Source organism: Gopherus evgoodei, chromosome 22 (genome assembly GCF_007399415.2).
Source record: "Gopherus evgoodei ecotype Sinaloan lineage chromosome 22, rGopEvg1_v1.p, whole genome shotgun sequence".
NCBI lineage: Eukaryota > Metazoa > Chordata > Testudines > Testudinidae > Gopherus > Gopherus evgoodei.
In genome coordinates this window covers 4,850,137-4,977,835 of record NC_044343.1, presented here as the reverse complement: position 1 = coordinate 4,977,835, position 127,699 = coordinate 4,850,137, and the positions used below count along the sequence as shown (strand labels likewise).

Sequence of the window (127,699 nt, the reverse complement as noted above, 5' to 3'; positions counted from 1 at the left end):
GAACTGGATCTGCAGTGTACAGAATTCTTACCCTTCCACTGCTGCAGAAGCCTGTCTCTAAAGGGTTAAGTGTAAAGTAGCCAGAGGGTGGGGCTCTCCCTACAAGAGACAAAGGTGATGAACAAGGCAACTGTGCTTAAAGAAACCTCCCCAACCTGCCTATCTTAATTAGGCAGCCAAGCCAGCTGCAGCCACTTTGCTGTAGTAGTGAGGCAGCCCCTGCCCCATGGACGGATGGGCAGGAGGGAGAGGTTGAAGGCTCCTACCTACACTCCTTTCCCTGGTGAAACACAAACCAGGGGGGACTGAAGAACCCATGGTCTCTGACCACTTCCCTAGCCTGCACCCTCAGCTGTAGGGAGTTTGCCATGAGCCACGGTGTGGCAGTTAGTGGGATGGCCCTGCTGCACTCACAGCCCTAATAAACTAGCATGATGCACACACAGCCTCACAAACCACCCCACCTGGGTGAGTCCTGAACTGGCCTCAAGTTGTATTGTAAAATGGCTTCAGGGGGGTTTTATGGATTCTGAGGCTAGAGGGGACCATTGTGATCAGATCTCATGTGTAACAGAAGCCAGAGAACTTCCCTGAGTAATTCTTGGAGCAAATCTTGTAGAGAAACATCCAGTTTTCATTTAAAAATTGTGTGATGGAGAATCCATGACTTTTGTTAAGCATTTCAGTGGTTAATTACTCCCTGTTAAATTACCAATCTGAACTTGTCTAGCATCAGCTAACTGCCAGCCCATGGATGGTATTATACCTTTCTCTGTTAAACTGAAGAGCCCTTGGTTACCTACCTGTTCCCCCTGTAGGTACTTTTAGACAATCAAGTCAACCCTGAACCATCTCTTCATTAAACTAAATAGAGGGCACATCTTCCATCTGTGTCTGCAGTCAGGCTTCTAATCTTTTAATTATGTGCATGTCTCTTTGATCAATCTCCAATTATCCACCTCCCTGAATTGCAGACACCAGAATTGTACGCAGCAGTCACACCAGTGCTGAATACAGAGGTACAATAACCTCTCTCCTCCTACCTGAGATTCCCCCCGTTATGCAGCCTGGGATGGCATTAGCTCTTTTGGCCACAGGGAGCTCACATTCACCATGACTTCTCAAGGGGCAGGAGGGGTGCAGGCCCCTGGCTAAGGAAGTGGGGTGTGTTGGGCTGTTCTATAAACTTCTTTCCCTTTTGGTAAGAGTAGCTAAGTATCTGTGAGGACAGGGAGCAGGAGAGCACGGAAGGTAACTCGTAAAGAGAAGATGAAAAGGCCCTGAATACCCAACAGCACGCGTTAAAGGCAGAAGCAATTAACTAACAAGGAAAAATGTATGAGAATAAGCTGCTTTATAGGTGCAATTAAATACATCTGCAGCACCAGAGGAGGAGTCCTGGCTAGCCAGGAGGATAGGTGCATAGAAAAATTTAAAGCAGTTAACTAGCTGGAGGACTTGTCTGCAATGGCCCATTGCAAACCAACTGGGCCTTACAGTGCTTCCCCTTCCTCCAGCTCAGTAGCTTAGAAAGGGGAGGGAGGCAGGTAATCTCATTTCCTACCTAGAGAAGCCAAAGCGCACCGCTGAGAAGCACCAGTACGTGGCAGCAGCATCTTTGTGCTCTCAAATGAGCTGTTTGCAAACTAAAAGGGGAGAGAATTTAATGGCACCAGGGATCAGCAAGGCTGGGCAGGTCAAGTCTGGGTCTTCACTTCAAACTGCCCACTATTGTCTTGCTTTGCGACAGGACTACTGTATAAAACGTAGTGAAAAGCATCCACCTCTCCCCCACAAGTTACTGCTGGTAGAGGAGACTTGGAGCAGCACTACCAGGCAAGGAGGGCCCATCTTCACCTAGGGACTTGCTAAGGCCAAGACAGCCAGAAGCCAGCTCTGACTCAGACCCTACTGGCATAGTGGTCAGGAATCCTTCCCCCACCCCTGCAGGTCTGGGTTCTGGGAGGAGTTCCTTACCTGAACTGTGTGTGTCTGTCTGACTGCTGGGATGAGGATGAGCCCAGACTGAACCCACAACAATCAACACAAGTGGAGTGGGCAGACGCAGCAGAGAAATCAATGGCTGAATAGGGGATGGCTACAAAGCCTGCTGCCGGCTGTACTCCAATAGGCCCCTCTCAGGCCCAAGAGAGGCAGGGCCATTTGTGCTGCCAACGTAGGCCCTGTTCTACAGGGCAAAAGCTCCCGGGCTGAGAGACCAGCACTCGAGTCCCAAACATTTATTCAGTTAGGGTGAGAAAGGAAGCACGTTTCAGCATCAAGCCTTTGCCAGGCCGGTTCCCCGCTGAGCTTGGACAGCAGAGATTAAGCAGGACTGATACACTGAATAAGAGGATCACTGATGCCACCAATTAGGGATTAGTTGTGACCTTGCTGGAGTCCAGGTGCTGTGACAGCCCTATGCTCTGCCCAGGGAAGGGAATCCATTGTACAGGGCCTGGCTGAGCTCTGGAGGGGTTAGTCGCAGATGTGCATCCCAAGGGAACTTTCCTACCTTGTATACAAGAGCTACATCCCCCTTAATGGGAGGTGCTAAATCTGCAGCGTCCTGTGATGGTAACAGTCACAAGGACCCATCAAATACCACCCAGCAGAGCCAGGGCAAACAGCCTGGAGCCTCCTGGCAGGGGAGACAGCAGGAGAAGCATTCAGAGCACGTGGGAGGGGAGCTAAACCCAGCCGGCCCTCCAAAGCAGGGTGTTCTCGGGGTGCTTTTGGAAGCCACACAGACAGCCACCGTGTACCAAACATGGTGGCTGCCAGCATGATTTCCCCAGCCCAGGGTGGAGTCTCTTATTCAGAGGATTGTGCTATCAATTCCTTCCAGAGGTGCTGCATATAAACATGCCATGACAGATAACGGTGATTTCCTAAAACATCTCTGCGAGATTGGATTGAATTAAGGTTAAATAGCTGTGGAGTCCATGGTACACCTCTACCCCGATCTAACGCGGTGAAGCAGCGCTCCGGGGGGGCAGAGCTGTGCACTCCGGCGCATCAAAGCAAGTTCGATCTAACGCAGTTTCACCTATAACGCAGTAAGATGTTTTGGCTCCTGAGGACAGCGTTACATCGGGGTAAAGGTGTATTATGAAAGCAAAATGTATGTCTGGCAGTGGGACTGTGTGTAAATTCTCTAAGGGGGAGCCATGGCCGGCGTAAGCACTGAGATGAGGTATGAACTTCGAAACAATGTGCCAGACCAGCAAGACCTTGCAGGACCAGCAAAGGAAATAGCTGGCAGAAGGGGAATACAAACTCTCACTTCCAGACTCCATCTTTTGAAGCTATGCCCTGGGGAGAGAACGCCTGGCTGGCTGATTATCTATGCCTGGTCTCTCCAAAGCAGGCCCAGACTGGATAAAGGAGGGAGACTCAAATTCATGGGGGTTCTTGTTCTGAGCTAAAGGTGTTTTGAACATGTAACCACAGAAAACCCCAGGTGGGGTTTGAAGGACTGACTCCTGCCAGAGCCCTGGGTGGAGTTGGGGTGATCTCCGGTGAGCGTGTTAGTAGGCCATTAGGTTCTTTATTGTGTTAATGTGTTTTCTCTCATGTTTTCACCTTGTGAATAAATGTGCTTGGAAGAGGTGGATGGTATGGACTAACTGTGGGAAATTAGGCTGTTTATAGTTGTGTGGAGAAGGCAAAGCAGAGACGTTGGCCTTTTAGGCAGTTGGACTTGCTGGGGAATTCATAGTGTAGGCAGCAAACTGTACAGCCTGGAAAATCCCGGTCAGATGGGAGAGAGACATGGGTCTCTGCCCAAGAGGTGACAGCTGAGGAGCCAAGGGTGGGTGCCCTTGGTGGAATGTGAGGAAAATGCAGGAGCCCTCAACACAGACACATGGGGGGTTGGGGGGGGCGGGAGAGTCACTAATGATCAGAGAACTTCTGCAGACACCGGGGTGTGTGTGTGTGTGCGCACGTGCAGGAACTGTTTCCACGAGCGTGGACAGGCTGGGAGCAGGTGCCGGGAATTTTTGCAGAGTAGAATCCCACCCCCGCTCCCAACACAGTCAACCCACTTCCGCTCCCACTGCTGATTCAGGCTAATGCAGCTCTCATTGGCCACTGAGCGACACTAGAGCCTCCTGCCGCTAAGGCTTCGTTTGGTTGTAAGACGTCTCCACACTAGGCGATCGCAGCTCTAGGAGCCCAAGAGGATGTAGGTTACCATCGCCTCTGGCATTTTAAGCCCCATGCCATTTAGACAACTGACTGCACTAGGGCTCTCCCCCTTGCTATCAGTGGTGGAGATAAATAGCATAGCCCCAGTGTAGACGAGGTCTTAGATCCTGGAGCTCTGGGGCTGGCTACCGGCAAGAGAGTCAGCTGGAGTCAGTAACCCATGCATCAACCTGGGGAGGGCTTTTCAAAATCACATCCACCACCAAGTCCCACCCTGAGGTTTTTATACATTTGCCCATCACTACAGTCTCCAGTTGCCTAACCTAGCTCCCAAAAAGGTGAGCCTTGGGCAAGTAGAAATCTAGACACACCCACCCACCCACTCCTGGGACTTACACAGATCTCATACGTGGCTTCCTTTCCATCTTTACTGAGCAGAATGCAAACATTACCCTTCTGATGCAAGTAGAAAATTTAGGAATTAGTCAAAGGCACATATTCTAAAAAAAAAAAAAAAAAAAAAATATCTTTACATATATACATCTCAATTCATTATAAATACATACAGAAAAACAAAGGCAAACAAACAAGCAGATTAAAAAGTGCTAACAAAAAGGTGTAAGGAAGGAGAAAATTCATTTAAAAATACATACAATCAGTAGGACAACTGCATAATAATTTAGTTAAAAGATACTGTTACATATTATTAACCCTGACAAAAACACAGGATCGGGCGGGGGAAGTATTTTCTTGAAGGTGCCCTGTCTTTTCCAGAGATTGGGAGAGAAGAATTGCATATATCTTAGAATTAAAACAGCAACAAAACTACCACATAAAACTCCCGGTCATATTTTTGGGGGGACCCACTGGCGTGGGCAGATAGAAAGAGAGCACCTGAGGAGGATTATTCCTGAGTTTACGCCTGTTTGAAATTGGTTTTCTTGGTGTGTTTTAAACTTTTGCTGAGAGTTTGACAGGTGCCCAAATGAATGACAAAGAAATTAAATAAGGGCTCAGGGGTTCCAAGGGTTTTCAAAGATTCTCTCTGAGTGTCATGAATCCAGGGAGATTATAAATAGAGTGGGGGAGTGTATTCGATAGAACCAGGGAGGGGCCTGCCTTTATCTAGGCCTGGAAAAGGGATGTTCTCTGATCACAAGAAAAGGGGCATCTTTGCTGTCTGCCTAGAAGAGGCCAGCAGGGCGGAATCGCCCCTTCCCTGGCAATTTGGGTGAATGCACGTGTGGAACAAGATGGGACAGGACTCTTGTGCACACACAGCGCAGTGCAGGGCTCTCCAGCAGCTCAGCGCAGAGGTGGGTTAGTGCAATTAGGTGATAAATTAGGAAGAAAACTAAAGAGATTCCAAGGGGTCGGAAATGCACCACCAAGAATAGGAGCATCCCTGCCAACAGGGGCGGCTCTAGACATTTCACCGCCCCAAGCACGGCGGCATGCCAGTCGCCCGTCCTGCAGCTCTGGTGGACCTCCTGCAGGCATGCCTGCGGGAGGTCCACTGGAGCTGCGGGACCAGCGGACCCTCGGCAGGCATGCGGCCGAAGGCAGCCGGCCTGCCTGCTGCCCTCCCGGTGACCAGCAGAGCGCCCCCAGTGGCTTGCCGCCCCAAGCACGCGCTTGGCGTGCTGGGGCCTGGAGCCACCTCTGCCTGCCAAACAGTGGATCATGTCATCTGGACTTCACAGTTTGGGCTTCCAGTTTTGGGGGATTTTTTCTGATCTTTGGTGTTTAGTCGGAGGCTAGGGGGCATAGAGATCTATGCCCCTGCAAAGCCCCCCATCTCCAGGGAAGTGGGGGAATGGCAGGGCCTGCTCAGCACATTATGGGCACTGTTGAAATCTAAATAATAAACCACCTCCTCCTCCCTGGTCAGGGAGAGGCAAAGGATGTAAAAAGACACAGGACCCCAGAAGAAAGGGCAGGAGACCACACCTGGACTGGCTTAGAGAGCAGGACCTACCTACCGTGTGCAGGGGAGGGGAAGGAAGTGAAGTGGGAAAAGGAGACCATGGTTCACTGGCTTGGGAGACTAGGTGCTTCCCTGTCCCCCAGGCAGTACGTGCTATCAATACTTTGCACTGGGTTACAGAGGTCACAGCACTTTAGAAAGGTAGGGGAATATCACATCCCTGTGTTACAGATGGGGAAACTGAGTCACACAGGGACAGCAGCTGGTTGCTAAACTCACAGAACAGGTGACAATCACTTAAAGCTCCACATGTGGGTGGGGATCTCTCTGCAGGGGGCAAGAACACCCCACTCCACCATTAACTCCTCTTAGAGCTTTGGGCAGATCCCACTGACGGCCTTGCTCCAGCACAGATCTCCCCACTCCACACCCCGCAAGGACTTGCTGTGTCTGGTAAGAATTAGCCAAGGACGGGCGTATGATGCGCAATGGGAGCGCTGCATGCTAAAGAGGCAGGACCAGTCACTGAGGTCACACTTCCTTCCCTCTAGAACGCTGGGCATGCTCCCGGAAATGCCAGGATGACTCGACTCAGAAGAAGGAGGAACACGGGAATGGCTGAGGCAGTGAGAAGAGGGTTACAGCACAGCCAGGTGAACCCTGCCAGCAGGGAGGGGCCGGCAGAGACTCCCTGCCCCGGGGCTGACAGGGATGCACTGCCAACGAAACAAAAACCATTGTCTGAGTAAATAAAAAAGCAGGTTTACTACAGAACTGTCCAAGTCAGAGGCGGCTGCAATGTCAGAATTCGCTTGAAGCAGGTGCCTGACCCTAGGAGCAGTGTCGCTGTCGAGGTGCTGTGTGGCTCTCCATTTGGATTGCATATGTTCTGTGTAAAGCTAGCAGCCCTCTGCAGCATGGAGCCTAGCAAGCTACTGGTCCACCAGGCCGCAGTGCTTCTGCTCAGGGCTACTGCTGGTGGGAAGAGAAGGGTGTGGAGTGCCCTGGAGAGACTGCGGGGGGCTCTGCTCAGGTTGGCTAAGCAGGAGTTTGCTCTTTGGTATTCAAAGTGGAGCCGGCTGTAACAGCCATTGAAATCAACTGTGGCCTGTGCTGGAGCTTTAAGATCCAGACATGGGGCCCCTCCTGTTTTCCCGGACTCAGGCCTGGCCCTGCCGCCCAGCTGCGAACAAGCCCATTGGAATAGTACTAGCCAGTTGGCTCCAGGAGAGAATGCGACAGAGAGCAAGACTCGGAAAGTGCGGCCACATGGGAGCTGCTGCCACCACAAGGAGCCCTGGGGCTGGGCGTGCAGGCTGGCCAGCAGCCATCAGACAGAAGAGGATGCTGGGAAGGCTGGCCAGGGTTAAGGAGTTCCTTGCTGAATACTGATCAGGTGGGCACGTTATTGCAGAAGAGCTGTTCCCCATCCCATTGGGGAAGTCAGGGCAGCCCAAAGCATGTCAGTTTCCCCTCCCAAGAGAAAGGGGTGGCCTGGACTGACTGGAGAGCAGAGCGTGAGCGCGTGACCTATAGTGAGATGACTCTCTCTCCAGCTGGCCCCACCCAATCCTACACAGATGGATCCTTTAGCTCAGTGGTTCCCAGCCTGCACTGGGACTTCTGTTACTTCCCCCACAGTCCCCACCTCTGAATTAGGCCCAAGTGCCTGCCCCCCATTCCCTCAAGACTTTGGTGTTTCGAGCGGCACCAAGCTCCAGGGCTGTGATGGACGAGCCCAAGTAGGAGCCTGGCTCCAGCTGACCCAGCCAAGCTGCTCACAACAGCTGGGAACCACGGCTTTGGCCATCACTGACACACTGGTAACAGGATCGCTTTGGGGGTCAGAACGTTTCCGTCTGCGGACATTGCAGTTAGCAGCTTCTGCACATGCTCCCGGGGGGAGAGGGGTGAATCCTGGCCTTTCAACTCTGTAGTCGGTGTGGAGAGGGGCTGGAGCCGTCAGTGGCTCTCCTCTCTGTCCTACCTGGGTGCAGTTCTTTGAGCAGGTCCATCTCGCAGCAGAGGACATGGGACCCGATCAGCTGAGCTCTGTGATAAAAGCACTTTGCCACCCCTACTCCCCCTTTATACACATTATATGTACAACTCTATACATGTGTGGCTGTATATTATATATAAATAAACTTTGCTGTAAGGAATACGCGATGCCCCTGCCCCGAACTGAGACACGTGGGTCATTGCAAAGCAATACAAGAGGCAGGGCTCCCTCCGCACCAGCACTCCTGCCAAAGGCAGGCAGGCGGGAGGCTAGGGAGGGGCACGGCGCCTGTGGCTGAGCCCCATCCTGGCCCTCAGCTGGCCCCTCAGAAGTGTTCAAAGGGCCTGCTGAACTGGATGACGCTCTGGCGTTCCTGGGAGAGCGCGCTGTCCTGAGGGGCCACATACAGCGTCCTCAGCATGTCTTCCAGCACCTCCTTGAAATTGATGTTCTGCTGCTGGGCTAAGTCTTCCGGTGGCAGCTGCTGCTGTGGCAGTGTCTGCAGGTGGTCAGGATGGGGGAGAGACACGTGATCGTGTGGGGGCAGGTTGAGGGGCATGCTCCCCGCCAGAGCTGGGGCCGGGCTCTCAAAGACAGGAGGGAGACTGAAATGCAAGGGCATCCGGTGCTGCTGGTGTGGCTGGAGAACAGGCTCCGGTTGGAAGTGTAAAGTGCCCAGGGGGTTGGGCTTCAAGGCCAGGTTGGAGAGGCTGTCGCTGGGAGGGCTGTAGGTCAAGTCCAGGATCCCGTCCTGGTGCAGGGAGTGTCTGGGCAGGGGGAGCCCAGCCACAGGCTGGCAGAGGTCATGGGGCTGCTGCAGGACATGCTGTGGCATGGAGTACGGCAGGCTCCGGTCCTGGGCCAGAAGGGCCTGGTGGTTATGCTTCTGCTTCACATTCTCGTCCATCTGCTTCAGCTCCTCTCGCACCCTATGGACGCAGCTCTCGGGGATCTTTATCCCTGGGAGATGGAACATGCCGTGTCAGCCCACAAGGCACCTGAGCTCGTGGGAGGAGACAGATGAGGGGCCCTGGGAGTGGGACCCAGCGTCTGGGCTAATCGCATCCCTCAGCCCCTCCCCGCAAGGCTGCCAGCTTCACTGCTTACATGGCAAGCTGCATCCCCGTGGCTCTGTAGCCCTGTCCTAGGAGCTGGGTGCACCTGGGCTTGGCAGCGGCGGAGACAGCAGGAGGTCCACAGCCAGGTTCCTAGACTGCACTGGTGTGATGGCATCTGCAGTCCCTGCAGTGAAGGGTGCCGGGGGCAGGAGTGTAGTGGGCAGCAACAGCCCTGCCTTCACACCCAGCCCGGGCAGCTCAGACCTGAGCAGAGGGTGCACCATGCCTAGGTCACACCCAAATGCTGGGCTAATTCTCCTTCTCCGCTCCACCCAAGGGATAAAGAGCCCCAGCTCCATGCCAAGGCCTGGCCTGGAGCATGCAAAGTGAATGGGCCGGGAGTTACACGCTTCTCCTGCTCTCATCCCACAGGATCTCCTTAATCACAGAGCTGCCCGGTCAGGATCGGGGAGAGGAGAGACACATGCAGGGATCTGCCTGGAAAAGGAACGGAATCCAGGAACCCCACCACATCCCTCTGAAACACAGCATGCAGCTCCCTTCCCCTTCCCTGCCACCACAGCGCTGCCCAGCACGCTGGGCTCATGGCACGCTGACCCCTGCACTCACCAACTTGCTTTTTCTTCTCCTTGGTCTTGAGGCGGACGATCTGCAGGTAGCTGGTGTTGGTGATGTCCGACATGATGCTGGCGATCTTGCTCCAGACCCGCAGCAGCGCGCCGCACAGCATGTAGTAACGGCGCAGGCGCATGCCCTGGAAACACTCCTTTCCCTCTTGGATTAGTTTGCAGGTTCTGTTCCTTCAGGTTTGCAGAGAGGAAGAGAACAAGAGTTACCAGCAGCCCCTGCCCTGGGAGCAGCCCCTCCTTTCCCCTGGCTTGTTAGGGGTGGGGAGTGAGTAGAAGGAGGATGAAGCAGGGGTCCACCTCTTGCAGTATTATCGGGGACCCCTGGGACAGGCCAGGCAAAGCAGCTCACAGAAGAAGCAGGGTCATGCAGAGCGGTGAAGACCCTTTAATGCAGAGCCAGAGACAGCAGCAGCTACCCTCGTTTGGACAGGGCTCCGAGCTTCCTCAGCAGGGCGCCCAGAGTAGGCCAGGCCCTCTGGCACTGGGCGTCACTTACCAGACGGCGTGGTTACACTTCGTGAAGGAGAAGAGGTAGCTGCTCTCCCAGTGTTCCTTGGCTTCCTCAGGCGGCACCTGCAAGGGACACCGCCAGAGGCAAACTTAGACTTTTCCACTCTCCTCAGGGTGGTGGAGGGCTAAGGCCCAGCACTGGGAATCAGGACACCTGGGTTCTATCCCCAGCTCCGCCAGATGTGAGGGGACTTTGGGAAAGTCACAGCACCCATGTGCCTCAGTCTCCCCAGCTGTAAACTGGGAACACTGAGTCCTACCAGGGGCGTCGAGAGGCTCAATTGGTCAGCGTACATGGCAGCCAGACAAGGGCAAGCGTGGAAGGTATGGTTGATTTTCCCTTTTCCCCTGTGCTGATGGCAGTGTTGGCATTTGAACACAAGGGAGCAAACAATCCCCAGACACGCTCTGCCAGGCAGGGAGCAGAGCGCTGATCTGTCGAGTCCAAAACTCTGCATCCAGCAGAGGGCAAAGGGCAGCCAACCCCCCTCATGCCAGTGCTCCACTCCCAGTGCCCACCGTACCCCTCCGGAGCATCAGCGTCGGGTCTGAAGAACAATGACGTGCTGAGAATTCAGATGGACGTGTCACAGCTCAGCCCCACGCTGGTGCCGGGGGGAGATGTGCTGAGCGTGCCTCTGGGAGGGCAGAGCCCATCCCTACATTTATGCCTACAGAACCATGCACCTGCAGAGCTTCGCTCCCAGGGGAGCATTCAGCCCCAAGGACTTGTCCTGTGCCCCGACTGTGGTTGGGTCACAGTCTCCCTGATCAGCTACAATTCCCATGTGCAGAGGGAAGCCGGGGCACAGGCAGCGTCCCTCCTGCTCAGCCTTGCAGGGGATGGAGGGGAAGGGCAGCAGCTGCCTCCTGTGGCTCCCACCAACCTGGCGGTACTTCTTAAAGAGGCTTTCGAGGCTTTCGGGCTGGCTCTGCTTGCCGATGTTGGGCTTGTAGAGGATGAAGTTCTTCCCGCGGCCCTGCTCTGCCAGCAGGCAGGTGTATTTACAGCCTCGCGTCTGTGGGCACAAGTTGCACAGTTACACTCACATGGGCCATGGGCACGCTTCCAACGTATGTCTGCACCCCTGCTTCTGAGAGCGGGGCGGCCGATGGAGATGCTGGCTCTGCAGTGGCCGTACACTGGGGGCAGAAGAATTCCAGCCAGCACCCTCCCCCGTTCACTCCTCTACTGTGAGCTGGGCTCACTCCATGGCGGGGAATGAGTGTTCCTGGAGCCATCTCAGCTCAGACAAGGATCTTTTTGTTACTCTCATTACAATCCCCCTCCTCCCTCACCCTCGGCCTTATGAAGTCAACCCCCCTCCTGCAATGGGCGAAATGAAACGGCAGCTCCTCAGAGGCTTTTCTGGGACCCGGGTGACTGGTCAGCGAGGCATCGATCATTGCGACTGGCCTCTTGCTGGCTGCCAACAACCAGACGCCCCCGCTGGAGCCCATCTCAGATGTGTGGGGCAGAAGCTCTGGTGGCGCTGGGGAGTTCACCTTGTGGGAGAGATAGAAGCCGTCGTAGGTGCCTGTCAGTTTGAGCGATTTCTCGTAGGCCTCCTCCCACTTCAGGCCTCTGTCGACGCTGATCTAACAGGATAAATGAGAGCCCCGTGTTTTATGGATGGCAGGTGTCGGAGTGTCCCCCTCTCCCTCTCCCTCTCATACACACACACACCCCCTACCTCCTTGGCCTAAAGATGAGCAGCATCGGCTTCCAAGGGGCCCAAGCCACAGGGTGCCTGGGCCATGTGAGCCTGTGGCTCCTGCCAGAGCAGCTGTGCTCTGTGCCGCGTGTGCCTAGTTCTAGATGCTACACTGCAGCCAGTGCTTCCCCCGGGTGACTCTACCATGGAAGCAACTGCTATTGTTGCCATGTGAATGATGTGAGACGGGAAGCAGGGCAAATGCAGGGTCTGTGTAAAGGGGAGTGGGTGGGCAGAGCGCTACCAGGATCACTGCCAAAACACGCCCCATGGGCTGGGAGCGTCCGGGAAGTGCCACGCTGGAGACCCAGCAATGCCTGCCAGCTCGCTCAGCTCAGGGAACTGGGGCTGTGCAAGGTGTCTCCCCCGTGCCCAGACAGGGACGAGGACACTTTGGCGGCTGAAGCACCCACGTGCTATGATGGGGATGGGCTGACTGGCAGGGACTCTCCTTGGCTCCTGTGTACAGCACCTAGCACAAGAGTCCTTGATCCCTGATCAGAGCCCCCTGGCACCACTTCAATACCAGCATGTGGGACAGAGTCTCCGTCCTGCGGCTGCACAGCCTACACCTGGACAAGGGCCACCAAGATCCAGGCCAGGAACAACAGCTGGAGCAAGGGATGCCCAATAGCGGCTATATGCTCTGGGTACCCATAGACAGGGCTGCCCTGGCAAAGACCTTACCTAGCCCCTTACCTCATAGAACACCACCTGCCCGTCCTGGGGGTGCCCCGGGGTCAGGAAAACCTCCTTGCTCTCCTCGTAAATCTCATCCACGCCGGGGGCTAAGTCTGTGGAGGCAGCAGAAAGAAACAGCCCTTAGACCTCTGGTGAGTGGCAGAGCTCCACGTTGCAGCCTGGCCACATCCCCAGGCCACCTCCATTTACCGCTGAGGTTCCCAGCCCCGCCCCCTGGGAGCCCTGCACTGGTTCAGCCAGCCCTTGTGGTGCAACAACCTCCTGTTCATTGCAGGGCAGGGGATCAGGCCGGGGCCCTGCAGCTGGGGGGTTATTAGGGGAAGCTGAGAATCCCTAATCCCACAGGCCCCTCAGCTGCCCTGCAGCCTGCTCTTCTCTTGGGGTTTCTCCTGCTGTAGAAGACCCAACAAGGTCTGGGCTCCAGAGTGTCCTGGGCCTTCAACCTGGGGACGTCGTTCCCCCCAAGCCCGTCCCAAGCATCCTTCCTGTGAGAAAGCACAGCGCAGGCTTCTCACCAGCCAGGGCCCCCAACCTTCCCCTTCACCATCCAGCCTCTCCAGCTTAGGGCAGGCGCAGAGCCTTTCAGAGCGCTGCTCCCTTCCCCTGGATTAGCCAACGGAGTCATGGCACTAACATCTCCCAGCAACCCACCCCGTAAGCTGAGGCACAGGGGCAAGCTCCTAGCACTTGAAAGCCTAGGCAGGGCTAGAGAGGCTAGGGTTCGAATCCCGCTCTCCCGATGGGTGCTGACCTAGCATGGAAATCTCTCTACGTCTGAACGTAGGGGCGGGGTCACCAGAGTGTGAAGCCCAGACCAGGTCAAGAGCTAAGGGGAGCAAGGAGCGTAGGATGCATGGAGTGTAGGCAACCCAGTCACAGCCAGCACCTGGCACAGAAAGCCACTGGCCATTGAAGGGTGCAGCAGCGGGGACATGACACCAGTGAGCTCCCAGCAGGGAGGAGTTTTCCCCCCTCTCCCTTCTCCTACCTAAGATGCCCATGTCGTATTTGCCCTCCTTCTTGTCCTTCTCAATCAGGTGGTCGAAGGTATCAGTGAAGTACTGGAACAGCATGTTCTGCTTGTGCACCTCCAGGCCCAGGATGCGGTTCAGGAATTTGGTTATGGAGCAGTCTGCAATGGAGAGTGCAGCTCAGGGTAGGGAATCTGAGCAGCTCAGTGACAACTCCCCCTCCTCCCACCATCCCAGAGAGTTGGGGAGCACCTCTGCTTTCTCCAGGAGCCGGCAGGGCAACCCATTGGAAGCCAACACTGCCAGGGACCCCAGAGCTTGGCTGCTAGTCAGGCTGGGCCCTGCAGACGAAAGAGTAGCAAAGATGCTCTGCTTCTGCTGGCCAAGCACCTGCAGAGCTTCCCTCCGGCTTCCCAAGTGCTGCATCTCGTGTCAGCTACAGGACAAGTCTGACGTGGGCCAGGAGGATGGCAGCAAACATGCGGTACGGTAACTGCGTCCCTTAGCCTGTCCCTCCATGGGGAGGAGAGGAAAGATTCCAGGCTTACCCTTCTCCACTGATACGTAGCCGTATTTCATCTCCTTGCAGCAGATCCCGACCGAAATGAGACCTTGTTTCATTTCTAGAATGACAGAAGGGGAAGCACGTGCCTTGAAGGTTGGGAGCTGTCATGTGGCCTCCACCTCAATGCCACGAAGCCCCTTATCTCAGCAGTCCTGCTGCAGGGCTGCTGCCCTGGCTTGCTGAGATGGCCACTCCCCCGATGACAGAGAGGGCAATCTCCTGGCAAAGCCCTATTGCATTAAGGTGAAGTAGCTTTGGAGTCCCTTGTATTAAAAATGTGACGTATTACGGAGGGATGGTGTGTAACTTCTCTGGGGGGAGCCGTGACCAAGGTAAACCCTGGGAAGCGTCAGGAGCATCAAGGGACTATTGGAAACAAATGTGCTAGACAAGAATGAACTGTGGGGACAAACAAGTAAAGTGGGTTTCCCACCCCCTGCCCTTCTGGTGCTACCCCCCGAAGAGACAGCCATTGTCTACAGATCACCTGTTACATGAGGACAAAATCAAAGGCCTAAGCCGCATAAAGGAGCAGGCTGATCTGCGCAGTCTGCGTGCTTGTTCTGAGCTAACTTGAAAATCCCCTGTGTGGGGCTGGAAGGACCGACTCCTACCAGTGGGAGTCGGGGTGATCTCTGGTAAACCTATTAGCAGGCGTGCAAGTTCTTTTGCCACGTTAAATGATCTTCTCTGTTGTGCTTTCACCTTGAGGATAAATGTGCTTGCTCAGAAAGGGTGAGATGGTATTTGCTAACCAGGAGCCATTATGCTGTTTATAGCCTCTCGGGGAAGACAAAGCAGGCCTGCCTAGGCAGTCCAGCTTGCTGGGAAATTCACAGCCTAGGCAGGAAACTATGCAGCTTGGATATACCCCAGTCAGGAGGGAGAGAGGCACAAGTCTCCACCCAAGAGAGGTAGCAGCAAGGAGCCTAAAGCGGGTGCCTTTACTGGCTCACGAGGGGGAAATACAGGTGCAGTTGCCCTGAACTGTGACACCTCAGTAAGAAAAGATCCCACCTCTGCATTCTCCCACGCCTGGTTCACCCCACTGCCTCACTTACTATGGAGTGCTGCCCCTCTCCCTGCTTCTGTCTCTAGCTGTCCATGTCAGCCTGTTGTTGGCCCCTTTGTTGTCTTCTCCCCCCAGGAGGTGGGCAGTGAATGGCTCTGCATGCCTGCTCCAGCGTTCCTGGCAGTGATCTATCCCTACCACAAACTAACTGAGCCAGCAAGAAGCACTTTCAAGTAGAAACCCCAGTTAATGTTCTCACCTTGAAAAAATTCAGCCTCTCGTTCCTGGTAATACTTGGGCAGAGGCACTTTGCTCTTAGTCTGGTTGAGGATGGTGGTGAGGACCCTGTCTAGCGCTCTGGTCCCGTACTGTGGAAAGGAGAGAACAGTCACATGGGGGTGGGGAGCAGCTCTGTCCTCTGATCTCCACCCCTGAAGTGTGTAGTGAGAAGGGATCTGAGATGCTGCTTTCCCCAGCAATGGGTGGGAAGCACGTAGACATCCTGGCAGATGCTGAAGTAAATGCAGCCATGAATGACATGTCCATCAAGAACCTGATGGATAACTGACGTGTTCGGGTACAGACCCAAGTCAGGTAGCTGGTCTCACCCATGAGTCTTCTTCTAGCCCTATGAGAGGCAAGGCCTAAGCACAGGAGGGAGAGGCAGTGTGCCCTAGTGGATGGGATACGAACTGGGACTCAGGTGACCTGGGTTCTCTTCCTAGATCTACTACTGGTTTGCTGGGTGAACCTGGGCAAGTCACCCCAGTAAGTGCCTCAGTTTCCCCACCTGTAAAATGGGAATAATACTGACCTCCCTTGGAAAATGCTTTGAGATCTGCTGATTAAAAGCATTACATAAGAGCTGGGTATTACTATTATTGGGAACTTATGAGGTCCTGGCCCTAACCTAAATTCCTTTCTGCATGTAGGCAAGTCATGCAGCATCTCTGCCTCAGTTTCCCTGTACATAAGACCAGAATACACCTCTCCCCTTCCTGCAGGGTGTTATGAGGATTGAGTTCTCTAAAGCTCTCTTTTATGCTCTCTGTATGTTTGTATTTTGTGCCAAAACCAAGAGCTTTGTTCCCAGAGCTCTCAAGACCAGATGCCTAACCTTCATGACCTGTGAACCCCAGCACTGGCTCTGGCCATGCTCAGTGTCCTACCAAAGGAGTGTGCTGGTTATTTTAAGCTTGCTAAACGACTATGCAGAATCGCTAACGGTCACCTTATTCTCAAAGTTGTACTTGCTGAGGTCTCTGGATTCAGTGGCTCTTCTATCTCCGTGAGTTAAGGCACCCTGGAAGAAGAGACAAAGCACACAGCTGTTCAGAAAGGCTGGGGAAGAGACTCACTGGGAAAAGCAACTGCATCCATAACGAAGCTCAGTGAACCCCTGGTTAAAGCCTGATGCCTAAGGCGACCTCATGTTAGAGGGCTGTATCTGATCAGCCTCAACAGCAAGCACCAGGATTGGAGATTATCACAAGCCAGCTCTGGTGTCTGGAAAATGCCACTTTTCTTCCAGATATTGGAGCCATCATGTGCCACATGGCTGCCGTGTGAGATACGATGTTCAACCTAAACACAGTGATTAGATTACACGCCACCTATATTTTCATATGTAGGTTTTTCCCTCAATTTGAGCAAATAATCAGAGAGGGATGGTTTAAAAGCAGAGCAAGTTTCACCAGAAGTCGGTACATAGAAATACTACGGGAAGACAGCGAGGTGCTAGTATATTAACACTCAGAGATACTCATGGATTCATTAGAAATGATGAAACACTGAACTGAGACAATGATAGTGTGTGGTCATTAAAGAGTCTATTTCCTTCCTGGAAAAGAATGGGTGTTAACTCCTGCCTGTTAGGAAATTCCATCATCCCGATTCACATTCTACCTCCCCGAAATTCCCCTGCCATCCCAATTACGTAGAGTATTCTTCACTTCCTCTTCTGTAGGCTGTTAAACAGCTTCCTTGTTTCACAGCAAAGGTGGCTGCACGTCAGCCCAGGGTGACACAATCCCTCATCTGAGTTCTATTCGGGACCAGAGGTGACCCAGAAGCAGAGTCACTCAGAAATGTTCAGAGCCAGCCTGGGTTTTATTTCCATCCATCCTCCGGGGCACTTACAAGGCTCTCCAAGCGTTTCGCGACGATGGACGCGAACCTCCTCTCCCCAGCCAGCTCAGAGATAAGGAAGACGTACTCCGGAGCAGAGACCTGGTTCGATCGGTGTGTTCGACCTGGAGAGAGATGGGGGGAGAATAACATGGAAGTTGACACGATCATGGGAACAGCTGCTGAGAAGGAAGTGGGGAACACAGACAAACAAGGCAGCTTCCCTTAGAATACCTATCGGCTTTGAAACCAAACCCAACACTTCTCTTCTGGGGAAGGGAGACATAGTTTCTCGCATCGGCTTTGTGCTGCCAGACCTTCCCACCTGGCAGAGCTGCTGCCCTGACCTCTCCAGGATCACAACAGGGTGGCCAGTCACAAAAATCACTCAAGTTTTAAAGTGGAGCTGTACATTTATATCCTCTACTGCTCTTGTGATGAGACGCTGCTTCACCCCAGGCACAGAGCATGGTCCGGTGCCATGCTAGCTTCACACACACAGAGCTCTGCCGATGCATCCCAATCCTGGATGCACCATGAGCTGACACTCCAGTCCAGCCCTTCACTTCCCCCTACATATGAGCAGCACCCCTAGTGATTCCAGTCTGGAGCCTTTCAAAGGTTCTTTGGCATTGACAAGTGTCCCCTAGGCACCAAGATGAGACCCAGAACAGGATCTGGAGGGAGCAGCCAGTGCACCAGCCCAGTGCTCTGTCCCACAGATAAGCTACCCCTCCCCCTTTATCAACTACACCCCACGCCCACCCCAAGGCAGCTCTGCACCTTTCCCTGAAGGAAAGTTGATCACAGCTGCCTCATGCCTGGCCTGGTCCTGGCAAGCTGCATGAGCCCCATGTTTCTGGGGCCAGCCTTTTGTGCCACTGAATACAACTGGGCTCCCTGTGGCTCCAGAACAAGGCCAGGAGGGTGTTTCGTTTGCAGGGCTGAACTACACCCTGTAGCCAATGAGCAGAGGGAGAAAGTGACTTGAGAATGTTTGGCGCTCACCAAACTGCTGTATGGCTCGGTCTGCACTCCAGGGCAGTTCCAGTGTCATGTGGACCCGGCGCTTTTGGTTCCTCACCCGCCTGTCTGCTTGGAGAGAGATCCCTGAGCTGGAGGCCTCGGAGATTATTGCTACGAGCTGAGAGAGACAGCAGGAGTGAGGAGATGCAATGGTATTCCCAGAGATCTGGGAGAACGGCTACATGGAAAGCGTTCAGGGGCACACCCAGAGAAATCCCAGGACACAGTCCGTCCTGATCCACAGAAGGCCCCCTGCCTCCGTGTCACTTCCCAGCAGGTCAAGCTGGCACAATTCATATTTGTTTTATGGGCCTGAGGGGTTGGCACAGCTGTCTAGTGCTCTGCCCTATTCATGAGAGATCCCTATCCTTGGCCTCCATCCTAGGTGTTCAGCAGGGTGTTCAGAGCCTGGGGCAGGCAATCCCACACGACAGTCTGCAGTGCCCCCTCTGGCTACTGCAAGAGCAGCATTTCTAGGTTCTACAGTCACACCCAGCTCTTCTCTGGAAAGCGAATGGTCAAGTGCCAGGCTTCCAGGGTGAAGCGCAAAGGGACTGACGGAGAGAGGCACACACATCTGGGGCAGGGCAGTGACTGCAAGGTCCCATCATATGTCTGGGGCAGCCGCCCATAGGGACCCATGGGGAAAAACTGGTGGGTGCTCTGCACCCACCGGCAGCTCCCCGCCCTGCCCCAGCTCACCTCCGCCTCCTCTCCTGAGCACGCTGCAGCTCCACTTCTCTCCCCTCCCTCCCAGTGCTTCCCACCACAAAACAGCTGATTCACGGCGGCAAGCGCTGAGAGGGAGAAGGGAGGAGAGGGAATGCAGTGCACTGGGGGAAGAGGCAAGGCCGGGGCGCGGATTTGGGGAAGGAGTCCAATAGAAGCAGGGAGGGGGTGGAGTTGGGGTGGGGACTTTGAGGAAGGGGTTGGGATGGGGCGGGGCAGGGGCAGGAGGGGTGGAGGCGGGGCAGGAGGGTGCAAGCACCCACCAGCGCCTGGGAAAGTTGGCACCTATGCAGCCATCCACAAGCGCACTATGCCAATCCATAGCTTCTCCAGTGTGCAGCTGAAGGGGCCTCTGGTTCAGAGCCTCACTCACCTTTTCCCCACTCATAAAACGTTCCTTCTCCTTCAGGTTAACGTGGTCTATGGAGAGGCCCTGCTCAGCCCGGGACTCATACATGATGGAGCCGTCAGGTCTGCGCACCACCCGGCCTTTCCGGCCAGTCATCTTCATGGCCCACCAGGGAAGAAAGAGGTCATTAATGAGAGACAGACCGACAGAGTGGGGGTGCAAGGGTGAAATGGAGCATTTGGGAAGTAAATGTTACAGCACACACATGAGCAGGGGTCTATACTGGCCAGACCTGGAGCAATAAACTGCTTCCGAAGGGAATTTTTGCCCTGGAGACTATTTTTTACAATCAGGGAAACTGTGGCAGTGAAGTAACTAGTCCAGGAGCACAGTAAATAAGTAGTAGGGAGTCCCAGCCAGTCCTGGTTGGAAAGAAGGGGGTTACACCCCAGGGCCTCAAGGTGAGGAAAATATTGCAAAAAGCGTAACAGGGTGAGGATCCCTCAGAGAGCTGCTCCTACCCCACCATCACACACTGGCCAGGCACTGTCGGGAACTGGGGCCATGTCTACATGTCCCAATGCAGCTGCGTTGCTGTAAGATCTCCCGCGGAGCCGCCCTGTGCTGACAGGGGAGAGCTCTCCTTTTGACATCATTTAACCACGAGCGGAGTAGCTGTCGGTAGGAGAGCTGTGGACACCAGTGCTTCTGTCAGCGAAACTGATGTCACTCAAGGGGGTGGTTTTTTCACACCCGAGCGACATAAGTGTTGACGATGTAAGTAGTAGCGTAGTCATGGACTTAGTCCGCAGGAGCTACAATGTTAGCCAGCGGCTGCCCGCTCAGCTGTGAACCACAGAGCCCAGATGTGCCCGTGGGGCTGGGAGCACAACTCAACCTCTCCAAGGGCTGGCTTTATGGCACCCTCTAGTGGTTACAGCCATGAAGAGCGGTTGAGCTACTGAGTGACCATAATATGACATACCTCTGCCACGTACTCCGGGCCCCCAAAGTGATCAATCAGCTCATCCAAGGTATTGAGAGGTAGCTCTTTTCCCAGTGCTTTTACTTTTGATAGGAGGTCCTGTTTCATTTTCTCCACGTGTTCTAGCACTCCTGGGCCATGCACATTGTTCTGGGACCCGGGCAAGTGCAAAATGCCTGCAATGTTGAAAGGCAGGTGCTTAGAATCTGGCCAGGGAATGGCATGGACACAGCAGCCACAGAGCTTGGGACCAGTGTGAAGAACCAGCATAGAGCGACCCAGATTGAGGCTCAAGAGAGGAGGGGTCTGATTGAAAGAGTTAGGACTGCTGCTGGGCGTGTGCTGATGAGTGCGCAGCAGGACAGATCTCTCATGCAGGCTGGTATTCCACACTCCACTCCAACCCTCAACTCTGACCACAACTAGGTATAAATCAGCTACGAGCCAATCGTTCTATTATAGAAATGTCAGTTTGCTTTTACCATGGGAGTGGGGGCAACGCCACTTGGGCACTGCAGGATAGCCAAGCAAGTCTGCGTTAGCCTGGAACAACATGGAGTGGAGGAAGTCTGCAGGTACCATTTCCTCAACCTCCCTAAAGAGACACAAGGAATGGCTCAGAGCTAGTGGGTGCGACACCCGGCCAATCCCTGCCAAGGAAGCATGGCCACTCCCACACATAACAGGACCCTCACTGTCCCTGGGGAGACACCATGAGAGGTGCCTGTATCAGATTTCCAGCGCCGCTGTCCCATGTGGGATGCTAAGCAAAGCCAGGGTCACATCCATTTGGAATGTTATTCCGCACATGTACAAGACCAAGATAAGCCCGGACCCTTGTCCCCTGATCTCCCCCAGATGCCTGGCTTGTCCCTGGCCTGGGAAGGGATTAAGCCCAGCTCACCAGCCTGGCTCACCTCTGTCTTCGGATGCAAAGCCATTGTAGGTGTGTTCAACAAAGATGACGTCGTCGTTGTCGAACAGGGACTCTGGGGAGGAGTTGAAGTCGCTGTCCAGCCCCACCTCCGAATCAGTGCTGCTGTCGTCGCTGATCTTGATCACGCCCGCCATGTCGTACATGCCTTTCAGGGCCTTCACACAGCGGCCTTTCTGCTTCCCTGTGAGGGAGAGCGAGCCACATCAATGGGGGGGAAGGGGGCCCACAGAGCAGCAAGCACTGGCTCAGAGAAGGGAGGAGAGGTCACAGGGGAGCTAAGGTTGTCCCAAGCGAAAGGCAGATCAGAGAGAGGGGCAGAGGTTTGGGCATGGGGGAAAAAGAGAGAGAGGAAGAAGGAGCCAGTCTTTTACCAAGGCTGAAGACGGCCACATGGCAATGTGCAAACTGCACCTTGCTCTCACCTGGTCATGTGTTAACAAAGCAGAATTGCAGCTACTATCCTCTTCTCCCTTTGTGGGAAAAGAACCCACAGGCTTAGCTATCCCTAAAGGAAAATCTTTAGGCAAAGAGAGGGGCTGGTGCATTGGTGTTTCAGGAAGGAAAACCAGTCGCATCAGGACTGAATTCCCAGCACAGTGAGAAATGCCCCAGCCATGCAAGACGTTACCGATCCGTTGGTCTCAGCGGGGAGGGAACCCCAGCAGTTGGTGCCCACGCAGCAGTTTGCCTAGGCAATCTCTGTAAATCAGCCTTTACCACTCTCTCCTCTTCCCTCTTTTGCCATATCCCACTTCCCACATGTCACCATGGGCATGAGAGCTAGGGTCCAACCTGCTTGAAAAGGAACCCAGCACAGAGGGCACACAGGTGGTACAGGAGACAGTTCTTACCTGCAGCCGCAGCTAGGAACAGGGTAGATAACTGAGTATTTTCCAGGGCACCTACCACCCTATATGTAAGGGGCAGAGAAGAAAAACCCCTTGCTGCAAGAGGGCCTCAGACGTGCAGCTGGGAGTCTAGCAAAATCTGCCTGTCAGTCTAGCAGTCTGCATTGCAGGGGGAAAGGGCATGGCTACTGGGCAATCCCAGGGGCGAGGAAGTGATTTGGTGGAAGGGAGGTGAGTTGCGGGGGGGAAAGATGACATGGAGAGCTGTAACTAGCGACATGCCTAGGGTGAGAGACTGTAGCAAGGGATCTAAGGGAGGGCAAACCCAAACCAAGGCAAAGCATGAAGTGGGGAAGGGAAAAGGAGACGAAAAGGCTGAGTAGCTGGGGCGAGGCGGAAAGGCAGGAGGTCAGACGTTGGGCGGTGGAAGGCGGTCTTACGTTTTCTTTTAATGCCAGTTCCTTTTTCTCTCTTTCTTTTGGTTGAAGGAAAGTGCTTCTGAATTAGTGATAGAAAGACGCCTCTGAAAGTAAGATGCAAAATTTATTCTAGCTACCAGGAGTAGGAACATCTACTGGTTATAATGTATCAATGGGTATTTAAGAGATCGACATATTTAATGGGAAAATGGGCTAAACCAAGCATTCTCTGTTAGTGAGTCTGAACAATTATCAATTAGTACAGCTTGGATCTAAGGAATCATGGCAACTTGAATGGAGAGGAGGAGGCTGCATTTCACCAGAGGGTTCTGATGGCAAACTGCGTGAGTGAAACAAGAGAGCTTGGCTCGCTCCAGCAGGACCTCAGCCTTACAGTATGGACACGGAGTGAATGCTGTGGTGAGAAATGCTCTCTGCTTTAGACTGCCTGTTACTCCTGCTGAACGGAGCTGTTGCAATATAAACATAAAATGCCACGGGCATCGCGCTGCCATGGGACAGGCCAAAATAGCACAAACATCAGAGTAACTAAGAGCAAGGTTTAAGTGTGACGCTCTCTATGTTTGGAAGTTGTTACTGCAAAATCCAGTATGTTCCAACATCCAACATCTTCTCTGGGTGTTATGTGGGCTAGCGGTTCCAACCCTGTGCCGTGTAACTGACCTGCCTGAAATGGTGGAGACTCTGGGTCACGGCTGTCTAACGAATGTGCTTTGATTAACCTAAAGCTGAACTACTTGCCCGCAAGGTAAAGGCCAGTGACAAAACATGAACACCCTCTGGGTCTAGGTGCATGGAAAACTCAGAAGAGGTGGAAATCAAATGGATGCTTTTGCGGGCTGTACTGAAGACAAAAGAGTAAATGCTTCAATGCTGGCTGGACTGGGAGGGACTGGGCCCATGTGCAATGAGGAGGCAGCGCTGAATGAGCTTGGGCTGAAACAAATGTTGAAAGCAACAGCTGAGAGGTATGGTCATGATTCCCACCTGCTCTGAGACGGGGTATTTGGGGAATAGAGGAGGGGCTCTCAGACCAGAGTGGGAGTTAAACAATAGCTATTATGCGGTACTGGAAAGGCCCTTTGCCCTCAGTGCTGGACTGGCTCTGGGTACAAAGCTGAGACGCAGAGAAGGCTGAGAGTCACTTTGCTTCCTTCAAGCCAGGATTCAGGTTCTGAGTCTCCTTGCCATGAAATCCAGCTTGCCATTCTTCTGACCATCTGTGTTTTCTCCTTCTCCTCCACTGGGATCCCCATTAACAAAGATTTATAGACTCCCTTGCACAAACAGCAAGCAGTCCTTCCCTCCTTGTTTTGTCAGAAACGGCTCCATTGCAAACACACTCCCCTAAGAACACCCCCGCCCCCATTGCTGAAAGGCTTCAGAACCAGGAAGTTGCCATAGGACACTGCGAAGCAGGCACATTAGGAGATGGCACTGCCCCGCAAGTAAACACCTGCCCCGCAGGAGGGGATAGAGCTGGCCAGCACAAGTGGTCACTAACAGCACTGCCTTTGAACAAGGAGTCAGAAGGGACCACTCTGATCCTCTACTACAGCGGTTCTCAAACATTTGTACTGGTGACCCCTTTCACATAGCAAGTCTCTGAGTGCGACCCTCCTTATAAATTAAGAACACTTTTTTATATATTTAACACCATTATAAATCCTGGAGGCAAAGCGGGGTTTGGAGTGGAGGCTGACAGCTCGCGATCCCCCATGTAATAACCTCACGACCCCCTGAGGTGTCCCAACTCCCAGCTCTACTACGACCTCTTCTGGCCTGTGTTAGGCAGATGTCCAACTCAAGTCAGAAATCAATTTAGCTGTTGGAGCCTGACTTGCTTCAATTCTACAGCAGTTAACAAGCGAGTATTTGCTCTGGGGGAGTGGGATCGTATCTAGACCGGTGCTCCTGGCGTGGCATCGGCCTAAACTGAGATACCCTGGAAGAGCAGGGATGCTTGGCACTTCGATAGCTCACACCAAGTCTAGCTTGCTCCAGTTGTTTTCATCAGCAATAAAAACTGATGCAAACAAAAACAATCTAACAGCAGCCCTGCTGATTGCACAGGCCCTAAAGAAACGTAACTCACCTGGGTCTTATCCCAGCCAGGCAGCTTGGCTTCCTGCCACCTGATGTGCAGAGGCAGCTGGGTTCATGGAATAGGGGATCATCTTCAAAAACACCTAAGTGAGTTAGGTGCCTAAGTCTCATTGAAAGCCAAGGATTAGGCTTCTGCAGTGCCCAGGATACTTTGGAAAATGGGACTCGGTGCTTTTTAAGATGTTCCTCATCGTCCATCGCTGACTGTGCACTGGGTACAGTCAGCTCTCAGATTAACTGATGCAGAAATACATAAATCAAACCACCACAAACTAGTGCATTACTGGGATAAGGCAATCTAATGCTATGTTCTGCTCTGGACGGATGCTGAAAGACAACATTCTTGAAACCAGGATTTTTGGTGGGACAAAAAGAGAGAGTCCAAAATCCAGGGGTGCCATCTCACCTTACAGCACGTTTATACGATCTCAAGATCTGTCTCTGAATCAGATTATCTTGCTCACTTATTTTTAATCCTGTACCTTTAAAAATATTTTTCCTCTTTTCACAGTTTTGAGGGTTGCATTTTTCAGAGTGGGTGAGATGGAAGTTCCCATAGAAGTGCATGTGCGCCTGTTGTGACCACGCAAACCTGCATGTGGGTGCACAACTCAGGCTATTGCACATCTGGCTGTCCTCGTGTGCACGCAATTACTAAAGCTGTGTGTGGAAGAGCAGGAAAGGCCATTGCACTCAGATTTCAAGGTTCTTAGCATACAAAGTCACTTTTGGACACACAGTGTCTTAAAACAGTATCCTCTGTATGTGAAGCTTATTTAGGATTTGAGGAATTGCATTCACAGGACCACAAACTGCAAACAGCCCTGGTACAGAGCCCACTTCAGTGTGCCTTTGAGCTACCCAGGATTCCTGCCCTTCAAAGCACAAGGGGGTTAAACTCACTCTGCAGCGGAGACAAAACAGTTTAGGTGCCCGTCATTCTCGTCCAAGACCTCCCTGGTGCGAGCTTCGCCAGTGGATTGCAGCCCGATGACAATACACTGGGGAGAAATCAGAAGGGCAGCATGGCCATGTGTTAGCAAGATGAGGTCATGCTACATTTTGCTGGGCAGCAACGCTCTCAGCAAACCATTATCAGCTCCAGAAGAGATTACGTTTCATGGCTTGCCAGCACCTTCCACATCCAACCCAACTCCTCCCAGATACACAAAGTAATATCTTGGCCCTAAAACTGGACTCCTGCTGAAGACTCTGTCTCTCAGTGCCTGAGGTTACACATGCAACCACGATGTTAAGAAACATTGTTAGGATGCTTTATTATTACAACTAACTGATTTCCCCAGCCTCTCTCTCTGCCCAGTCAAATGAATGCAATGCCAAGTGTATTTAACCATGCAGAGCTAGAGAATCCAGGACATCTTTCAACTCTAACTCGACTCAGAATGTTGTTTCACGTACGTTTGCTCATGTTTACCATAAAACAGTGCCAAGCAACATCAACATTCATTCTGAATTATGGGAAATTAAACACTTGTAATCCTGGTTTCACCTACGGAGACTAGGCGCCTTTAGGTCAAGGATATAAGAAGATATATGCTGCCTTTTCACTGCACACAATCACAGACTAGTGTCCAAGTGCATGAAAATACCCTCATTCCAGACTTTTACCCTACCCTCCTCAGTTTGTACAGAGGTTGTGTTCTATACAACGCATGTCTGGGCCTCAACATTCAAAGTGGTTTTATTCTGCAGAATGACAACAGGTGTCAAAAGATGACGATCACCGGCGATGATTCACCTGAATGCCCACGTGAGATCTTGAGGGATGCATAACAGATGTCGTTGGACTAACGCTTACTGACCCTTTGCACCTGGTTTCTAATACCATACCTTGTCCTTCGCCAGCTCCTCCTTGGCAAGCTCAACGAGGCGTCGGACTTTAGCAGCAATGCAGAGATATTTGAAGAAGCGCTGATGAGCTGACCAGAACTGACCCCACAAGGACTTTCGAGACTCCAAGCCAATATAATCTGCCGCTTGCTGGAACACCACCATCGCCTCTGCCCACTGAAAGCACACACAAGAGGGCCAGGTTCATACTCTAGTCCCTAACTCATGTCACTGTAACACATAAGGTTATGAAAACGATCAGGGCTTTGAATATCAAATTTATTTTCCCTATTTATGCTCTTTCTTTATTTGTGCTTCCTTTAGCTAGGACAATGGAGAGATCGGTCAATTTCCACCTTCTGCCTCAGCCCAACTCTGCAATGTCTGGGTTGCAAACACTGCAAGGGAATTGTTAAATCCAAGCAAAGGCCGTTTACGATGATGTGAAAAAAGCAGCAGCAGCCACTGAAATATTTCTTTAAATTTTATAAGCTAACACCACCCATTCTTTTTAAAGAAATCAAACCTAACTTTTGGGTTGCAGCTATTCTGATGTTCCCCTTATAGCCTCCCATATGCTGATTAAGGAGTATGATTAAACTCTGTTCTGCATTTCTACAGCGCCTAGCACAAACTGATCCTGGCCCATGACTTCAGCTCTTAGGTGTTACCACAATACAAACGATAATTAATACTAATGAGACTCTACCAGTATTCAGCACTTAACGTTTGAAACACACTAGAAAGTTGTTCAAAAATCATGAGTAAAAAATAAAGAGTCATCTGTTCTCACTCATCTGAAGACCTGGTTGTGTAAGTGTACACGTGTACACACACACACACACCCCATATAGACAGACAACAGCAAAAGCAGATGCCCCTTCCCCAACCCCATCCTGAACTTGCATACAACCCCACCAGAAAATCAATCCACCCGAACGAGTCCTCTGTCACAATGTCAACTGAGCTGATCAAATGACTGAATGAGCCCCATGCTCTTGTTAATGAAGCAGGAGGCAGTAGTTAAATGGATTTGAGTAAAATATTCCTCTTTACAACCCCCCGCCCTCCCTCCAAAAAGCCCAAAACCAAACCACAGGATGAGACAGTAGCTCTCTGGGGAGGAATGTGGGATGCTGGGGATTTACAGAGAAACACTAACTCACCAGCTGCGCTGCTTTGTTGTAGACAAGCTCGTACTGCCGATGCAGTGGGATTTCCTCGATCTTGAAAGTGACTCCAGAGAAACTGAGCTGCCTGGCAATGTACATTCCGCTCACTTTCATGTCCATAGCCACGATTTCCATTGCACCAACACCCCTACGCAGAAAAGGAGGAAGGGGGAGGAAAGAGACAGCCAGTTACGAAATCCCTTTCTCCTGCATAGTTGCAGCGTGGAGTAGGCTTCTCTTGGACCTCTTGGAGATTTTGCTTTGGCATCTTGCTTAAGTTGTCTTCAAAACATAATAGAATGGACCACACAATCCTAGCATTTACATAGCAGGCCTTATCCCCATTTCACAGGTGGGTGAGTCACTTCACCTTTCTGTTTTCCTACACCCTACTGAGTCTGACAGAACTAGAAACAGTGTTCAGTGACCTGACTGTAAATCCCGTCTGCTAACCATTACACTGCACTGCTTTCCTCACTGCCTGACCTAATAAAAAATCATTTTTCCTTTTATTCTGCAGAGATATTGGCAGTTACTGTGGCATTTAACACCCGTCACGAAATAGGGACAAAGCATTCGCTGTAAGATTTGTGGGATGGCTTGGAATGCATTAGCCAGATACATTGCATATCACAAGGGAGCTGAAACGACACAGCCAGTAAGCTACTGGTTCAAAGCCAGTGGTTTTTCCCCAAATGAAGGCTGTTGCCAAATACAGGATTAGTGGAAGGGGAAACTAGAAAGGTCTCCCATGACCTACCTCTTTTCAATTGCATGGAGGAATTCATCAAATGCTCTGAAGGGGGTTCCCTCCCCCCAGATCCCTAGCCGGCTCATGTAGATCATGTTTTTTGGCTCAGAGGCACCTGTATGAATAGAATGTGCTGTTAGCAAAGACACACCTATAAATAGTTTTGCCTCAGGCAACCTCCTGAAGTGATGGGCAGCAGGTCTCAGGTGAACCCTCACTCTGGAGAGCTTAGAAACATATGTAAGCATTTTTAAAAGAAGAGTTATTCCTCACACTTCCACAGTGCCTTTCAGCAGAGGCTTCAGGGAGCTTTACAAACGCTAATCCTCACAATACACCCATTAGGTCAGCGTTACTATACAGATGAATAAACAGGCAGAGGGAAGTTAAAGTGACCTGCCCAAAGATCACACAGCAGATTAGTGGCAGAGCTGGGAACAGAATCTAGCGGTAACATCCTTTGCATTAAGATGAAACACGGGATTAGACCATCTGATGCTTCATCACTCCCTCTAGGAGCGTCCATTCTGCTGTTTAAATTGAATTTTACAACATGTGTTTTTTGATCAGCCCCAAAGCAGTTACACTGAGCTATGGACATCTTCCCCCCGGAGAGGACTGGAGCACTGGGCTGCTTCTGCAGGTTTACACCTGGGGTCTTGGGAATCACATGGTACAGACTCTCACCTGTGGCACTGGCATAGACAACCCTAGCTCGAGGCAGTTTGTTCTGAAGGTCCAACACTGCTTTGCCCATTTTAGTGGAGCTGGCATTTTTGGCTTTGTGGCATTCATCAAACACAATCTGCAAGGGAATGTCAGTCAAGGAGAAAGGATGTGCAGTCTGCTATGGGAATACAAATAAATACTAATGCTGATAATGGTCGGGTGAAGAGAGAAAAATACGATCCGTGTCCTCCAGCGGAACTGAACCACCATCAAACATTCAGCATGTGAACCAGCTCCATAGCTGCATGAAGCCTTGTACTCCACTCTCCCTGGGCCCCGGCTTTCCAAAGTCTGTGGTAAATCTCCACCCTGTTATTTCCTATTGAATGATGCCCCACTACCCGAACACATGCCAAGGGGGATGAAAGCTGAAAATGCTTGTTACTCCCAAATATACCCTGACTGTCCCCGTGCTCACCCGCTGGCCCTCTCACCGGTGGGATTTTCAAATGGGCCTCAGTAACACAAATTCTAGTGACTTTTAATGGGAACTGGACTCCTAAATCACTTAGATTTTTCTGAAATGCCCACCCATTCCACAGCTACACTGTTTTCTGGAGAACTGAGGGCTTTTTTTTATGTTTTTCCCCCCTCCTTACACCACTGGAACATCCACCACAAGCCCCAAGCTGATATCAGTGCTCTTTGTTCATTTTGGAAGTACAATTACAAGCATGTTGCTATTTCTCTAGGATACAACTCCGTCGAAGTTCTCCCTGCACCAGTCCAAAATCTGCTTTAATCGTGTCCTGTGCTGTCCGCCTGCCTGGCTTTCACCAATCAGAGCAGAATAAGTGGCAAATAGGACTCCTTCTGAGGTAGCTGTGTCACCATATTTAATCTACAGGGGTAAGGAAAAAGAAAGGGGACACTTACAATGCTATTTATAGCTCATTTTATTCCATCCCCTGTCCAAACCCAAAACTGGTGAAGGCAGATGACTTTTTAATGTGATGATACAGGGCGTACACATCTGCTTTACATAAGCAATTGCCACATCACAGAGCCCATATGGGAAGAGAGTGGGGAAGAAAGCCTGCTAATAACTGACTTCTTTAATGGTAGTATTTGGCACAGAGACGTTATGATGTTGGGGACTTTAAATTCCTAGATATATCCTTCCAATCGTCAGCATGTGCGCATATCTGCATGCATTTTAACGAAGAATGGAAACTTTACTTGGACTTCAATTTCTTGGCTGACCGAAGTCACCTAATTCTTTTTAATCAATGGCGTAGAATGCTTAACATGTTTTTATTTTAAATATCCTCTCCTCTGGTTTGTTTCCTTCTTTAGAGATGGCTTCCTATTTGACTTAAGGGAAGAATATTGTTTAGCTTCCAGGATCATTAGACTTCATCCGTAACTAAGTTAATTATAGGAAGGAAAAAGATACCCCTCAATTTGAAGAAAGTGCTATTCAGAGCCCTTAAGATTTTGAGGACACAGTGGGCACAATGGACTAATGGCCTGATTTAAGAGGTTCTGACCACACGCACGTCCCATTGATTTCAATGGGACTTGTGGGTGCTCGACACCTCTGAAAATCAGGCCACAAGCGTTCTGAGAAACTAGCAGGCAGCTTGGGAGGTTCAAGCTGGCTGTGAATGATCTGGAGACTAGAAGAGGGGTATGGAAGATCTTACTGAACAATTACTACTTAGCACCAGCAGTTTCCTTTAAGCAGTAATTTAATTTTCATGCCTGCTTGACACTGACTCTTAAAAGGAGACGGTTAAGAGATGCACTAACTCAGCTGGACTGAAATTAGATGCATGTTTAGAAAGTCCACAGCACTGCATGCTTGGTAACCCCTACAGGGAGAAAGCTTGGATTTGTATGTCCCTCTTTCCCAACAAGATCAGAAAATGGCAGGCCTGCCAACAGGGGTCTGGGGCCTGGGCAATTTAAAAGGGCCCAGGGGACCCTGGCCACTGCAGCGGCAGCTGGGAGCCCCAAGCCCTTTTAAATTGCCTGGGTGGGCAGCAGGACAGGCTCCTAGGTGCGTGTGGGGTGGCACTGGTGGTGGCGAAGGCAGCTGGGCAAGCATGTGGAAGCCCTGGCCATGCTGGAAGAGAACACTCAGCAGCGCAGCTGGCAGCTCGCTAGGCACCAGCCAGCGCAGGCAGCAGCAGTTCGTTGGGCACCAGCCATGCAGACCACGTCTGCGCAGGTTGGGGGCCCATTGACTGTACTGCCATGGGGCCTGGAATTGCTGAATAAAAAGATCTTAACAACACAGCTGTACCAGGTTCAACATTCGCCATCACGAAACCACTCCAGGAACAATGAACATGATGCACATGCCATGTGGCCCTGCCACTAGAGGCTGCACTCGCATTGAGCCACTGCTAAGTATTGCTGCAGAAATCAAAGTTCCCAAAGCTGCTACATCCTTGTGATGCAACACAGGAACATCAGAAGTATGTAACTATGGCAGGAGAGTCTACAGTGGAAGCAGTACAGGGCAAGGACGGTAACAATAACCAGGCCATTGATTGCTATTGTCTGTAGCATGAACACCACACAAAGGCAAGGACAGACGAGTCCCAAGCTTAGGACCATTTCACCTACCAGCTGCCAGTAGTAGGCTTCCCCTCTCCCCCACCAAAAAAGGTCTTGAATTCTCCTCCATACCTTGTTTAAAGCATGCACAGGAATGTTGGGGGCATCAATGTCCTTCAGGTCTCTTTCAGCATCATACTTGAGATCATTGGAGACGCTGAACCTAAAAGAAAGCAGAGGAGCTGGTTGTGTTGAGGAGGAGCTAGCCTGTGCAGAGTTTAGTGCACATGCAAATATGAGACCAACAGTTCTGACTACAGACACTTGAGGTGAAGAAAAGCTTCCCATGATGGTTCCATGAACACAAGATACTACAGCAGCATCAAATCCTGAACAGAAACTGCCATTTGTGACAAGATGTGCAGGGATCCTGCAGTACAAACCCATCTGTTAGGGGCTTGATTCTGTAGCACGCACGGCCAAGGATATCTCCCCTCCACTTCAAAGGCAGCGGTGTCCTCTCCACTTGATACATGATTTGCCTTTCCAAAGTATTGTACTAACAATGATTAATCCTCACATCTCCCCTGCAGCGTAAATATTTTCGGCAGACAGGCACAGAGAGGTGGAAATGACTTGCCCAAGGCCACAGAGTGAGTCAGCTACAAAGCTGGCACTCAGGAATTCCTGCTGCCTGGCCTTAAGTTAACTCTCCAAGCTCTTACAGTAAAGAAGGGAAACTTACCACAGAGATTTCTTCCTCCCCTTCAGATAATTTTCAAAGATGATCCCGGCAACTGTCCTGCCCTTTCCAACCCCAGCACCATCCCCAATGAGGAACCCAGCTCGCTGCCCGTTGGGTAGTAAAACTTCATGTTGCTGCAAATTCAAAACCAGAATGAGGTATTAACTCTGATTCGCCCTTTGCTAGCGCCTGTCATCTGAGGGGCTCAGAGCACCTCACCATTTAACTCTCACAGCTCCCACAGAGGCAGGTCTTGCACACATCTCAAAGTAAACTGAAGCCTGGAGAGTTAAGTGACAACAAAGTGGCAGAGCAGGGAATAGGTCCCCAAGGCCTGATAGTCAGAAGTTCTGAGCACCCACAATTCCAACTGAAGTCAATAGGAGCTGAGGGCACTTGGCACCTTTGAAAATCAGGTCCCATGAGTCTTCATTCCCAGTCCCCTTGCTTTAGACAACAGGTCCTTATACAAGGCATTTAAAATCTGTGTCCAAATCCAGTGCTTCCAAGTTCTATTTCCTATGCAAGGGTCTATTTGCACACTCAGCTGAACAAGTTATTTAAGAATGGCACAGTGTATTTTTATTACTATCTATCCATGAAAGAGAGCAGAGCAAGCTGGATATGGTGTACCTGGCAGGCATAAACAATGGCCTCCAGCTGTAGTGCAGAGAGTAACCCATCGTCAGCAATTGAGCTCGGAAGGGACAGGGTATAGGTAATGTCAGGCGGGGGAACGCTGGAGAGAGTGCTTGTTTCAACCACGCGATCCGGGTGCTGCTTCCCAATCTTAGCTGGAAGGGAGACACAGGAAACAGTCAAATAACTGATATTTTGCAAGCCTATGGAACATTTCACCCAAGGACCTCAAAGCACTTCACAGACTTCCCAACACCTGAGTGATAAGTGTTATCCCCATCTTCCAGATGGGGAAGTGAGGCAAAGACGTTAAGTGACTTCCCCAAGGCTGATCAGCCAGGAGCTGAGTTGGGAATAGAACAAAGAGGTTCTGATTATATGTTTCTTCTAAACACTGCACTTTGCTCCCTTTGGCAAAAGGATTCCTGGGAATCCCCAGTATCACCAGCCCCTTTTATCAGGGGCAAATGGAGATTGCTGAAAATCTGCTCAGCCCCACCCTCAACAAAAAGCAACAGCCAGGTGTGCTATTAAACCCAGGAGATCACAGAGAGTGGAACAGCATACGGGCTCAGGTAAGCCGGCCTGCAACGCTTAGCTACAAAAATGTGCATGTAGGGGGCTGCAATGCAAATCCACTGTCCTCCACTGCGGAAAACGGAATATTAGGCAGAGCAGCAAGGCTCCACAATCAGCTTCCCACATCTGACAGCAAGGCAAAATGAAAAGGCTGCCACGCAACTCACACTTTGAAGGTACATAATCTGCGTAGGTCTCCGTGTGCCCCAACTCCTCCGTTTCTTCCTCATCACCTTCGTCATCCTCCTCCACTGGAGTCTGTGACTGAAATTACACAGGATGTTGATTGAATATTAATATCCCACAGAGCTTTGGACATGCGGTATTAGGTACATGCCAAGTACCATCATTCAAACCCTCCCATCCCAAGCCCACAAACTTGCCCCTCAACTTCAACTCGTCTCATCGATACAACACAGCAGCACACGGCAAACTGACTGAGGGGGCCTCTCCCATGTGGTCCAGTAAGTGTATTGCAAGTCCCTTTAGAGCCCAGTCCATACTGTACTAGGGAGCGGGGATAAGAGCAGTTTCTAAGACAGTTTGGTTGGCCGGTGTGAGCAGGACCCAGCTGTGCTCTAACTTGAGCTACGCAAGGGATCGAAACCAGTTTAGAACACAGCCTGGTCCCACCTACCGTGGGTGCCAAACCACATCATTTAAAACCAGAATAGCCTTTAAACACTGTTAGCTAATGTGGTTTAGAGCTCAGTTGTAGAGGAAGCAGATATCACTCCCTCAAATCAGTGAAGTTCCAATGAGGGAAATGTAAGACTCTGTGGGTGAAGGACGGTGGCTAGAGAAACATCTGACTGATTCTTAAATCATGGCTTTTCCAGGGGAGACCTTTAGCCAGATTCTTTTTTTTCATATCTGGGTAAGTGCCTCGTGCCTGTTCCCGCAGAGTCAGATGCTCTTCCTCACCTGATAGCTTATGAGGAGTGGGGTGTTTGGGGGATGGTCTTCCAAACTTTCTAAGCCTGTGAACGGTCTGCTGGGAGAGAACAGCTGGAATAGAAAACACACATCTGAGAAAGCAGCTTTAATACTCATCCATCCAAACCAACAGTGACAGGTCATGAAAGGAAAGCACGAAAACAATCCACTTTGTCCTGTGCCCAGGACTGAGGTACTTATGTATTACAGTGGCTTGATTTGCTCTGCATGCCTCTTCCAAGTTGTGTGTCACACACACGCTGGAGAACTAGCCAAGATGGATATTTCCCCATGAAGAGTGACAATGTTTTGTGTGTGCAGGCAGACCTGGTGAGATGTGTGCTTCCTTCCATGATGTGAATGTGCCTGCAAGATGGCCATCTCTCCTACAACATCGTAACAGCAGCATGTGTGTTAAAACGGGTCATCTTGAAATGTTACATTTGCCCTCAAACACTGAACTCCTCAGGGCACAGTCTTGTCTTCGTTTATTCACTCGCCTTCCACTAGTTAATGAATTACATGTACAAATCCTGCCACTTTCAGAGGATTTATAAGTCAAGTATCCCTTTCAACATCTGAATGGTGTTCTCAAGGGCACAAGAGTTCTCTCTGCAGTGGGAATGATTCAGATTGATCTGCATTCATGAACAGAAGGCTGTTTTCCTATCTGTCTTGGAAACAGCTCTGTAGAAACCTGCTGCACCACTCCTGAAACATTGTGGTTTAAGACTCTGAAGTGGCACTGCAGGTTTTTTCAGTGCTTCCTGCTCATTGGCATCCGTGGCTTCATTCTGCACTGGGGAACTCAACCAGGAACGCTGGGAGTCATCAATCAATGGGATCATACTGCCGTACGGGATAGCTGGAGATCTCTGGATGAAAAGTGCTATGTCAGAGCTCATTATTGTCATAACATCTGCAGGCACCAGACCACAACTAATAAAGAGGGCTCCCAAGACACCTCCAGCTGGGAATACACAATTGATGAGAACCTTTTTCTGGCTCTACACTACCAAAATCATACTGGAATTTCCTGAAAGGAAGAACAAAGTCAAGCCAGCAAATCAGGGAGTCTAAAAGTAATCAACTGCTCCATAAGCAACATTGCTTCCAATTACAGCCAGAGACGGGTGCCAAGCCTATACAGACAGACACCTTCCAAAGGCAGAAGTGAGCCATTGGAAGGCCATAAGCAAACACTCTGTAATTGTTTACTAAGAAAGCAAGCAAGCAAGCAAGAAAGAAATTGTCCTTCATTACTGGAAGTCTGAGTCAGATAAACCAGAAAGAAGCTGGCAGAGATGTTTCCAATGCCAACAAAGCTGGAGAGCAGGTACAAAAGTTTCTACTCAGATGCTAGAAAAGACTCAGATCTCATTTCATTGGAATGGAAGGGCAGAGTAGCCTCAGCTCTGACAAGGAAAGATGATTTTTTTATTGCAAAGATAACCCAGATCTCTCCTTGACTCATGGCATCTTCAACGTATAAGCTCAGATACAACAATATGGCTGCTGTGCACAGCTCTTACTGGTGCCCCTAGATCTTCATCTCTGGTGGCACAGTGTCCTAAAGAAAGTGGTAGACGTCCCACTGCTTGGGCATTTAATAATAACTGGTAGAGACATTAGAAAATGTACGGCAGGGAACAATCCTGCAGCGATAAGGAGTTGGACTGGATGATCTAATAGGCCAGTTCCAACTCTAATTTCTACAATTCCTCCCCTTCTCTCTTCCAATTCACCCACTAGTTTACTCCTTGCTGTAACATACATTCCATGTAGGAGAACACTGTGTAAAAGATGTACACTCCACATATAAGAACAGAGGGAAGAATGCAGCAGAGATGCTCACTTTATAAAGCAGCTGACAATTGCATAATTGAATCTTTATTTTATTCAATTTTTTCCCTCCTTATCTTATTTTATTTCCCTTTTGTGCCTGTCTCACTAATACTACAATAGAAAATGAAATTGTCAGTTGACTCCTCTCTGTATAAATATTACTCCTCTGGATCTGGCTGGGAGGAAGGTTCTCAGTTTTTAAAAAGTGCCTTGAATGATCAACATTATTAGCATTGACAGGTCAAGAAAACTCCAGCCGCAGGCTTCAAAGGCTTTACTGATTCGAAGAACTTAAGGGGTTCTTTTGAAATGCTTGTGAGAAATCATATTAGATTGCAGTGAGTATTTTAAAATGAGTATTTAAGACATTTCACAATCCCCGTACAAATTATGCAACTACGTTTTGTCTGCAGAATGCCTAAGATATTTTGCGGGGTGGTTTTCCTTCCCACTGTCCCTCTTCCTGAAATGATAAAACAGAACTAATGTGTCATTATAAACACCTCTTCCCCCTATTAGTTGTAACATCTCATCCGGGATGGGCAAATAAGACCTGTCATGGAGTCCATCTATTCCCTTCTCAGGGGTGTAGTCAACCACATTCTGAATGGAGGCTGAATATACAGCATATGGGATCAGAGTTCATCAGTGAGGCTTAGAAATGAAGAGTCTAATTGTGAAGTGTTTCTCAAATTCTCTTCCTTTGACATTGAATAGGCACCCTCCCCCACTAAAAGGCAATAGATGTAAAACTGAAAAAAGGAAATGCTCTTTACTTAACCTATCATTCGCTTGTGGAACTCACTGCCACATGACATTATTGACGCAGAGAGCTTAGTAAGATTTTAAAGAGGATTAAATAAAATGAGAGATTCTACTGCTATGTCAATATGATAAAAAATAAAAGGTCAAACCCTCAAGTTTCAGGGCATAAACTAACTACTAACTGATAGGGGTTAGAAAGGTGGTTACCCTATAGGGGGCTTATTCCAGAACTGTCTACCAGACATCATCTTGCACCTTTCTCTGAAGCATCTGGTCCTAGTCACTGTCAGAGATAGGACCCTGGACTAGCAGGACCAGCAATGCAATTCCCATAAGCAGAGTGCATGCAGGAGCCTGGGACGTGTCAAAGGAGGATGCTGGCTGGTACTGCCTCACTATCCTTCACTTGCAAAAACTTCCAAAGTTAACACAACAGACTTTACCAGCTTTGAATTTAGACAATGACATTTACAAATGTCCTAACAATGTTTCATGGCTCTATCTTATTTCTACGGAAACGGATATTTGATCAATCAAAATGGAGTAAAATCACCATATCAGAACTGATTAGGATCATGTCAGGCTGAATCATTCCTAACATCACACAACTGATAGCTCATTTTTATACTGCAGCTCTGTAAAAGCAGTATATGGCTATGCAAAAGCAAAAACATCTGCAATCTTATGGAATATGAATATTATTGTGGTATGAATGAATACACAGGGGGAGATTATTCACATGACGTTTATCTTGCAACAATCATACAAGCAGTGAAATAATCTCATATTATTATGTGCTGAATGTTAAAATTAAATCTTTTGCCTCGTGATCTTGCAATACATCACTCGCTTGTCTTCTTTAATATAATGAAAATTGTGTACTGAAAATTCAGATAAAAAACCTCTACCACTTAGTGCTCTCTATCAGCTGATCTATTTTGCCAGTATACCGTGAATTATAGCCACCTATGCAAAAATGAAACTGAAATCCTGGTGCCACATGTACTAAATTAACTCATTCCGTGAGGAAATGCTGGGAACACTTGATAAAAAAAACCTCAGAATGCAGAGAGTAAAGATAAAACAATGTTCAAAACAACTAGTTATTTTTTCCACAAGGAAGTCACCAATAAATGGAACTCCCCTGAGCTAACTGTCCTGTTACGAACCCAATCAGTGTGAAGGAAGGTGATGGCTCTGGGTGGTAATTTTAATTGGCAGACAGGAAGATATAAATGGCAACATCCAACAGTAACAGTGGCTACTGTTCTGACAAAGTGAGTTAGTTTTACACACTCACAAAACATTAGCCATTTCTCTTGCTTTCTTTGTGCTGCTCAGCATATTATTATTGTATACCTTGTACAAATACAATTGAAGACTTTTTGCATGTCAAATCCTGAACTCAGTTTGTATGTTTAGAAAACACACACTCGAATAAGCTACATTCTTAATAGTGTTTTAAGCTTCCACGTTCAAAACATAAATGAAAAAATGGCATAAGCATCAAATACATCCAAGTGTGGTCCCTTCAGACATTTCTTTGATTAAAATGGTTCAGCTCTTCCTGTCCCCTCAAGCTTCTTGTGTTCTAGGTTTAAACTTGTCTAGTTACCGGCCTATCTATCTTCAGCTATGTCTACACAACAAGCTAGGGCTGTGAGTCTCCTGCCCACGTATGCAGACTTGAGCTAGCGTAGGTACAAATAGCAGCGTAGATGTGGTAGAAGTGAGTACAAACTCACCTGAAACCGGTGGGTATGCTCGAAGAGAGCATGTCAGAATTACCGTTTAAGGCCAGAAGAGACAACCAGATAATCTAGTCTGAACTCCTGTATATCACAGGCCACCAACATCATCCATCACCTAAACTCAAGACTGAGCACGGGAATCACACCCCCAGCTCGTACTGCAGACATAGCTTGGATCAGCAGTTCTCAAATTGTGCACTGGTACCCCCAAGTGCGTTGCGACCCTGTTTGAGACTTGTTTTCCCCAGGGATCTGTATGACAGCAAACAAAGGACACTGGTGTACCAGGAAAAAAACGTGCCTGGTAGTGAGCATTCACTACAAAATCAAAATGAGGGATTCGTCACATTTCTATGCTACCAGTTCATCTAACTATCCAAACTCCTCCCCAATACCAGTGGCTGATACCAGGTTGTACAATAATAAAGGAGCAGTACTAATTAACTGGATGGAAAGGAGGCAGTGGGATGTTGTTTAATGGGCATCCACACTAAAAACTAGAGTGTTTTGGGGCTACTCTCAAATCAATATAGGGTTTGAATTTTACTGCTGTCACAAAAGAAGAAATATTTGCCATAGAAAAGGAATGTATGATAGACATAGGTACTGGGACAGCTCACTGTAGCATAACGGTCTAGCCAAAAAATATTTCTAATGGCCCCAACACAACAATACACTGTAGCTACCCTTCATATGGGCAGCTTGGTGGCTGAATGTTCCAAGGACACACTTTCACTGGGATGCTGAACATATCTACCTGACCACGCTGTAGGGAGGCTAAGCTAATGTTTGTACAGTGTTTTGAAAGAGTGCGAAGTATTATTTACAGGTGTGTCCTAACATTCCACTGATTTCAATGGACTACGCATGTGTAACAAGTGCAATGGAGGATCCAGAATGAAGAGGTTCAAAATCAGGGACTGAACCTATTTTAAGCTGGAGCCCTTTGAAATGTCATTAGAATCGGGTGTCCAGAGCCCTCCCTGAGACATTCAATCAGCCTCACCGGCAGCAGCACTTTATCTGGGTCTGAAGGGAGGGTTGCTTCAGCCCTAATGGATTTCCTAATTCCTGGGGCAGATGTTAGGTAAGAGAACCGCAAGATGAAGCCGTGAGGCTTGAATTTCTGAGTGGGGAGGAAAGGAGAGGGACTTTCACTGACCTCTATTTGGTTCTGTTGCGATGGGTTTATATCCCATAATGTTGGCACATGGTTCAGGCTGTCGGCGGGCAGGAAGTCCTGAGCATCAGCAATGTCGGAGAGGGAGTCCGCGGGGGATGAGAAGAGGGAATTGTTGGAGAGCTCATCGAGGTATGAAGAATCCTGAAAGGGAAAGAAAAGCCCTTGGTTTCAGGAGATGGTAAGAAGGTGCCTCAAAGATTCTGTCTTGCACTCACATGCACAGGCTGAGTTTCATTTCATAATATTAAATGGACAGCTTTGTTACATCCATGCTCCACGGTGCAGAGAAATGAACTGGTAAACAAAACAGCTATTCAGAGCAATGGGGTTTAAATCTATAATCTTGACACAGTAGGAAAAACTGCCGGTGCAATGTACAGGAACCCAAGTTAGACTCTTTGGAAACACTTTTAGATGGTGACTCTCCCAAGTGCAGATCAGCATGAGAGAGGATCAAAGGACAGGACAGCACCAGTCACTCTGATCTTCATATTTAATTAAAAAAGACTGAGCACTAGTGAAAGGTGCCAAATCTAAAGTCCTCTATGTATCCACAAAACAGGATCAGCATACACAGCAACAGCACTAACTGTTCTCCCATCCCAACATGACACCACCTATCAATTATTATTATTTGTATTACAATAACACCTAGAGGCCCCAGCCAAGATCAGAACCCCCACCGTACCATGTGCTGCTCCAAAATTTAGCAAGAGCCAGTCCTGCCACAAAATGCTTACAGTCTAAGCAGACAAATCGGTAAAAGGGAGGATTCTCATCCCCATTTTACAGCTGGCGAACAGAAGCCCAGAATGATGAAGTGACTTGCCAAAGGTCACGCAGGGAGTCTGTGGCAGAACTGAGACTAGAACTCAGGTCTCCTAAATCCCAGTCCAGGGCCTTGACCACAAGGCCACCCCTGCCTCAAGCTAGACAAGAAGGGAACACCTTTCAGTGGAAGGGTCACTCTCCATCCTTACTCGTTCCGTGGTGTGTCTGCTGAGAGTGTCCATGGGAGCTCTACTAAGAACTGGAACGAGCCCCATCACATGCCATTTGCAATACCCTCCACTTCTCCAGCCAGTTCCTAATCGGGTTGTATGATCTCCAAATAGACATAAGAACCAAAAGCCAAGAATGCAGGTCTAAACAGAGAGTCTATTGGGAAACTTGCGCAGAACTCTACCCCCCTAGACAATGCCTGACGCTACCCGCTGACTTCACTCACTCACTCTCGCCATTAAATCTCTCTGTAAAACATGGAGGCAAAGGTCAGCCTTCTGTTCACCTTGCAGCACTTTACCTTAAAGTGCTGTGCTACGCCGTCAGGTTCTCAGGTGGAGAAGTGTCAGTGTTCCGCAGGGACTGCGGTCCTTCTGACTCTACCTTGAGGAGTCTGCCAAGACGAAGAGCTTGCTATTTCTTGTGAGAGGAGTTACATTTGTAGACATGACGACGATTTAGGCCCTTCGCTGCTGCTAGGACAGATAACCAAATGTTTGTGGTGGCACCCAGTATGGCTGCCAACGGGTCTCTGATATGAGGAGTCATTGCATTTCATTTCCAGTTAAAGGCCTGTTTTCTACTGATCTAGCTGCGGAATAGGAAGGCAGCCGAAGGATTTTAAAGTCCTAGACCTGACTAAGAAACATGACCAGCTGAATTCCCTTGGGTTATTCCTGAGGGTTTCTGGCCAAGCGCTAGGAAAGACTCCCTCCTGACTGCTATTTTGCAGTATTTAAAACCAGCAGGACTTTTTCCTTTTATTCCCTCCCCAGCTAACTTCTGATTTGACTCCCTGTAGCAACACTGGAGCTGTAGGTGTGGTAGCCAGCAGCTGACATGCTGATCCCAGTACACAAAGTAAGAGAGGCTGTGGGAATGGTGAGTAAACTGTGGATTACTGAAGCATTGACGGGGGTACAGGCTGACTAACAGACATGGGAGTAGCGATTACACTCCACTTTTAGACAGGTACTCCCAGTCTGACTAACCTCCTTCCCGTTCGGGGTCAATTCATGGGTTAATGCGTAGCTCTAGCTCTTACCAGCCTTCCTCCCCAGTGAGAGACGCTGAGGCGTCCATTTAGGGTTCTAGCTCTTAACAGTCCTATGGCTGTGTTCTGGATCACCCAGCACCAGGCGTTTTCAAAAACTGAATTCAACATTTGGGTTTGTCACACACACTGGAATTAAACAGTCTCCAGAAACAAGAGTCACACTCCAGGGTAACAACAAGGAAATATCTGGGTAAGTAAGTACCACTATTGATATCCTCCTCCTAGACCAGACGCAGGGTCACCGCGTCCCTTCAGAGAACTCCATACCACAGGAATTGGCCTCCAGCTGTGCACTGACGTACAGAAGTGTTCTGGGCCTGGCAGCTCTGCTCCTAACAGAATGAGAGCTAACTGAGCAATATGAGGCGCTGTCACCCCAGTCCAACCACACAAAGCTAAAGGAACATGAGGCCAGGTTTAAGAACTACTCCAGTCTCTCCCACAACAGCAAAAAGCCCTTCCTGTAATACAGTATGGGGCTTAACTAAAGAATTGCAGGACAGTTGATGCTGTATTGAAGCTAGAGCTATTCATACAATTAAGATATTTTTAAATTAACCTCCCATGTCTCAAGATCTGTGTCACCTTCAAATATCCTCCCTAATTCCAATCCCCCGCAATGACAGCTGCTGAGCACCTCAACCTTCCATGCTGAAATGTGTCAAGTCACCTCCCTGCTTTCCTCTTTCCCAACTCTCACTTCCAAGAACAAATCCCACTGGAGTGTAATGGTCCATGCTGCTTGGGACCACCATCAAAATCTAGCCGCCGAGATCTGCAACCCTGGAAAGAGCAAAGATATTGGCCATGTAGCATTTAATTTATGGAAGTGAAACCCCCCCAGTACAACAATTGTTCTGTCCATTCAGAGACACAAAAACAAGTGTGTGAGAATTCTTCTCTATATAATCAGTTCCAGCAGTTCCAAGTATTTAACTCATCGGGGCCTATACAATGTATGAATGAAGTGAGGGTTGGATAGAACCTCCAAGAAGTAGCTCTCTCAGTCCCAGGAGTGCACATGATACTGCCCAAAAAGGAAACCTGCACCAATTTCTGGTGGCTCGATGATTTTGCAGAACTTACTCTCAGAACACCAGCTAAATGGGCAGCAGCTGTGCTTCCCTATATGTCTACACAGCACTTAGCACATACAAGTAAGTGAGGAGAGAGATTTTTCTCCTAGAACTTCCCAGTCCAGAAATCCATAGCTATAGCGGTGGGGTCTGCCTTTGTTCTGTCCACGTGGAGTAGAACAGCCATGGCTAAAAAGGCCAGTCCTGAGACACGGCTGTGCTATCTTCAGTCATTCTTTAAAAGATCCTGAATGCGAACACAGAAGAGCCCAATCCAGGACTGGTCATTTCAGGTGAATCACTTGGTATTTGTCTGTAAGGGAGAAAAGCAGACACCTGCTCTGGGTAATCTTTTATAGCACAGGGGCCGTTTGCAAGTTACTGAGTGACACGCCATGGTGTGAATCTGTAGCACAGCAGTTTGCCTCGCAGTAACATCCTGCGTGGATACTACTATAGCTCAGTGAAAATCCCAGAGTGCTGCTTAGCATATTGCTTCAAAGTGCAGTTTGCTAAGCTGCACTCCAGGATTTTCACTGAAGTTTAGCAGTGTCCACATGGGACATTACTGCACAGCAAGCTGGTGTGCTGCAGATTCATACCCTGGCTTGCCTCGCTGAATTTGTTGGGTAGATGAGCCCTCAGGTGAGGCAAGGGGGTGCTACAAAGAGTTCATGTTCACATTACACAATGTGAGAAAAAAAGCAACATTGCAGCCCTGGTTTGGAATCTGGGAGATGGACAGGGACTTGCTGAAAGCTGCAGAGCTAAATGATAAGCATCTGTGTGTGTGTTCTCAGAAGGAGAGTTGGCATGGGGCTGACCTCACCTCAGACGAGAAAGGGCAAAAAGGAGCTGTTGGGCACTGGATGTAAGAACTATTTTATTTACACAGGGGTTCTCCAATATTTTTACTCTGGAGACTCCTTCATTGCCCTTCTCACAGATGGATCCACCTCAGTGTTTAATTCAACACTTATCAATCCGAGGACCAGTCTCGATTCCCAACCTACAGCGTGGGAACAACTGCAGCAGGGTCTCAAGGCATGAGCACGGGGCTAGAGGTCAGCAGGTCTTGGCTGTGCCGCTTACTTATTGTTCAGCCTTGGACAAGTCACTTCAACTTGGACAAGTCACTTCAACTTTGTCTCCACTTCCTCATCTGTAAAACATGGATCCTGCTACTTATCTCCCATAGGTGGTGTGAGAATTAGTTAATATCCATGCAGTGCTTTGACCATAAATATTAGGTTAACACAGGTAACAAAAACATCAGTGTAATTTACAGATCTTGTGCAGCATCCCACGCGCTGCATCAACACCCCTGTGCCAGCTCCCACGCCACTACTGCCTGCATTCCAGGGCCCCAGGAAAACTCACTTCTTCCACAATGCCCCAAGAGCTGAGCTAAACGATAACAAAACTCCTCTTCTTCCAGGTTTCCCAGCACCATCCCTCTTCCCTGATTCTCTCACACTGTAGCTCTTGGGGGCAGGGAGTATTTTTATTTTTGTCTGAGACAGTGCTGAACACAGAGTAAACACTGCAGAGGTGCACTCAGTTCCTTTGGATCAGGCCCATACTAAACAGGAACACAGCACTTCTTGTTTCTTGCTCAGACTCTGAAGTGCGGCTCTTGCTCTGGAGCAACCTACCTGACCAAGAAAAACTTATCAGAGAAGTTGGCAATGGAGACAGAGTCTGGCCCCATCCTTTGTTCCACCCAGTACAGGACTGTTTGCTGTCCCTACAGAACACTCTCCAAGGGCTAGTCTAACAGTCTAGTTTTAAATGCCACATGATGAGGCTTAGTATATGGGATGATCAAAATGAATCATAGAATATCAGGGATGGAGGGGACCTCAGGAGGTCAGCTAGTCCAACACCCTGCTCAAAGCAGGACCAATCCCCAAATAAATCAGCCCAGCCAGGGCTTTGTCAAGCCTGACCTTAAAAACCTCTAAGGAAGGAGATTCCACCACCTGCCTAGGTAACCCATTCCAGCGCTTCACCACCCTCCTAGTGAAAAAGTTTTTCCTAATATCCAACCTAAACCTCCCCCACTGCAATTTGAGACTATTGCTCCTTGACAGTATTGTGGGAAGCAGCACTCTGGGATTTTTCCAATTTTTCCACATCATTCTTGTAGTGTGGGGCCCAAAACTGGACACAGAACTCCAGATGAGGCCTCACCAATGTCGAATAGAGGGGAACAATCACTTCCCTCGATCTGCCCCTACTTATACAACCCAAAATGCCATTAGCCTTCTCGGCAACAAGGACACACTGTTGACTCATATCCAGTTTCTCATCCACTGTAATCCCCAGGTCCTTTTCTGCAGAACTGCTGCCTAGCCATTCGGTTCCTAGTCTGTAACAGTGCATGGGATTCTTCGGTCCCAAGTGCAGGACTCTGCACTTGTCCTTGTTGAACCTCATCAGGTTTCTTTTGGCCCAATCCTCTAATTTGTCTAGTTCCCTCTGTATCCTATCCCTGCCCTCCAGCATATCTACCACTCCTCCCAGTTTCACAAGAAGAAAAGGAATACACAGTAAACTACAATTTACAAGAGTAAAAGTGTCCTTTGGGGCCAGCCCTTATTGGCTAGTGAATAACCATCCTGAATACGACTGTCCTAGTCACTTAGCGAGGGGATAAGTGAGCAGTGATAGCAGAGAACTTTATTTTATATAAAGAAAAAACTGACATGCCAAGGAACTCTAGGACATGTCCTCAATCTTCAAAGCAAAAGCCCTACTCATAGTAATCACACCAGGAACTTGCCTGAGCAAGCAGGACATGACACCAAATGCCAGCCAGGAACAAGAAGCCATCCCAGCTGAGTTTTATTAGAATCATAGAATGTCAGGATTGGAAGGGACCTCAGGAGGTATCTAGTCCAACCCCCTGCTCAAACAGGGCCAATCCCCAGATGGATTTTTGCCCCAGATCCCTAAATGGCCCCCTCAAGGATTGAACTCACAACCCTGGGTTTAGCAGACCAATGCTCAAACCACTGAGCTATTCCTCCCCTGTTAATTTGTTTTTCCTCTGGAAGGGGATCAGCTCAGGAGCAAACGTTCGCAAACACGTGTGGCAGAAGTGGAGCAGAAACAAAACAGAGAAGGAAGGGACAGCAAGGGCACAGGAGAGCTGCAGCTATGAAGAGAGATAGAGTAGCCATTGCTCATTAGCCCTGAGGGAGCAGAGTGGCAGGTGGGTGCTCACCATGCGATCTGCTGAACTCTTAGTGAGCTCATTAGGTCAGTGGCTCTCAAACCTTTTTTTACTAGTGACCCCTTTCACATAGCAAGCCTCTGAGTGAGACCCCCCCCTTAAATATATAAAAAAAGTGTTTTTAATTTATAACACCATTATCAATGTTGGAGGCAAAGCGGGGTTTGGGGTGGAGGTTGACAGCTCGCGACTCCCCCATGTAATAACCTCGTGATCCCCTGAGAAGTTCCAACCTCCAGTTTGAGAACCCCAGCATTAGGTCTTCCTGACACGAACCCCTTTTGCGCAGCCTCTGGTGATTAACCTATCCAACTCTTTGCTTGTTACTTTAGGCTGAGATGGGGAATAGGAAACTAACTCCAATGTCAGAAGCACAGAAAGTCCTGTGGCACATTTAAGACTAAAGGTGCCACAGGACTCTCTGTTGCTTTTTACAGATCCAGACTAACATGGCTACCCCTCTGATACTTGACTCCAGTGTCAGAAAGATTAGTGTTGAAAATGACCTCTTGGCTCATGCTAGATTTCTGCCCCCTGGGGCTCACAATGTAATTCAGGCAGATGGAATACGCCAGTTTGTTCAAATGCAGAACGGACCCACACACTGGCTTTGTGCACCTTCAGCATCAGCAATTCCTCAACCTGCCTTGGCAGGTTATTCCATTGTCACATACGGAGCTCCAGGAACTATTTCAGTTTCCAGGGACAGAACGCAAAGGAAAGGACACTAGTTAATTAAGGCTATGTCTACCCAGGGCACCATACAATGGCACGGCTGTGCAGCTGCAGCTGCACCGTTGTGTTGTAAGGTGCACTGTGTGGCCGCTCTTTATCGCCAGGAGAGAGCTCTCCCGGTGACAAAATAAAACCGCCTCCAACAAGAGGTGGCAGTTTCATTCCCAGGAGCGCTGCTCTTGTCGATGAAGCGCTGTCCACAGCTGGTGCTTTTCGTCGTTAAAACTTTTGTGGTTCTGGGGTGTGTGTTTTTTCACACCTCTGAACTATACAAATGTTAACGATGGAAGTGTCCGTGTAGACTTGCCCTCAGCCAACAGCCCGTGAAAAGCAGATGAGGGTCAGAGTTTAGACGCTGTGAAGCGTCCTTTTCTGCAATGTGACTGTTCTAACTGGGATACATCTAGCACCCCCCATAAAAGGGCGTTATCACCTGGTAATGAGAGGGAGTTTAAGCTATGCTGGCTACAGGGAGAGCTTTAGTAGAAAGGTGTCAAATCCTGGATAAACAGCTGGGAAAAACTGGAAACAAGACTGGGCGGTGGGGTGGGAGGGGACCAGGACACAGATGGTTAAGTTAACAGTGGAGGGTAGGGAAGTCAGAGCAACAGAGGTGCAGCAAGGACTGAAAAGAAGAGTAGGTTCCAAGCTTCTGTGACACAAGATCCCTGATTTGGAAAGAGTGTTGTGTGCTGTGCTGTCCTTTGCCCCTCTGGACATGGGTAGCGGCTGAGAACTTAAGTCTTTTTGTTGGTGAAATGGCCTAACACCCTACAGTGACCACCTGGACAAGGTGTTCCGGAGAGATCAACCCACTTAATCCTCCAGGACTTGAAAGGGTGCTTATTTTGTTCTGCTCCAGGCTGACTAGTATTAGTTAGCACAGAGGTGGGCAAACTACAGCCTGCGGGTCACAGCCAGCCCACGGGACCGTCCTGCCCGGCCCCTGAGCTCCCAGTTGGGGAGGCTAGCCTCCGGCCCCTCTCCTGCTCTCCTCCTCAGAGCCACGCAGGCAGTGCTCTGGGTGGCGGAGCTGCGCACTCTTGCCAAGCAGAGCGGCAGCATGTCTGGCTCCGGCCGGCGTGGCAGCCAGACATGCTGCTCTAAATGCTTTGCTCGGCATGGTAAGTGGTAAGTGGGCCGGGGGGGGGTTATAAGGGCCGGGGGGGGGCCCAGGGGGAAGTCAGGGGACAGCTAAATGGGGCGGAGGTTCTGGGGGGGGGCATCAGGGGATGGGGAATGGCGGCGGGGGGTGGATAGGTGTGGAGTCCCAGGGGGCCTTGTCAGGGGGTGGGGGGGTGGATGGGGTCAGGGCAGTCAGGGGACTGGGAGCAGGGAGGTTGGACAGGGGGTGAGGTTTCAGGGGGCGGTTGGGGCGGGGGGTGCCAAGCGGGGGCAGTTAGGGGACAAGGAGCAGTTGGATGGGTCAGGGATTCCGAGGGGAGAAGTCGGGGGGTGGGAAGTGGGAGGGGGTGGATAGGGGCAGAGGCGGCTCCAGGCACCAGCACGCCAAGCGCGTGCCTGGGGCGGCAAGCTACAGGGGGCGCTCTGCCGGTCGCCACGAGGGCGGCAGGCAGGTTGCCTTCGGCGGCATGCCTGTGGAGGGTCTGCTGCTCCCGCGGCTTCGGTGGACCTCCCGCAGGCATGCCACCAAATCCGCAGGACTGGGGACCTCCTGCAGGCAAGCCGCTGAAGGCAGCCTGCCTGCTGTGCTTGGGGCGGCAAAATACCTAGAGCCGTCCCTGGATACGAGGTGGGGGCCAGGCTGTTTGGGGAGGCATAGCCTTCCCCACCCGGCCCTCTATCCAGTTTTGCAACCCCAATGTGGCCCTTGGGCCAAAAGTTTGCCCTCCCGAGTTTGCACCTCCCATCGGAGTAGATAGAACCTTTTTACAGAGATAGTTACAGAAAGGGAAACTGAAGCAGATGGAATTCTTAGGATTTATCTAATGCAGGCAAATTGTGCTGGAATAAGAGTTGCTGTGAATTTAAAAGCACTACAGCTATTCCAGAATAACTCCCCAGGTGGACAGTTTTATTCTGGAATAAGAGTGTCCTTTTCTGGATTAGTTTAATCCACTTCCACAGTCTGCACTGCAAATTCTGGATGAGCCAGTTATGAGTGGGCCTTTTGGCAGGAGGTTATGAGGGAGAAAGGAAGGACTGCATGTCCCCGATCTTTACATTGTGGCATTACAAGCTGGTCAGCTCATTCCGGCAAGCGCAGAGAATGTCTATTTCAGAATTTAATTTCTGAATCCACTGCCTCCTGGCACAGATTTTTCCCAGTTTTTTCTAGAGCAACGGTAGGACAACAGACATGGGAAAAAAAGCATTTAAATCTTTTCTGGTGAAAATGAATTTCAGAACTAACAGTTCTGCAAGTTACACAAGAAGTGGGAGTTTATAGGAGTGCATTATAAAATGGCCAAAGGGCAACCCCTTTGTAGCAGGTTAACCCTTTAACAGAGATGAACAGTAAGTCAATGGAGAAATACAGCTTTGCAGATGCTGGCCATACAACCCCTCCAACATGTTCTATATTTACAACAAAGCTGAAATAGGTACAATTCACTGTTTTATTAATGTTCACAAAGTGCTTTGAGCACCTCAGTCCAAAAGAGCTATAAAAGGATGAGTTAGCAACAGGCTAGTTACCTGACTGCCTTCTGATTATTTCAGATTCCCAGTTCGGCTGTGGAAGATATTAATGATGTACCACATTCTGGCTAGTTTCTGACACTTTCCCAAAATGGATAAGTTATCAAAAGCAAGAATTGATTCACTTTTGAGAAAGTGATCAAAGGGAACGAGTGTAAAAGAAATGTAGTTACACCTCTTTCTCCTCGCCACTAGAGCTCCAGTTTCTATTTCGGTCAAAGCAAATGTTTATTAAAATAAATGAAAGAACAGGTGAAATCTAACTATAGAAAGTGTGTTCACCTAAAAATATTTTATGACCACAAACCCATTGGTATGAATGGTTTATTTACTGGCAATCCCTCCCCATAACAGAGGACACATACTTCTTTTGCACAGCAGCAGTCAGTTCCTCTATACTAAGAGAGCACAATACCTGTTCCATTTGGCCTTTTAAAATAATAATAATAATAATAATAATAAAAAAACCCAGCACAACACAAAAGCTAAAAAGCCAGTCAACTAGAATTCTGTTTCTAAAGAACAAAGTAAGCACACTGGGTTTCAGATTACTTTTTAATTTCTCCTTCTAATTTACTGAGCTGCAACTGGCCTGTGCAGTTAAGAGGAAGTTTTCTAGCCATGAAAATCAAAGTCATTCCAACCATAATGCTATAAACTCGCAGTCCTGGTTTGATTGGCAAGTGCTTCTCTGCCCTTCTGTATAAATGTTCTGAATTTGGAATAAAACTCTTGAAAGCCTTTAGGGTTAAAAAAACATAGATTAATCTTCCATGCTGCTTCTCTTCCTCAAAGTTTCTCAGTTAATTCCAGAATTCTGACTGGCTAGGAGTGATTCGTGTGTTTTGAATATTTTAGCATAAACAGAGTGCAGCTTAAAAATAGTAATCCTTTTCTTAATCTCCTTATATCAAGAATTGTGGCTTTGAAATTCTACTATTTATTTATAAACAGGCACACGTCCACTACAGCAGCTAAAAGATGCCTATCCCGCAAACAGAATGCAAACTATCAAGTGAAAAGAGGTAAATGTTACCTTGTAGAGAGAGGAGAACTTTAGCCAAAATTGCATTTGGGACATTTTAAAACAGCATTCAACTCGTTGCCAGACGAGAACTTGGGCAAAACAATGAGCCGTGCTTTTTCAGTACATAACGGAGAAAGATCCTCATTCATGACAGCAACAGCGGCAGCAGCCAGAGAAAGATCTCATGAAGGTTTAAAGAAACGTTACACGCCAAAGGAAGGAGTGAAAATGGTGGAAAAAAAAGCCAGTCCATACAGTGCGGCTGTTCTAAGGCTGTAGAAATTTGCATACAGTGTTTAGTCATGAAGCAGAGTGCTCTTACTTCCTCTAAGTATGGGAGCTGACTTTCAGGAAATGATGCCTGCTTGGTAAGTCAGTGAAATTACTGGCAGTGCGATGAGAATTACTGTATGTGGTGTAATTCAACCACAGAGACACTGTAAACAAAGCTGAGCTCCTCCATAGGCTCAGTTTGACTTGGGACAGAAGCGAAGTCTATGTCAAGCACTTATCTGTTCAATAAGCCAGCGCATAGCTCATTTCCCTCCCTTCAACCCTAGTCTGAGGAAAAAATGCTACCTTGGACAAAAAAAATATCTGCCATCTTTGTATTTGTTTTCCCTTTTCTCAGAGATGTAGGGGTTCAGATGAACCTGCCAGCTCAATCCCCACCTTCCTTACTCGCCTTCCTGTCCCTCAACAAATATAAAGGAGGGATGCCTTAGTTAATGGGGTGCTCTGAATGGTTATGGTTTTACACACACACTCTCCCTTCCCTTTTCAAATACTTCATTTTGATCTTTCTGCATCTTTGCTGGTTAAGTAAAGATATCACTACTAGGCATGACCTGTTTCTGCTGCAGGGTGGAGGAAGTAGAGAAGGAAAGGGGACTAGAAGGAAGCATCTAAACAGGATTTCACTACAACAAACTTTAACAAGAGACTGCCCTGAAGAAAAGGTAGATGCCAAAAGGAGAAGTAAAATGTTACTTGCAAAGTTTTGTGGTACGAGGAACCTGTCATTTGAACGTATCTGTTCGGTTTTGGGGAACAAAACGGGATGCATCTGTGTGCTTCTCCCCACAGAGAATAACAACAGCACTCCGACAGATCAAATTCTGGAGCAAGGGACAGTATTACAGCTCCTTCTAGTGCCTTGCAAAGTGGCAGTGAACCACTTCATTTCCTCCAAATTGAGAGTCACACCTGATTAACTTCACCTTGCCCATATCCGCTTTATTGTTCTGGCTCACTGTGTGGGAACTGAATTCCATTTGGGTCAAAAGCCAGAGGCACAGATCCAGCAGCAATAGTGCGTTCACTAGATATGCAGCTCTCTACTAAATACTCTTAACCCGCTGTGCCGGTAAGGGAGTTTTAGTTACCTGGCTGAACAAGCTGTTATACAGCATGTCTCTCAGGCTGATGAGCACTAAAACCAATGATTGGTATTCTGGATGGAAATCCCCTCATCCTTCCCCTCACCAGCCTTTCTACCCAAGCAGGACACTTTTCAAAACCACATCAGACTGAAATCACACTTACGGTTTTCCTGCGCTGGATTTGGAGGTTCGGAGACTGTTTGGCAAAAGTGGAAGAGAAACACCTGACAAAAGTTTCCTGGCTCAGCGGGAAACATCAGGAGCAAATGGGCTTTTAGCCACATGCAAGAAACTTCTGGAAAAGCCCAACTTATTGAAATGACACTTCTCACGAAAGCAAACAGCCAAAGAGTGAGCGTCTGTGTTTGGAATGAGGGGATCCAGGGTCAAGAAGAGGCAAACCATCTAGGAGACCCATGGAAGAGGGGAAGCGTGTCTGAGACCTGAGATGCATACAATAGACTGGTCTCCTCTATCCCCTAATGATTTTGAGAATCAGGAGGACACATGCTATATGGAACAGATTCTTTTCTGTGGAGGATCCTCTGCTACAAAACATCCTGCCACTGGAGATCCCAATGAGCCACAATGTTGTGAAACCTATTTCAGGTCAAGATACATTTCTTCAGGAGTATGCTCAGTAACAGAGATGTGCAATATTCCAAACCTGGAAAATCACTTATAGGACCTCCACTTGAGAAGGCAACTTAAAATAGGAAAGAGCTAGGTCTGTTGTTCGGATATATAATTGTGACACTTATATGGTGCTTAAGTGTCATGGTGGCAGGTGTATTAGAATTGCATCTAGAATAGAGATTCGAGCCCTATCATGCAAAATGCCTGTCCTGGAATACTCTTCCCCATTAACTAAGTAGGAAAGGAAAATGTCTTTCTTTTGGTGCTGTAGCAGGGTAGTCCCCCGCTCCTGCCTGGGAGGGCTGCAGTGGTAAAAGCAGCCCTGGAGAGGGCTGCAGCTCTAAAAGCTGGGCTGACTGGGGAAGCGGCCACAGCTGGGCCACACCCCAATCAGGCCACAGTTGGCCTGTATAAAAAGGCTGGGAGGAAGGCGCTCAGCAGTCTCCCTCTGCCTCTACAGGGAGAAGGGCCTGGCTGCAAGGTGTTAAGTAAGGAACTTAGATTGGGGAAGGGCCAGAGGAGCTGGGAGCTCTGGCCTAGGAAAGCCTCAGGCTGCAGGCCTGGTAAGGCCTATGAGGTACTGGGGGTTGCAGGGAGCAGCCCACGGGTAGCCAGAGGCAGCAGGTCCAAACCCCTTTGCCTGTGATGAGTGGCTCATACTGCAAGCTGCCCTAGTGAATGGGGGCTAGATGGAGACTGGGCAGTAGCCAAGACTGAGGCGAAGTGGGGATAGTGGGTGGGGGTTCTCCTAGGAGGAGGAGACCCAGAACTGTGGGGATACTGCCAAAGGGCAGCACCCAGTTAAAGGGGCACCAGGATCCTGGAAGGGATATAGGGGCCAGTGCTCCTGGGTCGAAGAGCTAATTCCTGGAGATGACCAGCAGGAGGTGCCGCAGGTGTGAGTCCTGCATGTTTACAGGTGCTCTGTGGCACCAGATCTCTGGCTGCAGTCTCAGCCAGAAGAGCAGGTGACAAGGAAAAGAAGAGGAGGCGTTGCTTAAGCAGCAGCCACTCTTGTGATGAGGAAGAAAGATGCCATCTCAAGTACTTTCTAAGGTTTCTCAGCGTAAAGGAGGATGAATTTGCATGGATTTCACTCTTCCACAAACAAAAAGAGAGGGATCTGGACAGGAACAGAGTGGGTTGAGGGGGAGACAGGTTCTGTGCGTTGAGGGGAAGCTGAAGAATTTGGTTTTTGTACACAGCTGGTTTTGGGTAGAGCAAGGCAGTTAGTATGCCACTGCTGCTTGTCTCATTCAACTGTATTTTTAATCACCTAGTAGAGGCCCCAGAGCTTGGAAAAGGTGCTTTAGTGACTATATGCTGGAATAGAGAGAGAGCAAATACATTTAAAAGAAAGTCCTAATCACTGAAAGACTTGCTGCCGGTAACTGAATTGCTATGTGCACTAAATTAAACCACTACCTCCTGTCTAATAAGTGAAACTACAGACCACCAAGATCTTGCTACTTACACAACTCTTGAAAATCAGGTGGGCTATTTCCTGTTTTTTCCTCTCAGTGGACAAACGAGGCAAAATGAAAGCCACAAGAGTTTAGCATCAAGATGAAGTGAGACTTGTGAAAAATATTTTTAAATAGTTATCAGGATTGCTAATTTGATTGAATAATAATTCAATAATATAATCCCTCAGGGATAACATAACCCATTGGGGAATAACAACTGTGCCTTTTACCTATCCTAAAGATATGCAACAACTCATTCACTTGCACATCAGAGTCATGAAGACACATGCTGATGAACTGTTCTGAGGAAATGTGGTATCCTAGTGTTGCTACCAATATTCACTTCACTCTCTTACTTCCAATGAAAAACAGAATGTAAAACCATGATAACTGCACACACTTTCAGCTCAATGAAATATTGTTCCTCCATCATTAAAACACTTTCCTTTATTTGATCTATTTCCATTCCAACATCAACATTACCCTCACCAGTCTGTTGACCAATGGGCTACAGTCCAGAACACTAGTGGGATGTACAGAATTTGCTGCAATCCGCCGGATTTTTCGTAAATCAGTTTAATGACAAAAATCAAACAACAGCTGAGAAACTGTAGATGGGAAGACGAGGTAGCTAGTCTGTCTCCTGCACAGATAAGAGAGAGGGCCAGATTTTTTCAAGTATTTAGGTGCCTAAAGATGCAGATAAGCACCTAACTGGATTGTCAAAATTGCCTAAACAAGTTAGGTGCCTTAACTGCCATTAGGTGCCTAACTGCATCCTTAGATGCCTAAATACCTTTGCAAATCTGGCCCATAATCCCAAGAACAGAGGCAGCAGCATATATTAAGTGACCAATGAATGGAAGAAAGCAGGTCCTTATTTGCCTTCAAAAACGGTCAAATACTAGTTAAGGAGGGAAAGATGGCTGAAAGTTCAAGCAGCTCTGTTTTTCTTCACAATGTTGTCTTTTTTCCAGTGGTCTGAATGATGGGATAGCGTGTATTGTATACACCAGCCCTAACGTTTCCTGTTTCACTAACATCACTGACTTTACCCAAGATTGGTGCGAGGAATTGCTTTAATTTTTGGCAGTCTTGAATGTCAAAAAGTCACTGCTGCCTTGAATAGTAAAAATGCATGCACAATCCCCTGGTCTAATTCGGAAAGCTAAAGTAGGGCAGGGGAAGAGAGATGAAGAGAGGCGTGTGACAGATATGGCCATTTCCTGCATATCCTTGGGAGACCTTACAGAATTAAATTTAAGTATCTTTGAGGTCCACTGTTTCAAATGAATGGTTTATGTATGACTGTGTTCTACTCCAGGGGGGAGGGCCACCAGTGTTCCTTCAGGAACTAAAAACAGTGGGTGGCAATTAAGGCAAATCAAGCCAGCTTGTAACCCACACAGAGAGGTACCACCTCCAGGGGAGGCTTGCATATACTAGTTCAAACTCTATTCTCCAGAGACCAACAGGCAAAGAAAGGACTTCTGGATAAATAGCCCGATTTTAAAATGACTCAGGGCCTTTTTTCTGATTCAGCAAATGGACAGGACTTTCTGTCTCAGGGTGAGTCCCCAACCTTTGTGGAAGGATTGGGAGGACTAGGCCATAAGACTGATGGATGACCTCTGGTAAGCTTTTAGCATGCGTGTAGGAACTTTTATTGTGTCTATACATTCCTCTGTCATGCTTTTACCTTAAGAATGAATGTGCTTGCTCTGAAAGAGCCATAAGGTAACTTACAATTGTGGGCAATACCCTGGCCATAGCCTTCAGAGGGAAAGCAAAGTGCAGGCACTGGCCTTGCTGGGGATATCGCACTAATCCAGGGAGCTGTACAGCAGGAGGGAGTAAGACACAGGTATTTGCCTGAGAGAGGTGGGAGCCGGGAACCTTTAAATGGGTGCCCTTGAGGGGCCATGGAGGAGAAACACATTTGGAGTTACCCCAAAACTGTGACAAGGAGTTGGGCAAAGGTTTCTGCAAGACCCAACCACATGTCTTACTTTTAAAATATATATATTAAAAACAACAACAGAGAATTTGGGAAGCAATTTACAACGAAAGCAAAAACATCCTGTTCTAAGGCATGGCTTCTTTTGATCTGGGGAACAGTTAACCCAGCCTCAAGAAAAGGGATTGAAATGCTGCTGCTTGTGAGCGTTTTATTGATGTGACGGCTGTGAGTGGGGACTACCAGTGTACATGTGGTTTGGGTTCAATGTGGAGAATTTAAGGCCATCTGAGAGACTTCTCCCCTGGATAGGCTCCTACAACTCAGAATACCCCATCCAGCCCAATGGCACAGGAAAGAAGTTTGTTTGGCATGCTACAAGTTTGTAGCTGTGGTCAACAAAGCATAACTGGAGGCAGGGAGACTTAGATGAACAGACTGACTCAGGCCAATTCTGCTTCGAATTAAAGCAGCTATTTAAAAATATTTCCCAATCAAATTATATTACTGGCATCTTAAGAGCACTAACTGTTTCACACTAGGTTTTCTCGATTTTGTGAGCTGTATCAAAGGGTGAGGGACGGAGGGGAACTTAAAAAATGAGTTTATTGAGAATTTCTGTGAGGGCTCTGTGAAAGGATTTTACAGGAAAACTTCCTGATTTTCTATTCCCTTCTATTTGTGGAGTCTCTGCCTCGCCTTCAGTGGGATGCTATGCTTAAACCACAGTTTAACTAAACAGATTTCAAAACCCCAAAACAATAGTAAAAGTTTGGAATGAAGGAGGTTCAGCCATGAGCAACCACACAATGAGCTGAAGTCTGATCCAATATTCTTTTCCTTTGAGTACCGGTAGCTCCTTTCTGGGCACGTGCCCAGCTGCACCTGGCTGAAGGAGGACAATCTGGTGCATTAGTTACTTTTTAGGTAAAAACACATCTCCAAAACTCTTACTGGGCCTGATCCACTGCCACTGAAGTCAAAGGCAAATTTTGATTTCAACAGATGCAGGATTAGACCCTGAATGTCCTGAACTTCTTTCACTGAGTTAAGCAAAGCATTGAACAAGGATGGATTTAAACACCTGCTTACATGCTTAGCTGAACTGAGCCTGTGACAAATAGGGACATTTCCTGCAATATCCTAGAAATACCTTATTGAATTAAGTTAATATATTATCATGGGCTGGGATTGTATGTCACCTTTCTTGTGGAGGAGAGGTGACAGCTATAAGATCTGGGAGTTCAAAAGACTATATTAAAAATGGGCCAGACAAATATATCCCCAAAGTCCAATAAGTGTTAAGTGGATTTCCTGAGGAAATCCCTAGGGAGAGGTAAATGCAAATTACCCAAACCCAGTTATGCAAAATCACAGCCCTTTGAAGCTAAGCCCTGAGGTCTTTGTTTGCTGATTACCTGTTACAGAAGGCCAAAATCAAAGGCCCAAGCTATATGAACAAATGTCTGATTTGCCCAGCCTTTGGATTCTGGTGCTGGATCTAAGGCAAATGAATTTCTAACCATGGGGAAAACACAATTATAGGTTTTGAAGGACTAAAACCTACCAAGCCCTAGACTGGAGTTGAAGGTGACCTCTGGTAAACTTTTCAGTGTGCATTGTAGGTTCTTTCATGAATTTAATGTCTTCTCTCTAATGCTTCCCTTGAGAATGGATGTGCTTGCTTAGAAGGTCCATGTGGTAACTTATACACTGGTCATAGTCCTCAGAGAGAAAGCCAGGCTCAGGTGCTGGCCTGTTGGGCAGTCTGGCTTCCTGGGGATATCACAATGAATGGCAGGGAGCTGTGCAACCTTAAAATCCCACATTTCAATCCCTTCTAACCAGGGTCTCCAGCCAAGAGATATGAAAGCTGGAAGCCGAACATGGGTCCCCTTAGTAGACCACAGAGGGGGAATACAGGTGCAGTTTGCCCTGAAACTCTGAAAGGGCACTTAGTGTCTATCCTGTAGTGTTTATTCAAGCTCGTAACCAAATACTGACATGGCTGGCTCCAAATATGGCTCATCACATACTACATAATTAGTAGTCATGGCAGCCAAACCTTGTGTTACCCTTTCTAGCAGCCTAAACTGGCATATAATTGTCTTCTTGTTTCCAGGGTGCCAGGTTTATTTAGCTCAGAGATTGAGACCCCTTAACAATGCCTAGGTAACTTAGATGATCTTGCTTTGTTACAACCTTCTGTCTGGTAGAGCATCCCAGAGTCTATCGTCCCAGGTATCTTCTGGGCACTCTACGACTATGCTGAGGCATCAAGGGATAGTTGCCCATATTTTCCCAGAATGCACTGATAGAAACAAGATTAGACAGCATGACAGGTATGGATGCACAAGCAGGAGACCTGGCTGTTCTGTGAAAACGGGGACACAATTCCCTCCTGTTCACTGTGACCAGGTAACATGAGGTGTTACAACAACTGAAATTGTTCTTATCACCAAACCAGGGTCTAAATAAACTTGAGCTATCTGCAGTGAAAGTGTTTTCTAACTGTGATTAAACCATGCAAAAACCAGTCTAAACGGAACAGTACAGCCACTGGCAGGTAAAGCAACATGTTAGTGATGTACTTTATAGGCAGCAGACCCAGTTAAGTGTCTTCAAATTGATTTTAATGTCTGTATCCCCTGTGGACCTATATAACTCCAGGACAGCAATAGGAAATTCCAGGTGGTTTCTTATTCCAGGAAGCTCTTTATTTCATCCAGAGGCAAGTCTTCCATGTAATTTAATAACTCTTAAATTGATTTCTTTGAAATCGCCCCAGCCCTGGCACACGTAAAGATGCACTTTAATTAATATTTTGGAGATAGTGGTTAACCTTTTTCTTTTGTACCAAAATGGAGATTTCAACAGGAAACTGCAAGAGGTGGAAAGAGAAAGGGCTTGTTTATGATTAACATGTGGTCAAGCGTCCCACACACACCACAAACTGCACAAAAATCAGATCAGGCAAAGGCTGTAATTGCATCTTTACAACGTTATTATAAATTACTCTTCATAAAACACTAGCTCATTCTTTCCCCAACTCCTTCTTCCATAACCCAGCCAACCAACTGCCGATTGTCCTCTTTTCTCCAACAGCAGCACAATTCAGTTATGTAGCATTTCATGCTTGACACATAGCAAATATGAATATGCACCATCTATCAATACACAAATATGATCATGGATTTATGCTGTCCTTCACAAAGAATACTGACATCCACCCTGCAGTACAGTTTCACACTAGCTAACATTTTGATATCTCCCTAATGATATTTAGATTCTCTGAATCAACTTGCGGTGAACAAAGCAGCAGCATTGCTATGAATTAACAGCCAGTTCTCAGTATCCAGCATTAATCCCACCTCCTGCAGAAAGAGCTTTTCATAGACTTTTGTCAGTGAACTTTCTTGCTCAGCTATGCAGCTTTATAAACCACTGAAGACCTAACTTCAAACACTTTGTGATATTAGAAATCAGGAACTTTTCAGCATCTTGAAATTAAATTGAACACATGGGTGCACAGTTTATAGTCCATATCGACTGTTGCCTTCCCCAAACCCAGGGGAAGAAAACAGGACAAGGGGGGAAAGAGAGGAGACGTGAGAGACTTGTCACTGTCTTAAGACAGCATTTTCAGCAGGAGGCCAGAAGGGGAAATGACTCATTTGTTTGGTTTAGGCTGATCTTACAGGTTAAGTACAGGTTAAGAATATGGCTCTGTACTTTTATTTTTTGGGTTTATTCTTCTCCCCTACCCGCCCACAAATTAATTGCAGCTGTTGGATTTCCCAGGCAGTCCATCCCTAGATCAAGCAAACTCATCCACAATTTCTTGGGGAGGAGGGGGGTTGATCACATAATTCACTGTTTTGGGGAGATCTTTACTTTCTCTTTCAGCATTTACAAGCTTCCTGTGAATATGTTCGAGGACCGTGGTCAGCCCTTCTCCAGCCTCTGCTGATCAGTGGAATTTAAGGATATGTGGTCTCTAATTCTGGTGTCTCGGGTCCAATCTCCCATCCAAGCAGCTGTCCTGTTCCTTCCATTGCAGGCTTCACTAGGGAGCAAGGGGTGGGAGGCATTGGTCTTCTTCAAAATTAACATTAATGAGGAACTGCTCTGGGATGAGCTGTATGTTGTAACAGAGGCTGTTGTGAACATCACAGTGAGAAGCATGAAGAGCAGGCAAAATAGCACAGAATCGGCCTGTTCTTGTTTATTGTAGTGATAACAGGACAAACTGCATTTTGGTCCCAGCAGCAACTGTCACACCCTCCAGTCAGCAGGACTGCACATTGTACAGACAGATGTCTTGTGGAAACAACTTTCCAAAGAGCTGCTGAGTCCATGTCTCGCTTGGTAATTCCAGTTAAATCATTTACTCCTGGGAGAATTCTGCGCCACTGCGTATGTGCAGAATATACGTCCCCCACAGATTTATTTGCTTCCCTGCAGAAAAATGACTTTCTGATGGGGAAGCAAAGGGAAACCACAAAAGCGATCATGCCATCCTTCCCAGCAGTATGTTTCGGGGGGTCAGGGCAGCCAGCAGACAGAGAAATCACTGTGGCAGGAGGCGGGACTGGGGAAGACCCAGCTGCTGGCTCCTACCCTGTGCCAGGATCAGCTGCTAGTCCTGGTTGGGCTGAAGTGGATGGGACTTCCTCTTCCCCTGCATGGCATCCAGGGCTGAGTCAGACCCACCCCCAGATTTCTTCCCCAGCTGCAGAAATCTCTGCAAAGTCATCCGTGCCCCTTCCCCCCAACACACTTCCTACATCCATCACTCTTCAGCTGCAGGGATCACTGTGTGCAGGGAGCTGCTTCCCCATCCCCCCAACCACCATCCCTCCAGATCCCCTTATATCCAGACCCTCCTGCCAAGACTCAGACCCTTCCCAGCCAAGTCTCACTCCCCTGCACCTGGATCCCCACCCTACTGAGCCCCAAGTGGCTGCATCTGGATCCCCACCCCACCAGCATGTGGACTCCCCATTGAGCATCCTACACTCAGACCCCCCCTGCCAAACTCTATCCCCCACACACCCAGATCCCCTACCCCCCGATGAGCCACCCACATCCAGAGTGCCCTCACACAGAACCCTCTCAACCCACACCTGGATCCCCCACACTAAGCCCCTCCACACTTAGATCTTCTGCAGGGGAGCTGCCCCGTGATCTCCCATCTCTGTGCAGCCAGTGGCCTGTGCTCCCCAATGCCATGCTGGAGCCTCCACATTTATCTGACAAATAAAATTTGCAGAATTTTAAGATATTGTGAGCATAATTTTTTTTTGGCACAGAATTTTTAATTTTTTTGGTACCGAATGCCCTCAGGTTTCAAATTCTAGGGCAGAAGCACTTATCTCTTGAAGCAGGTGTGCATTGTGAGGGCTCTCATCTCCAAGAGAACCTGCAAACCTTCCATGTGCCATCTCCACCATGTGCAATTCATAACTGTACGATTTATCTATAGCTTTGCCTAACCTTAGAGTTCTGTGCTCTGGGAACCCTAATCTTGAATGGACTGACTAACCTAATTGCCTTCTATGAGGAGATAACTGGGTCTGTGGATGAGGAGAAAGCAGTGGATGTGTTATTCCTTGACTTTAGCAAAGCTTTTGATACGGTCTCCCACAGTATTCTTGCCAGCAAGTTAAAGAAGTATGGGCTGGATGATTGGATTATAAAGGTGGATAGAAAGCTGGCTAGATCGTCGGGCTCAACGGGCAGTGATTAACGGCTCCATGTCTAGTTGGCAGCCGGTTTCAAGCGGAATGCCCCAAGGGTCGGTCCTGGGGTCTGTTTCGTTCAATAGCTTCATTAATGATCTGGAGGATGGTGTGGACTGCACTCTCAGCAAGTTTGCAGATGACACTAAGCTTGGAGGAGTGGTAGATACGTTGGAGGGTAGGGATAGGATACAGAGGGAACTAGACAAATTAGAGGACTGGGCCAAAAGAAACCTGATGAAGTTCAACAAGGACAAGTGCAGAGTTCTGCACTTAGGACAGAAGAATCCCATTCACTGTTACAGACTAGGGACTGAATGGCTAGGAAACAGTTCTGCAGAAAAGGACCTGGGGTTACAGTGGATGAGAAGCTGGATAGGAGTCAACAGTGTGCTTCTGTTGCCAAGAAAGCTAACTGAATTTTGGACTGTATAAGTAGGGGCATTGCCAGCAGATCGGAGGGATGCGATCATTCCCCTCTATTCGACATTCGTGAGGCATCATCTGGAGTACTGTGTCCAGTTTGGGGCCCCACACTACAAGAAGGATGTGGAAAAATTGGAAATAGTCCAGTGGAGGGCAACAAATATGATTTAGGGGGCTGGAGCACATGATTTATGAGGAGAGGCTGAGGGAACTGGGATTGTTTAGTCTGCAGAAGAGAAGAATGAGGGGGGATTTCATAGCTGCTTTCAATTATCTGAAAGGGGGTTCCAAAGAGGATGGATCTAGACTGTTCTCAGTGGTACCTGATGACAGAACAAGGAGCAATGGTCTCAAGTTGCAGTGGGGGAAGTTTAGGTTGGATATTAGGAAAAACTTTTTCACTCAGAGATATGACTGGAATGGGTTACCTAGGGAGGTGGTGGAATCTTCTTCCTTAGAGGTTTTTTAGGTCAGGCTTGACAAAGCCCTGGCTGGGATGATTTAGTTGGGGATTGGTTCTGCTTTCAGCAAGGAGTTGGACTAGATACCTCCTGAGGTCCCTTCCAACTCTGATATACTATGATTCTATGACTTGTCTGGATGGTGCCTTGTTTCAGTGGCTTTATGGCTGTTGTCTTCCAAAAAGATTGATGATAGCATTAAACACAGGGATTCCAAACCTTTGATTTTTGTGAAAAAGTTGCATGAGATCAATGAACGGGGGAATACAGCTGTGTGTGTTTAAATCCACATTCAGCATTGTGCTTTAAACCAGTGACTCTCCAAGGTCTTTTTCGCCTGGATGCCATTTTGCCCAAGAAAGTCTCTCTCTCTTATTTATCTCAGGAATTTAAATCAATTGAAATGTCTCTTACACACACCCAGAAGCTATCAAAGATTAACCACTTATAAGTATCTTGGTTTGCTTTCACTTTGACTCAAGTTCTTCAGAGACCATATCCCGACATTACAGATACGGGCTACAGTTGAATTGCATTATTGTTTAACAATTATTTTCCTGACATGATAGGGAGTTTTTCTCTCTCCTGAGTGGGGGGCGGGAGAGGTAAAATCCTAAAGAACCAATCTTATCACAAGCTACAGCCAACACATTTTCAGCTACTCCACCGTGGGCTGCATTTCCCCAATCTACCTTCAACCCCCTTCTCATTTCCTAGGCCATGAAGGGGTGTCTGTGCATATACTGTAGACAAAGGAACCCAAATCCAAAGTTTAGCTCAATGAAAATCTGCTTCACATAGGATGCTGTGTATGCCAACTTTTAGCCTAAACATTTTTTGGTTTGTTTTTTAAAAAAAGCTAAGTATAAGCCAAGGAGAAGAGCAGACCAATTTTGGGCACACATGTAGTGCTGTATAATATATTTTTATTCTGAATTAAATGTTTTGATACAAGTGTTATAAATCCATGCACAAGTTACAGCCTCCCAAAATAAGCAGTTTATAATGGGAAATGAGATGCCATTACAACAGATACACAGGACAGTACTATTCTAATAAATATGACTCTGCAGTAAAACTACGAATGGAAGCACAATATTTCAGTACAGTAGAACCTCAGAATTACAAACACCAGAGTTATGAACTGACCGGTCAACCACACACCTCATTTGGAATTGGAAGTAAGCCATCAGGCAGAAACGGAGACGGGGAGGGGGAGGGCATGGGGAAGGGCAAATACAGTACAGTACTGTGTTAAATGTAAACGATAAAAAATAAAGGGAAATTTTTAAAACAAGATTTGACAAGGTAAGGAACTTGTTTCTGTGCTTGTTTCATTTCAATTAAGATGGTTAAAAGCCACACTCTTCTTCTGCACAGTAAAGTTTTAAAGCTGTATCAATGTTCAGTTGTAAACTTTTGAAAGAACTACCATAATATTTTGTTCAGAGTTACAAACGTTTCAGAGTTACAACCTCCATTCCTGAGGTGTTTATAACTGTGAGGTTCTACTGTACAATGCACACCAATGCATCCTTACAAGTCCTGCCATCTTACCTAGGATCGGTTCTAAGGGGGTTCTGCGCAGAAAAGGAACTTTTTCTGCTTTAAATGGCAAGTGTAGACATGCCCTAAGTTTCCTTCAAGGGGCAAGGAAAGGAGGTAAACTGAAAAGAGGAGGAAATGCTGGACAAACCAAAGCCTTGATTCTTGTACCAAGCTCCGTGCAGGTGGAACCCAGAGCCCCAGTGATTTCAAAAGAGTTCTGCATCATCACAAGGGTCTGCCCCAGGCAGCTCAGGACTTGATCAGGGTGCAGTTTTCAGGGCAATGGTTCTTGAGCTATAGTCCACCTAACCTTCTTGATGGTCCATGGAATGACACTTTGAAGAGTCAGCAAAAGACATAGAAGGTGGTGAGAGGCATCTTTTCACGGGCACAGTGGAATGAAGGATAAAGACCTCAGTGAAATCACTAAGTCACACAAGCCATAACAATCAGCAGCATGGGGAAGAAATCCTAGTCTGGGCGTCCATCTGAGCACACACAGGGACAAGTATAACATGGCTGCTCTTCTGCATGAACTAGGCCATTTACAGTTTGTTTCGTCTAGCTGGCTCAACAACTTGTTTTCATGTCAGGGCACATTTAAACAAGTCTAAGTTCTGCAAATTCTGACCTCGATGCAAACACAGATAATTATAACCCCGCCACCCCCCACACACCTGACTATATCAAGTTCAGCTTTTCTAACCAACATAATTCAAACCAAAAGCAGCCTTCTCCCCACGTTGGACGTTACTGCGTGGTGGAATGTGTTCCAGCAGTGAGGCTCTGTCAACTGACAGTCAAAGCCTTCCAAACCTCACATGAACTTGTTTCTTACTAATGAAGTTTCCACCACATGCAAGATTCAAGATGTAAATTATTCCACCACAGTAAAAGTGAAAATATTGGCAAACAGAGTCAGCGAGAAGCTGGCCAATTGCCCTGATATGCACAAGATGACCCGGGTTCAGCAACCACTAATCTCAATGGTAAACACAAGTTCATGGCATTTGAGAAATGAGGCAGCAGCATGGGCGGCAACATTCAGTGTTCACCTTTGACTGGAGGGGTGAGCGATGAAACTAGAGGGGCTGAGAGAGTGTTTTGAGGTGAAAAAGCCAGTCCTTGTGTCCACTTCTGCTGAAATGGAGGTGGCTTTAATGAGGACAGAAGAGGTTGCATACTGGAAAGCAGATCCCCAGGCAGCAAGGAAATATGGCCTTGTGATTCAGAGATTTTCAGGTAAAAAGGGACCATTGTGGTCATCTGACCTCCTGCAGAAGACAGGCCACAGAACTTCCCTGAATTAATTTCTGTTTGAACCAGATCAGATCTTTTAGAAAAACATCCAATCATGATTTAAATATTTCCAGTAATGGAGAATTCATCACAGCCTTTGGTAAGTTGTTCCAATGGTTAACTATCCTCATGGTTAAAAGTTTGCACCTTATTTCCAGTCTGAATGTGTCTAGCTTCAGCTTCCAGCCATTGGATCATGTTCAACCTTTGCCTAGAGACTGAAGAGCCCTCTTATGAAACTTCTGCTCCCCATATAGGTATTTATAGACTGTGCTCAAGTCACCCCTTAACCATCTCTTTGTTAAGCTAAATAGACAGAGTGCCGAGTCTTTCACAATAAAGGCCTGTTCTCCAATCCTTTCATCATTCCTCGGGCTCTCTTCTGAACACACTCCAATTTTTCCAACATTCTTCCTCAGTTATTATCAACACCAGACCTGGACACGGTACTGCAGTAGTGGTCACACCAGTGCGCAATACAAAGATAGTGACCTCCCTACTGCTACTTTATATTGTCGTGATTACCGATCCAAGGATCATATTAGACTTTTTAGCCACAGTGTCATACTGGGAGCTCATGGTCAGCTCATTATCCACCACAGCCCCCAAATCTCTTTCGGAGTTGCTGCTTCCCAGAATAGAATCCCCCACCCTGTATGTATGCCCCACATTCTTTGTTCCAAGATGGATAGCTTCATAGGTGCCGACTCCATGGATGCTTCAGCCCTGGAGCACCATGGGAAAAATATTAGTGGGTGCTTGGCACCTACTGGCAGCCAGCTCCCTCCCTCCCACCAAGCTGCCCCCACCAATCAGCTCTCCCCCATCCCTCCCAGCACCTACTGCCCACCGCAATCAGCTGTTTCACGGCATGCAGGAGGCTCTGGGAGAGAGAGGGAGGAGTAGGGATGAGGCAAGGCAGGACAGGGGTGGGAGTTTGGGGGAAGGGGGAGGGTGGGGATGGAGCACTGATGGATAGCTTTACATTTGGCCGAATTGAAAAGCATATTGTCTGCTTGTGCTCAGCTTACCAAAAGTGATCTGGATCGTCCTGTATCCGTGATCAGTCATTATTCACCACTCTCCCAATCCGTGCGTCATCTGCAAACTTTTTCAGTGATTATTTTTATGTTCTTGTCCAGGTCACTGATAAAAATGTTACATAGCACAGGGCCATGAACTGATCCCTGAGGGACCCCACTAGGAACGCTGCTGCTCTATGATGATTCCCATTTACAATTACATTTTGAGACTTATCAGTTAGGCTAAGGCACAGGGGCTGGGCATCAGGAACACCTGAGCTCTATTCCCATCATTGCCACTGACTCAGTGTGATCTTGGATTAGTCTCTTCCCTTCTGCGGGGGGTGTGTTTCCCAATCTGTACCATGCGGACAAAAAAACTCCCCTTGGCCAAATTCATTGTAGAGCCCTTTGAGGTCCTCAGAGAAAATGCACCAAAGAATGGCAACCTGTTACTATGTTCACTCCCTTGTAATCAAACATGAAGTTCTAAGACTGGCACATAAATTGCCCAATCCCCAGGGAAACTTGCAAGCCTCAAGGATCCAATCTCCTTTTTAGCTTTTATTCTCTCCCCAACCCACAATGGAAACCTTGCCTCACAGCATAATTCCCCAGAGGAAGAGGAATGGTCAGCTCTCTCTCTCTGGAACCCAGCACCACCCTCCCATCACTAGATAAAGATATAACTACCCCCTATTTTACCCCATCCACCCTGGCCTCCTGGGGCTGAATAGCCACAAACTCTGATATGCCCCTCAGTGCCAGCTTTCCCAAGCCCCAGAGATGTTATCAGACCCCTAAAATGGCCTCATGTAACTATTTTCTTAACCTTATTTAAGCCCATTTGTTTGCGTAAAGAATGTCAGTCGAGCAGCAAGGATGAGTCACCCTGCAGCCGGTCAAAGGATCACAACATTTTGGTGAGGAAATGGATTTAAGTTTCAAGTTCACACAGGATTATTCCGAGCATGCAAGTGAAATGATCTTTCTCAGTGCACAGAAGGCAGCCATAAAGATTGCTGGGACATGATTGAAAATCATTATTAGCCAACAACATCCATGATGTAATTAAAAAAATCCCAGAAGAAAAAAAAAAGTGGCCATCCCCACTCCTTCGGGCAAAACAGATTCTGCAACCTGCCCTAACGGTCAGACTTGGGACCTACCAGAACAAGGGTAGAGGCAAGTGCCAAGGTTGAAAGAACAACCTTCCTCCCCCAAATCCAAGATGGACAAATCTGCGGGCTGCAAACTTGAGCATCTCAGCTGATCTCCTAGAGCAGCAGGGAGAGAGCATTTACTGCATGAATACCTCAACAGTGTCATTAGTCGTCTACTCTTTAAACCTTGCCAATCCATTTTTGACAACATGTGCATTCCTGGGAAACCCTTTAGAGAGACAAACCACCTGGAGGTTTAACACAGCCCGAGGCCAGAATCCTGTATCTACCCAGAATGGCTCTCATTACATTCCCGAGGGCGCAGCTCACCAACTTCCTATCAAACTGGATCGAGGCAGTGTATGCGCAAGGCCCATGGAGCTTCACTTCAAATGAGCCAAATCAGAATTTAGGTCTCTTTTTGCCACGTCCCCTGTGGATTTTATGCAGCAAAGTCGTATTTGGGAACGTACTGAGGAGTCAAGTTTTCTAGGATCAGAGACATACTTGGGTCTCCTGTCTAGATGTATGAAGAGAACATAATTTCTCTCACATACCCACACTGTCCATCTTGCCCCCCCAGACAAACCAATGTATATTTTAAAACAAAAGACTCACTTACAGAAGCCTGCAATGAGCTCCTCATGTTCTCCCTTCAGTGTCGCTAATCTGCTGGCATGGTTATTACAGGGAAAGGTCTAACAAGATTTTAACACCACGCCCATCACCATGGTATCTGAATGTGATAAAGCCAGGTACTTTCCTATGTAGTCACCTGGAAAGATGTATCAGTCACAGGTAGAATATTCTTCCCCTCCTCCCTTCTGAAGTGCAAGTTTCATGTTTTCAGGCAGAGAGAACAAACTACTAATATTTAACTGTTTGGCATTCAGGACAGCGTGAAATCAGCAACGTGGGAAAAAATGACTATAGTAATGTGTGGAAGAGATATGACCTACCAGCGCTAATCCCAACGCCTGCAGGCAACCAGTGGACTACTGCTCACAGAGACCCACACTGTTCCCATGGAACAATCCCCTGACAGCAGTTTCTCTTTGGAAGAGGTTGCGACTAATAACTGAGAAAAACCCCGAGGTGTTACTGTTTTCCATGTTAGCGCTCAAGTGGAAGATTCCGCAAGAGGTGAACTGTCCCCAGTCCCAAGTCCCAAGAAAGTCAGCCTGTTTCACGGCTGCCCAGGAAGAGGTAGGAATACAGTGCAAGGTTAAATGGCGTTAATATTATGCAAACCCCTCCTTTAATATGTTTGCAAAGGGAGAAGTTTGCAAAGCTCTTCCAGGTCCTGCTCTGAATAATCCTGGGATGGTTAAAGCAAGGGTTGAATCAAACCCATTGGCTCTTTGGGGGCAGACGGGATCTGTCTACAAAAGTTTATGGAGACAAACTCAGATTACTATTGGGAATATCTTATACAGTAATACAGCCCAGAGTCAGGGCCTCCCAGAGGATTCAGGGGGTCTGGGGCCCCCGCTGTCAAAGACCCAGCACTTTGGCAACGGGTCCCGGGGCGGAAGGACCCCCTGCCGCGGGTCTTTGGGGCACTATGGAGGCTTTCTTAGGCACTCAATTTGTCAAAGAGTTTTTACACAAAAAAGCCAAGCCCTGGAACAAAAGGCCTTGTTCAACGTTACTCTCAATACAACCTTTTACTATATAAAGGGTGACATCACTGACTTATGCCATCTATTGGAGTCTTCAGAAAGTCCCATGCAGTAATGCTTGCATACAGAGTTACACAGCAGCAAGTGAGAGCCATCGGAGAGAAGAGAAAGGAGGACTGATAAATAGGCTCATTTATTAACAAGTTGGTCATCTTATGCATGAGTACCCCTTGACTTCCTGCTCTTATGCAGTGCATTACTTGAGTAAGAGGATTGGCTGGCTGTAAATGTTAGAGTTAAAGGAAGGACAGGTATGTGTGTTCAGGGACAGATGATAAATAGCTTATAAAAATTCAAAAATTGGTATCAACCCTATAACAGCCTCGAGACAAATATCTCTGAGCATTGACAAGCACGCAGCAATCTGAGGTTTTAAAAACACCATCACAAAACCTAGAATGAAAGGGAATGAATTACAAAGACAACTCCAAGAGGGGACTTCGCTCTTCAAAAAGTCAAGATCAATTAGAGAAGTAAATAAAAAATAAGAGTTCTGAGAGGCAGAGCACAGAATACGATGTAGGTAAATGTAAGCTAATATAAAAAGCACCCACCAAAATATGCTGGGTTTTTTGATAATAATTAAAATGCATAATATCACAAAATCGACTGCAAGAAAAATCACAGACTGCCCCCATCAACCATCACCATACACCCCCATCTTACCTGAAAATCCCACATTTGAACCCTAATCCCAGAACAAGGCATCACCTAACCACGCCTCAAATGACCAAGAAAAAAGTTTAGCTTTACAACATGTCTTGAACAGCAGCAAATCTGGGGCATTAGAGATCAAAGAAACTGGCAAATTTCAAAGCCATGGGGCCTTCATGCAACATGTCCAACCACCAGCTCCCTTGTTTTTATACTGTGGATATTCCAGCTTGTGCACCTCTGATGATCGTAAGCACTGCAGCAAAGCAGAGAGAGGTAGTCGCCCAGAGAGTAAAGATATAAACTAGGTAGAGCTTTTTAGGTCAATGCCAACAACCTGAACTTCTCCGGGTAACCTGTGCTATTCACAGAGCACTGGTGTTATGTGTTCTCAGCACTCTATACCAGTGTAAATTTACAGATTTTGAGATGGAGCCCCATGGCAAATGTTACAGTAGTTTAATCTATCAATGGCAAATGCAGGGAGGACTGCACCTAACAGAGAGACTGTCACAGCCACCTTGACCCATGCAGCTGGAGAAATTAAGGTTGTTACACTTGCTGTCTTTGCATCCAGGTTGCAGCTGAGGAGCAAGACCCCTGGATTGTGAAGCAGTGTCACGAATGGAAGTCACACTCCCTCAAACAAGGCATAATTCCTGCCAATTCTGTCAGATACTTTTACCGGCCTATGAATATTACTGACATCTCATCTGGCCTGAGCCACAGCCAAGCTAGTACAGATGTAAACCTCAAGATGCTGGGTTATACACTCCACAGCAGCAACAGGATGGGCTGGAAGGAAAACTAAGCTGGGTGTCATCAGCATGATGGCATGGCATCAGCAGAGCCCATGCTCACTAATTAGCCTGCCGAGCAGCCTCACTTACACACACTGAGTAAGAGGGAGAACAAGATAGAACCTTGTTGTATTCTACCTGCAAGGGTCGAAACAAAAGCAAACCAAATCAGTCCCCCTCTGATCTTCCATCTAAAAATGAGCAAATCCATTCAAGGGCTAATCCATCCACTCCTGCCAGGGATGGTGCATCAATATTCCTCATGATCAACAGCACAAAAGGCTGCTGGTAGATTTAACAAATCAGTTTAGAATAAACCTTTAATACCCAAATCGGCCAAACCTATACCAAAGCAGGACTAGTGTAACATGATCAAAACACCAAAAAAATGGTACCTATACAACAGCTTTAAGATAGGATCACCCAGTGTATTGTCTCTGTGCACTGTATTAGCAGTTTAAGTAGATCGTAAGGTCTCGGGGACAGGCCCCATGAACTTCATCACAAGTATTAAATGATGTTTAAGAAAAACAGATCTCTGTATTTCCCAGTGAAAGACAAGAAGGGGGTTCAAGTAAAGTTTATAGAATGAAGGGCTGGAGACACCAATCCAAACTGCTCATTTCCATTTAAGAAATAATGGGATAAAGGAACATGACATGAAATAAAACAAACAAGCATCAGGAAACACTTGTCACAGGCAGAGACTAAGCTGAATGGAACAATCTGCCAAGCAGTGTCCCAGAGTCACAGAAATCCATTTCTCAACAGCTGCAAGAGAGGCATGAGTCTCCAGCACTAAAGCATTTTCTCATGGGCCAAAATGTCCAAGCATCCCTAGGACAAAAAAAAAAAAAAAAAAAAAAAAAAAAAGGAAGATTGTTCCCTTTATCTAGTAGGCCAGCATCTATGGAGTTGGGAAAATGGAAATAAGGGAGCAAACAAACAATAGGCAGGAGGAGAGATGCAAAAGGATCTGCCACTGTTTTCCATCCTCCTACAGATTGTCGTCTTAGGGCGTCTGCACTGCAGGTGTGACTGCCACTTGGGTAGACATCCCCACACTAGCTATATCTGTGCTAGCATGGCTAAAAATAGCAATGTAGATGTGGTGATGAGGATTTCTTCAACGTGAGTAGGTCTGCAGGTCCCTGGCATGCTCATACGGCCTGCACTGCTGCATCTACAATGCTATTTTTAGCCATGCTGGTGTGGATCTCTCTACCCAAGTTGCAGTCACAAGGCCAACGGCAGCACAGACATACCCTAAGATCGGGGTGACCAACCTGCGGCTCCGGAGCCACAGGCGGCTCTTCAGAAGTTTATACGCGGCTCCTTGTACAGGCACCGACTCCGGGGCTGGAGCTACAGGCACCAACTTTCCAGTGTGCCAGGGGGTGTTCATTGCTCAGCCCCTGCTTCTGCCACAGGTCCTGCCCCCACTCCATCGCTTCCCGCCCCCTCCCCTGAGCCTGCAGTGCCTTCACTCCCGCCCAGAGCCTCCTGCACGCCACAAAACAGCTGACTGGGAGATGCAGGGAGGGGGCAAGAAGCGCTGATTGGTGGGGCTGTCAGTGGGTGGAAGGCGCTGGGAGCGGAGTGGGGGAACTGATGGGGGGCTGCTGAAATATTACTGTGGCTCTTTGGCAATGTACATTGGTAAATTTTGGCTCCTTCTCGGGCTCAGGTTGGCCACCCCTGCCCTAGATTATGAGCTCAGTGGGGCAGAGACTATATCTTCATTGGTGCATGTACAGGCCCTAGTAAAACAGGGCCCAGATCCTGCCTGGGACCTCTGGGTACTACCATCTTGTACATTTTAAAAGTTACGATACCACTAAGAACGCATTAGTTATCACACACAATAGATGGAATGTGTCGATGTCTTTATCCATTCTACCCATTTCCTGTACTTTCTGCCCAATTTCTCAATGTGAGCCAGCTTCTCTGGCTAAGGATACTGCATGCACTTGTGCCCCTTTTAGATAGGAGATTCTGGCAGCAGTATTTCCCCGACTCCTTTACATAGAGATTCTTCTCATTCTTGTTCCTCCACATGATGGTTCCCCAAGCCGGCACTCAGAGATGCAGAATCATGACCCCTTCCTTTAATCTTCCTCGTTACTATCACTCTCTACCTATCAGGAGAGCAAGGGAGAGACTCTGCGTTCACTGCTTCTGCACAAAATGGTTCTTGTCAGATCTTCACATAGACACTTCCTTCCTCCCTATCCTGCCAGAGTTTGAGCACTTCACTTTTGTGGTTCTCCTTGAGCTCCATTGGCTCAAGCAGTGGAGAGCGAAGGTCGTTCCCTAGCCCAAGGCTCCGGTGCTGCAGCCACAGGCCTGGCACAAAGCACACTTTGTACTGCTGGTAGAACTCTGAAAGCCATGACGTTTCCACAAGAATCATTTCTTGTTTTGGGCAAAAAGTCGGGCACCATGGAAAGGCCACTCACAACAGGATGAGTCACACTTTTGTCTGCAGTTCAGATGGGTTGGGTTTTTTTTGTTTTTTTGGGTTTTTTTTAACTGAAAGGCTCTTTTTTTCCTTTCCATGCTCATCCCTCTAATCTAAACACTCCAACGTTTATGGAAGCATATTCCTTTAATAGAGATTCTCCAAAGATTGTTCTTGCCAAGCTAGCTGCACTCAATTTCCATGATGTAGCAGAGGAAGTAAACTGATCAACCTGACTGGTCCAGGCCAGGAGACAACCCTACGCCCAGGGGTGATGATCCTGAGAGGAGGGGTGTGTAGCGGGGTGGTCACCTGCTCCTGCCCTAAGGGGTTAAAAGCTAGCACTGGGAGAGGGCTGGGGTGGGAGCCTCAGGCTGGGCTGATTGGGAGGCAACCTCAGCTGTGGCCATGCCCCAAACAGACTCACCAGGCCCTATAAAGGCAGGGAAGCCAGGGGCAGACACACAGTCTCCCTCTGCCTGTAGAGGGAGAAGGGCCTGGCTGCAAGGTGCTAAGTAAGGAACCTAGACTGGAGCAGGGCTTGGGAAGGGCCAGAGGAGCTGAGAGCTCCGGCCTAGGAAAGCTCCAGGCTGCAGGCCTGGTAAGGCCCATTAGATACTGGTTGCACGGGACAGCCCATGGGTAGGCAGAGGCAGCAGGTCCAAAACCCCCTTGGCCTATGATGAGTGGCGAACTCTGCAGTCCACCACACTGAGCGGGGGCTAGATGGGTACTGGCAGGAGCCTAAGACTGAGGTGAAGTGGGGGGGGGTCCACACACCCTTATAGACCCCCCCCTTTATAAATTAAAAACTCTTTTTATATTTAACACTATTAAAAATGCTGGAGGTGAAGTGGGGTTTAGGCTGGAGGCTGACTGCTGGCAACCCCCAAGTAATAAACTTGTGACCCTCTGAGGGGTCACAACCCCCAGTATGAAAACCCCTGCCTTAGACTCTACAAAATAAATAACGTTAATAATTAAGCCCACATCCCACCAAACCCAGCAGCAAATCCACACCAGCCATTCCCTATGCCAAGTCCTACTGATTGGATCTCTAACACTGCAGCCTGTTAAATGAATTCTACAGGCTGATGAGAAATATTGAATGTCAGCCAACCGAGTGATGCAGTTGTGAGAATGGCTAATATAATTCTGCAGTCTATTAACAGGAGTGTCATATGTGACACATGGGAGGTAATGCCCTGCTCTGCTCAGCACTGGTGAGGCTTTAGCTCAGTGGGTCCCAAACTTTAACAACCTGTGAACCCTTTTCACTAAAATGTCAGGTCTTGCAAATCCCCTCAAAAAAAGGAATATTTCCAGGGATTTTCTCCTTTACCGGAGTATAAATTATAACAGCAGTGATCTTGGAAATAGAAAATTTGTTTTTATAACATGTTTATTACACACTATTTTTTATTATTTATCATTACAGTATTTTTATTACATTACGAAAATGGCACCACTCTTCCAAGATCTCACTTTTGTAGCTTGTATCACTTTCAATAAGCCTGTTATAAGGCAAGGCTCCTATCCTTGTTGTCAAGAGGGCTAACGGCATTTTGGGTTGTATAAGTTGGGGCACTGCCAGCAGATCGAGGGAAGTGATTGTTCCCCTCTATTCGGCACTGGTGAGGCATCATCTGGAGTACCTTGTCCAGTTTTGGGCCCCACACTACAAGGATGTGGAAAAATTGGAAAAAGTCCAGCGGAGGGCAACAAAAATGATTAGGGGGCTGGAGCACATGATTTATGAGTAGAGGCTGAGGGAACTGGGATTGTTTAGTCTGCAGAAGAGAAGAATGAGGGGGGATTTGATAACTGCTTTCAACTACCTGAAAGGGGGTTCCAGAGAGGATGGATCTAGACTGTTCTCAGTGGTAGCAGATGACAGAACAAGGAGCAATGATCTCAAGTTGCAGTGGGGGAGATTTAGGTTGAATATTTGGAAAAACTTTTTCACTAGGAGGGTGGTGAAGCACTGGAATGGGTTACCTAGGGAGGTGGTGGAATCTCCTTCCTTAGGGGTTTTTAAGACCTGGCTTGACAAAGCCCTGGCTGGGATGATTAGGTTGGGGATTGGTCCTGCTTTGAGTAGCCGGTTGGACTAGATACCTCCTGAGGTCCCTTCCAACCCTGATATTCTATGATTCTAAGTCACATTTCTGTCTTATTCCTCCGACAATGAATTCTGCTGCAGGCAATTCTATTGCTATTATGATTCATTTACTTATCTGGTTTTATCCAGCAGAGGGAGCCCTTGTCTACACCAGGGTTTGGCCCCATTAACAGTCATTGGTGACCAGCTACCAGAGCACAAACAGGCAAATCCTCTGTAACAGTGCTTCTCAAAGCCGCTCCGCCGCTTGTTCAGGGAAAGCCCCTGGCGGTCCGGGCCGGTTTGTTTACCTGCTGCGTCCGCAGGTTCGGCCGATCGCAGCTCCTACTGGCCGTGATTCGCTGCTCCAGGCCAATGGGATATGCTGGCCATCACTTCCAAGAGTCCCCTCAGCCCGTGATGCTTCCCACAGCCCCTATTGGCCTGGAGCAGCGAACCGCAGCCAGTGGGAGCCACAATCAGCCGAACCTGTGGATGCAGCAGGTAAACAAACCGGCCCGGTCCACCAGGGGCTTTCCCTGAACAAACAGCTGCCCGACTTTGAGAAGCACTGCTCTATAAAATGTGATTTTCCCTGGTGCCGTTGAACCTTTATTTGAAGCAGCAGTAAACTGCACTGATGCAAAGTGAGTCTTACAGCAGCCTTGCTTGCAGGACGGGGTATCTGGTGTTGTACCAGGTCTCCTCCAATGGCTCAAAACACTAATGTAGACAAGGCCCAAGGCTGCAAAAACCGGAGTCCAAAGGAGGTTCATAGTACATCTTTAAAGACACACTAAGAAAATAAAATACAGCTCAACACATTTGTATCAGTGTTTGGAGAATATGGAGATTCTGCAACATAGGAGAAATTTGTCAGTTTTGCTCTTTATTACTGTGATGTGCTTTTTTGACATACTCCTTTGTGAAGGAGATGGTCTCTCCTTTATAATCAACCAACTCTTCCTACTATATTTGTTCACTGTCACGCTCCAGTGTTCGTGGCACTGCAGGTCACTACAAAGCACACAGCTGAAACATTCCTCAATGAATCACGCAGGAAGAAGAGGCTGATTATAAAGGAACAAGCTTCTGTTTATACATGTATCTTGAGGCATTCAAATGCTACGGGCGGGAAAAAAGACATTTAGAAGTAGTACATGGCAGCATGATGGGGTTCTGCTAAAACATTATTTTTCAGTTTGTCAAAGCATGACTGGCATAAAATACACAGATGTGGACAGATCTTGTCCTTACTTGATTTTGCCAGTAAATTGGTTTCTTTATGACCAGACACACGGCTCAAAATGGTTTTCAATTTAACTTAGTCCCACATGTTCAGAAGTGACCAGTAATTTTAGGTGTTTCAGCTGAGGGACCTTGAAGGGACCTGATTTTCAGAAACTTCTCAGCATCTGCCCTCCGATAACGAGGCCTCAAGTCAGCCACCCAAAATCACTTGTCACTTTTGAAAATATAGGTCTTAATGTCTTAAAGAGGGTGGCTTTCTAAGAACATAGCTTTTCCATATTGGGTCAGACCAGTTGCTCATCTAGCCCACTATCCTCTCTTTAGATAACATTATGGGCAGTTTTATGTCCAATCAAATATGCGCCGCTATATGTGCTGGGAAAATTCCTGATCCAGAAGTGATCAGTTTACACTCAAGCAGTGGGTTAGGTTACCTTTACCTCATCCTGCACAGCTACAAGAGTTATTAATGATTAAAATTATTCAGGGTAGGTTTTTAAATCCACTCACAGTATTTCGATTGCTCTCCTGCAGCAGCAGCTGCTGAACCCTGATTTGTCTTTCTCTCAGATTGGAAATCCCAGCATTTGAGCACGCTGCTGCTCAGTTTCCTTTCCTACTGGCTTCATAGCCAAGGCATTTGCCACTTCCTCTAATGCTGCTGGAATTCTGCTACTACACATGGGCCACAAGACTGTTTAAAAAGGGAGAGTCAGGCTCCAGGATGGGTTGGGGATGCAAGCCATGTTTTGCACTAGGTTCAGTCTTCATTGTTTTCCTCTGGCTGCACTTCCTACAATATTTCATTTTAGTGCTGAAGGGGCCAGTGCCATCTCTGTTCTAGTGAGAAAACTGCATGGTGTTAGGTAGAACCCAGCAAATCTGTGGATATCCACGGACTGTTTTTTCAGATAGTGGATCGGCTGCAGATACAACCACGCAGGACTCTACTCACCGGCGGCGCCGGATCTGTGGCCTCCGTCTTGGGCAGCGCGGGGGGCGCAGTATGCTCAGGGCTGGCAGCCAGCAGCCAGAGGCTGGGGCTGGGTGGCAGGCTGGAGTTGGGGCTGTCCAGCATGTGCTTACTGCGCCGCTTCCTGTCCAGCAGCTCGGCCCCTCAGGGAGCACCAGTATCCCCATCATGGCCTGGCCGCACTCCCAGTCCTGGGCCTGACCTGCCAGCTCCTGGGCAGCAGGGCCAGCCCCCAGGCACAGGGATTGGAGTGGACAGGGCCCCAGCACCCAACCCCTCTGCCCCGCTATGATGCAACACGCACTGCTGCTGCCATGCGCTGTCGCTCGTGAGCTCCCAGGAGCAGCACACAATGCGATGACCCTTACGCCCAGTCCCTCCCTCTGTACGACCCCTTCTTGAGACCCTGTCCCTGCGCTGCCCCTTACTCCCAGCTCCCTCATGATGCCTCTTCCCTGCAAGATCCCGCCTCTCCCCATGAGCCCTTGAGAGACGGCCTGCAGCTGCGGATACAGGTAAAAGACTACCAGCTAGGCTAGCGGATCACGGGTTGTTTCTGGCAGATGCAGATCAGATGTGAAGCTACATTTTCGTATCCACACAGGGCTCTAGCTTTAGGTATAGTACAAACTGCCAAGAGGATGATTGATAGCATAACTCATTCTGAAGTGCGAGTGTTGGAGATGGGACCAGACTCTGGAACTAACTTCAATTGGGCCTTTACCCTGGTAAGCCAGCAGGGCAGCTCTATCTGGTTTTGCTCACTGGGTCCACTCAATGTCTTCGGAGAAGCTAATGCAAAGAACTTGTGCAAGCCAGACAGCACATACTCCTCTGAACTCCTGGGAAGAATTTAACCATTTTTTCATTTTTCAAAAGTCAACTCTTTCCCATGCTAAGTTGTTTCCCAGTCCTGACTGACCAACCTTTCCATGACACGGCCAGAGGCAAGTCTAACATGATGAGCTCATTTCATACCAATAAAATCCCTGGAGGATGAGCAAATCTGTTCCTCCATAGAGGTACCAACCCAACCAGGATGACTGGTGCTTTTCAGATCCAGTTCACATACTCCTACATGTCAGAGGAGAGCATATTCCAGGGAGGAAGGAGGGGCCTAAATTATAAGTTCTCTGCTAGGTGCAGCTCTCAGAATCTATATCCCTATAAAACGTCACTATTCATGAATTTAACTTACTAAGTAGTGAGATAATAGCCCGTCCAACACACGAGGTGAAAACCCTAAAAGCCTAGTTCAGAGAAGATTAAGTGATGGTCTAACTCAGGGGTCAGCAACCTTTCAGAAGTGGTGTGCCAAGTCTTCATTTATTCACTCTAATTTAAGGTTTTGTGTGCCAATAATACATTTTAACGTCTTTAGACGGTCTCTTTCTATAAGTCTATAATATATAACTAAACTACTGTTGTATGTAAAGTAAATAAGGTTTTTAAAAGGTTTAAGAAGCTTCATTTAAAATTAAACTAAAATGCAGAGCCCCCCAGACCGGTCGCCAGGACCCCAGCACTGTGAGTGCCACTGAAAATCAGCTCGCGTGCCATCTTCAGCACCTGTGCCATAGATTGCCTACTCCTGGTCTAACTAGTGGGAGCCTTCTTTAACTTACATCATTCCCTGCATTCCCTTTGGTATGTATGTCACATTAATCTATCAACTTGTAACTTGCATCGCCTATGAATTTAACACCACTGCGCAGCCACCAAGCCAATGAAATGCATCTGTGGCATCAGAGTATTCAAAACACACACATACCACTCTGGCTATTTGAAAACATACAATGCATTGCCCTCAGTCTTTCTCCCCCAAAAATGTAAAATATCCATTTCACCCAAAGACAGACAGTCATAACAAACTAGGCACCTACCTGAGGAAAATCACCATTTTTTGGTAAGAAGTCAGCAAAGCCCACAGATGCATAGTTCGTCTCTGTGAAAGGTGGTCTGCTGATGGAATTCATGTAAAAATCGGAAGTGGTATTAAAATATTGCCTGTAAAGAGACAAGGAGAGCAGTGACTTTCTCTCATTCCTAGCAAGGAGCATTTCTCAGAGTTGTCTCAGATTCCACCTTCATGGTGTGAACTGGTTCTTAAAGTCAACTCATGCAAGAGATTGATTTTAGCAGGTGATTTTGTGCAGGACAGATGTCTACAGGGCAAAATATAATAAACCTACTAAGGATATTTTCTAGGGCTCATATGTTAGTATACTGCTCTACTGAGCTGTAGCATAACCAAGAGCCCAAGGATTCAACCCTCAGTAGCTCATATAACCTGGGTGGATTTGACAGAGATTGGGTTTTGAGGAATCCCAGTTCAATCCTAACAATGGAGTGCAAATAAAACTGCTGTAAGGGCACCAGAGAAATTAGCATTCAGAAGGCACAACAGGACCCTACGATCAAATATGCTATACATGGGGAAATATTAATTCTTACAAAGCAGAATCATAGTTCACCCCATAAGAACTAACAGACCCTGGGAAAACTCAACCATTAATGATCTTCCAAAGCGAGGGGAAGGCCACAACCCTCCTCCTATTTGGGACTAAGGCAAGGGCGGGATGCAGTTATACCCATAGCTACACCAATCATGGACATTCTGTGCTGCAAGCTGGAGCACTAGAACTTGAAAGGAGGGGCAGGGACATGCATACTAACCCAGGAAGGGTTTTATGGGGATGAACGGCTCTGAGCTGACACATCTAGGGAGATCTCAGAGTGGCACCTGTTAGTGAACAAAGCAAGGTCTCCTGATTATGCTCTCTTGAGTGGACACTCCCAGTTTGTATCCCGTAACAATTAGGCAGTTAAGGGTTGTGAACTGCTAGGAGTCTTTCCATTCTACCAGTCAGCAGCCTTTGGCCTACATTGCATGAGCTGCTTTTGGTTTTCCTATTACATGCTGCATGCACACGTTAACTCCCTTCTGCAGAGGGGGGAATGTGCTCAGTAATCCTTCTGGTAATCGGACTGTTGTAACGGATGTTCATTCAAACAGTTTCGCCAATCCTCACCCAGTACATTTTCATGCTAAAAACCGAACGCTTCACACGATCCGGCTGAATTGCCCTTGTGGAAAGTCAGAAATTCCATGTGAAGTCAAGGCCACAGAACCCACAGGCAGTGAACTTCCAAGCTACACGAAAAATCAACTGCGGAGAGGAGACTGAAATCATTGGGCAGCCTAAGAACTATCCAGCAATGAAAATGTCTTGCATAGCTAGTTGTTCATTAACACAACATGCCTATAGCTAATACACGTGCAGGATGGTAAATACATTGGATGGGCTGCATTTACATGCAAATAGGCACATAGTTCTCTCCCACTTATGACTAAATGTACCCCTCTTTTGCCACATCATTGAAGGTAAAATCCTAGCAAAGGGCAGCACAGAAATCACTTTTCACAACAGCCTATGAACTGCTACCATTGAATTTCTTCTCTATCCTTACCGATGTTGCAACTGGTTTACCTACTGCTAAGAAGCCCTAAAGCAGGTCCCTATCCATGTGCTCTTACAGAGAGAGAATCAAAAAAATTCAGTCCAGTCAAGTTCTAATCACTCTCAGTTCTGAGTGACGAGACACCTTGCCCAGCTCTTGCACATCACTGGGACAAATCAGTTCCCAGTGTTTGTCCACCAGCTTAAATGGAGCTACCAGGGATGAATTTGGCTCCTCATCTGGTCTTCTGACAAATCACTTCACCTCTCTAGACTCCATTTTTTCCATCTGTAAAATGGGGATGCCATCTCTTCACAGGCAATGTTGTAAAAACTTGGTAAAGATCTTCACAGGAAAGCCACTATAGAATTGCTAATATGATAGGCCAACCTTTTTCAGGGCCTTCCATATTATTGTTTTGTTTTTTATTTAGCAAGGACATTCATTTGCTTTGCTGTGAAAGGCAGCCACCCCCTGTTACCTTTTGTTATACCACCAAACCAATGAAATTAGAAAGGGCTCCAAAGCTTGTGAACCTCCCAGCTCTGCCAAAAGGAAGGGAGAAGAGATCCTGCCTGATGGCAGCAGTTGACTATGACAAAAGAAAAAACTTCCCAATGCATGCCACTCTGACATCGCTTTCATGCTACTGAGACGAGGAATAGGGAGGATTTCTGTAAATCAAAGCCAGATTTCAATTTCCTTTCTAACAGAAACTCACTAAAGCAAAGCACACTATGGGCAGGTGCCAGGCAAGGTTTCCCAGACGCGACTGTCGATGCATCTCAACTCCAATGTGCACCCCTACCTGCTGCTCATCCTCACCCTAGCACATACTATATACATAGAAAATTGATGTCTGCATCATAACTGCTATGAGCTAGGCTGACGGGCACTTTACTTGTGGCTTGATCTTGACCCAAGGTTCAACGGATCAAACACAACTTCAAATCACTGCAGTGAAGTGGGGTTGAGGGGAAGGGTGGTCTTGTGCTAAGGCACTAAGTTGTGATTCAGGATTACAGGTGCACCTGGAGGTCCCAACCAAGATCAAGGCTCCATTGTGTTCGGTGCTATACACACAGAGAGAGCCAATCCCTGCCCCCAAAGAGCTCACAGTATAAGTAGACAAGACAGTCAAAGGATGAGAGGGGAAATAGACACAGAGAGGCTAAGTGACTTGCATATGGGCACACAGTTGGTCAGTGGCAGACCAGGGATTAGAATTCAGGTCCTAATCCAGTCCCCTATCCACTATATCACATTGCTTCCTGAGCTCTGGGTTCAGTTCCTGGTTCTACCACACGTGTGTGACTTGGAGAGTCCCTTAAGCTCTCTCTAAGGGGAACAGGGCAGAGGGGAGAGAATCATGGGGCATATACTATTGCCTCTTTCCCCCTTGCTTCCCACAGAAACCACCTTGCCCAGCAGGAGTCAGTCAGACTAACCTGATCTGTTCCACCTGAGCAAGACTCCCTGCGATGAAACACAGAAGCCAGCACACAGCCATGGAACCTCTAGGGCCAATGACAGTTGGGGCCAATCTAGTGACAGTTGGGTTCAAGTCATCTATCAGTGAGACCCTGACACTCCACTGACTCATTTCAAGCAATGCAATTGCACCATGCACATTAGCTTCAGTGCTTGCATTTAAAATGACATGAGCTACTGGTCTGGCCCCAATTTGTATAATCATAATTAGATACAACTGTTTATAAGTTAACTTAAAACCTAATTTAATCAAATGTGGCTCCCACTGAGATTTCAGTGCATTTGAACTATATGGAAAGTTTGAAGAGTGACCTCCTGAGGTCCCTTCTAACCCTGATATTCTATGATTCTATGCCTGATTCCATTATAATTTCTTTGGGCTGAAGAAAATGAGAGCCAGGCGTTGAACTTTAAGATTAGTGACAACAGGACCTTTAAACTCAAACTACTAACCCATTTACTTAAAAATTCTCAGAAAGTTCTTTCTGAACTCAGAGTACATATGCTGTAAGATTGAAGAATACAGCGTATCTTCTCCATATAAAACAAAGGTTCCATCCCTGCCTTCGGTACAGAACTGCACTCCTCTTGAACTTTGGAGTTGCAACCAACACCAGCGTAATTGCTATACTCCATCTCCCAAACACATAACAGATCAAGCCAGAAGCTATCATACTTACTGGCTGATTACAATAGGTATAGCCACCTTCCAAGCAAGTTACTATTTTGGGGACAGCTAATCAACTCCACTGAAACTGGACAGACAGAAGAGAAGGAAGGTTAGCGTCTCATGCCTTTGAAACAAACAGCTTAAGCCAAACAAGCAGGGAAAGAGAGACACACACACACTGACCCGTGGGTTCTCCTTTCAAATGGGTACAAGTTATGGAAATAAGATTCTACTCCTCCCCTTACACAGAGCTATTCAGACAATGCCCAAAGATTTGGCTACAAGAAATTCATCTTATGAATCTAAGCTGTATTAAAAAAGTGGAACATTTCCTCCAAGGGAGAATGGAGGAAACTGGCCATTTGAGACATTTAAAATAAGATTACCACCGACCAAGTAAACCCCATCTCTGGAACGTCCCAGTGTGTCCCTGCCCCATCCTGTGTGTATCTTTTACTACTGCCGGGCAGGGACAGTTTATTTTTCTGTCCTGGGTACAGCTGAGCACATTGTTGTTGATAAACAGACCAAGCACTACATATTCCTATGGAGAACTAGCTTGCCCCTGCTGAAGGAATAAACCAGATGGCCTGGTGTCTCTCTTTCATCTCTCAGATCTACGATACTCCGAACTGGGAAATCGAGAACCTCTCTATGCATTTTGATTTTATCAGGTTCAGATGGCTGATGTGCTCTTGCTACAGTCCCTTGATTTGAATGAGCAGGGAACAGGGCATTTGCAGCAGAGAGCTTTCAGTTCTGGAATTTGCTCCTCTCAGTTTGACAGAGCCCAAGTTTATTGACTTTGAAAGCGCAGTACAGAGACCACTTGTCAACTCAGACGTTTGCATCGGGGGTGGTTGGGGTTACATTAATATGCACAACTCAATTCATTTATTACATTGACATTAGTTAGTTAATTTTGTATTGGTTTAAGAACAGTGTAAATGTGCCCAGAGACAGGTCTGATGGATACATTTTAAAGAGAAATTTATCCCAGCTAAACTGAGTGATGACTGGGAAAAATCTATATTCTAAGGAGACACACAAATAAGCTACTGGACACAATCAAGGAAGACATAGGCTGTGGACTCAGATGAGCCTTAACAAATATCTAGATGCAGACACACATGGGAAGGAGACGGGTCTCCGTACAAACCAAGTACTTTAGAAGAGCAAGAAATAAGATGGCTTTCTCACTGCTCACCAACCCTAAACACTGGGGCCAGTTGTACAGTTTGGACACACCGAACTAAGATGCACTTTTACTTACCCAGGTCATTTGGTGTAAGTGCAACTGATAGTTGCCAAGTCAGGGCCATTTCACTATCTCCAACAAGAGAATTTGTTGTTTAAACTTCTGATCGTTTCCTCAGTCTTTCTGAAACTTCGGTTGTTGTTAGCAGAGCCTGCACGCTAGAACAGCATCTACAGGTATCTGTCTCGTAAATGATTCGGTGCCCAACGCTGCAATTCCTTCCACTAGCGGGTTCTCAGTCACCTGGCAGCTTACGCAGGCTGCAGCAGCACTTACTGGGATATTACACTTTCTACCAGCTGCCTATAAAATGATGGACCAGATGTCCTCTTGGTATCCGAAGCTTTAGTGGGGCTTGCTCAGGCTATATTTGAGATCTTATTCCTTGCATCTCACTGAGCATTTCTGCTTTGACGTTGCAGCCTCCTTTCAGAGAGTCTGTCATCACATTCTGGATTAGCAACTGATTAGGCCTTTGCTGGTACAGGCCCTAGGCCAGAGAAAGCACGTCTGCCTTGGCATTCATCTCAGGGCTTGTCCACATTACAGGTTACATTTGTACAACTTATGTCGCTCAGGGGCGTGAACAAGCCACCTCCCTATGCGACATAAATGACACCAAGCTAAGTGCCAGTATGGACAGTGCCATGCCGGCAAGAGAGCTTCTCCCATCAGCAGAGAGAGTCTTCACCAGACACACTACAGTTTCCCTCGGCCCTTTCTCTCTTCATTGTTAGATTGCAATTAATGCTTCTTCTGAGCTTGTTTAATAATATATTATTACAACCACTGTTATCCCACATTCAGATTGGTATGGAGAAGTCCTGGAGGAAAGCATTGTTCCAAAATTTGAGAAATGCTGTCTGCTATACATACGAGGCCTGATTCTCCACTCACTCACAGAAGTGTAACTCAGCTCACAACAGTGGAGTTATACACGTGTAACATCACTGACATCAACAGGGTTACTCCAGATTTACACTGATGAGAGTAAAGTATTAAGCCTATTATTGGAACGGGAGCCCAGCTATTAGAGTGATCACTGCCTTAGAAATACCGTACATACAAACATTTTCACTATGATCCTCTTGATTTGTCTTGTTCAGCATTTTACAAGACTAATTTTTGTCATATTGTAATTTTTTGTGGGCTAAGAAAGTTTTGAATAAAGATGCAAACTTTGCTACCTCTTGTTAAATCAAATTCTTTGTACTATGAAAGTTAAGTACTTACAAGAAACTGGAAGAACCTGCTTCAGACAAAGCTGTTGCTATAAGAACAAGCCATATCTAAATACAGCCACTGGCAAATGAGACTCCTCCCACACGGAGTCTGTGGCAACAGAGAGGGGTCCACCATACTGGTCTTTTTTATCCATTTTTGTATTTTCATGGTTTAACAAGGTGCTTTTCAACTACAATGCCATACAAATTAAAATGCAAAATAAGTTAATGCAACACTGAGGTTGCAGAGTTATTGTTGCAAGAAAAAGCAGGAAATTAGAAAGGTGAAAGGGACACCAGCTACTTAATAATCTCAGTGACTGTGATGTACCTCCTGTCATTACAGTTCACCTCCCTAAGGAGATTATCACTGACAGATTAGAGGAGAGGTTTTATTGTTCCTCCTCCTTTGTTTCAGTTGGTTTACTTTGCTCATTTGACAGCACTGTTGTGCCTAGTGAGTTTCATTGCTATACTGATGCCACCACGACCTCTCACAGGACCTGTGCCGGGGAGTTACCAGTGACAGAGCTGAAAATGAAGTTGGACAGGCAGCAAACAGGTGTGTGCACAGAAAGACAGACAGATGGGAGGCGCGATTGGCCTGAGCTTGCTTGCCGACATTGCTCTCAGATCCATCCAAAAGTCCTTTCTAACAGGAAATTAGAGAGAAATCATAAAAGTTTTTTTTTTAATTGCTACCATACTATTTAAAGGGTGATCTAAATGAGCCATTATCATATTGCCAGTGTCCCTTTAAGATTGCAATAGTAACATCAGCTTGGCCAGACTGTACATCCCGTCTGTTTGGGACTATACATTTAACAGTATTACATTAATCTATACATTTAATAAGAAAAACATGGCACATGTTCAATTTGGCCAGGTTAGCGCTACTGCTAGTACCTTGGCATGTATTTCCTGACTTTGCTATTTTAACTCTTCAATGCAATGTTTCATTAACTTTTTTTTTAACATTACAGATTGTTTTTAAAAAAAAGTGTAAGGGCACCACAGTTCCAATTAAATACGCAAGTGAGCAGTGTGTAAGACTGAACTCTCAACGTTTCTATTATGCATGCCCATTACACACAGTTCCAAAAGAGCCAAACGTTAAAAATGTAGTAAATGCTCAGTGAGTTAATCTAACATTTGGGGAAAAGAACAGGCTGAAAATTCCATAATCACAAAAGTGTGGTCATTTGCTTCCTCTCCAGCAAAAAAACGTATTTGATACATAGATGCACCTTGCTAACCTGCGACAGAGTTTGCCCCAGCTTTTCATTTTTTTTTTAGTGTCTTCTTTGTATGGAATAAAAGAATGGAAAATTTCATCTGAAAGGTGAATTTTTTGGCATCTCATGAGCATACTAAAATAGGAAGCTAAAACTGAAAGCATTCTACAACCTTAACTTTAGCATCCTCTATCAAATAAATGCTATTATAGGCTGCCAATCCTGAAAAGACTCAAGTACATGTATTACTTTACATGTGATAAGAATCCTATTACATCTATGGGACTACTCACTCTTGCATGTAAAGTTATGCATGTGCTTAAGTCTTGGCAGGATCAGGGCCATAACAATAACATCGCCAGGACAGTGGATGTGAATAGTGAGTACGAGCATTGAACAGGGAGAAAGCAAAGGATAAAAAGACAGCAAACAGAAGGGAAAAAACAATAGCTAAATACCATCTCAACCTGTGGTTCAATACAGCAAAACAGGAATTCTGTTATTGCTCCCTTGAGGATACAGAAAATGTCATTTACAGGAATCATCTTCAAAAAAAAAAAAAAAGCACACCCTCTTCCAAGCATGCAGACAGCCTGGCTAAGAGCAAAGAGGCTGAGCTTATCCCACAACTCCTGCCCAAATTCCTGCTTTGAGGAGTAACTAACAAGGCTGAATAGCTTCCACCACATGTACAACAGATTTTTGGTAACCATTTAGCAAAATCTGCTGTACAATTCCATTCACCTCATCATTGCTGGGTAACTTGTTTCCCACAGTGAGATGGGATGGGGATGGCAAACAAAAGCAGAAAGAAAAACAAGGGAGATAACACTAGTGTTATCCGAACAGAGTAGCTGGATTCTCATGACTGGTGACCAGGTTGGGAATCTCAGAGTCTGTGCTTTAAAACCCCCAGCCATGAGTCTCAGCGCCCACATGGACAAACTTGGGCTCATGGGGCTCACTTTCTGATGCTAAAAACAGCTGTGTAGACATCCGGGCTCGGGCTGGAGCCTGACCTCTGGAGACAGGGGGTCAGGCGTGTGGGGGAGGTTTCAAAGCCTGAGCCATAATGCTGTTTTCAGCGCCATCGCGCAAGCCGAGGTCTGTAGGTCTGAGCTCTGAAACTCACTGAAGCAGGTTTTAAAATCAAGTGTAAATAAACCCACAGCCTAACACCAGAAAGGGGAGACTCAGTAGAATGGATCTTTCTGTTTGCCTATCAAGACATTCAAATCCTTCAGACTGGGGGCTGGGCTAAGTCCTCACCCCCCTGAAGTATGCCCAAGGGTCTATCCCAAAAGTTAACAACTTTGCTCAACTTTGGGAGCCTGATTGTACTTTTCTTCCATTAGCCCCTCCCCGCTGCCCAAAACAACCCTCCCAAGGGAAACAAGGGACAGATGCAGCTCACTCTAGTCCCCATCTATGCCACTCCTTCCATTCGCTAGATGTGACAGAAAGCAACATGATGTCCCTGCACACCTTTTCCCATGCTCACTGGCCAGACTGTCTCAGTCTGAGCTCTGATTCATTTTGTGGGGGCATAATGCACTACTGCTAACACTTCTCCCTGCTGCTAGACCCCCAAACTGAGAAAATCCCAAGACTGTGTCATTTCCGGTGTCCTTCTTACCCGGCTGGATAGGTGTGCATAGTTTTGTGACCAAGAGGGGAGTGGGATTCATAGGAGCTCTGACTGACTCTAGAGTAGATAGAGAACATTCAAAGCACTTATCTTCAAGGTACTGAACAGGAGGTTTTTGCAGTGCATCTATAAGGAAAAATATAAGGCAGAATTCTGCCATAGGAAGGGCAATTGTTCCTATGCAAAGTTTACTGAAAACATTACAGCTGTGCTTTTTACAGGCTTCAGCTATGCAGGGTGTACACAGATGGTGGGGATTTACTTGGGAGGAAGTTACAATTTCTCACATCAGCTCATACTTCTCACCACCGCACACCTTGAGGGATTAGTAATGAGGTTACTAGCAAAGCTTGTCAGTATTAACCAGAGAAAGATGCACTGATCTTGATACGCTCTGGTTTGCACAGTTATATGGCATGTGCATTTTGAATATAAATGTGCTAGTAACTTAAAATGAAAGCTAAACTCAGCAGGGGTGATATTACTAAGAATTATTAGCTTCCGACCATAGCTTTTACTATCACTTCATCCATAAATGTGTCACTCTACCTTCCTCAGAGCAGAAATACCTTCCTTCTTCCCTGCACTGGCCATATAAATCTACATGCCTCTATGATATATTAGGATAGCCAGATTGTATTAATGGTGTATTTTATGAACTCCATTAGTGTAACAAATCTAGATTCTAATAAGGTCTTTTCTCCCCTAAATCAGTTTCAAAGCTTACATGAAGTCAAAGTTTCCCATGTCTTCACAAAGGCTCTCTCTTTTCTTTTCCAAGATGTAGCTGTTTGCGAAATGCCACAAACACTCTGTGATGCCATTATTTCCCCATCAGTTAGTGAAACAAAAAGTAAATGAAGAAAGCCCTGAAGAAATGGGTGCGCATACACGTAGGGGAATTATATAAACAGCACTTACTGGTTTTCACTGGAGAAAGATGGAGTTGAGAAAGGGGCAGGTGAATAGAAGGAATTCCACCAATCAGGAGCCAGCATCGAGTTCTGCAAGCACAACAATACAAAGAAAAATGCCAGCATCAGAAAACTGCAACTCTGCTAAATCACACTGATAGCTCAGAATTCAAGCCTTGTTCTGTGGCCTCTTCTCTCCCTGCATGCAACAAACAGTGGTGGCTGTTAATCCTTTACAGGTGGTTAGTCTAATGCCACACACCATTTCTGACTTGCAAACCTGCTGTGTTGTTACATATTCCAGGAAGAGCTTTGGGGTCATTATCCTCATAGGTTATTCTCCCTACCTACCCAGTTAATCACAAACTTTGTAGAAACTGGACTATGCCTTGGCTAACCTGGAGTCAGTCAGGGCAGATTTATACCTAGCCAGCTACATTTACTGCTTCCCAGATGCTTTCAGTACCAATGGCAAGTTCTATTTCAGCGCGAGGCCAAAGCTCCAACAGAAGCATGACACTAACAGGATATTGCGTCATTTTTCAACGACTGACATTAATCTCCTTTGTCGATTGTTCACTGACCCAAGTGGTATTGACTTGTGTGAGAAAACATGGTCATTTTTTTTGTTATTATTTCTATGTCCATACAAGGGCAAAACCCAGATCCAGAGCTGTAACTATTTAGCTACAGAATTGACACCTGATCGAGAGAGAGAGAGAAGAAGTCAATGCAGGGACTCCAGGCTGTGAGAGAGAGAAAAGAGGTGACTGGAGTGGCAGGCAAGGAACATGATTTTAGTTGCAGCATGTTGAATGGGCTGCAATTGGGAGAAAGGAGTGAAAAAAATAAGATCACTTCTAGAGGTTTTCAAAGGCCAATAATTTCACAAGTAACTAGTAATTTGAAGTGCCTCATTTTGAGGGACTGACTTGAGTCATCTCTAGAGTGTCTGATTTTCTGAGGGCAGGTGCTCTCTGAAAACATTAAGAGTTCACATCAGTTTAAAGTTGACCTCAAAATTGTTTACGCCCAACTGCCCCAGCTATGCAACAGATGCTGAATGCCTCCCTGTAGCCAGCCTAAGAGGGGTACAAACTTCAGGAAAGCAGCAGCGATTAGTTATAATCAGAGACAGAAAACTACTGATACCCAAGGGGTACCTCTATTTAGATTGTAAAAGTATCTGGGGCAGGGCCTTTTTTTTTTTTTGAAATCATGTGTTTGGACAGCAGGTCACAATGGGGGCCTGTAGCAGCCCCACCCCCCCCAAGATAAGAGGAGGGAGAACAGCTGAGGGAAACTGACTGACTAACTGACCACAGGTGGGGCCACCTCAATCAGGGCCCAGATGGCCCTAATATGAGGGCTGCAAGGGAGGAGCTAGTTCAGAGGCTCACTCCAGCCTTGGAATGGAAAGGACCTAGCTGCCTGGAAGCACAGGGTACCTGAAGCAGAGCAGTGCTGGGGAAGGGCAAGAGCTGCTGGGGCACTCCAGCCTGGTAATTCCCCAGGCTAAGGCCTTGCTACAGGCCTAAGCAGGTACTTGGGCTGCAGAGGTTCAGCCCCGGGATAGGCAAAAGCAGCAGGTCCAACCCCTTGCCAGTGATGAGTGGCCATTATAGTCTGCCCTAGAGAAAGGGGGTAGATGATGACTGGCAGTAGCATAGGTGAGCATAGGGGAAGGGAAGACTCAGCGTGTGGGGGTACTGCTGACGGCACAACCCCAAGGTAAAGGGTACAGGGGTCTGCAAGGGACATGGGGAGCCTGAGGCAGGAGAGACACTGGCCATCAGGAGGCGCTCTGAGGGCTGGAAAAGAGCTAATTCCTGGACTGACCAGCAGGAGGTGCCATGCCATTGAGTCTACAATCTGCACCAGGACCCAATCCTGCTTGGAGACTAAATCCTAATAAAACACTATTCAGTTGTATACCAGTGTCAGAAAAGACACAGCTACAAGTGACACTTTTAAGGTCCAGTACTTTGAAAGCCAGCAGAGGTAGAAACAAATGGAAAGCTGGCAATGCAGCTTTGATTCTTCATCTCTTGCCCTAGCAGGCTGCAATATAATGGACTTTAAAATTACATCATTTCAGTCACCATCTTGCTTTCCCCCCCCCAACATCAAAGTCAACATGGATTGTGGCAGCTGCTGCCTCAAATGTCTAGCGCTAAAAATAAATACCTTGTACCACTGGACAACAGCCTGGAAAGCCAATTTACCAAATAGCAACTGTAAATGTTTACTTTGTTTCCCAAGATCTCAACTTTGCTGTGATACCACTGCCACCCTCACCCCACTCCAGGCAAAAGCTCCCAAATCCATCCATCCATTTCCACCCTAACCTGACAGGACCCTCACCTCCATGGCAGGTACGCTGAGCTGCGTCTGGAGGTTCGGTATACTGTATAATGTACTGCCTGACTGCTGGTGTTCATGCTGTGGAAAGTTCTTCCCTCCGTCCATGGCAAGATGTGCTGAGGGCATCAGGCTGTCTCCTGCAGCATGAAGTTGTCAGGGCTGGTGGACTATTCTAAGGAGTGGTGGAAGGTTCTTTGTGCTCTTCACTGTGCAGCATGGCCTAGGAGAGAGAAGAAATACCTATTGTCAGTTTGTAACATGGGAGGAAATGCAGCTAGCCCCCTCTAAGGGAGAGACCAGCACATGGAGGTCAGGCTGTGTAGAGTCCCCTACTCCACCATAAAGTCTAAGGCCTTGTCTTCACTAGGTACAGGGTCAACCCTAGAGTAAGGCAAATTGGGACGACTGCCCCAGGCCCCACACTTCCTGAGAAGGCAGGCGGGGAGGGGAGGTAGAGGGAGGAGGAGGAGCCCTTCTACCAACCTCCCTTTACCCCCAGAGCCACCTCCTGCCTGCCAGCAGGTCCTGTGGATCAGCACCTCCCCCTTCCAGCCTCTACCACTGATCAGCTGTTTTGGGGCATCTGGACTCGGCATGGGGGGAGGAGCAAGGGTGCAGCATGCTCAAGAGAGGGGGTGAAACTGGGTGGGGGAGAGGCGGGGTAGGGCCTCTGAGGAGTGGGGAATGGGCCTGGACAGAGCCAGAGGGGACAACCCCCTGGCAGATAGAAACTTGGCAACTATGTCCTGGGTCCTGCACCCCCTTAGGGACGGCCCTGACTAGGTGTGTTTTTAAGGTGAGGTAGCTAACATGGTAACTAACATGAGGTAAAAATCCCAGTGAAGACCAAGCAGTTTGTAGCTTTCACAAGTGTTAATAGATTGAGCTACTATGAGGGAGCCTAAGATTTACCTAGACCTGGTAACTCATTTAAAATTACTAACTGCCTTGTCTTCACTAAGATTGTAGTTGGTTACCATATGGTAGCTAACACGAGTTAACACATCTTTTCTCCTAATGAAGATGCACCCTACAGGGCTAGCAATTTTCACTTAGTACAGCAGCAAAGAATTTGGAAAGTACTGTTATACCTCCAAGTCTATTTCTCACATAGGAGGTTTTTAAAAAAACAGATTCTGAACAGCTGAGAATCTAATCCGACTGTGAAATTTCTGATTTCCCAATACTTGCTCATCTTTGTATGGCACAAGAGGCAAGCACTTGCTCTCCATTGATGGGTAATGAATGTGGCAAACTCACATTCTTGGAAAGCAGCTAAAATGAAAGGCAGGGTCCTGGGTACAGTCAATTTGGGACAGACCCTAACAATCAGTAATACATATTAAAACCTGTGCGTACCAGGCTCAGTCCTTTCATGGTTGCAGGATAAATGAGGTTAGTGGGTTACAAATTGGTGTAATGAACTACAAATCCTGTGCTCTTACTGAATCCATGATTTTTAGTATCTAGTAAAGTTATGAATTTAAGTTCCCAGGCTACAACTAAAGGCACACGATATAAAGGAATGTTATAAAGAGACTGCAAGGCCTTAAAAGTAAGGAGCCCTCTTTTTCTCCAAAGTCCAACCTAATAAAAAAACAGCTAATTTGGGTCTCAAGAGGATAAGGAAGAAGGCTGTTCTGAGGCTTGTAAGGGCCTCTAGGTTTACTATGGCCTGGTCTACACTAGGATTTTACATCAGTATAGCTACTTCTTTCAAGAGTGTAAAAAACTCACACCCCTGAGAGATGTGGCAATACTGACCTAACCCACCCCCCACCCGCCGTAGACAAGTGCTAGGAGGATGGAAGAATTCCACCACCTGTCAGGAGGTGGATTACTTACACCGCTAGGAAAATCCCTCCTGCCAGTGTAAGTAGGGTCTACACTGACGCGATGAAGCGGCGGCGCTATAGCATTGTCAGCGTAGACATACCCTGAGCTAGACAATTGCCTAGCTAGCATAGGCTTGGTATCAATCAACGGCCTTGTCTACATTTGGCATTTCTCTTGAGTTCATGCATGTGTTGCCGGCCACCAGTGTGGACTGGCCACTGGCATTTTAATAATCATGTTCTCTAGCCCTATGCTAGTTTCCCTTGAGATGCTCCATCAGGAACAAAGAAAGAACCAAGGAGAAAGAGCCAGCAAAAGGGGTTAAAAAGTAGAATATAAACATGTTTTATTGGATAACCTCATCTCCCATCCCTAAGTGTGGCTTCGCCTCTATTTCTCTCAGCATGCCCATTACTGGAAGGGTCTTAATAAACCCACCCCGCTCCTCTCTTTTCACTACTCTGATAGCCACTCATCTTCAGCTACCTTCGTTTAAATACATCTACTCTTGGACCAAGTCAAATGACCTTTCACCACCTATCCAGCTGGAGCCTGGGGTACTCTCCTTGAAGTTAACAAAGACTGATTTCCATGGCAACTGGACTATACCCTTCTAGTAAATTACCACAGTTGTAATTGACTGGCCAGCCTGAGTCACACCAACGATAGTGTACATCTGTTACCCTCATTTCCTGTATCTCAACCCAGTTCAATTTACCTCGCTTTCTTTCTCTCTCTTCCTCGCTCAAATATTCACTTACTAAAAGTTACATGTGGTATTTTTTTGTCACACATTATCTTGCTTTGGAAGAAGTGACACATGGAGATTTCCTTTCTGAGTATACTACTGATGAGTAATAGCTATGCAGCACAGCCCCCAGAACCCCAAAATCACCAGAAAAAAGGCAAAGTACATACCTGAGATTTCCTCCCCTCCTAAATCAGTCCTATATAATGTCTGATGCAGAAAATATTGACCATGAGACTCAATTTCTTCTTAAACAGATTTAGTCACTAAAACTGCATCATCCCATTTGTCACCAGTTAAGAACTATTAATGTGCCCATACCATGATCTCCAGTTCAGTGACAGAAATTAATCCTGAACAGCTGGACAGAATCCAAATTATTTTCTGCATCTGTAAAGTAACTGGAAAGGACTCTATCAACTACCTTTGTGCTAGACTGTCCATGCGCTCTTGCGGGCTTAAAGGGGCACACTCAGGTCTAATTTGGCTTAATTCAGATACAATTAATGTTATGGTTAGTGCAAACATTTAGAAAAACCTAGGAGCAAGAGAGATTTCCACAATTTCTTTTTGATTTCAATATGACTTTTGCCCTCTCATTTTCTTCCTTCCTCCCTCCCTCCCTCCCTCGCCACACCCCAAAAAGCACAACACATTATATCCTGCAGCATTTGCTGCCTGAACATTGCAGCAGTGGCCGGTGCACAAAAACTTGAGAAGTGAAACTAACTAGTGCATTTTCACTGTCCAAGCTGAGTAAAGCAGAAAAACTAAACAGCGCAGAAAGTAAAAGAGTTCTTAAATGTTCAGTTTTGATCCTTTAATGGTACAAATGACACCTTGAGAAATTTTTAAAAAACATTTGACTCTGCCGCATCCCTTTAAAAATAAGTGACAAATTTCAGCTGTAAAATTTATTCCTGCATAAGAAACGTGCCAACAGTGACCTAACCCGCCCCCGTGCTGTAGACAAGTGCTAGGAGGATGGAAGTGAAGTTAACATGACTTCATGTTTACTACTTTGTGTACTAGCATCCATGTCAGGATACCTCTTGGATCAGGGCTAGTCAGCTGGGAGAGCAAAGTGTATTTTGGATCCTCGAGACACTCAAGAGCTGACACTTGTATAACGTCTGTGCAAAGTTAAAAGTCAATCCATGCATTTAGAATATGAATGGCTCCATCATGATTTTATAGCAAACCTGTACCCCAAAAGAGTTATCATGACAATCTCATATTTGACTGCAAGGACAGTTCTTTTCTCAACCCTATTTGTTAAAAAAAACAAGACTGAAGAGTACTGGGTGGCAAAGGGGCTTGACAATAGATTAGAAAAATGCATTTCCCGGTTATTCATTTAAACCCAGCCTAGACCAACAGTGATGAGAAGCTACTGTGCCCAACTGAAATACAGTAGACAGGAGTCCACAGCTTAACTCCAACCCCTCTGCCACTAGAACCATAATGGGCATGAACTGGCAGCCTCTTTGGCACACAGAGGTTTATATGGAAAGTGAACTCTTCTAGAGATGGTTTCTCCAACAAGCATTGCAACACAGCTGGGGAGCTTGCAAGGCTACTAGGGATGCAGTAGCTGTTTTGTGGGTAAAGAGTTGAGACATCCTCAGTATTAAGGGATGTCAGTCCAACTATCCTCTGCAAGCACCCAAATTCACACAAATGTATTTACTCACATTTACACTGCCTGTTGTTGTTTTTCCCCTCCACCAAAGATTATGGTAATAGAGAAAAAGTACTCCCTGTTTTTAGTTTATTTTACGTATCTGACAACTCTTGGGAAACCGCTTACACAGCAGCAGGGGAGAGAAAAATTTTAGAAGATATGAAACTCTGGGGTTGTAAATCCACAAACATTAGCAGAGGCAGGTGTAGTAACTGAAATGACTTTTAGCTCGTGGTTTTTAAACCCAACTCGATTTCAAGTGAAAGGGGTCCCTTTAAATACATCACCCAGACAAATTAGTGGGAATCTGAATTCGTACTAGGCCATTTATCAAACAGGCTGTGCTTCATCCCCCAATACAAAACTGCTGAAGCTCCAATTTCTATATTGAAATTCCATCACTAAGCACATAATTATTTGTCCAGAAAACAAAACATTACTTTAACATAGGCCTCGTGCCAAGACTTCACAGAACTTTCCAACACTTAATAAAAGAGCTACAATTTGATAGGCTACAAAAAAATTGTTAAGTTTTATTTTTTTAAAGTAATACTTAGATTATATGCTCTTTGGAGCAGAGATCATGTTTTCATTGTAAGTACGTGCAGTTCCTTGCATGATGGGGATTCAGTACCTGATCGGGGCTCTAGGCACTACTGCAATCAGATAAGAAATAAAGTATCCCTCCGTAAACACTGGTTTTCATTGCAATAATATTACCAAGCTCTGCAAGGGACTCTTCCAAACATTGCATGTTTACTGGAACACACTTTTAATGCTGCTGATTAAATCTTGGGCTTGTCTACACTTGAGATGCTACAGTGGTCAGTTATCGCACTGCAGCAACACCATTGTGGCGCTTCAGCGTAGACACTCAGTACAGTGACAGAACAGGTTCTCCTGTTTGCGTTAACTAATCCGTCTCCTGGAGAGGAAGTAGCTGGTCAGTGGAAGACTTCTTCCATCAACCTAGCTCTATCTACGTCAGGGGTTAGGTCAGCTTAACTACATCTTGGGGTGCAGATTTTACTTTTTTTACATGCCTGAATGACATAGCTGGATCAACTTAACTTTTGACTGTAAACTGGCCATACTGCAGGATCCTGAATTCCCTACTCAAGCAACTCCTCCCACTGGTTTCAGGACTGGGTCTGTTGGACATTTAATAAAACCACCTGTACACACACACAAAATCTTAAGTAGAACTTATCCCTGATCCGAGCGCAGCACAACGCTGGACAGCTTGATAACAAGAACCTCTGAAGACTTTGCTGATGCTATTTCATGGATGGGCAAGTGATATCCTATTCAAAGCCTTTTCAGGATGGCTGCCAGTATAATGTGCTAGTTCTGAATAGAGCTACAAATACTTTTAAAAACAGGATCATGTTAACCAATGAAAAATAAAAAAGTTACCGTTCAAAATGCAACCATTGAGGGCATATGGTTAAATGCGCTCACGTGACTGGGGCTCACAAACTGAAATCATTTGCCAGAGGCTAACCACTTTGTAGTTTAAAAGGTTTCCCTTTTTCTTTTAAACACAGAGGCGGTCATACTGGGACTCGTATGGTTTATGCAACCTGACAAATCCTTTCAGGTAGAAGCTGCAGGCTCAGCAGGGTGTGGCCATCCAGTAGAACGCAAATTATGCTGAGTAAAATTGACCAGTTATGCTCAATGCAACTGTAGGCTTAAACAAATTAAGGCAGAGCTCTTTCTGGGAAGGTTTAAACTGATTAGAGAAATCTGATCTGACTTCAACAAGATAACTAATCTGGTTTTTGTCCATCCCCATTGTCTGACAAATTATAACAACTGTCAGAATTTATTCCCCATTTTAAATTTTTTTACCCCAGTCAAATAAGAAAAAAACTCTCCAAGTAATCAAGGTGCTTTTAGAAAAAAGGACAAATTTCCTGGAAAAGCACAGCAAAACCTTGCCCCAAAACAGAGTGTAGATAGCGGCAAGGTAGCGTCAGCAACATAACGTCAAATTATCTGAACATGCTCCCAATCACATTGAGTTCATTCACATCATTCACTAATGGCTAGTAGAAGAAACACCTCTTTCCTAGGGTAAGGAAGTCCCCTACATCAGTTTCCACTTGCCTGCTTTTTCCAGAGTTTTACATGTGCAGAATTGTTTCTTTTTATTACTCTATAAAATCTGTACTCTGATTTTAAGTCAATAAGTCCACAAGTGCAAATACCCAAAAATGTTTAGTTAGCATGCTGGGCACTAGCTAATGCCATTACATGGACTTCAGTCCCCTTGATCTATTAGCCAATCTTCAGCAGCTACAGAACATCTAAGGACTTCTTCCTCCCAGCATACGTCACATGCATTAGCTTATATAAATGGAATTTGCAAGAGAGGGACAGAGAATACACTGGCATGAATCCATATCTGGAATGTTTTAGATGGTAACTCAAGATACATTTTGAAGAGATGACCTAAGTCCCAGCTACTGATCATTAGTGGTCTTCAATTAATTGGATCTTTTCTTTTTTGGTTTCAGGGTTGCCTCCTTGTTCCTCTTTCCTCTACCTACTGTTCCTGACATGCTCTGCTGATACTACACTAATTACAAGTTACACCTAAAAAGAATACAGCAGCAAAGGGTTAAGGTTTAAATGCAAAGCAAAGGTGGTGGTTTGCCTGGGCTCTTTACTGACCTCCTTTATGCCATGCAAAAATGACCTCAGAGTTGATTTAACTTTTTTGCCTGCTTTTGTAAGTTCCTGACTTCCCTCTTCTGGCTGGGAGATTTGGGCAGGAGGACACAGATGGTTTCATCATAGGATGATGAAATCTGAGCTGCGATATCCCAGCTCCTAAATGAAAATGTTGGGGAGATGAGACCTACAGCTCAAGTTTCCTTCTCCTGTGATGTCCCCATCCAGATGTTCCAAACATCACAATGTTCTCCAACCAGACAGACCTGTCACAACCTGATATTGTTAATGTAAACAAGCAAAAGTGTGGGGGGGGGGGGCGGGGGAATAATTTAGATAAAACTGAGGTCCTTGATACACTATGATAGAACAGTAAATGGCAAACAGTTTTTTCTTTACAGATTACCTTCCTTCGGCAAATAGGCAAGCTCAGCAGTTACTGGGCAGAGGGGGTGAGGTGTGCTGACCTACAGGTTAAAGTCAGAGACTGTTTGAGAGATATCGATATACTCTGGTGCCTTTACAACAGTGTGTCTGTTCTCTTCACCAGAGGGTTGGTTTTTTTTAAGTTTGTAACAGCTTTTGATAGGAAATCAGAAGCCGTGATTCCCGTAACAGCTGTAGCAAATGTACAGCTTCACTTATACATCCAACAAACAGTAACTTATGAAGAGTAAAATCAATATCAGAAACTCTCCCTGTCTGTTCTACATTATCTCATGTCTTGGCAACATTACATTTCACTTGATGGGTTCTCTACAGTATAGAGTGCATTTCTCTAAAAATGTACTTAGCTCCCTAAGAAAACTCTTACAAAACAGTCTGTACCCAATTAGCAAAATGAAGAAAAACAGCTTTCAAACTATAAGACTTTTGAGATCCAGAGATACTAATATCCTCTCAGATACTAAACAATACTCTGCACTAAGATAGTGGACTTCTTCGGGAGGACCTCAGAGTGAGTAATAACTCCATTTTACAGAGGGGGAAACTCATGCATAGAGAGAGAACTTGTATAAAGACACCCAGAAAGCCAGTGGTATGATTGGGCACAGACTTCAAATATCCTGACTTCTAACCACTTCCTTGTAAAGTCTTCCACTCTAAAAGTAAATTAATCCCTTTGAAATAATCCAGTTACCCAAAACAGATCAATGGTAATGTGCACTGCTAGAGAAAGTCCACAATGGCTAACACTTAATTATCTAAATGGGGCATCCTGATTATCACTACAAAAGTTTTTTTTTCTCCTACTGATAATAGCCCACCTTAATTGATTTGTCTCGTTAGACTTACGATGGCAACCCCCATCTTTTCATGATCTGTCTCTCTCTCTCTCTATATATATATATATTCCTACTGTATTTTCCATTCCATGCATCTGATAAAGTGGCTTTTAGCCCACAAAAGCTTATGCCCAAATAAATTTGTTAGTCTCTAAGGTGCCACAAGTACTCCTAGTTCTTTTTGCTGATACAGACTAACATGGCTACCACTCTGAAACTTAATTATCTATACATGTAAGCTTTTTGTTGGTTCTGATAAATTCAAGCACGTACACATAATTCTAGCCTGAACTGATGCAAAACATCTTTGCAGTTGTATATTTACCTGTAAATTTGAGTACTGGAGAAAGCTGGAACACTGCCGTTCTATGGTCCTTTGATGGTCTCTGATTTAGGTGAAAAGGATGGTCATAAGAGAGGCAAAAAAGCCAGAAAGTTGAGACATGTAAGGGATCCATCTTTTCATCCTGACACATTACACAATTTTTAGATTTACTGCCACAAAACCAACCGGCCTCCAGAGGAATGCAGTTTTTCTGAACAGAGACTGTGGTTGCATAGCACAGTGGGTGCCATAAAAAAAACAAAACAAAAACATTTGCCACTCTGCCATAACTTCAGAACCATAAAATGTCTCCTATTCTAAATAGAGGAAGATACAGCAGTTACATCACATGCCGGGGTGATGAATGCAGAGTTTTTAATACCTCACTGTACACTCACATTTTGATATGGGCCAGTTGCTGGCTGGCTGACATATTTAAATTCCCAGAAGGTTCTAAAGCCATTCACAGAGATACTGCATGAACTCTGGGAATGAAGGTCAATACTGGTCATGAAAAACCAAGAAGCGATGACAACCCCAGGGAGCTATTTCTGTTCCAGCATCCTACCAAAAGCACATGGAAAATTACAAAAGTGAGAGCAAGTTTTGTACAAGGCCACAGCTGTCTCACTTCCAGGCACTGTGCTGCTTTTCCAGGCTTTACATTACCAAGGAATGACAGAGTGGAAGTCCACAACCCCCAAATCAAATGGTTCAGCAAGTTTACACTCAATCCCTTCCTCGTTTGGCCCTCCTACCAAACTGGCAGTAAATGAACCCCATCTTTTAGGCAAGTTAGAGCTTCTCATCTTAAGATCTTGTAAGAGCCACCCAAAGCATCAAAGAGGAATTATTCCCTACAAGCATCTCGTCTGTCCTAGAAACATCAGAACCTCCAAGGCAAGCAGTGAACAGAGATAATTTAGTTAAAGATGCAAGACTTTTGACCCTAACGATGGGAGCAGTTATCACACTTTCACTACGCAGGCAGAAGTTTATTGGCTTTCTAAGTTAGAAATTGCTGGAAGTCATCTACAAAGACTCAATAGGCAAAGTTCTCTGCAACTAGAGTAGTAGGTAGAAAACATATTCAAGGATCACTTTGTTCTACCAGCCTTCAGGTATTTGGGGATTGTTCAACACTCATGACTTCTACTTTGGGAGAAAACTGTGCATTAAAATAACAGTTCCAACTTCAAGAGTCATAAACTGCCTCATCCTCTCCTGGGAGCTAGAGAATATGAAATGCAGATATAGAGGGGGAGGGTGAAAGCAACATCAATGGTAGAAGTTGAGTCATCTAACTCATCATGTACATCATGAAGTAGCAAATTCCTGCAATGGACATGTACATCAGCTCCTAGTCTTTGTCACATAATCTTAGCTGCCAGTTCCTTATCCTTGAAAAAAGTGCCAATAGAGTATCAACAAAAGGAAACAAAAAAATATCTAAATTCAATTCTCCACGTTTTAGCCAATGAAGTTTTAAAAACTGGACCCTATTACTACTAAGCCTGTTATTTAATTTAGATGCTTTTGTTTCATGACATAAGCCAATTCCTGGGTGGAGAAAAAGATGAATACCTATGTTATAAATATTATTGGGGACAAGCAAACACTCATGTCGGAAATCAACAGACACAAACTTCTGTGCTTTGGTCACTTTAGGCACAGAGATGGAAACAACCTTGAGAAAGTTATTATGGAAGGCATAATGGAGGGTCATTGTAGTAGAGGACAGCCAGCAAGAAGATTGATGGATGGGTACTTGAAGTTAGCAATGGATTACAAAGGCTTCTGAAAATTCTGTTATGTCACTGATATTCAGGCATGAATACATGGATTTATGTAATTAGTATAGAGTTTAGCATCTTCCATGCAAATATCTCAAAGCACTTTCCAAACTGATTATGCCTCCAAATATAATTGTGAAGTCATTATGCTTACTCTACAGATGGGTAAACAGACATAGAAGTGATCAACTGTAACCACTCCAGGAGACCTGGGCATCACCACAGAAAGCTCAGTGAAAATCTTAGAGACCAATAACGGTCAAAAAAGCACAAAGTATCAGGATATATGAAGAATGTGATAGAAAATACTGAAAATGTCATGATATAAATCACTGGTATAGCCACACTATTCAGGGTGAGTTCAGTTCTTGTCGCCCAATCTCAAAAATGATATAGCCAATAAAAGCAAACACTTTATTTTACTAAAAGCATAACATGTGGAACTCATTGCCACAAAATACCGCTGAGCAGAAGCATTTAAGACACATATCTCAACATCCAGTGTAATGTTAGACAAGATACTTTTATAAATGATGTAAATTCTCAGGCTTCAGGGCGCAAGACAGCCACTGGAACTACTCTTCTGGACCAGCAGTGGAGCACAACCAGTAAACCCCATGCTAAACAGTAAGCATGCACTATTGCCAAGACAAATGTAGAAAAGGAACCCCAGCAGAATAAAGTGAATGCTTATAAACACAAGAACAGTAATTTCCCTCTGTAAGGATCACGAAGAACTAATGAAGTGATCTTTCAACATGATTTAGAGCAGAGGCACTCAAGTGATGGATTACACACACTCATGAAAAAACCATTATGCTCACTCCTTAATGGCTGGATATCCTATGCTTAATAATGAAACTGTTTTCCTACGCAGCAAGATAAAGCTATGAGCAGTCTAATTATATCAGGAGTCATTCTGATTGAGATATATGAATTGTTTCACTATAAATAGACTTTCACTTAAACAGTTCATTATGATAGTTTTCCAACCCAATCCAGGTCCATAAAGGGGCAGTTTTGTCTGCAGCTATGGAATATGACTAGTTGGAAATGAAGAACAGAGAGATTTAGATTTTCAGAAGTGGCTTAGGCTTTTTGGAGAGTGACAGCGACGTGTGCGGCAATCTATTTTGAACTCACACTGACTGGCGAGTCGAGAAACCCAATAAGCGGCTCCGTCATAATCAGGATCAATAAGACAATGGGTAAGTGCCCAATTTCATGGGCATATACCATTAAGAAAGCTGTACAATACCAGTCGCATATTTCAACATCTATAAATACAAGCATTTCCTCTATGACGGGCTGTTACAGAAAGCTGGCTAGGAAACCACAGGTATGCACAGGATACACAGTCAAACTCAACTTTGCCATTCTTGAATTACATGGGCCTGATGATCAAGTTCCCAAGGACTTTTTGTTTAGTTCCTTTTCCTACCTGAAGATCTCTCACAGTGATCATTCCTTTCCTAGCCGCCCATCCACAGACACTGCATGCAAATGGAATTTGGAAGCTTGCTACACCCACCCATCTCCCTGATTCCTTATGTCAACTGACAATAGCTGTCAGTTGTATACAGCTTGCTACGGATCACTGCCTTTGTTAGCAGGGGCTCTAAAAGTTTAACTGACCTCTCTTAACACACACACACACACACACACACACACACACACACACACGTAACCCCAGAAACAGGAACTTTGAAAACTGAAAAAAGATTTTCACATCTCAACAGCCAAGCCAGATACAAGTTCCCCTTTATGTTCAAACAACATACAGAGAGAAGTACTAATTCATACCAAGCAGCAATTTGTCATGAGTGATGAGAGGAAGCTGGAAATCACAACTCCTGAATTAATTTGCTCTGCTAATGACTTATTTTGTGATAATGGGGAAACTTAATCTTTTCTGTTCCTCGGTATACCTATCTGTAAAATGGGTCTAATAACCTCACAGGGGGTCTGAGAGGTCTCATCATACCATAAAAAGCACCGAGATTTTCAGATGAGGGTTGCTATGTGAGTGCAAAGTTTAATATGATCAAAACTAACAGGCACTTGCCTCCTTAGTCCACAATTCTATATTTAAATGGGAAGTGCCAAACGATTATTTTTAATTCTTTCCATTATTTGCTGTAACCTTTAAAAATGGAAAGTTTTTTCCTAACTGGTTTAGTCCCTTTCCATTTGGCACACTTAGTTTCTCAAACAGCAAAACTCAGTATGATTCTGCTTTGTTAATTTCCTTGTCTGAGGATCTGCGTATCAGTCACACTTGGAAAAGAGCTTCCCCAAATTAATCTGTGCACCCTCTGCTAGCCAGGCATCAGACTACATAGGAGCAGAGCAAGAACTACTCTAGGGTAATTAAAAAACCTGGTCTACACGGGGGGGGGGACGGACGACGGAATCGATTTAAGATACGCAACTTCAGCTATGAGAATAGCGTAGCTGAAGTCGACATATCTTAGATCGAAATAAAATTACTTACTTCGCGTCCTCGCGACACTGGATCAACGGCCGTGGCTCCCCCGTCGACTTTGCTTCCGCCTCTCGCACGGCTGGAGTTCAGCAATCGATGGGAGAGTGATTAGGGATCTATTTATCGTGTCTACACCACATGTGATAATCGATCCCCGATAGATCGATCACTTTTTACAATTCCTTAAGAATAGATTGATGAATTTATGTTTGAAAGACAGATATTCAGAAGCTAGAGTTTGCTCCCTAACAACTTAGACTATGAAGGTAGATTCAAATGGGTAAATTGAAACTGCTTTTTTAAATAAAAACAAAGAATCAGTGTATTAACAACTGTAGTGCAAAATATAGCAAATTGTAACCCAACTCACCCAATCACAGATTAACATGCAATTTAGAAAGAGTTATGGGAAAACAACTGAAGAAACCTATCTTTAAACTGATTCTGAATAGAACTAAGTCTATTTATGATAGACAGCAAAGGATAACATCAACGTGAAAGATTCTAAGTACACTGTATGTGATTAAAATGGGGTCAATGTAGGGCATGCCTGTACCACACAATTTACGGCACCCTGATCTCTTGAACGCTTTGGACACATCAGAATGTACCTGAGATACATTTATGTAAAAGCACAGATTTTACACTACCCTAACTCTGTAAAGTTTGCACTCCCAGGGTATCAGAACAGTGCATAGGCCTGAGTAAGAAAGGGGTAAAACCTTCCTCACTTCTTACCTTGGCTGTGAAAGTTATTAGAGAGTCACAGCATGGCTGTAAAGAATATATTTGGCAGATTAACTGCTCGAACTGTACACTCAGTAAACAAAGGGGAGAAAAGTTGAGATCACTTCCAAGTTTCTTGCCATCTACACAGGCAAGAAGGTGGTGGAGGTAAAAAAAAAAAAAAAAAAAGGCAAACTTTACTTCTAAAGATACAAGTATCCACAGCACGGAGAGGAAAAACTTCACTTTTAAAGCAGCCCTAACCCCACCTCTTTGAAGCTCAGACCATACTGCAGAATCAAAGGCGCTTGTTGGGAGGGAATTTGCTCCTTTAAATGAAAATATCTGCTCATCCACAATTCAGTCAAGCCAAAAGATAAAGCCAGGTGGGTTTAAATTAGTGGTGGAACAGACTTAATTACAAGTGCCAGGAAAAGGCTCAGCAGTTGGAAAACAACACGCCCAGAGAGAGGCCTCCTGGATTATAAAAACAGAAGGAGATAGAAGTACAAACAATGAACCCTATTTAACAAAGTCATGGCAAAACTTAAATTGCCGGAGGACACTAAAGGAGAAATTGCACTCGGCAAAGAAATGTGGGTTTAATTCAATACAAGCCGCCACATTAACGCAACACCATGGCTGGGAATTTAAATGCACAAGAATTGGGAAATCTCTCTAAAAATACCAACTCAGCCCCTTTTCACAACTGTAGCCTTTTATATCACTCAGTACATTGTTAAAATGTCTCAATCTAAAATGTACAAAGCAGATGAGTTATGATTGCTGCGGGAATCTTTGAATGTCTTGACTTGCACATTTACATTCTCAGATACAACACTGCATTATCAGCTTCTCCTATTGAATTTTCTTCTGTTTAAAAAAATAAATGGAGAACTGGCTGAGCATACATTCAAATAAACATGCTAAGTAAGGCTGTAATAAATTCACTTTGTGCATTTATTTGAAGGCGTAATCACCTGTAGTCTGCAGGGTCAAACAGTGAAATAAACTCACCCCTGAGTATTTTATTTCCACCCCTACTTGGACATTACAAAAGGGCTGCCAAGCTCATGAAAAGGGAGTAATGGAATTGGGGAAAGAACTTCTCAGGAAGAACCACAGCATTGGAAGCTAGGATTCCTGAATTCTTTTATTTGCTTTTTCACTGAGCCTGGTCTATACTTGCAAGCTACATTGATAGAATTATGGCAGTTAAAGGTGTAGGGTTTTACCAGTTATACCAGAGTTATACCAGTACAAGTTCTAGTCATACCATATAAAAGTGCCTTACACCAGTGGAAAGCTCCCTTATACAAACCCTTGCATCCACACTGGGATAGTTGTTCCACAACTACACAGATAGTAACTAAAGTGGTACAACTTTCTAGTATAGGCAATTCTAGTGTACAAATGACTTTGTAACTTTGGGCAAGCCACTTAACCCCTCTGTGCTTCGGAGTCTCCAACTGTAACATGGATATACTATCACAAAAGGTTGTTGTGTTACCTCACTAATGTTTATGATGTGCTTTGGGATTCACAGGTGAAATGCACTATAGAAAGGCAATAATAAATATTCGTATATGGAAATCTAAAAAAGCTTACTTTTGAGTCTTGCTGTTGATGTAGGCCCCCAGAGGTTATTCCCCAAATTGCCCAAGAAAAAGGCAAGAAGCTTTCTATTCTGCCCCATAAGCTTAATAAACTGAACATCCTAGTGAGATTAAGCAGTCCCATGCTTCACCTGCTTTACCAACAACATACACTGGAGAGGAACTTTGTTATGTTAACCCAAATGTGGATATATTTTACATTAAGTCTTCTATAGATACTTTCATTTCAAGACAGCACAATACAACTTTATTGCTGCTGAGTTATCTGTAATTCTGACCTCATTCGTCATTCAATCAGCTTGCAGAATGACATTAGGACATTATGTTTCATGCTTCCCCAGACCTCAGTTCCATCAGCAGAACTATCAGAGCACCAATTCACCGTTCAGAGTTTCATATTTCTTCCCCACAAAGGACTCGCTGTAAAGCACAGTCTCTCTCTTCACTCACAGGCTGCCTTGACTTTAATGGTTTGACTTGAAATTCAAACATTTTGTTTACAGCAATGGACTATTGCTTAAACTAGGACTCAAATACAGTCTTAGGCTGGATTACTGCAAGGGAAACACATTCTAGGGAGGGAAGAGGCAGAATCCATCTATCAGAGCCCTTTTATTTGGTAGAAGAGATAAATGACGTATTTCTATTTCCAGGTAGAAAAGTCATTCACAAGAAAATGCCTCCCTCCCCCAACTCTGCCAAGAAACTCAGAACATTTCTGTAGAAACCTATAAACCACCACATATACACTTGGCTGTGCTCTGAAATTTCAAAGACACAAAAGGTTATACAACCCGTATGAGAGAGCACAAAGAGAGGCTCAGACAACATGGCAATGTGGGTAACTAAGAGCAGGGGTACTTTCAACCAAGCAGCTGACACATCAGGGCAATATCACCACTGGCAAAAATGGTAGAGGCAAGAGACGAACCCCGGTCTCCAGATTCTCTATCCTGTGCCTCAGCCACAAGACCATCCTTCCTCTGCCTTGTGATCCGATCACTACCTAGGGAAGTAAGGGAATGAAGTTAAGGTATATCTACACTACAGCAGTACAGCTATGGGGCTGCAGGTGTGCTGCTGTAAGGCCATTGTGTAGTTGCTTCCTACATCGGTGGGAGAGATTTTTCCATCGATGTAGGACAGGTAATCTACCTCTCGGAGAGGCAGTAGCTAGACTGATGGAAGAATACTTCCATCAACCTAGCCACCTCTGAACCAGGGGTTAGGTTGATCTACCTATGGTAATTTGAAGTGCAAAATTTTTCAGTCCTGAGTGAAGGTCAATCAAAGTTCTAGGTGTACACCAGGCCTCAGGAGTACATGGCGTCTGTCTAGCCCAAAAGATCCTGGCCCCATGTGCAGCCCTACCAGAGGAGTTATGAACGCTCTGAATGACCACATCACCACTCCCAGTGGAAAAAGCTGTACGAAGACATCAAAGCTTGCCTTCTTACTAGTCATAAATACATAAACATAGCACTTTAAGCTCGTTTCAGGCTGGCTCAATGTGTATTTCGCTATGTCAGCCTTTTTCACAGTAATATGTTTACAGTTCTAGATCATGTTACCAAAAAGACTGGAAAGATTTTAAATTTAAAAAAATGTTTCAAAGAAGAATATAAACTTCTCTTAATTAAGCCTAGAAGGCTTTCCTGACAGATTCAGACTCTAGTGATTAAAATCACAACTCAGTTTTCACTGACTGTACAGTTAGCTCTTTATTACAGTGTTACTGTTCAAAAAAACATTAAAGTTGTGTCAGCATTTCCATTATAAACCATTTCAGGAGTCTACAACTTAGCCATTTAAAAAGACTACTCCATGCTGAAACTTGCTGTACAAGGTCCTCGCATCGGAACAATTTTGAACACACGTCTAAAAAAATCTTTTCTGTCCATTTATACATTAATGTAAAGAAAAGGATCTTACTGAAACAAGACGAAAGTAGCTCCAATTTTTAAAGCACACGTCAGTGAGGTATAATGCTCTATACCACCTACAAGTTACTGGTTCCTACTGTCTCCTGCCTCAGTCGTGTGTGTGTGTGTGTGTGTGTGTGTGTGTGTGTGTGTGTGTGTGTGTGTGTGTGTGTGTGTGTGTGTGTGTGTGTGTGTGTGTGTGTGTGTGTGTGTGTGTCTCTCTCTCTCTCTCTCTCTCTCTCTCTCTCTCTCTCTCTCTCTCTCTCTCTCCAAGATGATGCAGCCTTTGGGAGAGGGAATATCTCAATGCTCAGTAGCGACCCAAAGGAGTCCTCTCCTATTCAAGAGTGGGGAGCATAAAGCATGGGAAAAGATGGAGGACTCTATGGATTTGACAGGAGGTTAAGGACCCCTGGGGGAAGGAAGGGCAAGTTCGTATGTGAAAGAAAAAATGTCATGGCAGCTCAGCAGGTTCTTTCAGAGCATTTTTATACAGACAGTGTCAAATCGAGACCTAGTTACTTTAAAAAAAAAAAAAAAGAGCTAGAAGTAGTGTCAGGTGCTATTCTGGCTCCAGAGTTGTCCTGCCAATTTTTGTGGGTTCACAATAACATTTTCCTGTTTTTATAAAAATCCTTTTCCTATCGCTGTCTGATGTGAGAAAGCCCACATAAAACACGATACCAGATACAGGCAAGTGCTGTCAAGGTAAGGAAATCGGAAAAGAGATTATTTTCCCTCTAATTATTAGTAACCTCAGGTGTAACAATACTAGGACCAAAAAAAAAAAATCCAGGCAGAGTGTTATTTTTAATGGCTATTAGCCAAGATGGGCAGGAATGGTGTCCCTAGCCTCTGTTTGCCAGAAGCTGGGAATGGGTGACAGGGGATGGATCACCTGATGATCACCTGTTCTGTTCATTCCCTCTGGGGCACCTGGCACTGGCCATTGCTGGAAGACAGGATACTGGGTAGACAGACCCTTGGTCTGACCCAGTATGGCCGTTCTTATGGTCTAAGTTGATGATAATACCAAGCAGCTATAGTTCTGCCAGCCCTATATTATTCAAATATTAGGAAACTAGAATGCAACTATTAAACTTTGGTGCTCTAGAAAATGCTGATTTTGCCAAGTATCAAGATACCTGAAGATTTTAGACTCTTGCTTCGAAGGGTTAAAAAAATTCAGACAATTAAAGTGAATGTATGTTTCCGTTAAATGGTACATAAATATAAGAAAAGTTCAAGATTTCAGCACTACAGCTTTCATAAGGGTTTGACCACCAGGCTATATAGCTGGAAAGTATCATTATCTGGATTGGAAAACTGATGCATAAAAGCTAAGTGATTTGCCAGGGGTCCTACAAAGAGCAAGAGATGGAGATGGGAACAGGTCTCCTGACTTTGCATCCTATCCACCGAACTTTGTTGGAAAACTACTTCTTTATGGGATAAATGGATGCACACAGTACTCATGATATTACAACCTACTTTTCTATCAAGTAAATACAATACAGACATCTTCCAACAACAAGAGCCTGTTTTGGCAACCCCTGCACGCCCACTTGACAGAACCAACCCAGCTACGCAAGAGGGATCTGGAATCCCTCCTGCCTCAAACGCTTTCAACAGAACTGTTAACTTAAAAATTCCAACTGCAGGGCTACATTCTCCCTCAGGTTAGGCCTCTGCCGCCCCCTCTGCCACACCCCATCCCGAAGACAATAGGATTGCACAGATACAACAGAGGGCATGTTGTTGCCTGCAGAATTTACAAGTGATGATGATGCTACAAGTCAAAGAGAACCCGAGGAAACTTTCAGAACCCTTGGTGAGTTTGCAGGACTGGAATTTAGAAAAAAGCCATCTATTTTTATTGTAAACTGAGAACATTTGCTTTAGAATCAAAATAGAAGTAGAACCTAATTCCATTTTTTACAGTCTCTTGTCGCAGCAGAACCCTGCTTTAAGCACTGAACTGATATTTAACAACATTAAGATCCAAGTAGATAGGTGACCACTAGCAGCACTAGAGTTAAGAGCCTGTCACATAAGCTCTATTTTTCAGGGGCTATGAACTGGGCAATTAAGATCAACACCATTGTGGGCAAGAATTTGACATTCAAGGTCTCAGCGCAGAAAGGATTTTCTGAAATGAGACACTCATTTATTTCTGTCACTTTATAGACTCATAGACTTTAGGGTCAGAAGGGACCAATATGATCATCTAGTCTGACCTCCTGCAGAAAGCAGGCCACAGAACCCTACCCATCCACTTCTATAACAAATCCCTAACCTATGTCCGAATTATTGAAGTCTTCAAATTGTGCTTTGAAGACCTCAAGCAGAGAATCCACCAGCAAGTGACCCATGCCCCATGCTGCAGAGGAAGGTGAAAAACCTCCAGGGCCTCTGCCAATCTGCCCTGGAGGAAAATTCCTTCCCGACCCCAAATACGGCAATCAGCTAAACCCTGAGCATGTGGGCAAGACTCACCAGCCAGCACTCAAGAATGAATTCTCTGCAGTAACTCAGATCCCATCCCATCCAACATCCCATCACAGACCACTGGGCATACTTATCTGCTGATAATCAAAGATCAATTGCCAAAATTAAGCTATCCCTTCATACCATCCCTTCCATAAACTTATCAAGCTTCTTCTTAAAGCCAGATATGTCTTTTGCCCCCACTACTCCCCTTGGAAGGCTGTTCCAGAACTTCACTCCTCTAACGGTTAGAAACCTTCGTCTAATTTCAAGTCTAAACTTCCTAGTGTCCCATTTATACCCATTTGTTCCTTTGTCTACATTGGTGCTAAGCTTAAATAATTCCTCTCCCTCCCTAATATTAATCCCTCTGATATATTTATAAAGAGCAATCATATCCTCCCTCAGCCTTCTTTTGGCTAGGCTAAACAAGCCATGTTCCCCATGCAAACAGTTTTATTTTGGGAAGTAAATTTTACATGGGATTAGAAAAGCCTGGTCCTTGCCTCACACTAGGAATTAACATTAGAATTTTTTTTTCAAGTGCATAATAAACTTTACTTATTTTTAAAAACATTTTCATGCTAGAAAAATCCAGAGTGCTGTGCAGTAATTACATAGAAAAGGCTGATGGTCTAGACATCAAATAGGGACAGATTCTGATACCCCTACTCACACCAAATAATCCACGAATAATCACATTTTAGTCCTTCAGTCTACTTGTAGAGTAACATGCTACTCAGCCTCAGAAAGGGTGGAAGAATCTGGCTCATAATACACATAAAAAGGGAGTGTATTCATAAATTCAGGAGCTACTTTACTTCCATAAGAGATTTCCTTCTTGTTCTTCAATAATATCTAAAAACAACCAGGCAAAATTTAACAGAGAGGCATATTGGCACGTGGAATAGTCTCCTAAGGATTTGAAGTAAGGCTTCAAGAGCAAGTCATTTAACAGTTAACGGAAAGGCCCCTAGAGAATGTAATGTCAGCAGAAACAGATAGGTAGATAAGAGCCTCTCTTTCCCCACAACAAAAGGGCCAGACTTTTAAAAAAATAAATTGTTTTTATTTAGCTGTATAACAGAAGCAGCCCCAACAGGATTGGGCGGAGGAAGGGTCCATTGTATTAGGTGCTGTACACACAAATCGAGGGTTAATCTGGACAAACTACCTGTCCCCAAATACTACCAGGGGACTCAGAACACCAGGTGTTACACCTTAATACAATAACCGAGGTCCTTCAAAGGCAGGCCAACATAACTCCTCCCTTCCCGTCCCAAACTATCTTGTGGCATTATGTTACACTCTTTAAGAGTTCTCTCACTGCACCCCAGAAGTGATTGCATTTTAATGATGGGCGAGGTGACTCTTGTAAATGGGTTTCGGATAAAAGGGGCTATGTATAGGTAGGATTATCTTCTACAATACCTGGGGATGGTTCAGACTAGATATCAATCCAGATTCTCAGCCCTAACTCTAGGCACCATGACTAGCATGGGTAAGCCAAACCTTTGGCCCACGTAGGAAGTTGCATTGCTTGGATTGTGCTTCAGGAAATGACTCAAACAGCTACACCTTCAGGCCTGTCAAAACTCTGACTAATAAAGATAACTTGAGGAGGAATAGCCTCCTTGGAGGAACTGAGGAAACCTGAAGCACTAGCCCCTTCTTTCCAGAAAAGAGAAATAAATGAGGTAACGGACAGGGAAGAAGGTGTAGGACAGAACTCTCCCCCCAAGAACTGACCCTGGGGAGAGGAATAGCAGAGAGACTTGCCCCCCGCCACAAAGCTCCCTAGAGACCCTGACCTTAGTGGGGGGAGGAAGAGAAACCTGACCCCCACTTAGCTTCCCTGAACCCTTGGGGTGGGGGGAGGAGTAAGCAAAGAGCCCTTGCCCCACATGGTTCCCCAGAAATCCTGACCTGAGAGAAGGGGGGTAGAAGCAGAGAAATCTACCCCACCCCTGTGACCCAGGGAAGGGAAGCAGAGACCTGCCCCTCCATGGCTCTACAGAGACCCTGACTTGGCCCTGGCCCCCCACAGCTCCCTAGAACCCTGACTCAGGGGGAGGGGAAGCAAAGGGCTCTGGCCCCCCCACAGCTCCCCAGAGCCCTGACCACAGGGGAGGGGGAAGCAAAGGGCCCTGGCCCCCCCACAGCTCCCTAGAGCCCTGACTCAGGGGGAGGGGAAGCAAAGGGCTCTGGCCCCCCCACAGCTCCCCAGAGCCCTGACCACAGGGGAGGGGGAAGCAAAGGGCCCTGGCCCCCCCACAGCTCCCTAGAGCCCTGACTCAGGGGGAGGGGAAGCAAAGGGCTCTGGCCCCCCCACAGCTCCCCAGAGCCCTGACCACAGGGGAGGGGGAAGCAAAGGGCCCTGGCCCCCCCACAGCTCCCTAGAACCCTGACTCAGGGGGAGGGGAAGCAAAGGGCCCTGGGCCCCCCCACAGCTCCCTAGAGCCCTGACCCAGGCGGAGGGGAAGCAAAGGGCCCTGGCCCCCCCCACAGCTCCCTAGAGCCCTGACTCAGGGGGAGGGGAAGCAAAGGGCTCTGGCCCCCCCACAGCTCCCCAGAGCCCTGACCACAGGGGAGGGGGAAGCAAAGGGCCCTGGCCCCCCCACAGCTCCCTAGAACCCTGACTCAGGGGGAGGGGAAGCAAAGGGCCCTGGGCCCCCCCACAGCTCCCTAGAGCCCTGACCCAGGCAGAGGGGAAGCAAAGGGCCCTGGCCCCCCCACAGCTCCCTAGAGCCCTGACTCAGGGGGAGGGGAAGCAAAGGGCTCTGGCCCCCCCACAGCTCCCCAGAGCCCTGACCACAGGGGAGGGGGAAGCAAAGGGCCCTGGCCCCCCCACAGCTCCCTAGAACCCTGACTCAGGGGGAGGGGAAGCAAAGGGCCCTGGGCCCCCCCACAGCTCCCTAGAGCCCTGACCCAGGCGGAGGGGAAGCAAAGGGCCCTGGCCCCCCCACAGCTCCCTAGAGCCCTGACTCAGGGGGAGGGGAAGCAAAGGGCTCTGGCCCCCCCACAGCTCCCCAGAGCCCTGACCACAGGGGAGGGGGAAGCAAAGGGCCCTGGCCCCCCCACAGCTCCCTAGAGCCCTGACTCAGGGGGAGGGGAAGCAAAGGGCTCTGGCCCCCCCACAGCTCCCCAGAGCCCTGACCACAGGGGAGGGGGAAGCAAAGGGCCCTGGCCCCCCCACAGCTCCCTAGAGCCCTGACTCAGGGGGAGGGGAAGCAAAGGGCCCTGGCCCCCCCACGGCTCCCCAGAGACTCTGACCCGGCGGTTCCCCGGTCCCGGCCCCGCGGATCGCTCCGCCCGGGGGTAGCGGGCGGCTCTCACCTGGTCCCAAGGGGCGTCGGGGTTCAGACTCCCTCCTAGAGGCGGCTCCTCACTTCCGGGTTCGCGCCGCCGCCGCCATCTTGGGAGGCGTCTTGCGTACACGAACTTCCGGCCCCCAGGCCGGAACCGGGGGGGGGGGGCAGCGGAGCGGGGGTAACGGGGTGTGGGAGCCGCCACCTGCCTGCCCGTACCGACAATTCCTACCCGCCCCCTACCTACCACCCCCCGCCCCCCTTCCCCACCACCTACCACCCCCCGCCCTAGTGCCCCCCCGCACCCCCTCCCCCACCACCCCCCGCCCCAGTGCCCCCCCGCACCCACTCCCCCACCACCTACCACCCCCCGCCCCAGTGCCCCCCCCGCACCCACTCCCCCACCACCTACCACCCCCTCCCCCACCGCCCCCCGCAGCCCCTCCCCCACCACCTACCACCCCCCGCCCCAGTGCCCCCCGCACCCCGCCTCCCCCACCACCTACCACCCCCCGCCCCAGTGCCCCCCCGCACCCCCTCCCCCACCACCTACCACCCGCTGCCCCAGTGTCCCCCTCCCCTACCACCCCCTGCCCCAGTGCCCCCCTCCCCCACCACCTACCACCCCCCGCCCCAGTGCCTCCCGCACCCCCTCCCCCATCACCTACCACCCCCCGCCCCAGTGCCTCCCGCACCCCGCCTCTCCCACTACCCCCTTCCCTAGTGCCCCCACTCCTACCCCCACCTCCACTCCCTACCCCCGCTACCTAACACTGCACCCTGCTACCACCCCTGCCCCCCAACCTACCACCACTCCTGCACTGCTTACTGCCACCCCCTGCCCCCTGCTGCCACCCAACTCCCTGCTCCTACTGCCGTCCCCTCCTACCTACCAGCACCCCTGCCCCCACCCCCTGCACGCTGTCTTCTGCTGCCTACTGCCACCCCCTGCTACTTACCCCCCAGTGCAACCCCCTGCTGCCTGCCCCCCACAGCTACCCCCTGCACTGTCCTGCCTGCTGCAGTGCCACAAGTGTCAGTTGTGATATTTGGGGCTGACATTGCAGAGAGCGACTGGGGCTGTAGGAATAGTGGGGGACGGTCTCTTTCTCTTCCCCCCCCCCCCCCGACCGACGCTGTGGTGTGGGTAAGAACAAAGGAGAGGAGACAGGACTGCTGGGTTCTATTCCTAGCTCTGACAGCTCAGGCAATTTGCTTGCCCTGGGTGCATCTACACAGCCAGTCACAGAGCCGGGTCTGTGGAGACGTTCGAGCTCTAGCTCTGAAGTAAGGGAGCTGGGAGGACTTCAGGGCCCAAGCGCCAGCCATCCAAATGGCTGCACTACAATTTTCGGTGCCGTCGCATGAACCCAAGTCTGTTGGCTGGGCTGTGAGACTCGCTGCTGTGGGGACACACCCAGCGTGTTTCGGTTTTCCAACTCGCAAAGTGGGGCTAGCGATAATCTACCTCGCAAGGTAGATAAGCACGGTTAGAACTGGACCAGATTTCCAGGGACATCACAGTGGCCGAGCTACAGTTGCTTCTGTCCCACACAGACCCAGTGTTCTCCTTCTGTGAATTGACAACAGATATGCTGAGTCATTGAAATGAACTGAAATAAACTCTCTGTTCTGGAAATGAACCCAGCTACCTTTCCAATGCTCTCCATTTTCGGTTTCCTTCCTGTCCCTTGTGTTGGATCTTTGCCACTTTTAATTCCCTGGACACCTAGACAAAAATAAACCCCGATGGGCTCCTGCAAAAAGTGCATTCCACAGGGGGCTATTTTTATGTTGACATTAACTGTTCTAATCCAAGCACAACAATGCAGATATCCCACTTTTGCTCCATCTCTTCAGCTAGAAACTACCAACAGCCCAGAACCGCTGCCATCTGCTTGGCCTTTACCATATCAATGTCCAGTGCAATAAGCTAGTGAGAAGAAGGGCTGCGAGCATGAATAAAACAGGAGGGTTTCCAGACAGTGTGAAACAAGGAGCCTCTATGTGTTTGTTGTGGGGTCAGGTGTTGATTTACTTGCTGTTGTGGTGAATGAAAAGGCTTTCATGCCTGGCAGTGCCAGTGCATGCTGGTCGCCACGTTCATGCTACTTCTAATGTGGAAAGCCCTCCTTTCCCCTATGCTCGCAGCCTGTTCTTGCCCAGTGTTCACTAGCCACAGCCAGTAAAAAGCCCACCTGGCTCCACCCATGTTCCACCCCAAAGCCCCCTCCTACTGCTTGTGGCTAGTTGCCCCAGCCCTGTCAGGCTGCCTCCTTCTCCAGGAAGCCTGCTGGGTGGAGCTGGGGCCTGGATTTTGGGCTATTCTATGGCCTGGACTTGGGGTTGCTGGGGCTGCCCAGCGCTGGGGGGCCCCCGGAGCTGGGGCTGCACTGCCTGCCACTCCAGGGCTGAAGGTGCTTGGGTGGCCTCGGGGGGGAGGGGACTCAGGCAGAAGGGCCAGGCCAGGGACTAGCCTCCCCGTGCCCAGGCTTCACCCACCATCCATGACACAGAGAGAGTCTAAGTAGATGAGTTCATCCATTTGCAGTGTTTCCCTGTAGAATGTAGATACCTGTAAATGTATCTTACAGGTTCCCCCCTCTATGTCCAATAGAGGATTTGAGTCTGTTTCAGAGCCACCTAAAGGCCTTGGCTCTTTAGTTCAAGTGGTCACAGCTCATGTTTTTAGTTCTGAAGGGCCTCAGCAACAGCCATCACACCTTCTAACAGGGATAGCCCATCACAATCAGGAGCCACTGACTCCCACAATTGTGAAACCCCAACAGCGGCAGCTAAAATGGGGCCCAGCTTCCTAGCAGCTGGGGTCCCCTCCCCGAAGTCATAACAATGTTTGAAGGCATTCTATATAAAGTTTTAGGGTTTTCTGGACCATGGCCCCATCAGCTCATATATTAAGCAGCTGGGTCACCAGGAATTCTTCCAAATAAGTTCAAGGACACTAAAAAAGGATACCGGAAGCCCTACTGAAATTCTCAAACCCACACATGGGCAATGCTAAAACAGGAGGGGTATTGAGCAGGATCAGTTTAAGTGGGAACCCCAGCAGGAATAACATCCCTATTGTAGAGTTCTGTTCAGCCACCACCAAACACCATCTAAGAACCACTCTATCGCCATCAAAAGAAATTAACTTCAAAGGAGGTAAAGAGAACAAAAGGATTTTTTATCATAACAGCCTTTGAGGAAGCCAGCCTGCCTCCCACTCATCATCCTGTCTGGGAGTCCTGAGTGTGCATTTAATTAAACATGCTCAGTTGTCTATATGTGCAATTTCCTTGACATCTGTTTCCATTCCATATCTTTGGGGGTTATGCGCCCAGATTTTATTGAGCTGGATTTTATCCAGAGTTAAGATCAACAAAACATAATGGAACCTCTCAACTTCCTTGCCTCTCCCCCACCACATCAGCCTCTACCTCCTCCATACAGCCCTTGTTTTAACTTCAAGCCCGTTCTCCCACCAGCCCGGGGAAGTGTGTGGGAGAGTGGGCTTGGAGCCTATCAGCTCTGCTCCCTCACCAGCCACTGCTGAGTGACACAAAGCCCCCCCTCCTTTTCCACAAGCAGAGCATGCCACCTGCAGAGCATTCTCCATCCCTGCCAGCCCAGAGTGAGAGACAGGGCCAGGGGGATCAATTCACCTGAAGCAGGCACAGCCAGATCAGAAACTGTGCAGTCTTCCCCCACACACCATCCCTTGCCAATATGCCCCCAGCCCATCTTGAGATGACCACCCCCAAGAATAGCCAGCTTTTCAGTGCTAATTAAAGTGTAGGGCAGATAATAGCTGGCTAGAGTCTTGCATTATTCATAGCCAGTTGCTGCAGAATTCGCTGCCCCAACACTATCCCATTGCAGCTCTCCACACTGGGGAAGTTATTCTGGCTACGCTCTGCTTGTGACAAGACACACGAGTCTAGATCCCCAGAGGGAAAAGGCTTTGAAACTGACCAGTTCATGTTTTAATTGGATGTTGAAAAACAGTAAGTGAAACACTCAGAAACTGAGCATGATGTTGCAAAATGGTCCTGGCACCCCCAACCTACATCTCCGCATTCTTCTGCTGGGATCAGTTTAAGAATTGGACTTTACACTCCTCCCTTTAAACTATCAGCGTCAAGAGAAGATTCATTTATTTCTCTTTCTAATAACACCTAGGATGATTCACTTATTTTTCACCAACAGTTGTCGTGAGCAGAGTGCAAGAAGTAATCCAGATGGTGATTTTCCTTTTCTGTTTCTATGTGTATTTATGAAAGGCTCAAGACATTGGTATCTTCAGGGCACTTTCACTTTCTGCGTCTAAGACCCAGGCACAGAGTTTGTTGTGCTAGGGATTCTAACGCTGCTGGCAAATGTTTATAGCCAGTAACTTGGTTCATTTGTGTGTGATTTCATCAAAACAATTTCACCAAAAGCCAGCTTCTGGCTTTGTAAAATCTCTTCTTTCCAGGACCAAACATGGGGGCTTTGACTGTTTGATCATATCCCTTTAATGTGTAATTCTTTTCTGGTCCTTATGCCACACCCAGTGCTAGTGCTGGGATATTTGAGCACCTTGGAAATGTGTTACAGTACATCAGGGGTAGGCAACCTATGGCACGCCGCGGTTCACTGTCCCAGGCCAATGGGGGCGGCGGGAAGCCGCAGCCAGCACATCCCTCACCCGTGCCTCTTCCCGCAGCCCACATTGGCCAGCGGGAGCCAAGATTGGCCGAACCTGCCGACGCGGCAGGTAAACAAACTGGCCCGGCCCGCCAGGGTGCGTACCCTGGCGAGCTGTGTGCCAGAGGTTGCCGACCCCTGTAATACTTGATTGTGAGGCTCTCTGGGCAGACGCCATCCTTTGTTCTGTGCGTACGTGTCGCACTTAGTGCTGATCCCTGGGGCCTGATCCCCGGTTGTGGCCTCCAGGTGTTACTGCCTGACGAATAATAACGAATAAGAAACTGCAGTGGTTAAAGAGTTAGATTCTGAAAGGTAAAATATGTGCAGTCTCCCCCATGAGGAATGGAAGAATCTGGGACCCCTTCTCCCACAGTCCCTCTCTCCCCACTTCACCAGCACAGGAGACCTGATGTACTTCATGTATCTTCACATTTGCAGCCATCCGTCACAAGAAGAAAACTCAAGCCCAGGCCATCTCACCGGCCTCTCCTCTGTTGCTGGGAGGGTCAGAGATGTGCTCCAGATCCCAGCAGCTGTGAGGAACTGCACTGAATAGTCATTTCATCTTCATCGCAAGGCGGTTTGCTAGAAGTTCTTCTTCTCCCTTGTGGTGAGGGCGAGTGTTACAGCTTCCTCCCCTGACTCCCAGCCCTTTCTCACTGTACCCACCCTTTCAGGAATTCAGCGCCCCCAGCTGATTTGCTCTCCCAGCACTCAACACCTAGCCAAGTTCTTGGGCATCGGCTTCCTTTCTCTCCAGCCCTAGCCCCGCTGTGCTTCTTTGCTCATCTATGTTTCTGCAACCATCTATTTCTCCTCCTGTGATGAAGAATGGAGGGAGTCTTCAGGCCAGGATGAAATTAAAACCTCTCCCTGAACTGTCCCTGTTAATCACAATGGGCAGATTAGGAGGTGCTTGTTTCAGGAATGTTAATGAGCCCTTTTGACAGCAAGTACATCATTCTCCAAGGGCTGGACGTATAAATCAGTGAGTGGGTTCGGACAGAAAGGCACTGGAGTCCAGAAGGTGTTTCTAAACTCTTCAGCCTCGCCTTTTCGGAGATCCAGATGAGACCAATGAGGAGGGCAGATTGCTGTTCATCTGTCTAGTTTTTCTAGTGTGGGATTTTTACCCTTTCCTTTCTCTGTAGCATCTGTCAGAGACAGGATATTGGATTAGATGGACCTAGGGTCTGATCCTGTCTGACAATTCCTACATGCTAGAAATTCAGTGGCTTTTTGGTTTTGCCTTCAAGAGATCTGCTATATTTTCTGTTCTATTCTGTGCCTAGGTCTGCTCCCACTGGGGTAACTGGAGTGGGGAGCAGCCAGGGAGAACTCCCTTTCTCTTTGCCTTGAGAGAAGGGACCCTGTCCCTCAGGCAAAGATCAGTTCTCAAAATGGGCTATTTCATGAACACCCAAAATCTCTGGACTGTGAAATGGCCTGACAGGAAACTGTGGTCCTAGGAAATCTGGGGAAAACTCCCGAGGAAGGCCATCATCCTTTCTGCATGACTTCGCAGCTCTTTGTCAGATCTATACAGAGAGGCTCAGAGAAACAAACCAACAGGAGGGTGTAATTAGGAGCACTGGGGCGAAATGGTGGCATCGCTGATTTTTTACAATGATTATTGGGAAACACTTCCTTACGGGAAGAGCCCTTGAGTGGTGGTGAAATCTTCCACATGGGCATGATGGAAGGACCCCTGTTGCTTGTGACATCTGAAACTGGACTGGGGCCAAGCACTGCGGAATGTGCTGAAAGGGACCCATGTGCTGGCCAAGAAAAAATGGGCTAGGTGGGACCACAGAGTATCTTCCAGTTCTAGGGGAGAGAAACCTGTGAAATAGACAAAGGCCAGTTGCATGGGGGTAGGTTTAACATGTGACTTCAGCAGCGCCTTCAAGGGTCATGTCCGCTGTCAGGGAGATAAGGATACTTGCCCTGTGTAATCCTGATCCTGCCGTCCTTACTCCGGTGAGTCGTTTGCTGTAAGGTCAGGCCCTTAGACCTGTTGTGTCAGGATGAGGCCCGACCTCTGTCACACAAAGCCAGTTCCTGTTTTTTCCACAGCCTGGAAATCCCCTGACTTTCCATGTGGGTGAGGAGCAGTAGGCCCTGCTGGTTTTGCTCCTCCCCTACCCTCATCCTGTGCTGTGGGAATGAGGCATCTACAGAGAGATATCAAAGGGTGGCCCCAATCCAGACCTGCCGTTAGGCTGGGTTCTTGTTTCACGAAGGTGGGTGGGGAGAATCCTGCTCAGAAGGACCCACAGAGACCTGGCTGCTTTCTCAGACTGCACTGCAATGTGTGTGAGAGAGACTTCAGCCGCTCTTTGATACCTGGGCTGGGGGAGGGAGATCTTCGCTTGCGCAGTGTGAGATGCAGGAAGGTAACACCAAACCGGCCCAGCAGGTTCCTCTCCAGACATGTATAATAAAAGCTGTTTAAAACTTTCAGCAAAGGGTTTCAAAAGCTAGTGGGAGAACTCCATCTGTGGCCATCCCCCAGCAAAGGCACTTTCAAGGAGATCGGTCACTGTCCATTCCACAGATGGTGGAAGACAGACCATCACTTGTTAGACCACGAGAGACTGCGGGGTCCTACCCTGGGCTAACCATCCCCTACTGGCTTGGAAATGTTGGCTTTGCTGCTGGTCTGTGATGTGCATTGCCAATAAAACAAATAGAGGGGGAATGGACAGTGCAGGGCATGGGGAAAGTTCACTGCCCAAGTCATCGGTGACTGAATATTGTTCCCATTGGATGGCTGTTTGGTGCCTTGAGTGACTTGAGTTTGCGGGGTCTCATTCCAGTTCCCAGGTGTCCAACTCAGTCATTGGTCCCCTATTGGTGATTTAATTGGGGATTGGTCCTGCTTGAGCAGGGGGTTGGACTAGCTGAGGTCCCTTCCAACCCTGATATTCTATGATCCAAAGCCTGTTGAAGTCAGTGGATCCAGCCCTATGGCACCGGAGTGAGGGATGGTGTATGGGAGACTCCAACGCTGTCCTGACATTGCTCTTTGGATAACTGGAGGCCTCCATTCTCCATGGCTTTAAGGCAGCTCCGTTCACTTCTGGGATTTCTGGCAGTTAGTGCTGGACATTTTCCGGTAAGTGTGTAGCATGCACCCACTTGGGAAAGTCCCACAGCAAGAATAGCAGCCATCAGGACAGCTGCATCACAGGCTACACTGAGAGCCTGACACCGCTATGGCTGATGGGGAGAGGGACAGAGGGCATGGCATGGCATGGCATGGCTTCATTGGGGGTGGAAGGAAAGCTTGCTTCCTGCCAGCTGGCAGAGGGGAGAAGACAGACAGGGAGTAGAATGCAGCTGACGCAACCCAGATAGGGAAGCACTATGGAACTGCAGCCACAGCCATCGGGGAGCTACCCCAGTCCTGCCTCCCTGCTCAGGTTTCTTTGCCATGGATTGTTCTCAATTCCTGCTTCTGGGAATCCACCCCTCTCTCCGGGGAGGGGAATCACGGCACTCACCCGAACTGGGGGGATCGCTTTCCAACTCTTTAGAACTGGTGTCAAATAAGGAGAAAATCACACATGGCTTTGTATGGTCACGAGGATGTCCTGTAGGCAGCAGCCGGGGACTCTGTGCAAATGGGAGCTGTGGGCTGTTCAGCGGGTGACTCTGTTCATAATGATGGCCCTCTGCATTCCCTGCCAGCTAAGGATCTCCAAATCTATCCAGACAGTCACTAATCCTCACGTCCTCCCTGTCTCAGGCATCCTTACCCCAGCATTCACACTTCAGGAAACTGAGGCATATAGAGGGGAAAGATCTTGGCCTTAATCATGTGGCAAGTCAGCAACAGGCCTGGGAGTAGAACCCAGGAGTCCTGGTGCTCTTCTTCTAACCACTAGACCAGGGATCAGCAACCTTTGGCATGCAGCCATCAGGGAAATCCATTGATAGGCCAGGACGGTTTATTTACCTGCCGTGTCTGCAGGTTTGGCCGATTGCGGCTCCCACTGGCTGCGGTTCGCCATTCCAGGCCAGTGGGGGCTGCGGGAAGCGGCGGCCAGCACATCCCTCAGACTGTGCCGCTTCCCGCAGCCCCCATTGGCCTAAAACAGCGAATCGCAGCCACTGGGAGCTGCGATTGTCCGAATCTGCGGATCCTGCATGTAAACAAACTGTCCTGGCTCGTCAGCGGATTTCCCTCACAAGCCATGTGCCAAAGGCTGCCAATCCCTGCACTAGACACACTGCCTCCCTTCCCAAGGGCACTGCTTTGGGTAAGACTTGGGCCTGGTCTACACTACAAAATTAGGTCAACCCAGATATGTCACTGCGGGGTGTGAAAAATACACCCTCCTGAGCATGGAGTTAAGCCAATCAAGTCCCTGTGTAGACAGCGCTATCTCGATGGAAGAATTTTTCCATTGACCTAGCTACTACCTCTTGGGGAGGTGGATTACCTATGCTGACAGGAAGGGTTCTGCCAGTGGCGTAGGTAGCGTCTACACTGCAGCTGTGCCACTATAGCTTTCCATTGTAGACAAGCCCTGAGCTAGTGGTTCCATTAAAAACCTCAAGACACAGGGCCTTTCCTTCCTGTATTAACAGTAATACCTCTGTGAAGCTGGGACTCTGCTTGGAAGTTGTCAGCCAAGCAGAGAGCCTGGGTCCATCTCCCATCACTGCAGGCCTCCTTTTGCAGTTGTTTCTTTACTGCAGCACAATCTTGTGCTGGAGGTGATGCTCATTGATGACATTTGCCTATAGAGATTTTGGTTGCTGTGTGCGTGCACTGGGGCTGGGATGTACAATGTCTAGCTGCAGGCCCAGGGACACTGCTGCAACGAGCCATCCCTTCAGCTGATAAGGGAAAAAACCTGGCCTGATGAGAGATGGCACAAAAGTGTGTGGTAGGATTGCCTATTACTGTAATTTGGACTGAAATTAATCCATATCGTTTGTAAGGCCATATGGCCTTATTCCTGCTCTAGGAATATTTTTGGGGCAGGTCTATGGCTTGTGTTAGGTCAGACTTAAATGATCATAATGGTCTATTCTGGCTTTAGAATCTATGGTCAGATCTGGGTGACTGCACCCCTTAAATGGTAGTAGGGTGACTCTGCCTCTCATGTTGACTTTTAACCTAGACCCAGAGATGACATGACCGTACCACCTAGGGTGACCAGACAGCAAGTGTGAAAAATTTGGACGGGGGTAGCGGGTAATAGGAGCCTACATAATAAAAAGACCCAAAAATGAGGCCTGTCCCTATAAATCGGGACATCTGGTCACCTTAATACCATCAGATTTTTGGGTGGTCAATTTGAGACATACATACTTAAGGCCTGGCATTCAGAAGCAGTGAGCCCCGTGACTCCACTTGAAGTCAATGGAAGCTCTTGCTGCTTGGCACATTCTGAAAATTAGCCTGGGGAATCTCAGGCTGGGCACCCAAAGAGTCAGGCCCTCAAATCAGTAGCCATTTCTGAAAATGTTGGCCATGTGGGCCCACCAGCATGGTGTCATGTTCATGTGCCTGCACTGCCACTTAGTGGAAGAATGTTAACACTACCGGGAGCAGGGCTACAGGCTAACAGCTGATAACGGGAATGGTTGCTGATCACCTGTCCTTCCTCAGTCCCAAAAGGACAGTGGGAAATTCTGGACACAACATGTGCTGAAGGAGATGAAATTGCTGCAGGGGATTACAGAGCCCACTAAGTAAATATGCCGGAGATCGGGTGGGCAGAGCAGCTGCAGAGCAAACGATTTAAATTAATAACGGTTACTGAAATACCCCTCCTCAATGAAATCCCTAATCAAAGTGGGGAGAGAGAGGGAAAATGAACTTCCAGTCCCCCACAGTGATACCTGCCAGGAACGTATGGACTGCTACTGTAAGGCATTTAATTGTCTATAACACACTACAAAAAACCTCTGGGCTAGATCCTCACCTAGTAAATCAGCGTGGCTCCACTGAAGGCACTGGCACTACATCGATGCAGACCAGCTGAGGATCTACCCCTATGTTATCCGGAGCTACAAAACAGCTGCCAAACCTCAGCAACACACAGTCACATGACTTGCTTATGTCCAGTCTCTGCCACATCCTTGGTGCCATAAAATTCTGAACTCCTCAGTTTCTTATCAACTTCAGGGGGAGTTGCAGGCACTCAGCACCTCACAGCTCTGGGCCCACAGAGGACTTGTACTGGGTGGTAAAGTGTTTTCCCACTCCCTGCTTTACAGATAATAGTAACTACAGGTGGTAATACCCTGGTCTGCTAGCCAGCCTCTGGCAGTAGGCAGCGTTGGATGCTTCAGCAGGCAGTAGAACCTAGTCTAAGAAAGATGGGCCTGGGGCTGAGAACCTGGCCTAGTACTCAGGAGAGCTGGGTTCAGGTCTCAGAGGTTTGAGCATTGGCCTGCTAAACCCAGGGTTGTGAGTTCAATCCTTGAGGGGGCCATTTAGGCAACTGGGGTAAAAATCTGTCTGGGGATTAGCCCTGCTTTGAGCAGGAGGTTGGACTAGATGACTTCTGAGGTCCCTTCCAACCCTGATAGTCTATGATTATGGCTCTGCCACAGAATCTCTGTGTGACCTTGGGCAAGTCACATAATCTCTCTGGGCCAGATCCACAGAGGTATTTAGGCTCAGTGGAAGTTGGCAGCCTAAATACCTTTTGTGGGTCTGGGCCTCAATTCCCCAGATGTAAAATGGAGATTATAATCCTCCCTTTCTCCAACTCTTTGTCTATTGAGATTACAAACTCTCTGGGGGAGGGACTGTCTCTCACTGTGAGTCTATACAGTGCCTACCACAATGGGGCCCAAATCTCAGATGGGTCCTCTGGTGCTATCATAATACAAACAGTTATCATTACAAAAGTATTATTAACCCTATTTCACATGTAGGGAAACTGAGGTGCAAAGAGGGGAAGTGACATGCTGAAGGACACACAGTGAGTCAACAAAGAGAGCCCAGGTCTCCTGACACCCAGCCATGATCTTGATCCACTCCACAGTTGTGAGACAAGAGGGAGGAATTTCTTCCTGACCCCGGCTAACAACCACATTACACCATGAAGCATGAGGATTTAGGAATACTTACAACTTTGTATCTTCACACATGTCACAGCAGATGCTGTTCTTCATAATCTAAGCATCTGATTCTTTTTGAAATCTTAGTAAGTGACCTTTCTTAATGTACTGCAACAGATTCCCCTCTTTGGTCAGAACTCCAGATTAGTAAGTAATCAGCACGTAACCACATAGGGATCCTTATCACTATTTTTGAGATCATTCATGCAGCTGTTTGAACTCATCCTGCTCAGCGCTTGCATCCTGCCCAACATAACATGGGTAGTAGTGTCACTCCCCCCAGCAGGAGTCTTTTGAACACTGTAATGTCTGCCCAACTAACCCCTAAGTCTCACTACACTCAGGGCATGCTATGAAATGCTTCAGGCAACAAATCATTAGATTGGTTTAAAAATCATAAGACTTTTTTAAAATTATATTTGGGGTACATTTTATTTACTTCTGTTTTTATAACATTTTCAAGCTTTTCTCTGCAAGCACAAAGGCTAGAAACCTAATTTTTTTTAATGAAAGCTGAGATTCTCATGTAGCCACATGACTCCCAGAGCTGAGATTTTAAGAATAATATCAAATAATCTGAGGCCCATGATAAAATAACGAAAGTTGGCAAGGCTGTATCACCCTATGTATCTATCTAGCTACCGATATCCATCCACCCATCCCAATGCATATCCTTC

The 127,699-nt window shown here is 47.2% G+C and overlaps 1 protein-coding gene across 8 annotated transcripts; it reads right to left on the bottom strand.

The window, feature by feature from the left end:
• Positions 1–8,193: 8,193 nt before the first annotated feature.
• SBNO2 (strawberry notch homolog 2) lies at positions 8,194–116,801 on the bottom strand. Of its 8 annotated transcripts, XM_030540863.1 has the most exons (34): positions 115,270–115,384; positions 100,905–100,965; positions 99,700–99,760; positions 92,347–92,566; positions 89,990–90,072; positions 79,965–80,088; positions 40,242–40,403; positions 34,707–34,790; positions 33,950–34,046; positions 33,198–33,358; positions 32,565–32,698; positions 31,952–32,042; positions 30,012–30,155; positions 29,273–29,390; positions 28,595–28,700; positions 27,829–27,982; positions 26,663–26,839; positions 25,715–25,812; positions 22,706–22,788; positions 21,398–21,598; positions 20,481–20,656; positions 19,520–19,651; positions 18,400–18,535; positions 17,404–17,516; positions 16,496–16,567; positions 15,524–15,632; positions 14,236–14,310; positions 13,705–13,848; positions 12,714–12,808; positions 11,806–11,898; positions 11,187–11,318; positions 10,286–10,362; positions 9,770–9,960; positions 8,194–9,041 (listed from the first exon to the last, which is right to left on the bottom strand). In XM_030540863.1, the coding sequence occupies exons 4-34, from the start codon at positions 92,470–92,472 to the stop codon at positions 8,407–8,409; spliced, it is 4,323 nt and encodes a 1,440-aa protein (XP_030396723.1). In that variant the 5' UTR covers positions 92,473–92,566; positions 99,700–99,760; positions 100,905–100,965; positions 115,270–115,384; the 3' UTR covers positions 8,194–8,406. The 8 variants fall into 8 exon arrangements, with proteins under 8 accessions (XP_030396723.1, XP_030396727.1, XP_030396726.1 ...); XM_030540867.1 differs by lacking the exons at positions 99,700–99,760; positions 115,270–115,384 and adding an exon at positions 116,710–116,801; XM_030540866.1 differs by lacking the exon at positions 99,700–99,760.
• Between the last annotated feature and the right edge of the window lie 10,898 nt (positions 116,802–127,699).

Bases quoted from the DNA above. Each gene is read 5' to 3' on its own strand.
- SBNO2 (XM_030540867.1), bottom strand. From the start codon at position 92,472: ATGCCCTCAGCACATCTTGCCATGGACGGAGGGAAGAACTTTCCACAG. The intron at 40,404-79,964 runs GTAGGTGCCTAG...TTTCCCTTTCAG, and splicing joins AAAATGGTGATTTTCCTCAG to GATTCTTCATACCTCGATGA. The intron at 20,657-21,397 runs GTGAGCCAGGCT...TCAACATTGCAG, and splicing joins CTTTGCATCCGAAGACAGAG to GCATTTTGCACTTGCCCGGG.